Source organism: Oryzias latipes, chromosome 7, assembly GCF_002234675.1.
Source record: "Oryzias latipes chromosome 7, ASM223467v1".
In the NCBI taxonomy this organism is placed as follows: Eukaryota; Metazoa; Chordata; class Actinopteri; order Beloniformes; family Adrianichthyidae; genus Oryzias; species Oryzias latipes.
Genome location: NC_019865.2, coordinates 21,114,547 through 21,225,509, shown reverse-complemented (window position 1 = coordinate 21,225,509; position 110,963 = coordinate 21,114,547). Strand labels below are relative to the sequence as shown.

The 110,963-nt window shown below is 40.0% G+C and overlaps 8 protein-coding genes and 1 long non-coding RNA gene across 15 annotated transcripts; 5 read left to right on the top strand and 4 right to left on the bottom strand.

Annotated features, from left to right (window-relative positions):
* The first annotated feature begins 838 nt into the window (after positions 1–838).
* kdm5c (lysine demethylase 5C) lies at positions 839–23,092 on the top strand. Of its 2 annotated transcripts, XM_011477479.2 has the most exons (29): positions 839–1,212; positions 2,863–3,010; positions 4,212–4,289; positions 4,380–4,502; positions 4,591–4,761; positions 4,937–5,071; positions 8,007–8,063; positions 10,163–10,286; positions 10,508–10,776; positions 10,917–11,075; positions 11,199–11,318; positions 11,410–11,568; positions 12,146–12,327; positions 12,452–12,614; positions 12,693–12,812; positions 13,874–14,068; positions 16,920–17,101; positions 17,182–17,306; positions 17,427–17,574; positions 17,652–17,742; positions 19,186–19,568; positions 19,657–19,795; positions 19,867–20,046; positions 20,128–20,256; positions 20,332–21,078; positions 21,203–21,245; positions 21,333–21,532; positions 21,923–22,114; positions 22,193–23,092. In XM_011477479.2, exons 2-29 carry the CDS (start codon positions 2,867–2,869, stop codon positions 22,199–22,201), a joined length of 4,767 nt encoding a protein of 1,588 aa, XP_011475781.1. In that variant the 5' UTR covers positions 839–1,212; positions 2,863–2,866; the 3' UTR covers positions 22,202–23,092. The 2 variants fall into 2 exon arrangements, with proteins under 2 accessions (XP_011475781.1, XP_011475783.1); XM_011477481.2 differs by lacking the exon at positions 8,007–8,063.
* Positions 23,093–23,154: 62 nt separating this feature from the next.
* Positions 23,155–40,833, bottom strand: pdzd4 (PDZ domain containing 4). 2 transcript variants are annotated; one of them, XM_011477477.3, is made up of 8 exons: positions 38,653–40,831; positions 30,432–30,485; positions 29,634–29,947; positions 29,470–29,557; positions 29,299–29,397; positions 29,159–29,221; positions 28,308–28,409; positions 23,155–26,910 (listed from the first exon to the last, which is right to left on the bottom strand). In XM_011477477.3, the coding sequence occupies exons 1-8, from the start codon at positions 38,710–38,712 to the stop codon at positions 24,928–24,930; spliced, it is 2,763 nt and encodes a 920-aa protein (XP_011475779.1). In that variant the 5' UTR covers positions 38,713–40,831; the 3' UTR covers positions 23,155–24,927. The 2 variants fall into 2 exon arrangements, with proteins under 2 accessions (XP_011475779.1, XP_011475778.1); XM_011477476.3 differs by having other exon boundaries at positions 29,299–29,557; positions 38,653–40,833.
* Positions 40,834–56,264: 15,431 nt separating this feature from the next.
* Positions 56,265–61,183, top strand: LOC101170678. The gene is made up of 4 exons (XM_011477475.3): positions 56,265–56,552; positions 56,645–56,741; positions 58,154–58,268; positions 59,034–61,183. The coding sequence occupies exons 1-4, from the start codon at positions 56,351–56,353 to the stop codon at positions 60,246–60,248; spliced, it is 1,629 nt and encodes a 542-aa protein (XP_011475777.1). The 5' UTR covers positions 56,265–56,350; the 3' UTR covers positions 60,249–61,183.
* Positions 61,184–62,358: 1,175 nt separating this feature from the next.
* Positions 62,359–72,920, top strand: porcn (porcupine O-acyltransferase). Of its 2 annotated transcripts, XM_011477474.3 has the most exons (15): positions 62,359–62,528; positions 64,654–64,821; positions 64,894–65,086; positions 65,165–65,208; positions 65,302–65,483; positions 65,572–65,702; positions 65,779–65,799; positions 66,764–66,778; positions 66,876–67,001; positions 67,087–67,187; positions 67,268–67,344; positions 67,433–67,496; positions 67,706–67,791; positions 70,406–70,516; positions 70,695–72,920. In XM_011477474.3, exons 2-15 carry the CDS (start codon positions 64,686–64,688, stop codon positions 70,794–70,796), a joined length of 1,389 nt encoding a protein of 462 aa, XP_011475776.1. In that variant the 5' UTR covers positions 62,359–62,528; positions 64,654–64,685; the 3' UTR covers positions 70,797–72,920. The 2 variants fall into 2 exon arrangements, with proteins under 2 accessions (XP_011475776.1, XP_004070991.1); XM_004070943.4 differs by lacking the exon at positions 66,764–66,778.
* Positions 72,921–73,644: 724 nt separating this feature from the next.
* Positions 73,645–74,601, bottom strand: LOC101167119. The gene is made up of 4 exons (XR_177410.3): positions 74,472–74,601; positions 74,333–74,364; positions 74,175–74,244; positions 73,645–74,079 (listed from the first exon to the last, which is right to left on the bottom strand). It is a non-coding gene; the product is annotated as an uncharacterized LOC101167119 (long non-coding RNA).
* Positions 74,602–76,237: 1,636 nt separating this feature from the next.
* Positions 76,238–81,724, top strand: wdr13 (WD repeat domain 13). 2 transcript variants are annotated; one of them, XM_023956795.1, is made up of 10 exons: positions 76,238–76,342; positions 76,770–76,857; positions 76,987–77,218; positions 77,535–77,644; positions 77,815–77,945; positions 78,052–78,359; positions 79,737–79,917; positions 80,066–80,207; positions 80,297–80,415; positions 80,868–81,724. In XM_023956795.1, exons 2-10 carry the CDS (start codon positions 76,817–76,819, stop codon positions 81,050–81,052), a joined length of 1,449 nt encoding a protein of 482 aa, XP_023812563.1. In that variant the 5' UTR covers positions 76,238–76,342; positions 76,770–76,816; the 3' UTR covers positions 81,053–81,724. The 2 variants fall into 2 exon arrangements, with proteins under 2 accessions (XP_023812563.1, XP_023812564.1); XM_023956796.1 differs by lacking the exon at positions 76,238–76,342 and adding an exon at positions 76,467–76,656.
* Positions 81,725–83,115: 1,391 nt separating this feature from the next.
* On the bottom strand, positions 83,116–88,746 carry LOC101169943 (probable G-protein coupled receptor 173). The gene is made up of 2 exons (XM_011477472.3): positions 87,665–88,746; positions 83,116–86,779 (listed from the first exon to the last, which is right to left on the bottom strand). The coding sequence occupies exon 2, from the start codon at positions 86,610–86,612 to the stop codon at positions 85,416–85,418; it is 1,197 nt and encodes a 398-aa protein (XP_011475774.1). The 5' UTR covers positions 86,613–86,779; positions 87,665–88,746; the 3' UTR covers positions 83,116–85,415.
* Positions 88,747–92,881: 4,135 nt separating this feature from the next.
* Positions 92,882–102,463, bottom strand: LOC105354431 (protein phosphatase 1 regulatory subunit 3A). Of its 2 annotated transcripts, XM_011477470.3 has the most exons (5): positions 101,129–102,463; positions 99,289–99,329; positions 98,939–99,021; positions 98,657–98,683; positions 96,699–96,810 (listed from the first exon to the last, which is right to left on the bottom strand). In XM_011477470.3, exons 1-4 carry the CDS (start codon positions 101,998–102,000, stop codon positions 98,657–98,659), a joined length of 1,023 nt encoding a protein of 340 aa, XP_011475772.1. In that variant the 5' UTR covers positions 102,001–102,463; the 3' UTR covers positions 96,699–96,810. The 2 variants fall into 2 exon arrangements, with proteins under 2 accessions (XP_020560483.1, XP_011475772.1); XM_020704824.2 differs by lacking the exon at positions 98,657–98,683 and having other exon boundaries at positions 92,882–96,810; positions 101,129–102,452.
* A 1,319-nt stretch (positions 102,464–103,782) lies between these two features.
* Positions 103,783–110,157, top strand: LOC101169699 (testis-specific Y-encoded-like protein 1). Of its 2 annotated transcripts, none has more exons than XM_011477469.3 (8): positions 103,783–105,209; positions 105,295–105,372; positions 105,459–105,570; positions 105,775–105,929; positions 107,153–107,229; positions 107,423–107,637; positions 107,846–107,911; positions 108,789–110,157. In XM_011477469.3, the coding sequence occupies exons 1-8, from the start codon at positions 104,250–104,252 to the stop codon at positions 108,842–108,844; spliced, it is 1,719 nt and encodes a 572-aa protein (XP_011475771.1). In that variant the 5' UTR covers positions 103,783–104,249; the 3' UTR covers positions 108,845–110,157. The 2 variants fall into 2 exon arrangements, with proteins under 2 accessions (XP_011475771.1, XP_004070988.1); XM_004070940.4 differs by having other exon boundaries at positions 103,787–105,209; positions 107,420–107,637.
* Positions 110,158–110,963: the final 806 nt, after the last annotated feature.

Genomic DNA, 110,963 nt, shown 5'->3' with positions numbered 1-110,963 from the left:
ATATCCTTGTATTTTGGACCAAGACTAAACTAAATGTGAACACACTACCATGACAACACTAGGACACATTTTTGAAACAATTTGCATGTGTTCATTTGCAACCAAGGTTAACAAACTATATTATAGCCAACAGCTTTTAATCCAAGGTAGGAAAAATGTACCGGTACATGCTCACGAAAGGATTCTTTTCTAGTGGATCTTATTCCATTAAAGCAAGCAACAACACAAGTACTCATCTATATTAAATCTGTTTTTATTTTGTGATAACAAAATGAAAACATGTTTGCCAACATAACATCATCAAAGATTTTTTTGTTTTTAAATGTGTCTTATGATGAAAGACAACAAATGTGAAATAGTTTTAGATTTATTTCCCCAGAGCAATTTTTTACAACCTGGTATTTTCAAGGCTTTTTGGGGATTAAGCATAGCGGTTGTTTTTAAATAACATTTTTGTTTATATTTAAAATGTATTTCATTTTTTTTCTTTGGTAATAAATACATTTTAGATCACTGAATTATCTCTTTTTTGTCCGTCCTACAATTACCAATTTTAAATTTAAGTAAAACAACAATTAGGAGACAAAAAATAATACAGACTTTTTTGTTTTACTGTACAGACTGTACCATTTTTATTTATTTTTTAATATTATTATTATCATTGTTGTTGTCCAATAACAATAGAAATACAGTAAGAAAAAAGAATAGAAAAAACAAGTTATAATTGAGGTTTGTTAGAAGACCATATTACAGTTAACACTCGATGACCTCCGCGGATGATGTGCCTGTAATAAATGACACCATTTCTTTTTGCGTAATCGGGCACTACTTTCAGTTCGTAAACGCCTGAAGAAATGAGGGTGTACTTCGGTCGTGAGAAAAACTAAGATGGCGTCTCATCATCAAGGAAGATTGGAATGGCCTGAAAGGAGTGATGAAACGATGTTGATCGGAAATCATTAATCAAGACATTATTGAAAAGTGTGAGACCTTCGTTTGACATCAAACAAACGCCAGAAATTAGAAAACCGAACCCGTGTGATTGCTAGAGCGCAGTACATGGAGAGCGGAAGCTGAACAATTTTGCTAGCCGCGGTAGCTAGCCGACTGAGCCCAGCACAGCTGGTTAGCCATCTACTAGACATCACAACAACAGAGGAAGGAGAGCGACTGCAGTCTTTATCAGACCCCGGGACATCCAGGTGTCTTTGGGTTAGTTACTGGAATACATCATGGCAATTTTTTTTTTATTATCGTGAATTAAGTTACAGCGTTTGAGTATAAATACTTGACCCACTTTGTTTGTTAGGTTGTTAGCGTCGGTATTATTAAGTTTAGCGTGTAGGTAAGGTGTTAGAAGTGATAATTCGGATTCCTCGCCCACACAGGCACTGTGTTAGCAGAGTGATGCTAGCTGCGTAAACCCGTGGAAGGCACTGGGACGGTTCTGAGGGAGAAAAAAAAGTGGAGGCCTTTGTCGTTTGTGCTAACATTAGCTGTAAGCCGCATTATTGCTTGTCGTAGCTTTATTATAGACACAGCTAGTCTAGTAATCATTTTTGGCAGCTAATAAATGCACTTAGATGCCTTAGCTTAACCTTTAACTTAATTAGGGGCTTTTTTTCTTTCTTGTGTTTCGGCTGTCGCCAAAGGTAAGGGTAGGCTTTACGTCACTTCTCCCAAGTTTAGCCAACAGTGTCAACCAAAGAGAAAAAAGGCATCTTAAAATGCTCTTTTAAATAAGACTGTCTATGATATTGATGTGTATTTCCAGGTTCTAGGTCCGTTCTTAATAAGGAAGTCTGGATGGCCTTAATACCTCAAGGTTCATTGACTACACGCTATTGTTCGTCCGAAGGCCTGTGAAAATTAGATGGGTTTGTTATGTCATTGATGTTTGAAGATTAAATGGCATTTTAATCACATTTCCCCCCCTACATGATTGTCCAACATAAAAAAAAGATATATATTTTTATGAAACTGCGATACTGGAAGTTGTTTAAGAAAGTTACTTTTGTGTATTTAATGTAATAATTGTGAAATCTAGATTGTTAAATAACGTGACATCGGTCTATTTGTGATTGGATCTGCCTGGGATGGCGAATATTTCAGACAGGATTCCGTGTTGAACCCAGGTTGGCCTTTTGTTTTGGTGTGGTCTTGCAGTCCAAGTGCTCTGTTTAGCTTTACAACTACACTTCTGAAACAAAAGCTAATAGATCCTCATCAGGCTTAAGTTTTTCTTTTTATTTAGGAATCATAAATGTAAAGGGTTTGTGTTAGGAAACATTAGTGTCAGGCCTTTTTAGCTTCACAGGAAACTAGCTTTGCGAGGCCTTGATTTACTAGAGGTTTGTTATGCTGCGTGTCATGTTGGGGGAGGGGTCACTTGAAAACATAAAGCCACCCTTGTGTCTTTTTAAATAATCTTTGAACGATTGTGCGAATATATCAAGTATGCATTTTTGTGGGCAACATGTAGAAATTGTGGTTTAACTTCCTAGGTTTGGAGCAGTACCTATTTAGTTTACCAAATTGCAAATTTAGGCCGTTGATTTGAGAGATTTCATAATCTGAATAATGATGATTGATGGGATCAAGTAAATCTACTTTAATATTTAATGTACTTTGAGAAAATGTGAGCTTAAAGATTTTCTCTGTTCATCATTTTGAAGTGTCCCTATTTATTAGTTTGTTTTGTAACGTTTGCAAAAATCTTGGTAACCAAATAATCGCTCCTTTTTGTCTTGAAACAAACTCAAGCATCTGTTATGTGTTTCAAATAGCAACTGTATCTGTTTGTCAGTCACAAATGCTCCCTTGTATGCACCTTGTATGAATTTTGGTTCTTCCCATTGTCAGGGAAATGGATGCGGAGGAATTTATTCCTCCTCCGGAGTGTCCAGTTTTTGAACCGTCATGGGAGGAGTTTAAGGATCCCTTGGGCTACATCGCCAAGATACGGCCAATTGCGGAGAAGTCTGGAATTTGCAAGATCCGACCTCCACCAGTAAATATCCCTTTGGTTTTTGGTTTTGTTTTTACAATGTTTTGCAGAAATGATTTGGTTCTAAATGTGAAATATCACATTTTTGATTGGTTGACCAAAAATGTGGAATAACATGTAGATAGTTTTTTTAGGACAATTAAATTTTCTTTTATGTTATATTCACATTATTAAATAGTATGAAAAACCTCTGGAAAATAAATACAGCCGTACATGAAGCTTACATTTTCAGTACAGTTCAATGTTGGCAGTCGCGTATGAATTTCATAATTTGTAATTCTTAATAATAAAATAGGAGTTAAATCATACAACATTGAAAAAGTAGTCTAACATCTACAGAATCATTGAAATAAAAAATCTTTATTAGCACCCATTTTAACATGTGACATTAATGCCCACCACAAATAATCTAGTCTGTGATCACATAACTGCTGGGGACTTTTCATGACTCTTATGTCTTTAGTATTGTTTAAAATTCTCTTGAATAACATATAGAGTGTAGTTAATAACACTGCTTTAATACCCAAATTTATCATCTCTATTGGAATTCCATAACCACATTTCCTCCAAATCTACACATAAAAAAGTTTATTTAAAATCTAGATGTGCCTTCTTAATTGGCTTTAAGTAACTTTTTTTTTTTTCCAATTATCAACATGTTTTAACAACTATAGCTATTTAAGTGAGATGTTTGTCATCATTATATCAAAAGGCGCCTTCTGGCTTCCTGTTTAACATATTTCTAAGGAATAATGCCCGACGAGGTGTGCATTATAAATAAAGATTCATGAAAGATGTGGAAGCTTGAACCGTCTGACACAAAGAGGAAGAAAAATAGTTTCATTTTGATTGAAAATACAAATAGAATTATGTGACTGTAAATACTTACTTCCACATTTGTACCTTCTTGTCCTTTATTCTATGCAGTGCTCATCTAGTTCAACCTGATTTCTGAACAGTTATTCATTACACTACTATTGCTGACAAAGGTTTTCTCCAAAAATGTCATTTTTACTGATAGTAAAGAGTTTTTTTTTTCTTTCTATTAATGTGTTGAAAGTGGTCTAAGTAGGGTCAGGCTTTGGTTAATTTTAACATGATGATCTGTCACCACTCTAAAGCCATTGTTGGATGGGATCCACAAGTTGAATTACTTTTGGCTTCACTGCTGTCTTCCATGTTTAATGTCTCTACTGTCTTGCAGGACTGGCAGCCACCATTTTCAGTAGAACTTGATAGCTTTCGCTTTACGCCCCGTGTCCAGAGGCTCAATGAGTTGGAGGTGTGTTCCTCTGTCTTCCCATTCAGTTCATTGTCATTCTGCATTATGGGAGAGCTTATCCTAATGTAGGGTTTCCTCATTTCATGTTAGGCTGAAACCAGAGTGAAGCTCAACTATTTGGACCGAATTGCCAGATTTTGGGAGATTCAAGGATCTTCCTTAAAAATCCCACATATTGAAAGGCGCATTCTTGATCTGTTCAGCCTGTCAAAAGTGGGTATAGTTGACTTTGTTTTTCTTAAATATTAAAATCGTATCTTTCTTTTGGTTTCTAAAGCTGAAACAAATGTTTGTATTGTAGATTGTGACGGATGAGGGGGGTTTCGAGATGGTCTGCAAAGACCGGCGCTGGGCTCGAATTGCCCAAAGGCTTGGTTACCCCCCAGGCAAGAACATCGGCTCCCTGTTGCGCTCGCACTACGAGAGGATTGTCTATCCATATGAAATGTTCCAGTCCGGGTCTTGCCTTCTGGTAATGCACTCGCTATATTGTCTTGTACACGATTGATTAGTTATTATAGAACTTTAGAAAATAAGCCAAAGAAGAAAGTTTTGAACCCCGGGATTGTGTTATTTCTGCACCTTTTCAGTCAAACAAGGGAATGCCTTCATGTAAGGTTACTTATTTATTTATGCATTATTTCTAGCCTTGCAAGCCAAAGCACTATGATGGAGAAGACGTGGATAAGGAGTACAAGCCTCACTCTATCCCGCTGCGACAGTCGGTGCAGCCGTCCAAAATAAGCAGTTATGGACGCAGAGCTAACCGATGCCAGCCTGATGTGAGTCCCAGTGTATCTTTTTATCATTCAATACATTTGCATACCTCTGTGACCAGCAACCACACTCTCTACTGGATTTCCATGAGTAAAATAGACATTTCTGGGCCATGTTTCCAAACACATGTTGTTGGATACAATGAAGGTTTAAAAGCTGTTTATTGGAGGATAATTTTGATTAGCGTAATGCCATTTTGACTAAAAATACTGTGTCTGCATTGGTGTTGTAGTAATGGTTGTAAACTCGGGTTGTTGTGGTCAGCAATGGTTTCCTTCTTGAATCTGTATCACTCATATTAATGCCTGGATTTGTTAAACATTAATTGCTTGTTGCAACATCAAGACAATGTTTTGTTTGTTTATAATGAAGCCATGTTTGTTTGGTTAGTATTGGTGACATTACTGATAAGCTGGAGAAGATGAGAGAAAGCTTATAGGAGGGGTCAAACATGCAGATCAGGTTGTTTCTTTAAAGACTGAATAATTTATGCTTTAGGCTTCCATATTATTTGCTTACAGAGCTTTAGAAAATGTTGTTTGTTTTGACCTTTAGCTCTAATAAGGAATAGTTCTTTGGTATGAATACTTGTTTTTATTAATTTTTTTTAAGGTTGGTTCCCATCATCTAGTATGTGGAAAAAATAACACTGTTAGGTTTTCCATTTTTTTATTTAAACATTTATAATATCATTTGTTTTACATCTGGTTGGCATAGTTTACACAGAAAACTGAAGCCCTGTTATCTTCTGTTATCATTCAATTTGTGGCCTAATAAACTGATCAGACATAAATAATCAACAAAATGATTTCACCACTTGTTTACAAAACCAGTGTTTGACATCAAATTCAGAGTGCGCCACACTTCAGCTGTTTTCTGTCATTTTCATTGCGCCGTTGCACATCATTTGCATATTGGTGTCTGAAACGTGTGACGGTGCATTCAGGAAACATCCCAGCTTGATTATTTTCTGTTTGGTCATCTTGCTTTGCATTATTCTGCTGCTGCTGCGTCTGCGTCTCTGTGCTTCATGGAATATCTGCAATCTGCTTCTTTCTCTCTTTTCCATCAGCAAATGGAAAACTGTTTTAAACAAGCCTTAAATGATAACAGTTTCTGTTAGCAGAATTAAGGCTTGTTCTGTGGGTTTATTTCCTTCAATGAGGTATTTTTCTTTCTGCAATACCACCCGATTTTTACTTATGCTTTGACATGTCATAAAATAATTCTTTAGTAGACAAAATTCATTTACTGTACAAGGATTCCCCCCCCATCAAAATAAAACCCAGCTTGGATTCAAATTAAAAAGTTACGACCCGCTTTCACCATCCATAGTTTACACGTCATATTCTGGAAGAGCAATTGAACACTCGTGTCATCAGCATTTAGATTTAGCTATTTTGTCCCAAATTTGGTCAAATCTTTACAGACCCACTCCAATGAAAACGGAGTTTTAAAAATATTTTTATGGCATTTTTGTCTTATGACGGACATATATTAAGAAAATGACGCTGAAAATAGCTCTGCCGAGTATCTCTGTAGTGAAATCGTTGTCAATCAAAGCTAACAAAAATAAAGCAGTTTGAAAAGACTTTATTTTTTGAAAAGAAACTACAGTGGGTGAGGCTCAAGCTCCCTGCTCCGCCTTCTTCTGATGAATGGGACTAGATTCATGTACATCTACGTATTCCTCGACCGAGCTGGCACATGGGTAGATAGCCCCAATATTGCTCGCCAGTTTGATTGCACCTCCAATGTTAAGTTTGGAGGTGTGAGGGGCTGGGAGCATGTAAACAGAGAGCTCTCAGCAATGGGGAGAGGAAAGGGTTGGTTTCACACCAACAGTCCTGCCTTGAACCTAGAGTTGAATTTCTTATGAAATACTGCAGTTTTTTGTTTTTTTTCAAATGATGTCTAAAAATGCCATAATCATATTAAAAAGACCACTGGGAATGATTTTACAATACATCAAAAGATGAGCGGAGTGGGACTTTAAGAGCAACTTCTGTTTCGAAGCAGACGCGCTTTTTCCTGTAATGCATGACAGCTGAGCTGTTCTTGGCTCAATAACAGGGAGGTAGAATGTCATGATAGTTGCAGCATAGATCTCAATTTAACAGTAACAAAATATTTGTGGCAAATTGTGGGTTTAGTATAGTGTTATTAACTGCATGTAAGTGCGGACACCCGTCCGTCCATGTTTGACAGAAATGTCAGTACTTGACGTTTTCGAGCAGCATTTTCAACCCCTGCATGTAAATATTTACTCCAAACCAAACATTATCGGTTGACACAGAGCCTCAACAACATCCTGGTTTTCAGAGTGAATAGAATCAATACTAAAGGAAGACACGTTACCCCACATCTCATTTGGTTGGTGGACAAAGGACTTTTAATGCTAAAATGTCAGCCTGCGTGTTTAAGAAATGCCCAGGCTGATGTCACTCTACAACAGTTTTGACGGGGGTGTCAGTTTGTCTAGTAACAAAGAGGCTCCTTTCAGGTTTTTTGGTCTACCGTACACTTTAAGATGATTCAGTCACCTCAGTGGAAGGGACTGCATCCAGACAACCTTTTCATCGCCTGCCCACTGGCTGTAGTTGAGATTCATTTGCATTGCTTTGGTTGCCGAGTTTTAGACATTGGAAATTTTTCAAAATGTCAAAACAGGTCATTGGCTTAAAGCAAATTCCTTTTATGGCTCCAAAGACACCTGTTTACATTTTAAATTTGATCTGTGACTATTTTGCCACTAAACACTCCGGCTGTATTAATAAAGTAGCTGTGTCTCAGATATGTTGAAGTTTAAACTAAAGCGTTGAGGACAAATCCACTGCTGGACTCATACTGGCTGATCTTTCAAGTCTCCCCCTTCCTCCCCCTCATCTCTGTTTTCCTCTTGTCTTAGTTTATTGTTGCTGTTATTGTCTCCTTTTGCAGGGTCCAGAGGATCTGGCCCCCCATCCTCTCACCACTGGCTCTCAGCTCATCTCTGCGGTACTGCCTCCTGGGCTTATGAGCTCACTTTCCGCCCCCACTTTCCTCCGTTGTGCTGTTCTTAGACCTCCACACCCTCCTTTAAAGTCATTTGTGTTTGTCCTTTTTCTTTTGATTAACAACCTTTGGCTAACATGCTATCTAGCAGTCTCAGAACTGTGGTGGGCATGTTGCTTTACAGAGCACTGATACATGTGGGGAAGTTCTTAAAACAAAATGGATCATTGCCACGTTTCCTGGTCTGTCTTCTTCTCTTTGTAACAACCCAATCAACAAATAACAAGCAAATTGGCAGACTGGTTTGTCCAGTTTTGTTGTTTGGCCTGTAGCTCATTCTTTGTGATGCTAGTTGCCTTGTTACTCAGGTTTAACGGGCTGACTGTCCATTTCTTCATCTTTTCTGCCTTGGCTTGCTCTGTTTACCTGCAACAGCTAACAGTGTGGATGCATGTGTTCTCTTTTGAGTGCACTTACTGTGAAATACCAAATACTTAGCATAAAGCATTGAATTTTCCAACACTAATGGTCTTGATGTATCTAAAAAGGTTTAGAGCTAAACTGTGACTGAGTTGTTGTCCTTCAAGACTCCTGGTTTGCTTGTTTTGAAGCCAAATTCTTTAGTGATTGCCCCCACCAGCATACCCTCCTTCTCATCTGCTGCTTTGATGTCAGCTGCTTGCAATCACAAAGGCTTTGGTGGCAGAAATGATGTTCTGTGTACACAGAAAATGTTTTGTCTTGCATCTATGAGTGTGTGAAATTGGGCATGCCTCTTCCTTAACCTAAAAAATATTGGAACAATACCAGTCAACCCAAACCAATACCAACAATTGTTACCCTCTGTGCTTTTTAGTTAGTTGAGTGACATTGGGATCCAAAGGGCTTTGACTTCACGTCTTTATACTTTGTGTGCATGAATCCAGGTCAAAGTTATAACTAAATTTTCTAATTGCTAAAAAAAAAACTTTCTGTAGTTTGAGTTGGAAGCTCCAGCTCAGAATTTGGGCTAAACTAAAAATCTTTTTTTATATTTCTGTTGTCTTTGAGTGTATCACTTTTTTATTTTCAAAATTTGCTCATTTAATAACTGGTTACCAGCTAACATGTGATTTCCTTATTGTTTATTACTTTATATTTGGAAAATTTAATCTTACAAGAAAATGGAAAGACTTGATTTGAAGAACTCTTTATTAATCTTTTTTTTACACATAAGGAGAAGGTTCTATGTGTATTTAACAATAAAATAAAGTAATTCAGCAACATTAGAAAAGCTTTGTTCTTTGAAAACCCATATTTTTTACTTCACTTGGAAATAACGTTTTTTTTTTTTTTAATGTTTAATGTTAGACTAATGTATATATTTTTTCTCCACTAATCTTCATTGGACAGAATAGGAAACATCAACAGAAAAACAAATTTTCAGCCAAGAAAAAATTAAATTGAAGAATTGAAACAAAATTGTGTTCAAAAGTATAGCAGTTGAAGATTTTTCAAGGGTCACATTTATTTATTTTTTGCCAGTATTCAGACTTCAGCTTAATGTTTAGTCCTCAAAATGTCTTATTATGATGTTCAGACGTTAGATGTTTTGGAGTTCAAAAAACGTGACACTGAAAAATGCAGATGACTTTAAAATGGATACACTATTTAGCTTTAACATTTGTAAGATTTCCTTAAGTTTAGATTCAATCTATAGCTGTCATTTCACCATTGGCACAGATGGAGCCAGGTGGATTTCTGTGTTGATCATCGTTTTTGTGACAGCCCCCCCTGCAAATCAAAGTTCAAATGTTAAGAATTGATGGTGAAATTCTTAACTAATCATAGAAATTTGAGCCTTTAACTCTCTTTCCTTTAACTTTGCTTGCATTTTCAGAGACTGTTTTCTGGTGGTGGGTTTAACTTTCTTCTGTCACTGTGACGGGATCATTTTCTGCTACTGACAAGCTTAGTCTAATTCCTTCCTTTGGTGGAACTGTTGTGCTCTAATGCTTAAACGGTTTGCTCTTAGCTTGGCTTAAACTGTCGCTTTGCTCTCTGTGCTTTTGAGACTATTTTCAGTCATTAGTTCCTGACTAAAGATTGTCATTCTTCTGTAGCCTGAACCAACCGAGGAGGACATCGAGAAGAACCCAGAGCTGAAGAAGTTACAGATTTACGGCGCAGGGCCAAAGATGATGGGACTTGGACTCGTGGCAAGGGACAAAAGCATCAGAAAGAAAGGCGAGTCGTGGTTTTGAGCTTATGGCAATATATTCTTATTTTAAATACACAACTAGAAAAAGAGGAAGTTCCCCAATGTAGCTTTGCTTAAAACTAAGAAACAAATCAAGGGTGTTTGTTTTCTAATGTTGGCATTTAGAGTGTAACCATCCCTCTAACTTGCTCTGCTGTGCATTGAGGTGTTTACTCCTAGAGCTTAGTGCTTCTCTCTCTCAATGTAGACGAACTTCCTCAAACACTGACCATCAAGGACAACGCCTCCCCTCCAGCAGGAGAAAACCCAGTCAAGTCTGAGCCACTGGAGCCCGAACAGGGGCAAAATAATGGGAGTGCGTACAACCCCCCACCGCCTCCCCCTACTGTCATAGTGAAGAAAGAGGAGCTAAAAGAGGAGGTGGACAAAAAGAGTGAAGGGAAGAGAGAACACATGGAAGGGCCTTGCACCAAAATGACCATGAGGCTTAGACGCAACCCCAACAACCCACAGAGTGTAAGTACAGCATGTAGCATTCTCTAAAACTGAAAAACAAAACAAACAGTCGTTTGTGTTTGGGATTAAAGGACTTTATTTGTTCAGTGATTGTCTGTATTTGTGAAGTGGGCAGAATTCATGGCGTCTATCACTCACAGGTGGATTCCTACGTGTGTCGGATGTGCGGACGGGGAGACGACGACGATAAACTGCTCATGTGTTACGGCTGTGATGACAACTTCCATACTTACTGTCTTCTGCCTCCTCTGGCTGATCCTCCTAAAAGCAACTGGAGATGTCCTAAGTGTGTGGCAGAAGTAAGACAAAACACTTGCAAGTGTTTTTATTTTACTTTAACCTTTATTTTTTTTTATTTAAATCTTCTGCCAACAATGCACACTTTGGTATTTATTTATTCCCTGTCCTGTTTGCGTTTGGAGGAGTGCAAGAAACCGACGGAAGCGTTCGGTTTTGAACAGGCGACAAGGGAGTACACGCTGCAGAGCTTCGGGGAGATGGCGGATTCCTTCAAAGCCGACTACTTCAACATGCCTGTCCATGTGAGTGCTCCAGGAAATGGACTGTTTATGACACGGCACATGTGATAAAACACCGGGAAAATGATCTCCCACTGTCCTGCTGTCTGTGTAGATGGTTCCCCCTGAGCTCGTGGAGAGAGAGTTCTGGAGATTAGTCAGCAGCATCGAGGAAGATGTGACTGTGGAGTACGGAGCAGATATCCACTCCAAAGAGTTTGGCAGCGGCTTCCCCATGAACAATGGGAAGAAGATCCTCACAGAGGAAGAGGAGGTATGTTTATTTATTTAAATTGTTGTAAATAAGGGTCAGATGAAAAAATGCTGTTTAAAAAAGCTTCTTTGTTGTAGTGTAGAAATTACACTGTACATAAATATTTTTTTCTTTGTCTGAGCTGGCATCTGGTTCAAAACTGTACAAAACTGCTCGCCATTTTTGTCGCAGCTGTAAAGTTAGGTTTGGGTGTGAGGGGCTGTAAGCTAGTGGGAGAGTGCATAAGCTGATGGATGACGGGCAGTGGTAGTGGGCTTACTCCATGCCAACTACTGCCGCTCTGCAGAATACATGTGCTAGAAAACGACAGTTTTTAAATTTTTCCTAAAAACGGCATAGTCATAACCAAAAGATGATTGGAGTGGGACTTTAAATGTGGACTGTAAATAAGTGGTGAATTGAAAGCCTTGTTTCTGACATTGGAGTGGCCTGTGGCTTTTTTATTTTACAAATCACTAAAACAGCTGCAGTCATTGGAACTAGTCTAAAAAAAAGTTTTATTAAAAAAATCAACACGGATCTTTAATAAATCAGAATGTGTGTTTTACAGTGGCTCTGTTTTGTGCTGTTGTCTCAGGAATACGCACGCTGCGGTTGGAACCTGAATGTGATGCCTGTGCTTGAGCAGTCCCTACTGTGCCATATCAATGGAGACATCTCTGGGATGAAGGTCCCATGGCTTTATGTGGGCATGGTCTTCTCAGCCTTCTGCTGGCACATAGAGGACCACTGGAGCTACTCCATTAATTACCTGCACTGGTACGCACGTTATTACGTGTACTATGTGGTGAAAATTATGCATTATATTCCAAAAATAAGTAGTTTGAATAGAAACCTTTAACCTCCCCCTTTCATGTCTGGTTCTCGTTTTTATCCTCTCCAGGGGAGAACCCAAGACTTGGTATGGCGTTCCGTCTGTAGCAGCGGAGCGACTCGAGGAAGTTATGAAGAAGCTGACGCCAGAGCTGTTTGAGTTCCAGCCTGACCTCCTGCATCAACTTGTCACCATCATGAATCCTAACATTCTGATGGCTCACGGAGTACCGGTCAGTTTCTAAGCCGCCACGGCATCAAATAAATGAACATGCTCCCTTTAACATTTGTCTTTTTTTTTCTTTTGGCAGGTTGTTCGTACCAACCAGTGTGCCGGAGAGTTCGTGATCACCTTCCCCAGAGCCTACCACAGTGGCTTCAATCAGGGATATAACTTTGCTGAAGCGGTGAACTTCTGCACTGCAGATTGGGTATGTTTGCACGTTTAAGACCTGTTCACACCGGGACGAATTTCGCTTGCGATATTTGCTGAAATTTAACGCCTCGTGACTAAAGAAAGGGCACCAATGTGAGTGTGCACACCGACGCGAAAAAGCGTCATTTTTTTAAAAACGCATTGGGTTCGATTTTTTTTGGTTTGACGCGCTGCATCAAAAACTATACGACCAATGAGAATGGCGCTTTTACACACGTTTCTAGGGCTTCTGAAGTTACAGTAAAACACAACTTGGGGGCGCTCAAACACAAAACTGTCTTGCTGAGCACAAATGCGTAACGGCGAAGATATACGCCAAGTAGCATCTACACTGCCGCGAAGAAATAAGATGAAGATGCAACTCACTGACGGACATTCTGTAATATCCCCGAAAACGCTCATGATACATTTTCAGCTCTTGTACCAGTCGATAAAACTCCCCATGTTCTTCTCTTCTCGTAACTATGGGATGTACCCAAAATCGGCGTCTATTCCGGCGTCTTTCATAATTCTACAGAACAATAATTTCTTCATCTCTGGAACTGGAGCTAGAGCTACTGGTGCTGGAAATATTCATGTTTTCTTTGTTTGATTCTGACAAGCGCGTAAATACTTGCTCTCTTCTTCTGAGTGAAAAGCGACTTTAAGAAGAGTAAAGTTGCGCAGCGCCACCTTGTGTATAGGAGTATTTCTGTTTACATTAAGCGCCATCTAATGTCAGGGAATGAATTTGCATGTTCACTCGGCTCATCGTCAATGGAAATCGCTTGGGTGTGAACACAAAGAAAGTGTTGAAAAACGCTGGCAAATAACATGCGCCGATATTCGTCCCGGAGTGTACGGCCCTTTATATCACTAATGAAGACTTTTAGCCACACCCTTTTCTTCAAAACCCATGCATTACATTTGTACTGTGTACTGTTGCTACTTGTTATCAGCTTAAACAATCCTAATTTTCTAGTTTCTTTTTTATTTTGAAGTGGATAAAATGTATGTTTCTTTCCAAGGATCAAAGCTTTCAAAATTCTCCCACTAAATTCCTTTTTCTTTTCATAGCTCCCTGCTGGCCGTTCCTGTATTGAGCACTACCGCCGTCTCAGGAGGTATTGTGTTTTCTCCCACGAGGAGCTAACCTGCAAAATGGCTGCTAGCCCTGAGAAACTCGACCTGAACCTGGCTGCAGCCACACACCGGGAGATGTTTATTATTGTTCAAGAGGAGAGGAAACTTCGCAAGAATCTGATGGAAAGGGTGAGACAAACATTTTATTCATTTACAAAGTCATTTCCTGTATTTATTTAGGTCAAATTACTTAAAAAATAAAGTTTTTAGGCGTTTCCTTTTTAGCCACATCGGTTCATTGGTGGAGCGAGTAACACCCTTCTCCTCTGCTGGGTGGAACTCCTCTAAAACATATTTTTATAGCTTTTGATTACCCACTTCTGCGGTACAGAAAACACAGCTTCAGGTTGCACTGAGGTCAAGATGGGATGGTTGGGTAATTCTACACTAGCTGGTTCTGACAGCACCTATACTTTACAAATCTAACAGAATTACATATCCTCACAGCCAAAGATGATGACAGGATGTCTTCATTTTGAACCTTTTACTTGTTTTTCTTCTCACACACCTTAAACTGAGGCTCACATTTTTGTTTTTCCGTTATCAGGGCTCGAGGGTCTGACCAATTTGGTCACATGGGCGACTGGATTTTTTAACAGTGTGCTTGAAAAATCCACTGGTTGGAACGGTGTATGTTTAAGGATCATCTACGGTGGCCCTGAAGTTCAAATCGCGACAACAAATGACTCGATGCAAAAACAGCAGAACGATCACAACAATTAGGAAAGCAAAACGAAAATATTATAAAATCAAAATTAAGTTTTAGAAATTAAAACAAAATTCCAGGAACTATAGCTATTTAAAAAAAAAAAACAAGAACAAAAAACAAAATGAAATGTTCCAGGAAACAAAAGTAATTTTCAGAAATAAAATTTTAGAGATGACACAAAGAAAAAACAGGAAAAGTAGGTATTATGGGACATAGCTGATTGGATGATGACGTATGTCCATCATATTAACAGTTATTAGACATGTAGCACCTCAAAACAAAAACATGAATGTTACTGCTGACCCAAAAAAAGCTGCTGCTGTCAAAGAATATTTTAATTCAGGACAAACGTATGAAAAGATTCTGGATCTGCTCTGCACTAATCACGAGACTTTAAGTTTTTTTTAACTGAAATTTCAGCTCAGTGATGCAATTTAAAGTCCAACTCTAGCTATATTTTTATTCATTTTCAAAGCCTTCCCAGTTGTCTTTTAACCATGATTTTTTAGTTTTTAGCCAAATGTTTTTTTAAACTGTCGTTTTCTTGGACATAGTTTCTGTAGAGCGGCAGTTCATTACCTCTGAGTTGTGGGTGGGAATGTTTGGACTGGAGTAACCTTCTACTGACATTTCATGGAATCTCTGGTTACACTCTGTCCCACGGGCTTACAGCCCCTCACAATTACAACCTAACATGACTGGTGCGACAAAAATGGCAAACAAAATCAGAGCTTTTCAGCCGTACAGTTTAGATCCAGATTCCAGCTCAGGCGAGGAAAACAAAGACATTCATGGATCTATTTGTCTGCAGGTGAATGCATCAGAATGGAGCAGAGCAGGGAGACTTTGGTTCACCCGTTTCTCTTGCTGTTTCAGAAATTTTAGTTTTTTTTATTTAAATAAAGAGATACTTAGGAATGCAGTTTAATTCTTAAATTCTTTTATATATCATGAGAAAAATTTAAGAAGAACATGTTAAAAATACCAAAAGCATGAATTTTATTAGAACTTTTTCATGTAGTTAATAGGGGTGTAACGATGCACGTAGTTGAACCGAACCGTTTCGGTACGACAGTTTTGGTTCGGTTCACTTCTGTATCGTTTCGGTACGTTTTTTCTTTATTTTTCCGCATACGCAATTGTCAATGGTAGCAGGGAAAGGAGAGCCGAGCTGCCATTTAACTAGCTGCGTTGGCTGACCTTGCCCCATACTCCACACGCCCTCAAACAGTCTGAGAGAGAGAAGACAGAGAAACAGATTGCTCAGTCTCTGTTCCTGCATGTAAATTATTTTAATATGAACACACATCAACAGTGTAACATGAACGTTACTTCTCTTCACAGCTCTCTGTGATGGTGAAGGATTCAACACACAAGATTTCACACTTCCCATGAGTCTTAGAGGCTATAGGTGGGGCTAACCCCCAGGTCGCCACAGTACTAACTAGGGTGTTAGAAAAAATTGATTCTGCAATATATCGCGATAGTTTATTTGTGGATATTTGTATTGATTCAAAATGCTGACCTCTAGTTGGCAGCAGAGCACAAAGAGCCTCTTTGAGCAGCACCACACAAAACAACAGGAAGACCTCAGCTAGAGGCAGCTCTTTTCGTTGTTATAAGACATGGCCTACTTCGTTTTTACTTGGGAATCAATACCAAACTGAAACTCTGAGCCATGTTGCTGTTAATTACATAAAAACGCGGATTGCGATGCTTTTCAGCGGGCTCAGATAAGACTGAGTGAAGCACTTCAGCTTCACAGCGCTAATGCACTTAGCATCGGCTAAAATGCTATCGGCAAAGCGGGCCAAAGTTCTGCAGAACCTCCCAGTAATAGATTCTAGTTTAGCGACCTGATCGATCAGAGTGATCTGTACAACTCTGAAAAAAGAGCAAGGTCGTGGCGATGACCTTTACCAGTTGACTTCCGTGTGTGTGAGAAGGCGTGGCTGCAGCGGTGCGGTGCAGACTGATATGTAAACCTAGCATCTTTGCCACATTAAAGCGTCTCCTTCACCCCGTCATGCTGCTGCATCATCATCACACTTTATTGTTTCTGCCAAGAATTAGTGTTTTGGTTAACCGTGACACCGCGCCCCCTGCTGGTTCATCACCGCGGTGATAAAAAATCCCACACAGTCGCAGCTCTGTTTATCGATGCTTCTCTCTTGTTTATTGATGTTTAAACCAGTGATTTATTTTACCACATCACTAAAAGTTTTATTTTTTAATTTAGATTCTTTCTTAAAACCTTTATCCGTCTTTCAGGGCATTACAGAGGCAGAGCGGGAGGCTTTTGAGCTGCTGCCTGATGATGAGAGACAGTGTGATAAATGTAAGACCACATGCTTTCTCTCTGCTCTGGCCTGCTCGAACTGCCCCGAGCAGCTCGTGTGTCTCTACCATACTCAGGACTTGTGCAACTGCCCCACTGAAAAACTCTACCTCAGGTATTGGTCTGGATTTTGCTTCTTTCATTTGCATTTCTGCACCAACTTAAACCGTACTCATTTTTTCATTCTGCCCTCAGGTACAGATACACTCTGGATGAGCTGTTGGCCATGTTGCATCGGTTAAAAGTCAGGTCAGAGTCCTTTGATTCCTGGGCCAACAGAGTAAAAGAGGCTCTTGAACAGGAGGATGGAAGCAAGATCGGTCAGAATTCACTATTATTGCTTTCTATAAACGTTACAGATTTCTGTCTTTTGTTGGGGGGAAAAAGGGATTTCACTTGGTAAATTATGCTAATCCAATAAAATGCTTGAATAATTTCAGACATTGAAGACCTGGACAAGCTAATGCTGGAGGCAGCAGAGAAGAAGTTTCCTGACAACGAACTCCTCAGGAAACTAAACACCGTTTTTAAAGACATAGGAAGCTGTCGACAGAAAAGTGCAGAGCTCATCTGCGGTTTAAAAACCAGGTGAGGTCACTTGTTTTTAGTTTTCACACAAACTTCAATGCAAAAACGACATAACCCTGACGTGTTGCTGTCTTCAGTGAAAGGAAGGTGACCTTTGCTGAGTTGAAGTCCTTGGTGGAAACGATGCAGAACCTGCCCTGTGTAATGGACCAGTTTGAAGAAGTGCAGGTAAGAGCCAACCCAAACTCTGCAGAAGGGGGAGTCAGTAAATAAACATTGGGATTGAAGTTTTGTTTTTTCTGTTGGGTACAACAAGGATATAGCTGACACGTGGAAGAAAAATGCAATAATCTTAGAAGCTGCATTCAACCAGACTAGAATCAAATCTGATGGTTTCAGTTTTATTGACCATCAAAGTGATGGAGTGAAAAGAAGAGATGTCTCAATGAGGTTTTTTGGGCCTGATCCGATTCAACACATTAAAACACAACCTAATGCAGAATAAAAAGATCCCGTTTCCCACCGATTTGTTATATTAACCTTCTTTCACCATTTCACACTTAAAAGGAGCACTTCTGTGAAGTAGCTTGAACAAGCAAGTTAAAAAAAAAGTGCAACTTTCAACTAGAAAAAAAAGGTTAACTATTAACTAGTAAAGGTAGGTTATAATTACTTATGTAAGAAAGTTTGGGGACTTTATTTTTAAACTATTGAACATTTTTAATCATATGCGATTCATATCTCCATTAAAGAATTCTATAAAATGTAACATTAGTTTTCTTATAAAGTTGTCGTTGTTGCATAAATATAAGTATTCATGACAAGCTCATCAGTGTAGCCTTTGATTAGTTTTGGTTGTTTTTGAGACATTATTATTATTTTTTTTTAATCACTTCTTCCTGGAGGTTTCACTTTAAAGACGGTCCCTTAGCAGCCGTCTCGCTGCCTTCTGTCTGTCAACAGCATGAGAGCAATCCTCATTGCCTTCTAAGGTCATTGTGTATGTTAAGACAAACCAATGGAGACACTTGCTGTCAATTTTAAACATCTATAAATAATTATTGATCCTAGAAGTATAAATCTGTGAAGATCTCGCTCACTTTACTGAAGTGTTTTTGCGTGCTTCCTGCTCAAACTAGTGCTTCTGCTGCGTTTTACTGCAATAAAATATTGTGATCCTGTCATGATGTGCAGACTTAACAATGAGCTATAAAAACATATCAAGCACAAATTGTAATATTGAGAATAAACTACATTTCCTATCCCTGATCAGGATGCAACATTCAATTTTGATCGCGTCTGAAACTACACAATCGGGCCCGATTTCTGGTCATGTGATGGGATCAGACATCCCTAGTGAAAGGGTTATATTGGTTTTGTCAGAATAGCTTTCATTTTTTAAACATTCCCAAATAAACAAAGATAATCTCCAGTTTAGATGAAAATGTAACCACTGCAGAGGCTTTTAGAAGGGACTTGTTTTTTAAGGTTCAAATTTGATTTCTATGTTATGGTGAGTCATATCGTTCAGGTCTGAGCCGGTGCACAGTTTTAAATCTTTTTTTTTTTTTCCTCATACTTTTTCGGTACAAACGACTCCTACAGAAAGAATTCCTTTTCTCTGAAAGTGCTCCTCATGCTGACGCTTCTCTGTTTTTGTTGATTTTCCAGGCGGTTCTGCAGACGGTGGAGGAGTACCAGAAACGGGCACAAGTGCTGCTTAGTGACAAAGACTGGAGGAAGGATTCCCCTCCACCTGAGCAGTTGCAGACTCTGCTGAACGAAGGAAGCACACTTCCGGTAGTGGTGCCGGAGTGTGATTTGCTTCAGGGCCTGAAGGAGCAAGGCCACTGGCTGGCAGAGGTGAGGCGCACCCTCGGCACAGAAGGAGGGGAGAGGCAGGAAGTGACGCTGGAGGTGCTGAGGAACCTCATGGAGGCGGGCTGCAATGTGCCCCAGAGTGTGTCTGTGGAGACGGCCATGGCGGAGCTTCAGGAGTTGCTCACAATAGCTGAACGGTGGGAGGAGAAAGCGCAAATCTGCCTGGAGCAAAGGTGAAGCAGATGTTAGAAGCTGCTGTTTGCAGTTTCTCAGATTGTTTAGGATTATTAGAAGGAATGAAATTTGTGTTTGCTCATTTAGGCAGAAGCATCCTCTCTCCACTCTGGAGGCAATAGTAAATGAGGCTCAGCTCATTCCCGTCACCCTCCCCAACATTCTGGCTCTGCAGAGCTGCCTGACCCGTGCTCGGGCCTGGGTTACAGACTTGGAGGAGATCCAGGTGAAAATTTTTATTCTTTTGTTACTTCTTTAGATATAACTCGTATTTGAAAAAAGCATGTACTTCTCTAGAACGGGGAGCATTACCCGTGTCTGGATGATCTGGAGGGGCTTGTAGCTATTGGCCGGGACCTACCCGTCTTCATGGAGGAGCTGAGGCAGCTGGAACTGCAGGTGGCCAGCGCCCACTCCTGGAGAGACAAGGCCACCAAAACCTTCCTGAAGAAGAGCAGTCCGCACTCTCTGCTCGAGGTGCTTTGACGGAAACCTCATTTAAACTTCAATGTTTCACGTTAGACTTGATATTGAAAGCTCTTTTGGAAATCCCCGCAGGTGTTATGTCCGTGTGCAAAAAGGAGGGAAAATCAGAATGAAGCAGAGTCGTCGGATGATCTGCTGGAGGACTCCGATACCAACACTCTGGGGCTCTCCGCTCAGGCCCTGAGGGATCCTGCAGCTATTGTGAGAACAATCAAAACTTTTGCTGTTGTCATGGCCGCTTGTGTTCTATGCTACAGCTGTACATCGTTCTTTCAGGTGATTGCTTTCAAAGAAGGGGAGCACCGGGAGAAGGAGGCCCTGCTGAGGTTACAGAAAGCAAACCTGTGCAAATCTGGACTAATCACCTCAAGTTCCTGGGAGAACAAGAGGCGGGGTGGAGCCGATGAGACAGACGCGTCTGTCCTCTCTCAGAACCCCGTCAAACAGAACGGCGACTGTAACCAGGGCTGTCCTACCGCCGTTCCTCAGACTGTGTGTGTGTGCGCCGGCCCGCCTCGTGCTCCTCAGCTCCGCTGCCATCTGTGCAAGGAGTGGTTCCACGGTGGTTGTGTTCCTGTTCCCTCCCCACTGCCCTCAGAACCGACAGCTAACCCCCTGTGCTGGTGGGACTGGGACACGCGCTTCCTGTGTCCTCAGTGCCAGCGGTCGCGGCGGCCGCGCCTAGAGACTATCCTGGCTCTGCTGGTAGCCCTGCAGAGGTTACCCGTGCGCCTGCCCGAGGGAGAAGCCTTGCAGTGTCTCACCGAGAGAGCCATCACATGGCAGGGCCGAGCCAAGGATGCGCTGGAGACGCCAGAGGTGCAGCAGGCTCTGGAGAAGCTGCAAGAACTCAGAGAAACTCTGCAGCACGACGTAAAGAAAGAGGAAGATGCAGAGAAGGAGCCGGAAAGGGATTCAGTCATCGTTTTATCAGACTCTGAAGGAGGAGAGGGAGAGGACGGGGTGATTGATCTCACTAAGGATAACTCTCCTCAAAAGAAAACAGACAGCAATGGTACTCAGGTAAATGACAGTCCTGATGCATTTTTAATTAAAACTCTAACATCCCGGGAAAACCCTGTTGATTCATAATTGATTGAGGAATTTTTTAATAAAAATTCTCAAAGTATTGCTTATGTTTTGCTAGGCTGGGTATGAAAACGGTATCAACAAGATGTCAAATGTTACAGGTAAGAACAGAATTAAACAGAAGCAGTTATTTTCTGGAGGTTTGCAGCTCACAGACCTGAAGTGACCTTTGACTCTCCTCCCCTCAGATGCAGGGTCTCTGTTGCCCCTGCTGCCTTCACTCAAAGGCAAAGTGGTGCAGCTTTCTGCAGCCACCAAGGTCAGGTTGGAGGAGCTGCAGCTGGAAGGAGACCTTCTGGAGGTCTCCTTGGACCAGACAAACACCATCCACAGGGTTCTGCAGGCTGCTTCAGAGCCTCCCACAGACACTCTGCACACGCTCATCCAGGTCAGGAGAACAAAGCACACGCCTGTTTTACTTATTAGGAAGCTCAGTTGATTTTGGTTAAATTAGCACTACCAACTGTTGACATTTACTTTTTACTCTGCACTACACAGCTGCATGTTCAGGATATTCTAAAACACATTTTAAACAAGAAAAGCTGTTGGTTTTTATACATTTTAAAGCACTTTCACCACCAGGGCATTTCCCAGATTTTTCAGGATCTCTTTCTGCAGGATTGCTATTTAAATCCTTAGCAGGGTCTCTGCTTTAAGGTGGACCACATTTTGCTTGGCTGGTCTGGATCACATCGCAGGCATAAATTGTCTAGACTTTGTCCCTGTCTTCACACATTTGTAGCCGCATCTCCCACATCTAAACTCCATTTTCCCTTAGATTGAGGTTGAGGAGCAGAGGCGGACGAGCCACGGACGAGCCAAGGACTCCAAGAGGAAGAGGAAGGGCAACAGAGGTGGCAGTGGTGAAGGATCAGGAGAGCGCTCACTGGATGTCTCCAAGTCAAAGAAGGCCTGTCCTCTCCAGCACCCCTCTGCCTCTGCGCAGATGTGGGTCCAGTGCCATCCAGAGGTGACGCTTTTCTCCGCCGGTCCATGAATCTCCACTCAAATGTTCTGCTGTAGTCATCACTATGTCTGTTTTTGGCAGATTTTATGATGCACTTCAGGCTGGAGCTCCGTCTAGTCAGAAAAACCAGAGGGGGCTGAGTTTCTCTGTGCCAGCGGACGGTGTCAAATAGAAAACGATGCAGGACATCCCCTTCCCTCCATAACTCCCAACATCCTCATGGCCTGACACTAACGACAGTGTCTCACCTGCTACACTCCATTATTAACTCATCAGTATCTCTTATGATTTCTCTTACCGTCTTAGCCAAACCTCTTTCTCCTCCTCCTCTTCCCACGGATCCTTTCAAGAAGACTGTTGGACTGACGAGGATGTGTTTGTTAGTCGTCTCTGGTGGCTCATGCGTATTCCCAGCTGTGTTTAAATGCTAGTTGACCTGAAGCCTGTGTGTGGACCGTTGGCCGCAGCTTCACTTCATCTCAACTCTTATAAGCTATGGGTTTCTTTAGACACGTTTGTGGACTTGAATTGTCACACAGAGCAACCTAAAGGAGGATGAGGACTCTGCCCTGAGACAACATGGTTACACTTTTGTTTTTTTGTATTAAATTGTGTTTAGAGCTGTTTTCGAGAGGACATGCATTTTCAGTAAAAAACCCCTTAAAGTTTGGGAAGTGTTAAAGAAAAACATGTCTCACCGATTTGATGTTTTTGGTGCTACTTTCCCAAAAATCATCTGGATTTCTCGGCCTCATTTCTCTCCTTTTGACTCCTCTCATTCCTCTTTGCATATTAAAGTATCTTCACTGTAACTCACTTTCAATTCTTTTTGTTTACTGGTTTAAAGGATTATATTATTATTATTATTGTTGATACTACAGACACACAGTTGTCGTGAGTTTCTGTATAAACTTTCATTTTTTGATGTTGCCTTTCATTTCTTTTCACTCTTGTTAGGCAAAATAAAAGTTTAGAATTGTTTAGGACACTCGGTGTGGTTATTTCTCCCCGCTGACGAGCTGCCACATGGCAGTGAGTCTGAATTTTCATGATCACAGCGTTTTATTTAGAAAAGCTTTGTAAAAGACAGACACAACATCACAATATTCAACAAGTACACCGTGAATCCTATGCTAGCAGATTGAGCAGAGTCGGACAACGATCACAGCGTGTTTAAAAGCCTTCAGTGGTTAGTGAAATAAAAAAAAACATGCAAGAGAGCCGAGAAAAGAGCAGCTTTCATCCAGAAGTGGTTTTTACGGTTGACCGTAAAGGGAGCACAAAGTAATTGGGGGGGGGGGGGTTTGTCTGAATGGCTTTCACAGAGAAGACTTTGTTGCAGTTTATAATTTTACCAGCATTTTCAGGCAGATATGATCTGTCAAAACCTTTCAACTCTTTGTTGGTTCTTGCTGATTAAGATTAAAAATCCCTGCAACGTGTCTGCGGGATAACCATCGACTGTACAACAGAACTGGACTGAGTGAGTGTGATGTCACCCATAGAAAATGGCTTATAACCAGCTCCAAGCCAATGAAGTCTATTCAGTTGCCCCCCCCCCCCCCTTTTTTTTGGGGGGGGGGGGGGGGGATATGGACACCGCCATGTTGGAGCCAAACGATTTCAGTTTATTGTGTTTGGTCCAGATTGGGCTGAATCATTGTTTCTATGGCAACCACTCTGACCAATCAGGTACAAAGTTGTTGGAACTCCTCCCTGCCCCCCACCACCACTTGAAAGCTGACTAGAGAATCTGATGGATGTTTGATGTGAGGCCACATACTTTTATTGAGGCATCTGATTGGTCAGTTTATAACCTGGATACCTTGCATTACTAAAAAAAATAAAAATAGAATTATCAAGAATATGGAAAGAAAGTATCAGAATGAGAATGGCCATTCTGACAAATAGAATGAGTAATAGCAGTTTGTTTCTCCATAGAGGTCTATGGGATTTTGGAGGGAGGCGTCACTCATTCCAGTTCTCATATACAGTCAATAGATATTACCCTGCTTTCACCCAACAGTAGCTGGGATAGGCCCCAGCAACCCCATGACCCCAAAAGGAATTCTGTGGGTTTAGAAGGCGGGAAAAAGTGTTTTGAAGTGGCTTTTCAGGTTGCTGGTTCTGAACTTTTCCATTAAAGACAGTTCAAACCAGTTACTGCTGAATCGATAGCTCTTCCTTGAGTTTTTTTGGGGGTTAAAGTTAATGTGCTTGTATAAATTATTTCATTTGAAACCCAGTCTGTGCTTTTGCATTTCCTGTCTTAAACCTTGCTTTCTTTTTCATTTGTGCTGTACAGTCCGAAAGAAAGGCACCGCTCACCTCATTATTAAGTCAGACAATGACACAACAAAGGAGCAATTTTACACACACAGTTAAACAAAAGAAAACAAAAAAAGCTCTTATTTTGAAGGTGTGCTTCATCCACAGCCTCTTGTGGAGGCTGAAGGAACAGCTTTATGGCACAGGAGTGACTTTTCCCTTCATGGCATGGTTTCCAGGAAGAATTTCTCTTTTTCTTTTTCATGTAATCAAAGCCCACCGACATGAGGCGCTTTTTATTGTTGAGCTGGAGAACAGCAGGCAGGAGGAATAATTCTATTGCTACACATTTAAAATCCGTCTGTGCTTTTTCTTTGAGTCTGAACTGCTGCAGGTCAGGTCGTTTTTAACTCACTGCAACCTTATTTCTGTTGTCGGCGTCTAAAAGGTTATTTCAGTTTCCACAAACCGGAATCTGTGGATCTTTAAAGGTCAGTTTTTTTTAATTGCTTTTGTTGCATCGTTTACTCGCTAAATAAGTGTTTTTCTCAGACTGTGGTGACAGACAGCAGCGGGTTGTAGACCTTCTTCCCATCAGCAGACCTGCTCCCGTGAGCCAGCAACTCCTGGATGGTGATCCAGTTGTCCAGGATCCTGCGGCTGCGCTTCTTCATGCTCCTGCGGTGGCACAGCTCCAGGATGGTGGTGGGCTCCTGCTGCTGTGCGGCCCCTGCCGGCCCCCCACCGCTGCCGCCCTGCTCCCGCTCCCTGAGGCAGTCCAGGCGGCTCTGCATCATGAACTCCCGCCGCCGCCGCTGCTCCCGGGCCCTCAGCAGCTGCTGCTTGCGCTCCTCCTTGCTCCAGTAGCGGCCCATCTTCATCTCGCTGACGGCGTCGTCGTCAGTGGTCATGCCGCTGCGCTCCTCTCTGATCTTCATGGCCCTCGCCTTCAGCAGGCGGTCTCTCACGGGCCGCTTGGCCACATAGCGCGAGCCGTCGCTCCGGATCTTCACCTTCCATTCCATTCTGGGGGAGGCGGGCAGCAGCGAGGGCGGCAGAGATAAGGAGGCCACGTCTTTACAGGTGCTGCCCAAACTCATGGGGCTGGCGTCGCCTCCCATCTCTGTGGGCCCCTCTCTGAGTCCCACCAGGCAATCAGAGGTGGAAGGGGACCCCAGCTGCATGCAGCTGTGGTAACGCTGGGGGGGCTTCGCTTCCGCCTCCCGCCGGGACAGATACGGGCTGTTTTCTGCACTGCGCCCTCCAGCCATCTCGGGCATCCCACCAGCTGTGGGATTCCGCCTCACCCCTCCGTCTGACCCCCTCCTGGATCCCACATCCCGGGACAGGGACCTCACCTTCGATCCTGGACTGGAAGTCCTGGCTTCCCCTCGTCTGTGGGAGTGTGGGGAATAGGGTGTGCTCAGGTTTGCTGGTATCCCGTCCCCTCTCTTGACTCTGGTGCCCCTCTCCCTCTGTCTGGTTGGGGTTGGAGGCTGCACCCCCGCAGGAAGAGGAGGCTCTCCTCCTTCCAGACTTTGGGTGGAAGGTGACGGGTGCTGTTCGTTGACCAGAGGGGTGCTCCTGCAGCTCTCTCCTCCAGTGTTGTAGGCACTGGTGCTGTCCTTGTCGGAGCGGTCCCTCTCTGGAAGCTCATTGATGTCTGAAAGAGCGTGGTGACACGATTCCGAGGAGCCGTTCATCTCCAGGCGTCCTCCTGCGGCCCCCGGGCCCGCCGCGTTCTTGTCCTCGTGGGGCCACGCCTTCATGCAGCGCTCCCTCAGCTGCTGCATCTTCTGGGCCCTCAGGATGTTGCGACACTTGAATTCCAGGTGGCGCATTTCCTCCTCCAGCAGAGCCATCTCGTGCTGCGTCAGGCTCTCGTTCCTGTTTTCATCCAGCGAGATGCCTCCTTCTTCTGGCGCCTGAACATTACTGTTGTTCTCGTAGAAGCACTTGATTTCCAGGAGCTCTTTGTACCTCTCACACTCTTCCTCCGTCAGCCCAGGCATCATCATCCTCACAGGATCGGCCATGTAGGCCCTCTCCAGGCGCTCCACCTGCTCCACGCCTCCGTTGAAAGAGTCCAGACCCAGAAGAGAGTCTGAGCTGAACTGGAGGTCTTGAGAGAGCAGCAAAGGCGGAGTGCTGCCTCTGCTGGACAGGAACCTGCGCATACTGCCCGGCGTGTTTGTTGCATTAGTGTTGGAGGCGCTGGTGTGATCGTCCCCCAGGAGGTCATGCTCTGAAGACTCCTCGTAGCGCGTGCTCTCATCTGTGCGCCCGACGCCGCTGTCCAGCTCCTGGCTGTTGCTGAGGACTGTCTGGAGCAAATCTGGGGAGTTCCTGTTCACTGGGAGACCATGGCTGCGGAACGCTCCCCCAGCAGCAGCAGCAGCAGCAGCAGCAGTGAGGGCAGGTCCAGCACCCAGGATGGCGGAGCTGCTCCTCATGCTGTGGCTGTTGCTCAGGTGCACCTCAGCTTCCTCTGCATCCAGCTCCAACTCATCTGGATCCAACTGGGTGTCGTTCTAACAGGAACCAGGGACATGAGGAAGAGTTCAAGTCAGTGAAGAGGAGTAAGAAAGGTTTATGAGCACAATATAATGTCATCTGTATAACAGATAGATCAAAAATATTTTTTGAATAGATTCAAAACTATCTGATTCTTACATATTTTTAAAAGTAGGTAAACCAAACCCCAAATGCATAACAAACCAGAGAAAGAAAAACGAAAAACTGTTGCCCAGAAAAACGGGCAACAGTTTTCTGCCTGCAAACACTTGAGCTTTTCTCTTCTCTGCCACTAGGTGGAGACATTGCTCTACAGGATCGCCTCTTTATCACTTTATTGAAATTTGATAACTAGAATAAAAGAGGTTTTTTTTATTTCCACCATTATTTGGTGGAAAAGATTAGAAGCGTACATAGTAAAATTGAAAGGTTATTTATTAATATTCATGAAAAATTGTTTTTGTTTCAGTTTGGTTTTCATCAAAAAAGATAATCAAATATAATGGAAATTGATTTCAGCAGCTCTCCCTCCTCTCCCTCCTTGCATATGCAGCACAGATGGTTTGTTTTCCTGCATGCAGACTGTGAGAAAAGGCGTTTTCTATTTTATTCTTTCTATTTTTTTTAACTGAGCCCCTCAGTCCTCCGTTTCCATCCCCATAAGACAACAGATCAGACTTTAATCTTGGCTGGTGTGTTTTGCCCCTCATGATTCTCCTTCCTCCCCTCTTCCTCCTGCTCTCCCTGGGTGGAATCTTAATGCGAAATAACGCCTTGGTAAAATAAATCTTGTCAGCCTTTTTTTTTTCCTGTTACCTACTTGTGCTCACATTTTCAAACACAAGGGCACATTCAAAAAAAAGAAAAAAAAGAAAGAGGAGAGGCTATTTGTGCATGTTCGTCTTTGACCTAGACTGTTTTTAATGAGTGCCCTTTAAATCTGCCCTGTAGCCCAGAAAGAATACAGATTTCTCTATAAAATGTCTGAGCTGCATAGCGCTCTAACGATGTGCAATGAAAAGCCCATTCAGTGGGTCAAAGGTGGGGGTTTATGGGTATTTTGGATGTGTTGCATAGGTTCTCGTATTTCTTAGCAGTGACCTTGAGGAGAAATAAAAAAAAACATGAACACTGTGGTTACTGTGAGCCTCTTTGTGCCATCTCTTCTATTATGTTTTTTATCCCATCTTGCTTTGATCGGACAGGACGGAGCACATGTCCCCTTTGTCCCGCTCCCTTTCTCTGTGGCCATATTTTTTTTCCCTCCCCACTGAGTAATGCCCGTATCTCACAAGGTAAACTCATTTAGCTTCTTTGCACACACTGAGATAGATGGAGCTGGATGTCTTTTTAGGTCGGTATTTAAACGGAGCCTCCCAGCACACTCCCTGAAGGCCTCGCACAATTTCCTCACCTCGATCTCGGGCCTGGCGAGAAGCAGGGAGACATTAGTGCTGTCCTCCCTGGTGAGAATAGCTACCGCCTCCTCTCTGTTCTGGATGTCCACTCCATTAATCTGAGACAGACGAAAGAGGATGAGCTTCGGAGCTTATGCCAGAGAACACTTATTCCTCTGGACACCTCGGGTTTTTCCTTTCAGCTCAGTACCAATAAATCCCTGTAAATCCATTGTAAACAATGTTTTATCTAATAAATCCTTTTCCTGATTTCCTTGCAGCAACATTGGAAGAATAAAAAGTAGGGGTGTAAGGATTCATTTTAACAACGATTTGATTCATATCATAATTAGTGGTTGCTGATGCGATTCATTGTCGAAAGTGGTTCATTTTGAACGATCCAATTCACTGACCTAAAATCAATCCAGGACATCTTTAGCCCAAAATTCAGACTCAGAGATAAATACCTGGGTACTGAACAGAGCAGGTGAAGTTTTCCAGATCCTTGTATTTCTTGCCAGGTAATCAAGTGTACATTAAATATGTGTGCAAAGTAACAAGTAAACAAGAATTCGTTGCAAATAATTTCACACTTTAGTTTCATAAAGTTAAGCCCACTGTTTTTTTCCCACTTAAAATGAAAAAAAAAATTGTTTTTACATTGTAGTAAATATACCATAATCCAAATGCTATTTTCCAAGATCGATAATAATCAATTTATTTCAGTTTGAAATGATGTTATAATGCTATAGGTTGATTTGATTCATAACTTGCTTCAGACATATCGATCCAATTGGATTGTAGGAAAATAAATCGATGCGTCAATAAGTTGATTAATCGTTACACCCCTAATAAAAAGTCAGGACACCTTCAGAATTCTGTCTCCTTTGCGGATTCGACCGTCCATTGCTGCAATGCTGTTTGGGTTCACCTAGAAAAGGAGAAATCCCATAGAAAATCATTGAGGAGCTGAGAAAAAGGCACTCAGAGGATGACTGACTACTCTACCTCTCCAACATAGATCCCAAGGTCCTCCTCATCATCAGTCCTGTAGCACACTGTCAGGCCGAGTTTGTCCTGCTGCCGAGACTTGTACAGCTCCACCTCCTTGTAGCAGTTGGAGAAATGTTCATGGATGTCAATGACAGACAGCAGAGGGGTATCTTTGGGAGCTCTCACCTCGTACTCCAGCTCATCCTGCCTGTCCACTTCATGCTGAGTCACGTCAAAGTAGTCGGTGGGGTCGTAGTACACGGGCTCGGTAAAGCTGAGGGCAGTCATGGGGGGAGCAGTGAGTGGAGAACACAGCAGAACATCTCTAATTGGAGGAGGCTCACACTCACATCTCATTGAGGAGATACGGCTCCAGTAGGGGAGGCAGCGGAGGGGAAGGAGGAGGGTGGGGCGGGGGTGGAGCTCCACACGGATGCTGGTTGCCCTTGCCCAGAGTTAACATATGCTGGAAGCTGATGTCTGTTTGGGTGCAGCTGTCCACACAGTCAGCCATGCCCATGGTCACCATGCCCATGGTCACTCCAGGACCTCCAGCTGGGCCGGGCCGTCTGCGGGACCCTCGCCTCAGGAGGTTGGACAGAACAGGGTCCCGTATGTCCAGGATGGGATCCCCAGAACGCCGAGGTGGCTCCTTCCCATTAACCTGGAGGTGAAGAAAACATCTTGTTATTTGGAATTAGGAATAAAAAGAAGATAACGAGTTTTTCATAAACACTGCAAATACAGAATCTTCGGAAAGTTTAAAAACCTCATTTTCTGTCTTTTAAGAAAAATAGTCTTATTAAGAAGGTTTTTACATAGCAAAATAATCTTGATTTGAGAAAACACGACCAATTTTTTTTTCCTTCTTTGTAAGACCATTTTTCTTATCCCATTGACAGATCATTTTGCTTTTTAAACGTTAAATATTTTTGAGTTATTTCTAGGGGGGGCTTTGTTTTGCAGTGAATACTGTACATGGCAGCTATTAAGACCTCAAGAAAACAAAGCTACACAAAATAACATTTAAAAAAATATCAGAGAAGTACACAAAATTGTGATGACACACAAATGAGCAGATTAAAGAAATATTTTGATAAAAAGCTTTGATTTGACAGAGACTGAAGCTGAAAGTGTCATGCAGAGACCTTAAATCGACCGTCGGCATCAAGAGAGCACAGCATGTTGCCTATGTGACCCTTCTGTGGAAAAAGAACAACATTTTTTAATTAGAAATATAACGTTAATACAAACATTTCCACAACTTCTAAAACTATATTTAAAGCGTTTTTCTCTCATATGAATCATTTAAAAGTTGTGTAATAATCTGAGCATTAACCCCTTGCATTAACCAAACCACTTCAGCCCCAAAATGAGCTTTAATTAGCATCTACTTGAAAGCAAAAACAAGTGATTTTATTTTCTTCATAACTGGAAATAAATTAAAGTGTCAATGGGTAAACTGCATTGAACTGAAATTTGTTCTAAGAATGACTATTTCTTTTTCTGTGAATGAATCTTTGCTGTTGAATTTTATGCTATTTGTTATTCTTTATTCTTTTTTTTCCCCTTCTTTCAAACCATTTCTGAATATTGGGGCATGTTTGAGGTTGGGTTGCATCACCTGCTCTTCCAGCAGCACAAACACAATCATTTTGAAACTGTAAACAGTTCTCGATTCTCTTTTATGAAACTCAATCATTGTGGGCTTCATTAAATGTGACATTTAAAGTAAAAATCCTAATAATAAAAAAGTCAGGCTTTGCTGCTGTTTCGTGCAGTTTGGCATCAGTCACAGGAAAATAAAAAAGTTAGCATGCTCCAAGAAGACAGAAACACTGGTTTTCCCCCCTTTCTTTTTTATTTTCTTTCATGTTTCAGGTTTTTACGGTGGAACCAAAGGGACACGGTGTGGCTGGATCTCGCCTTGATATGGTTGGAACTCGCATTTGGTGGCGCGTTCAAACCCCTTGAGGACTTTAAAGATCAAGACCTTTGAAAATTGGCTCTCAGATTGAACTTTTATGCTGAAATTTCTCCACAAAAGCGATTTTGCACAGAGCTGTGGACTTGTAACGACGTGGAACCGCTCCACATCTCTCCTCAGCTTGACTCTACATCTTAACCCTGTTGTCACACTGACCCACTTTACGTGTTGTGGGTGTGACACACCTTGATATGTTAAGCGGTAAAGCATGTTAAACTTTAAAAATTGGATTTTTAAATTCCAGCTCCTTTGCTTCTCTGTTTGCCTACAGCCTGACTCCTACTGTTGCATCATTTGTTTAAACTGCCATGTTTCTTCACCTTCAACTTCTGCTGCCTTTGATGTCCCTGAATTTCAGACAAACACGCAGCAACATAATGATGCGCGTGTGGCAGTCTGGGTTTCAAGGCGTTACTGAGCCAGACAGTCTTTGTATAGATTCACTCAGCCGATGACCTTGGCTGTCTAACCACTCTGCATCTTTCCCAAGCAGCTTCTCCCTCTTGCTTCCTCCATGGTGCCGTGTCCCTCTCCAGTAATTGCATGTCAAATCAATGTTCTCTTGTGCAGCCGAGCACAAAAACTTTCCTGCTTCACATCCAGCTCCAGCTCTCACAGCTTCTACTTTTCAATATTTTTTTTTTCTTTTGCATTTGGATCTACCCGACACCACAGCACACTGCATGACTATGCCTCTAGTCTGCTCATTTCTTCAAATCTGATTTTCCCCTTCTCCCTCTGTTTCTATCCCATCACCCTCTCCTGTTTTTTTCTGCTTTCCTCTTGCTGTGCTGCCTCAGCAGTTCTGTCTTCTGTGTCCCCTCCCTGAAGGGAACAGCTCACCCTCCCCTATTTCTATCTTTCAGCCGCTCCGTCGGTTTGTGGGCTCGTCCCTCCTCACATTAATGTTCCTTCATAAATCTTGTCTTCTCCCTTGATGAGATTTTTTTTTCACAACTGTTCGACGAACGCAGAATTAAGACTGATGTTTGCAAGTTCTGCAATGTGCTTGAATTCATTTTAATTTTTTTTTCTTGTGTGTTGTTCACCCTGCAGCTCCTAAGTGAGCTGATGAGTGACAGGTTTGAATACTGATGGAAAGCACCTCTCATTAATTATCAATGAGAGGTGCTGAGATTGCTTTGAAGATGACTTCATGCAGGATAATGGTTGCTCTCACTCCGACAGCTTTTTGGCCTGTACTTGGTGGAGCATCCATTACACTCTTAGCATTTGATGTTTTCCATTATCTCTGGGTTAGTAGGTCAATACATACGTCTGCCATTTATAAGCTGCAGAAGTTGTGTCACTTATGAACTCTCGTCCCCCTCCCTCATTCTCTATCATTACACTACCCAAACGTCTCTGAGATGAAATCAAAATTCAGCAAAGCGCTCCAGAATTGAAAGCGTGGGGTGGTGGTGGTGTCAGCGGCGGCTTTGGAAACAAGAGAGGGGATGATGTGGATGGAGATGAAAGAGATGCAAACAGTTCAGAGTGTGAGGGGAGAAAGCAAAGCAGGAGATGCACCAGACAAGAAGTCAGGAGGAGGAGGAGGAGGAACGGAGCTGAGGAGAGGGCTGTGGACGTCGAAGGATCTGGAAAACTTGCTTTCAAGGAAGTGAATGTAAACACGGCGTGTGTCCTGAATGCATGTAAACAGACACACCAAAGGGACTCCTGGGGAATCATTAAGTGGCTGCTGCATAATTAGTTTTTATTTGAATGTTCTTTAAAGGGCAAATGAATCATGAAAGGAAAAGATGAAAAAGAGACCACAGCAGCAGCAGAGATGTCACACAGGGCAGGTAAAAAACAACGCAATCGCAGCTCCAGCAGCACTTTGTTTCACCTCCTCAGCATCTGAATCTGCACGCCCGACATATTGAATTCCACTTGTTTCACGATCGATTTTCCTCTCTTTCACTTTGAGGCTTCGCCCATCTCCTCGTTAGGAAAATCAATTAATCTGGAGGCAAAGCTGACCCTCTCTTTCAGACACCTCAGATTGTTAGACAGCAGGGATTGTTTTCTTTGTGCTAAAAGGTTTGAAAATATGCGCGAAACAGGTTTCAGTCCAGGGAATATTTATGATCTGTCAAAACAGAAAAGCAAAGCCAGAGACGGGCTGAAAGTTCCTGATCCTGACAGGAGACCAGCAGGAGAAAGATCAAAACCAAGACTTCAAGGTAAATTGTAACAACATCTTTGAGACGTTGTAATTATTGTGTCTTAAATTATCATCGCTCCAGTTTAATCATACAAACCTGTTGGCTCTACCCCCCCCTAAGCAGGCCCTTTGTCCCATAATATGAAGTCAACAAGAGAACAGCAGGAACCCCTTTCATTTGTGCACACACTCACACACAGCCCTCCAGCACCTCAAAATTACAAAAGCTTTCAATCCAAACCGCTTTTAAATGCTTTTATTATATTTAATGTTATGTTTTTGTTGCTTTTGGTTTTTTAATGCTTAAGCACCTTTTTATTTTTAATGATTAAAGACTTGCTCCTGTGAAAATTGTGGTTTATTGTGGTTTTAACGTGTTCATGAGGAACTTCTTTGATGATGGAGGACATGGGTACGAAAAATTTAGCTTTCTGAGTATTTCTTTATTTATCGTTGTAAATCAGTAGCAGATTAAAAAATGCAGTTGGAAAAAGGGCTTATTTGTGACGTCAAAGATACGTTGGGCAGGCCTCAAGCTCCCTGCTCCGCTTCATTCTGATGCCTCCACTTTCAAAGAGATTTATGGTCATTTGGACAGCTCACACTGACACACAGAATTTGTGTTCCAGTACAACCCGACAGTCCTCAGAGGGGAGGCTGGTTAACCGGCATTGAGGCCTGGGGAGGTTAGGACCCCCGAATTCAAAATTTGGCTAGTCTCAAGAAACTAAAAAACTGGAGAGACCAAAAATCGCTAGATACCAGAAAGGTTGAGTGACAAAAAACAAAGTGGCCAGTCTTAAGAAACTACAGAAAGAAAGTTGAGGGACCAAACACGCAAGAAATCAAAAGATTGAGGGCTTTAGGTTAACCATGGTGAATTGAATAAACACGTAAGATAATACAGGCTCTGCAGTGTTGTGTATTCTTTTTTGGTGTATTCTGTTTTGGTGTGAATGAATTGCACGGTTGTGTGTGTGAGTGTGGAAGCCCCATCTTTGTTCTGAAGCAGTAGCCCTGCTGGAAACCTGACGGTGTCAACACAAGGCAGGGGTCTGTTGAAGTAGGAACACGAACCTCTGGGTTAGGATATAGTATTGATAAACACATCAACACTACGGTTGAATAATGTAGGCTACATAAGACGAAAGGAGAATTTGACAGGGAAACTCGTGATGATGGTTGAGGCCCAGATGGGCCATGGAGAAGCGTGCGGGTGCAGTTTTTAGAAGAATGAAAAATGGTGGTCTCAGCTGGTGATGTGGTGGCAAAGTGCAGAACATATGATGAGGTGTACTCTTACTGGTCTTTAGATATTCCCTCTGGACCTCCACAGGGTGCCTGTGGATCAATCCAAGAGTGCAGCTGCGAGGGGCATCTTCAATGCGCAGTACGGGGGGTGAGTAGTAGGATTGCAGAGGTCAAGAAGGGATGAGCAGCAAGTTTCAACCTTTGCACACAGCTGTTGTTTACACTCTGTAGAAGTGAAGGTGTTTTGGTAAAGCCAAAGGCAGCAGCCCTCAGCTCATGAAGGGAGTCTGATCAAATAAAACTCTTCCGGGCACCAGCAGTTGTTTGTCCTGCTGGTTGAGTTCTTGACTGGTCGTGTAGATTTTGATCCAAAAGTGGGCATTTAGACCAGTCTTCCCTCAATTCAGGAAGAAACATGCTCAAAGTTGGCATCCATGTTCCGCACTAGTTCAACTTAAGCAGGTTCCACACCCTGCTTAAGTGGGCAAGACAAGCACATAGCTTTTGATCCGCTTAAAAAAGTTTCTCGCTGTGAGACTCTACTCCCCGAAGGATCTTTCCACAAAGCTCGGACAGGTCGCCTCTCTCCGTCTTCTGCTCCCAGACTGCCCCATAAATCAGATATCCTCAGATTCCAAATTAGGAGGAATCCAATTATCAGACATCTGAACAGATGCATATCTTCAATGTTTTCCACAGACAATTGGGGCAGACAAACCAGCCTACACTCGCCCCACAGATTGTTGGTGTATCCAGCAGCATTGGGCTCCGTCTGGGCAGGAAGGGTCCCCTTTCCTGATCCTTTAGTGTGGAGAAAACTTTGTCGATTGAATTCAGAGACCAGCTGATCAGATCCTCATTCAGAGTGCAAAAAAACAGAATACAAATAGATCCATGTACGTCTTTATTTTCTTCGTCCAAGGTGGCAACAGGATCAAAAACGTGCGACTGGAAGGCTCCAGTGTTGTTCACCATTTTTGCTACACCAGTAATGTTAGGTTGTGGTTGTGAAAAGATGTAAGCTAGCAGCATGAGAGTGCAAACAGATAAATGACGGGATGGAGGATGGACTTACTCCGCGCCCAACACTCAGAGGGGAATTTACAAGAAACTCCTGCAGAAACCATGTTAAAGAAAACAACTTTTTTTCTCCTAAAAACGGCAGGATCATTATTTAAAAGACCACTGGGAATACTTTTAAAACAGATCAAAAGATGATCGGAGTGGGACTTTCTGGCAAGGTGGTCGACTTATGGGTGAAAAATGATGACAGCAATAGCGTTTGTACATCCACCTGTTTTTGTCCTTAACAGAAACTTTGAATACTCATCATAAACCATCTAAAGACCCACTGGTGACTGTGGTTGTTTTTGCACACCCTGCAGTTTGGGGGGAAATGTTCCTTCCCCCCACCCTCACCCACGCCCCAGAGCAGCATTTATCCTGGAAATGCAATATTCCTGAAAATATTCATGGTATGATAAAGGGGTTGAATTAATCGCAACACACATGGAGCAAAATAAGTCAGGTGTTGCTGCAAAAATCATTTCCAGAAGAACCACAGCAGAGAGGAAAATATAAGAGCAGATTTTTCTAGGGGGGGGGGGGGGGGTATGACAGAGTATAATGCAAATCTCTGTTTATAAATTGATCTGTGTGTGACATTCACTCACTTCACCCTCTGTGTTTGTTGTTTGTAGGTCAGCTGTGTGTATTGATCAGGATGATTTTTTTTTTGCCCCATTGAATGTCAGCATGTTTTCTCTGTCACTGTGAAGTACATCACATTAGGTTTGTTTAATGACGCCTGTTGCCATGGAAACAGGCTCCTGCCTTACAGTGACTGAGAAGAGAAAAAGAAGGGAGCGGCCCCAGGGCAGTGGTGGTGGGGGTGGGGGGTGGGGGTACATTTCCACTGTGTGTGTATATGCATGTGTGTGTAAGGAGGCCGTCGGGTAATCTGGAAGAAGTGTGTACATTTAACACGTAGCTCACACAGATTCTCAGTCTTAATTTATGGCTCAATGGCAACATTACCTTTAACTCTGGGCCATAGGAGGAAATATTGATTAAAACCATGCCGTGGGGTGTGTACCAAGCAGTAGTGTGAAACATATGTGTCGCTAAGGCCCGATTTATAATGCATGAGTTCTACTCCTTTGGCAAAAGAGGCAAAAGTATTTAGATATAATTAAAGGGAACGGCGTGATTTTATAGCACATTATGGCCTGGAGCTGTTTTATGCTGCCTTCAGTGTCTGAAAGCAGAGTCTGGCTAATTCCAAGTTGTAATTTCAAATGTTACTTAAAGGAAAACAGCCTCAAATCTCTTCAGGGGAAATAAAGTGAAAAGCATGAAAATGAATTGAAATGGAGGGTAGAAGAGCATTTAATTATGCATACCTGCTGCAGGTGCTTTCAATGCTTCCCTTCGTTCATGCTTTTTTTTGAGCTCAGGTTTTTACAAATAAACTCCACCTCTGTGTGGCTTTTTAAACGTATTTTTGTGTTTATTCTCTGCACTTCCCTTATGGGTCCCTCAGGAGTCATTATGTATTATTGCACGCTTGCGCCAGCGGCTCCTTTCTCGGTTTTGCTCTGCTGTTGGCATTTGCTCCTCGGCTTCCAGGGGCAGGTGCGGTTTCGTATGTACAAGACCAAATGAGATTGTAGTCTCTGTTTACAAATCATGACAGCACAATGCAGCTTCCTAGACCTCCACAAGACATTCTTCCTAATCATTACACAGCTTTCCCGGCTGCCACACCGCTCACAAACACACCTGGTAACTGAGTGCATGGGACTGTCAAAGCAGAATATGACAGACTTGACACATAAACCTTTACAGAGGTCTGACCTCAGCCCTGGTTTCTATTACAGATGACTCCAGGTTTGTGCTCTTTTTACTGTTAGATATGATCACAAACATAAACATTTTACATGCTCACTCTTACTACAAGAAGTGTACTCAAATTTGAGAAAAATCAAACAAAACATTAAAATAGAAATCCTTGATTTCTGGTTCCATTTCCATAATTATGCTCCTTTTCTCCCCGCCATTTCCATATCTCTGATTGGACTTGGGCTCTTTTTGTTCTCCCCCTCTCTTGGCATCTCCTCTGGCACCAGATGCAGCTTGGTTAACTGACCCAGACTTGAACAGGCTGTGCAGACACAGCTGAGGCCCCTGGTGCCACAGATGCTGAAAGTGTTGCATTCGCAAGGCTGCTAAGCATTTTTAATGCTTACGAAGCACAGGGCTCGTTTTGGCTTCTATGTGCATCATCTAGTGCCCGGAAAGTGTCTTCTGTCCAGACCACACCGATATAAAGGCTTGCTAACATGTTGTCTATGGTCCCGGTTGGCAGGTGGTGCTGAGGCAGTAACCGTGGCAACCCTTCTCCACACTTAAACCCAGTTTAACAACCCATCCATCCTTTCTGTCTCTACAGCTCTGCACCACAAGTCCACTTTTGCTCTGATTGAATGTCATCAAAGCTACTGAGAAGCATCATTACAGTAGTTATCATTAAGGAGCCAATTAGTGCACAAAAGATGCATTCTTTGGCTACATGAGTGATATGATGTGGAATTTATATTTGTCTTTTTAATTGGTTAAATTTAATATTTGTCTCTTTGCATATTTTGCTTATGATAGTTGATTAAAATAATGTATAAATTAACTGATTCCATTTTTATTTACCCGATTTTATGTCATTTTTACAATGTCTGTTCACTTGATGTACAAAAACGTTTTTCTCAAACTTATTTAACAAATCAGCTGGTTGTTTTTTAAAGACTTTTTAATTCAAATAAAATTTAGACCAAATCAAAATTAATTTAATAGGAATAAAAGGTAAGTGTTTGTTCTGAGTTTCTGCTATGGCAAGAAATATTGACATTAGTGCCGTGAGAGAAAGGAGGGAGCAGAAAAAAGGAAAGAGAGGAGACAGAGTGCTCACCTGGAACATCACCCTGTATTGTTCCTCGGGTTTCTGAACCACACACATGTTGCACCCCATGGTAACTCCTGACGGGGTGCAGGACTGTGCAGGTCCAACCGCTAATGACCAGTTCTCAAGTAAGGATTCTTTGTCTGTGGCGGCGTGGGAGCCCCACCCTCATTCGCAGGCGTTGTGGTGTTCAAAGCGGGTCCTCTTTGAGGTATCATGCATCACATCCCGGGCAAATATGAGCCGGCTGCATCTCTGTTCCTTTGTCTGGTGTTGTGCTCACAAATGAAATGTTGCTAAACCTGCAATAAACTCACATTTGAAGTGTGATTTCTAAGAAAATCTCAGGAAAGGCCTAAAACAGAATGTCCTGCTACTTTGTGCTTTATTGATACATCAAAGCATCTGCTTCAGACAGCTCCATGCTTATCCGATTGACACGGAGAGGAGTTGCAAAGCTCATAAAGCTGCAGGATGCTTCACATTTAAAGACTGGAAAAGACTCCTGAACTCACATCTGTTTCTTCAGGACTTCCCTTTCTGTCAGCTTCTCTCTCAGCCCTTTTCTGTACGTTTGCCAAAGTGACACTAAGAAATTACTGAAAGCCCCGTCAGCACCCTCTCCTGCCTCATCTGTCATCTACCCCACATTCAATGCGTGTTCCAAGCTGTTTGTGATTGTAGCTGCAGCAAAACTTACTGTGTGCAGAGGACCGGTTCTACAGGGGCATGACACCGCCAGCCAAAACCGCTCAGACCTCTGCAGCTGAGATAACACCGCCAGAGGTGTCTCAGCAGGGGGCAACACAACTACAAGCTTTACATCACAAACACTCTCACTTGCAGCTCTGCAGAACTGCAGTAAGAGTAAAATTTCACAAAATTACAGAAAATTGAAATGCTACACAAAAAAACTGGAAGGAAGTTCATTCAGCAACTTCCTGTTGTCAGATACGATCACATGTTCAGACTATTGATCCGCAGACACAGCAAACTCACCGCTGGACTTCTCTGAGGGGAAACATGGTGGATTATGACCAAACTGATGACCCCAAGCTCTGATAAGACAGCACACTATTCAATTATAAACTTATAGATAAGTTGTGCCACATAGAGGATTCTTGTCCTTAAAAACATTTTCCCTTTCCTCAAAACTTTCAACGCCACGGTGAAGCTCTCCTCACAGCCTGAGTCTATTCATATAGAACCCAGTTTATTCCAAGCTAAATCTGTCACAGTTAACATGAACTGGAGGGAAACTGAGTCACCTGCTCGCCTTCTGTGTCTCATCTTGTCAGTTGAACCTTAATCTTTAATCCTCCAGAGCGCGGTCGGATAGCTTGAGAGTTTTTGGTCCATCGACAAGGTTTTGAAGCTAATCCTCATTCAAGGCTTCACTACACCTGCGTCCTGTCTGGAGGCTGCTAAGCCACCTACACAAACGCGCACACGCATTAAGACTGCATCCACCTAATGTGGAGAATGATAACTTGAGGAGAAAACAAGCTGCCTTGGAGATCATGCAGCCAATCATGCTGCAGTGAGGTGTCAGACCGGTCTCAGCAGGCAGGTGTGCTCCAACTGTCATCCCTTCTCTCCTTCTATGTTCACCCCTATCGCCTGTCAGCTCTACACATGCTTGCTGCAGTGTGAGCATTCGATGGTCCCCCCCATGCCTCAGCTGGTGGGGTATGTAGCTGTCCGGATGCGTTGAAAACACACGCGTAAAAGTTAGTCCATCTTCGGCTGGAGGCAGAAAAATAGAAAAGTGTGAGGAATGAGCATGTCCCGTTTTATTCCTCCCTTTGTCTCTCTTTCATGCTATGAACAAATATCCACAAAAGGGTGTTTCCATGTGAGGGAAGCAATGTAGACCATTGTGAGTATTCCAGGTGGCTGGACTGATGAGCAGCGCTTGTCTCAGGTCAGTGATGAATCCTCACCAGGAGCGGAGGCTGATTGGAGGATACTTCTTGCCTTCTCCCCTTGGGTATGACGGCAAAGTGCTCCCCCCTCTGCAGTGGAGGTGGTGGTGGTGGGGGGGGTGAGTGCACAAAAGGCAGTTGCATTGGAGCTCAGCAAATCTGCCCGCTGCACTACAACTAAATCTCACGCAGAAGGATTTCTCTCTTGCTGTGTTGTCTTTTTCCCTCCACCCTTTTTTTCTTTTCCTCATTCAGGGTTGGGCTACTGCATCCTCTCTAGTCCCCCCATCATTTTTACCCTCCCTCCTCTCTTTTGCCTCTCTCTGCTTGTCTGCAGGCAAGGGAGCAGGCACTAGAGAGGTCTGTGCATGCAGGACAAGGCGACATAACAAGCAGAGCTTCATAAAAGTGAATGAAATATCAAGGCTCTTTTTTCTGAGACAGCCTCATCCATCTTGTGTCATTTAAGTAATTCACTTTGTGCTTGTGATTTTTTATGAGATCCTTTGAGGACAAAAAAAAAGGATGATTGCAAATTTTCATAGCAAGAGGGGAAAAAAAACTGCCCACAGCAGGTAGAGCTCATGACTGGCTGTGCATTTAGATGAGGAGCTGCGCTAAAACAAGTATGATCGGGAAAGGAGCAGCAGGAGAAGAGGAGAAACAAGTGAATAACAGGTGTGACTAGATAGATGGAAAGATGCAGAAGAGAGCCAAGAGAAAAAATGCAAATGACTGTGTGGGAGAGCAGAGGAGGAGTGAGGATGGGGAGAAGAAAAAGACTTTTCTGCAGTAATCAAAATGACCCGCTGAGGTATAGAGGGTGCAAATCTGCCATATGGGGAGTATTCATTTTACATTTCTACCCAGACTGGCAGGTAATTGTTGGTAGAATCTTCTCTGCAGACACACTCAGAACATTAATTTTCCATTTAAACTTCCATTTCACTGGCACTCTCTCTGTGGTGCTGTTGCCAAACAGGGGGTGAAGTCTGAGGAGCATTTCGTCAGCATTCCTCTCCGTGCCGTATCAGTTTTCTGAAATAAAAATCAGTCGAGAATTTTGTGTCTTGGTTACGCATCTCAAGTGTTTGTCTCCCTCACACACACAAATCTTCCCTTGATGGCTTCTGCGAGCCACGGATGAAGCAGGATTTCACGGTGGCTATGTGAGGATCAACAAGGTTGCACGTCTTTCACCACCTCTCCCCATGTCGCCTCTGATACTGAATGCAGCTCACACAAGCAGGCCTCTAGGTTTTCTCAGTCCAACGCCTTTAGAGCACAAAAGGTCAGCCTGTCATCCTATTATAGTTGGGGCAGAGATGAGAAAAAAGCAGGGACTGTGGATATTGGACTCTCCTGTCCAACATTGGGATCTGTTTTTATCTTAAGACTCCCTCCAATCATACTTTGACTGTGCTGTTTTTAGCCAAAGTAAAAAAAAAAAACTAGTTTTCTAGAACGTAGTTTCTGCAGAGCAGCAGTAGTTCATTACCATTTGCCTGTGAGTTGTGGGCAGGACTGTTACCACAGAGAAAGCCTGTCCCCATTCCCCATTTCCCGTCATCTATCTGTTTGACACACTTTTCTGCTAGCTTACAGCCCCTCACAACTTTAACCCAACATTACCAGTGCATAAGATTGGAGCAAAGCAGGGAGCTTGTGGCTTGCTGTAATACGTAACACGTCACACCTACAAGCTTTTTCCAATTTTTCCATTTTCTCCTGATTCACAGCAGTTTAAATAAAGAAATACTCAGAAATGCTATTTTCATCTTAATTTTCTTTATATGTATCCTCTGTCATCAGAAAAATGCCACAAGAACGTGTTAAAAACCAAAAAAAAAACCTTTTCATCAGAGTGGATCTTTAAATGCCAGCGCAAGTCATTATGCATTTGTCTCTTTATGGATCTCCACCTGAGCAAAAAGGAGTGTGACCTGCAGGTCGGTGCTCTTTCATTTCCCGACTGAGCTCCACCTTTTTCCTAACATCGCTGTAGCTCTCCACCTTTCAACCCATCACGAGAAAAGATCACACACACACACACACACAAAATAAGAAAAAAAACTCCTTCTGCATCACTAAAATGCAAAACAGGACTTTTTCCAGCCAAAATGTAAATGAAAAATATTATGCATTCATGAGTAAATGGAAGGTGGCAAAGGGAGCCGTTGAGATTTGGCAGTGAAGTTTTTCAAGGGGCCTAAAATGGAAAAGGAGATTGGGGGTGGCTGGGAATAGTTTAAAGCAGGGAGAATAGAAAAATGTTAAAAACAAAAGGAAAAAAAGTGTTTGTTTCATTCCACCGAGACCTTCTCCGACTGTGGAGGAAAACAGGAGCCCAATGCCAGCAGAGCAACGCAATACTGGCAGAATTTAAACAGCGCGCTCATCATTTATTTACTGCTGTGGGGAGATTGTTAGTACATAATACACTGTGAGCAGAAGCAACTTGGAGTTTGCATGTGAGCTCCTGTGTGCATGCGAGGAGGCACCCTCACTTTATTACAGGCCCTGACTGTCAAAGAAAAGGCTGTGATTGACGGGTCGTTACAGATGACCTTTTGGGGGATCCTCATTCACATTCTGGCGGTGTCACAGTGCTTGAAAGCCATCTCAAAGAGGAAATGATGAAATGATGCCACAGAGCAGAACTGAGACTGTGAAGTAACAGAAAGTGAGAGGTGGAAACTCAGCAAAAAACAACTTAAAGGAATACTGGGAACTGAAGACAATATTTTTTGCTTTGTTTTGTTTTTGCAGTAATGCACTGTTTTTATTTTTATTATGCTGTGACATGAGGTTGTCAAAATTCCTGTTCCAGTAAGGGGGAACATAAATTGAGAAAGAAACGTTTTTCAAGAAAAATAAAAGAATTAGTGAGGGTCTTGATGTTTCAATGAGCTATCAATTATTTAAAATGTCTGCTTTAATGAATGTTTTCTAGCTCCAATTCATTCTATGGCTCCATACATTTTCCAAAAACATTTAAAAATTCCCCAAATTACACAATAAACCTCAATAATCTTGCTACCTATTATAAAAAAAAGGAAGTTTTGTGATTTCCACATAATGTCAGGGAGAAAAGAAAAGCATTTTCAGTTCCTAAAACATGCAAATATTTTGAACAGATAAAGGCAAAGCTTGCAGATTAAGAATGTTTCCGACGAAGAGCTTCCGAAATACACATATTCAAAAATATTATAATAGGATCATTTAATCATCCCACCATTATGGAAGAAATCTTAGTTGGATATTATTAAAAAATGTAAATTCTAGTGTTATGTTACCGGTGATAAACAAAAAAAGCTAATTAAAGAAAAACTTTTTCCACAGTCCAGATCATGGACACATCTGGAACGCAGTACTGCCGTTAACCTGCATTCAATTCCCAACATTTACCAACATCACCTTAGGTTTTCCTGATTAAACATCTTTTATGATTGAACCTTTTTCAATTTTCATTTCCTTTAATTGTTTTGACAGCTTCATTTCAGTTTCTGGACCATTGGGAGCCCCCAGTCCCGGCACACCTCTTGTGTTAGAGTGAGATTTGCTGTGTGTGACAGTGTGTGGTTTTTATGACAAAACGCACATATTTTGTTGGTTGCAGCAAACAGAACATGAGTGCGTTCTTTTCTCCAAGGGACTTGAAGAAGAACACTCCGACAGATGGCGGAGTTTATACCAGGCTTATTTATTGAGGGGCCAAAAGTGTGTCAAGAACAAAAAAAAAAAACAAATCTGTAAATTGTAAACGGAAAAGAGGATCTTTTTTTCAAGTTTTTTTCTATTTCCATTGTGACAGATTCATCATCTTTGTTATGTATTTTTTCCATTGTCTGTGCAAATAAAAGCGTTTTTTCCCCTTTCAAATGTCAGGAGTGGCCCCCGCTGTGGTCATCTGCCTTCTCCTCTTAAGACATTGATGTGCTGTGCTTTCAAAGACGGCCATGCCTCTGTTATGACGAGCGGTTACTCTGGTTACTGCAGACGTGCCTTTTTTTAAGAGGGGGCAAGTTTGAATAATGTTCTCTTTGGTTTGGCTTCAACAAAGCCGTTCCAAGCAGTGCATTGACATTCACTGAATATTCCCCCATCTTCCTGCCACTCTCCAGAAACTGCACTGACAGATGTTTATGATCTATTTCACCTTTCCTCCTTGTAGTGCCTCGTTTGAACATCAGCCGGTCATTTGACCACATCCACGTGGTAACATGCTGCAATGTGATTGGCTCATTAGACATTTGTATTAATTTACAGGTTTAAAAATGGGTATTTGTCAGTAATAAATGTTTTTTAAACAAAAGGTGCTTTCATCCGTAAACCATCATTTTTAAAATATTTTATTTTGAAAGGAACTTGTATCTGCTGTCATACGAAATACAATAGATATATAACACTATTACAAAAAAAATATTGTAAATATTTAAAGCTAAACTTTATAATAAAATGCTTTAATGGCCATAAAAACAAAAACAAATGGAGTTTATTTTTCTAAATGTTGAGGTGGGACTTTGTTGCTTTGGTCAGTGAGAAAGGTATTTCTGATTCAATATGTTAAATCAGTTATAAGTGATCATTTCTAACTCAGTGAACCAGTTGCTGAACAATAATTGGAAGCTTTATTTTACTGAAAGAACTGAAAAAGCAAAAAAAAAAAAAAAACAGAGCAGGGCAGATAATTGGGTCTGTCCATCACAAGGGGCTGACAATCATGTGGGGCATGTAAGTCCTCTTAAACAAATTAATGGCCTTCCTCGGTGATGAGGGACATGGAAGCTTATCCCCTGAAGTCAACCCATCAACACCTCACTGGTCCCAACTCCGAACCCTGTGATCCCAAATCTCACATGGCTCCAGCCAGACAAAAGAAGTGATGGAGGGAATAAAGGAGAGGTTTTGTTAGGAAGCGAAGCAAAGGCTGGATAAACACTCTTTCAGATAAAAAGTACGATTCATTAAAGCGTTGACTGAGAGGGTTTTAGGTTGATATCATCTAATAAAGATAAAAATCCAGAAAAAAAGTGGTCTGTAATGACAAAAATGAAAAATTGTGGAATCTGAATGTTAGAAATGCAGGTTAGAACTCTGCAAACAGAAGCATGAATGAAAGTCTGATGCCAGAAAATCCCTACGAGCTTCCCATAAAAACAAAACGCCTGAAAGAAGGACACACAAAGAAAGTAGTGTAGTGGGCGTTGACTTGAATTCTCCAAAAGGGAAAATTGGTTACCACAGAGCCGTGGAGGAGAAGGAGGACGGCTTACTGGGAGTAGCCTAATTAATTTGACTTCAGAGTCTTCATGTCGAACGCCTGAATGATTCTCTACTCCAGAGCCTGCCTCAGCCTGTAGCATAATATTACCCATTAATTCACATAAAACAACATGGGCAGGAATGCTGTTTCGCATTAGCACAACAGGAGGGATGGCAATGCCACAGCAGCTAAACAAGATGTTGAATTAAAACAGCTTCAACCGGTGATAAATGAATTTTTTCAATCGATCGAGTCATTTCAGACACTGCAGGCTTTGCAGCTGTAGTCTCTCTGACTAGTTTGACTTCTGTTTCCTCATTGTGCTCCTTTTTATCATCCATTAGTTCTTAAAATGAAGAGAAACATCTGATTTACTTGGAGATGTGTTTAATACAAGAGATTTTCACCTCTTTGCCCGCTGGGACACAAGCATGCATTCGGAAAAGAAAACATAAAATCCAATTAATTCCACTTCATCCTTCCATCTCCCCCTTTTCTGAGCCTCCATCCCTGGAGGACCTCACCTAATGTGATCCCCGATGGCCGTCCACCGGCTAAATGCTCGCCACAAACCTCCCTTCAGAATGACTCAGACTGCTCTTACTGACAGCTGAGCTTTTACCATGATGAAAACAATTAAGATCTTTCCTCAGATTGCTCTTGTTAGGTGGCTTTATATTGTTCTTCTGGATGGATTAACAACACAAAAAAAACAGACGGAGATTTGTCACATAAGGCGCCTCTTCTCCTTTCAGGATTAGCATACAATAAACAAAACCGATCTCGCCCAGGTGTTGTGAGACATCTGCAGGCGGTGACTCGTCACCTCCCACACACTTCTACTTGTTTGCCTCAGGCTCAGTCAAATCAATATATCATTAGCCAGGTTCTCCACTCACCCCCTGGTCTCCAACCCACTCTACTCTCTGCTCTCCCCCTCACATTTCACAGTATTTCATGCTGTTTTCACTCATCTTTCTCTCCTTGGGCCCCTTCACTCTCCAGCTCTGCTTCTGGTCTTTTGTGGGGTTTTTTTGTGTGCACCTGCTGAAGGTGAGGGAAATAAGTGTAAAAGAGGGGCTTAAAAGCTGGAGAGGGTCAAGGGTGTCAGGGAAGGAGCTGAGACATCAGATAAAAAGAGAGATTGCACGTGAGGGCAGAGAAACGGAGAGAGGTGAGGAGGAAAAAGAGGCGTGCAGGGAAGAAATGGGGAGCTTTGAGGGGGAGGGGACCCTTGCTGGCTGACTGTGAGGGTAAAATGAATGTGTAATTGCAATGTAGTGGCTCAACCTCTGAACAACTGAGTGATGGCAGGAGCAACAGCTCCAACACTTGAGGGTTGGAGGTGGCTGAGGCATCAGGGAAACGGAGGAGACTGTTTCTGTTTGGCCAGATCCTCTTCAGCTACCTAAACCATTTATCACTCATCAAAGATATAGATAAATAGTCACAAATGCATTTTTATTACATTTGTTTCAAACATGTTGTTGATTAGAATGATTAGAATATAATAATAATGATGATCTCCTGCAGTCCAACCTGAGCATCAGAATGAGGAAGAAAGGTGCTGCTGTCACTGCATGTACTTCAGCTCAGACACATTCTGCTTGGATGAACCGTGTTCTCCACACCCAAACACACTCAGTTGCCAGGGACAAGCAGTACTGCTGTGCTCTTACAGCTCGGGGTAAACTCATAAAACAGGTGAGAAAGGAACAACTCAAAGAAAAGAAAGAGAGACAGAAATATATGAATTCAGTCAAGGGGGACTGGCATGACCAAGGCTGGCGCAGATGGAGAAGTCACCTTGAGGCGGAAGAGGAGAGGAGGAGGGAAAGGACCCGGTGGTAATGCCAGCTCATTTTTTTACAGGTCAGAGACTTTAAGTTGATAGAAGGACAAACCCAGGTGTATTTTAAAGAACAAACTGGTGGTTTTAACCATGAAAACTAATAATTCTGAAATACAATAAAACAAGACTTTACTGAATACATTAAGTTCATTGTTTGCAGAGAATATTGCAGGTTGGATCACAGCTGTTGAACTGTAGGGATGTTTTAATATGCATCCTTTAATTTTTATTGAAATGTTGATTTAAGTGAAAGAACAATAGGTGTGTCTGGGTTTGATCATTAAGCAAAACCATAAACGTGTGCCGTTAAAGGAAACTGGGACTAGGCTTAATGAAAAAGATTGACTACTTTTTTTTAAAGTTGCTTAAATTAAATTATTCCTTTGCAATATTTATTTTTTCACAATTAAAGGTCAGCTCTTCTGTCTAGTTTACCACTAACTTAAATCCATACTTCAGGTCAAGACACGTTTCCCTCACTTTGACCACAGTGACACCTGCTGGTGACATCCTGCTACTGTTTAAAAATAAAACAGAATTTTAAAAACTGGTGTATTCTGTAAAACTTAAATTTAAAAAATCTGTAGAAATCTCATCCAAAAATGACCATTTTATTTAGTAACAATGGCTTTTTAACCAGTCCTGTTTGTGCAACTGAATTCTTTTACTTCACAAAAACAATTAAAAATGAATAAGGCGGAATGGAATCTTTCTTCATTAATATGATAATGAGTAGTTGAGCTTATTTGCATTTCATCTCACAAACAAAATGCTGCTTTCTAAATACTCTCTACAGAGACAAGTTTGAACATCAAAAAATAAATAACTCCACTCACATGACCTCAAATTGTCTTGGCCCACATTACAAGCTTCAGATGTAACAAAACCATAAAGATTTGAAAGTTCCTGATAATTTATTCACGGTTGGTCAACCTTTAGCGTTGGCTGTTGGAAAGCAGTGCCCCATATGTGGCAGCATCTAATCAGATCAAAGAAAAAAAAGACATGTTTTATTCTGTTTGCCTGTTTTTATTTGGTTAAACAAGGCAAACCAGCTTTTCCTGTAAAGCACATTTCATTCAAGGAAATCATTTAAAGATGGATCAATCTTATTGCAACAACAACAAAAAAAAGCGTTTTAAATGCAGCAGATAGGTTGTCATTGATGTAGTATGTCAGTGTGCATTTTTAGACCAAAATGAGGGGATGTTTAAGATCATGAGGAAATCAGTTCTACCTGCGTGCAGCAGTAGCTGTGCTATTATTTAGTGAGTGTGTAATTGGATTTTCTATTTGCAATTTATCTTGAAGTATATTAATTAGTGAGGCCATCACTTGTTTTTTTTAAAAAAGACCTCAGAAATAGAAAAAACAACAATAAAACGCTTGACAGTGATTGAAGTGCAGCTGATTCGAGTTCTTTAACAAAATCTGGGTTCTTCGGCAGAAAAGCAAAACTTTGACATCAGTCAGGTCTCCATAGATATGTTGACAAAAGAGGTAAAAAGAAAGAATGAGGAACGGAAACGCAGGGGCTCTAATCACTAATTAATAATGAATGGAGGATAATAATATGGAGAGCAGCAATGTTAGCTCATTGGAAGAGGTTTCTTTGGCTACACAGCAGCCAGGATGTGTGTGAGTGAAATTTGAATTTTCATTCAAATGTTGGGAAATAAATGAGTGAATCGTGTTCAGATCTTTTCCAGGTTTTCTTTGTGGGTTACTCATGCAACACATCGCATTCTTTTGTGTTAAGTGACAAACAACTTTGTTTGCATCTTCTGGTTTAATGCAGACTCCTTTAATGCAGTCCTCCATTCCTTATTCACCTGATCAAAGAGAAACTTTTTTATGTCATGTTAACATGACAAGACAATAGAAACTTAACAGTAGCCAAAATCAGCCAATCTATGTCGACCTAGTTTAAAACCAAAATAAAAGCGTCACACGTGTTTTCAAATAAAACAGTTGGAGTGTGAATGTTTCTGCGATATCTGCAATGACAGTGCAGAACAAAAGCAGCTGCAGAAGTGAGAGCGGGAAAAGTCATAAATGAAGAGAGTCCCGGGGGATTTTCCACAATCAGAAAGTACCAGCCGAGACATAATGTGCTCCTCGAATGCACCCAAGATAGCCCAGGAAATATTAACATACATATGGAGTCATTACAAGCTACAGCAGAGACAGGTACAGCTCCCCGGGAACAGGGCTCTGTCCTAATTACTGCGTCCTCTGTGTGGTTTGTTAACGGCCCTGCTGTGTGATGAAACTGTCAGGGGTGGCACTGCAGAGAAACTCTTCTGCTGGAGTGCCGTACTTTTAAACTACCATCAGTCATGTAAGGAAGTAAGAAACAGGTGAGTACATTTAATATAAATCAATGAATAATTGAGTTATTTGTTGAACAACAATAAGAATTATGTAAACATTTCAAATTGTGAAGCTACTTTGGGACGCAAAAAAGAATTCAGTTTATTTCCTTCTCTGCCCTACTTTACAGATTTATTCTGTTTAACTTTGAAAGCAGCAACAGAAGAAAGTTACCTCTTAGTACTTTAGTTATTTAAATTGGAACATTAAGATACGTTATGTAAACTTTAAGTAAATGTTGTTTCTTAGGTTTAATGTTGTTGTTTTATTTACAATCCACGCTTTTGGTTCTTTGGCAAACTACTCAACTTAAGATTGTTATTCAGAAATGAATACAGCGTAGTTGAGGTCTGGACCACATCCATCCTCTCAGCTCCCAAATTCCACAGGAAGTCTTCTGGGTTGACTGAAGTTATCTTGGCGAACAGATTTAGGTTGTAGACTGTAAAGATCTACTGGTTGCAGAATGACATCTCAGTGTCTTTCAGAATGGCTACATGAGATCTGCTCGAGACTGTCTGAGCGGGAAGCCTTCAGCCAGAAAATCTTTCAAACGAAAGTTCTGACATCGAAAAAGACTTTTAGGGTGTCGTCCTTTTGGAATCCTCTCTTTGTGACCTCTGTCTGAAAGCTTGGCCTTGTTTTTTAAAGGAAGGCTCTAGATCTAAACCTGTCTTATATTATATTTATTTGGCTTATATTATATTTATTAGTATTTATTATACTTTATCTATTCATACTTTGTGTTCATGTTTGTTGAAGGTTGATGTTTTTTTCCCCATCATTTAAATCTACTTTTAGTGATTGTACATGTCCACAAGCTCTTGTTGTTGTTTTTCATCTTTATTGTCACCTTTTACACATCTTTTTACTTTGTTTTTAAATTCAGTGATGTCCTCAGAGGGATCCTCCACACCAGGGACTAAGCCTGCTCCCAGAACAGGATCTTTGCTGTGGGATATTTTGGGTCTGGCTGCTTGCTTAGATCGGGGAGGTGTGAACAGTTTCCCAAAAACACAAATTCCTCACTTCAGCATCAAGTCAGATTTCTAACAGTATTTCCGTTTTTTTTTTCTATTTCTATTTTATTATGTGAAGTGTGTGAGAGTCAGTGGGGGTTAAGAGGATTGTGTGTGTTTTATCTTTTTTTTCTATTTTAAGTGTGAAGATTTTTTCTTTTCCTTCTTTAAGATTTTTTGAAGAAAAAAAATTCTGTAAAGCCCTTTGCCTTACTAAAATGTTAAAACTGTTTAATAAATAAAGTGTTATTTCATTTCATTCAGTGAGGCGACATTACTGAAGATCAACAAATCCTACTATTTGGATTAGTAGAGCAGCAGCTTGAAGTAGCATAAAAATTTCAGAAGCTCATTTGGAGTCAGTGAGAAATGTTTTTTTTTCCATTAGCAGAGAGGATTTGGCCTTTTTCATGGGAGCTTTGCTGCATGCTCCTTTCAAATATTGCACCATTTAAACAGAAATTTGCAACAATATAATATTTATTGACAAGAAACATTCTTACAACAACAAAGAATAAAACTACTAATGGTGGATGTCTTTTATCTTTGTGCCAATTTCACATTTAGGTGCTGTTTGAGACAGAGTTTTTCAATTTTGTGAAGGACAACAGTTTTTTTTAATGATTCCATCTAGCAAAAAAAAAAAAACTACATTATTTTTAGTATTGCCTCATTTTCCATCTACAAACAAGTAAAACCCCCTTAAGTCCCACTCGAAACACATTTGATCTCCTGTAAAAGTGTTCTCAGTGGTCTTTTAATTATGACTATGCCGTTTTTAGCCTAAATCAAAAAACCAGTGTCGTTTTCTTTAACATAGTTTTTACAGTAGTTCATTAGAAATGCCCCTCTGAGTCGTGGGAGGGACAGTTAGTGTGGAGCAAGCCTGACCACACATCCCATCATCCTTTTACATGTTTTCTCGTTAGCTTACAACCCCTCACAACCCCAACCAAACATTACAGGTGCAACAAACATGCTGAACACATTGAGTATATTCAGATGTAAAGATTTTAGCCAGATGCCAGCATAGGATGAGAAATGCAAAGATGTACATGGTACCAGTCACCTACAAGGCAAACCATCCGAATGAAGCGGAGCAGGGGGCTTGAGATCTGCCAATTGCATTTTCTGGGTTACAAAGAATATCTCTTTTGTTTCTCTTTCAGCTTTTCCCATCAGGGGTCGCCACAGCGAACGAGTCACATGGTAAACCTGGCAATGTTTTACGCCGAATGCCGAAGTGGGTGCCTATCGAAGTGGGTCTTTACTTCGAAGGGTTGCCTGTCAACAGCCAGCAGGGGGCGAAAGTGTACTGTTTGTTTTAATGTTTGGACCATTTTCACACTTGCTCAAAAAATACATTTTTAAAAATTATTGCACTTTTTACTATGTTTCATAAGGAAATTTGTTTGTATTTAAATTCAATAAACTTTATGAAGAGTATATAACTAGGACAATTTTTACTTTTGTTAAAGACAATCAGTTTTATTAAAACCCACAGTGTTTAAAGTTTTTTTCATTTTATCTAATTTTGGGTTTTTTCCTTTTCTTATTTCCTTTTTTGATAATGCAACTAATTTGTTTGTTCTAAATGTTCTAACTGCTTTATATTTAGGTGTAAGTTTTTTTCTTATTAACCCAATGACCCCAAAAGGGATGTAGTGGATTAAGAAACTGAATGGATGTTCCTGAGTTACCATTTCTAGAGTTCATTAAAAACTTTGCCTTGTGTTGTTCATTATTGGAAAGAATTTGTAGGTGATGCATCCTGGAAAAAGGGTCTGGCTTTTAAGAAAGAAAAGGCATTTCTTCTAACATTTAACATAGATTTTACCCTGCAAAAATGTATTTACTGTATTTAAGATTTAAGCCCACATTGACATAATGTGTACCTTTTGAAAACTTTCACCTAAAACAGTTACTCATTTATTTTAGCTTTGCTCCATCTTTTTGGCAAATTTTCTGTGATTTCTTTACTACACTCTCCTTTTCTCTGCTTAGGAAACGTGTATTGTTTGGCTCCTGCGCGTTCTTTAGGTCCACTCATAAGAATCTTTTATGTCTTCCAAAAACTCCTTTTAAAACTAGGGGAGACCTGGCTTTTTAGGCAGTTGCTCCCCACATTTGGAATGACCTCCCTCTGTCTCTGTACCAGATTGACTCAGTTGAGCGTTTTAAAACTCCAGTTAAGACGTTTTCATTAAGGAGAGCTTTCAGCTGAATTTTACTTGTTTTCACTTTTGTTTGACTTATATGCCTAAGAGTGTTATATAGGGTTTTACCTGCTTTATGCCATTCTGATTTGATTTGATTTGATGGATTTGATTTGATTTATTGATTTATTTCAAGCATTGTAGTCAAAGCAATAAAGAATGTACACAGATTTTTCAAACTCAGAAATTATTAAATGCATGGATTAAAAAAACAGAAACTAAAACAAAAAAAGACACTTTAATTACATTTGCTTATCTAATTATCATAAACTAAAGTTTTTTCTCTGATTTTATATTGTTTTAACTTTGTGAAGCACTTTGTGGGATGATCTGAGAAAGGTTCTGTGTAAGTAAAGATTTAATTACTTACTAACTTAATACTTAATATTCAGCATAATCATTTTCAAGCCACTAACCATTAGAGTATATATTAAATGTTAATAAACAAACCTCCTAAAGATAACAGTATTTTTTAATTAAAAATGTCAAATGCACTGTTCCACATTTTTATGCACAACAGTGTTTCAAGACATTTTATAATTTCAAAAGAACAGAAAATGGTCATTTGTTGAATTTGCTGCAGTAGGAGGTCATATTTACTGAAATCAAAAGCTATTTGTGAAAGAAATGGGTTTAATTTTTTTATCATTGTTTAAATGCTGTAGTTTACAGATGACTTTTTTACCTTTTCAGCAACAGTTCTGTGTTTTATTGCCCACTTCTTACCCAAACTAAGATGATGGGGTTTTACAACACACTGTTAGCAGATAAGGAAGGGTGCTGATTGAACTGAAATATGCCCAAAAGGTTCAATATAATACACCCATAATGGACTTTTTAACTTAGTTTCTCTGCTTGTAAATTGTAACCTCCCACTTGTATTCTCAATAAAAGGAGCACGGAGAGCAGCAGTCCTTTGAGAGAAAAAGGGTGATAGCAATCCTCCATCACACTTGTTTCCTCCCTTGTACACAAGAAACGTTGCTTGTTGGTGTGGTCTCTTATTGTGTTTGTCTTTATTGATGCATTTATCTGACACTATTCCAATCAAAAACATCTTAATTGGTCAAATTACATTTTAAAATAAGACTCCTTATTTTGTAGCAGTTTCACAATTCTTGTATCCATCGAACTTGTTAGTTTTTGGGGAGTTTCTGTTTGAATTGTTTTGCAGGATGTCAGAATAGCCTCCCAGATCTGCTGTTGGATGTGAACTGCCTCTCACCCTCATAAATATTTTACTTGAGGATGCTCCAACGGTTCTCAATGGGGTTGAGGTCACTGTATGTAGAGATGTGACGTCACCCATAGAAAACGCCTTGCCTCCAACTCCAGCAAAATGAAGGAAAATCAGTCGCCATTTTTCCTTTGATACAGGCGCCGCCATTTGGAGCCAGTCAACAGTGATTAGTCTGAGGCGGTCTGAGTCATCGTTTCTATTGCAACTACTGTTGCCAAGCATGAGTGAGCTTGTTCAAAGTCCACACGCTTAGACTGAAAGTAGCTAGGGAAAATCTGTCAATCAAAAATTTGTGGTGGGAGCCAATGGGCACCACATGCTTTTACCGAGGCATCTGATTGGTCACTTTATAACTTGAAGATAAAGAGAAAAAATTCCATAAAAGAAAAGTCATGATTAGCAAGAAGATGTTTTAAAGATGTATCAGAGCAAGACTTATACTGACCAATAGAATGACTGAGTAATAGCTGTTTGTTTCTCTATATAAGTCTATGGGTTTTGGCTTCTTGGAGCCAGCAAGTACTTCCTGTTTGGACCATGAGGGAGGAGGGGTCAGTATGTCCAGTTCATATTTACAGTAAATGGTTGAGGTGAGGGGAGGATGGGGGCCAGACCACCAGTTTGTCTATTTTTATGCTCACAGCAGCCAATGATACAGCATGAGATGGCGCATTGTCCTGCATGAAGATGATTTTGTTATGGAAAGCACAGATCTTCTTTTTCTAACATAGAGGGAAGTCATCAGTCAGATCCCCCTATCCCGATCACAATGTTGTTTAGTTTGAAATACAAGCCCATTTCAACCAAAAACACACACAGGCGGAGGCTGGTTCACCCGCCACACCCAAAGAAAAATGAAGCAAGTCCAGTGTAGTGAAAAATACTTTGAGCTGTACATAGGTTGAAACTAAACAGCTACTACACATGAGAAGGTACCAAGAAAGAGAAAACAACACTTCAGGACAGGTACTGCTTTTTTTCTCTTATTTAAAAGACAAAGGACACTCAATGGAAGACCAAACTGTAAAAATCATTGACAGAGAAGACATGTGTCTCCTATTTACCATGCTGCCATTTCAGTAGATCCAAAGAAGATCCAAATTCCCGCACAACCACACCCATTGACCCTGTGATGGGGATAGGGGCTTCCAAAAGGAGAGGCTTTCATTCTAGTTTCTCGTCTTTGTTTCCCAATAATGAGCCATAAGCGTGCAGGAATGGGGGTTGAAATGAAAAATATCTAAGCAAAAACGACACAGCTGTCAAAAATATATGTTCCCAAAATTCCCAAAACTTTCATTAAGCATCATATTTGGCATCATATTCGAAAATAAATTGGAAGAAATCTACGGTAATTCAGCGAAAACTTAAGTGCCTTGCTAAATTTAACATGCAAAAATAAAAATAAATGACGACCTCTTCCTATTTATTTTATTCAAAAATGAATTCAAAGTACACCTGGAAAAACTAAACCTCATTAGGAACCAAAAAGAAAAACAATATAGATTGAAAACTTCCCTTTTTGTTTCTATGGATGTGAGGAACAAATAAACTTATTTTTTCTTCCTCTCCCTCTCAGTTTTACTTTTATTTTGTTTTGTTTTTGTTGTACACTCTTTGTTTGTACACTTGTCTGATTTATGATGTCAAGCTATGTTTTGTCATCCCCCCCAAAAAAGAAGTTCCCAAAACAAACTCAATTGCATGACGTCATCGTCGAGACTGCGCGCGCATGTTTACCACGGAAGTAAACTTTCTTCCATGACTTTTTCTTTTGCTAACCCTAAGAGCGTTTCGTTGTAAAGTAAACAAGAAAATGGCGCTCATTTGCTGCATAAATGGTTGTAAAAATCGGTACTCGCCAGGCAGTCATATCAAGTTTTATAGAATACCATCCGGGTCTCGAGTGTTTCAAGCCGAAAGACGGCAATTGTGGTTAGATGCTATCCAAAAAGCGAACGGCAGCACCAAGAAGCTAAACCAGCAGAGTCGGATTTGTGGCGCTCATTTTATCTCTGGTAGGTTTAACACAACAGGTTTGAATGCAAACGGGATAATTGTTTTGGTAAATGAAATTGAAACTTTAATTTTGTTCGTGCCTGTTTTGCAGGAGAAGCGTCCCCTGACTACGACATGCCTGACTATGTGCCCACTGTGTTTACATGCACAAAGCAGAGGCCGAACTCAAAGAAAAAAAGAGTGGAATGGTAAGACACGTGCCTGCCTCAGCTTAGATCTTGCACATAAGGCTTAAAAAAATAAATACCTGCAAATGTTTTAGGTATGCAGTACTCTCATGATGCTCCTTTGTCCTTTTCGCAACTACTTTAAAGGACTGTCTGAATTGCAAAAAGGTGTGTCTCTCAATTATAAATATATATATTATCCAGATTAAAGGTGAATGGAAAAAAAAAGATTCATCAAATCCAGTTGTTAAGATTTCTTCTCTTTTAAACCATGTCCTTGAGGATTTTTGTTTAAAGCAAAAAACAGTTTATTTTAGTGAGAACTTGCTAATTTATAAAGGATCAGTCTGTTTTGTTTGTTAGTTTAAAGTACTGACAAGGCCTGTACAATAAATCACACATTTATCGTCACCTTAATCTCAGCCTCTGTGATAAACTCATCTCAAAAGATAAAGTGCAATAAAGAGTCACCTTAAATGTTCATGCTAAACCTATTTCATGGCAGCTTGCCGTATCAAAAGGAGACCCTTTATCCCAGATGCCCTCCTCCTAGTTATGTTGACTTTTATTTAAATAAAACTATTGCAGTTCAATGGAAATGATGGAGTGTTTTTTTTTTCATGTATCGCAAGTTTTCCTGTTAATGTGCAGCTCTATTACTGAATATGTAAAAGTGATTTCATAATCAATCAGGAAAAAAATGAAACAAAACAATATTTCTTTTGGGAAAAACCTAGTTTTGAAGGGTTCTTTATTTAATTTTTTGTTGTTTTGGTTTGTATATTTAAGAAGACGTGTCCCAAGCCCGGTTGCTTTGAGAGGGTTGCGTCAGGAAGGGCATCCGGCGTAAAACATTGCCAAGTTTACCGTGCGACTCGTTCGCTGTGGCGACCCTTGATGGGAAAAGCCGAAAGGGAAACAACAACATATTTAAGAAGACATCACATAGAATATTTAATATTTCAAGTTTCTTAACAAAGGCTACCTTTCTATGACGTCAAACTAAATGTTATACAATTGGTAAACTAGTGGAATATTTTGGGCTGTCTAAAAATTTTTTTGATAAATAAAACATTTTACCTCTGAATGTAAGTGGGGAAAAAAAGATTGTATGTAAAGGACTTAAGAATTAACAACTATAATCTTGTTATTTTGTTTTTTAACTACTCTTTAAAATCCATTGATTTGCATTCTTAGATCAACAAGTAGAAATTTCAGAAATATAAATAAGGATGTTTTTTTACTGCTTTGGTAGCTGCATACAAGTGCCTACATGGTTGAGGAAAACACGAAAACATGATTTTGTGTGGATTTTGGACTAGATATTTCTGTCTGTTTTGTTTTTAATGGCCCAGGCTTCAGTCCTTGTGCTTATGAGCCTTTTTTTATGTTACTGTTGTTTATTGTCCTTTGTTTCTTTTTGTTTTTTGAAGGATTTACCGCTCCAGAAAAAAACGCCGCCGTCGGGCCAATGCAGGGACGGAGAGTACAAGTTTTTCTGGACAAAACACCCCTGAAAAGGCGCCACCATCCCCAATAGTGCAAGAGGTAACGCTCACCAATTTCTGTTGTTTTTAGACTTGGGTTATCCACTGTTGAAGTATCACTCCTATCAGCTTTTGATCTAAAGTAATCCAAAGGGTTCCCAGTTGTCTTTTAATTATGTTTTATCGTTTTGAGCCCCCCAAAAAGTGTCTTTTTCTAGAACATGGTTTCTGTACAGCAGCGATGGTTCATTAGAAATTCACCTCTGAGTTGTGGGCGGGACCGTTGGCGCGGAGCAAGCCTGCCTACCCTCCCTTCCCGTCACAAATAACTTAGTGTCATCTGTTTACACTCTCTCCCGCTAGCTTATAGCCCATCACACCCCCTATCTAACCTTACCGGTGTAACAAAATAGGCGAATAATTTTGAAGCTATCCAGTCGTACAGTTTTGATCCGGATACCAGCTCAGACGAGCAAAACAAAGACGTACATGGATCTATTGGTCTGCAAGTGGATGCATCAGAATGGAGTGGAGCAGGAAGACTGGGGCCCACTCAGCACATTTTTTCCGTACTGCATGTTTTTATGTGCTCCTGATTTGAATGATTTGAATAAAGAAATACTCGTACTTTAAGCTTAATTTTCTTAATCTATGTTCTCTGTCATTAGGAAAATGCCTAAGTGCATGTTAAAAACAGCATTTTCATCGGCGTGGGTCTTTAGGACCAGTATTTGTAAAACTTATGCCGGAATTTACTCAATACCTGAACTTTGTGTATCATATCTTATATTTTCCTTAGTGAGTTTTTTACGCTTTTGTCTTCTAGGAGGTGGAATTGCAGACTGAAGAGATTTTGACTGAAACAGTTTGCCTGCAAACAGCATCAAACCTAAACACTGTATCACCATCACCAATGGAATCCGTACCACAGGGAATGAGTCCTGTTGTCATCCTTAAGTCCATTCTGTCACCAGCAGGTGGCTTTTTCTGTGATCTATGCCATCAGACCTTCCACAATGTATCAGAGCTCATAAACCACCACCGGCTGCACCACGTACAGCTGTCTTCTGGCACAGTTGAAGCACCTATGTCAGCTGTAGCCTCAGGAAACTTGGAGGTACTTGTGACAACTGGAGCTATGGAAACCAGTAAGACACCTGCGACAGGTGAAGTCACAGAAAACAGGGAGGCGCCTGCTGTAGAAGCCCCGTCTATTATCACAGATGAGCCGTCCTTTCCATGTAACATGTGCGATCGGTCATTCACTACAAGTCAGAACCTGAAGCGTCACAAACTGCTGCATGTTAAAGATGGCAGAAAGTGCCCCAAGTGCAGTGCTCTTTTCTGCCGACGCCACAACCACATTCCCTTTCAGCCCCGGGTAGTTCCTGTTATGGAGTCTGAGGAGGATTCCCTTTCTGAGGAAGAGGAGGAGGTGGAGGAGCAGAAGGGGAGAGAGGAGGAGAAGGATATGAAGGATGAGGAGGGGGAACAGGAGGAGCAGGAACATTTAGATTGCAGCTCAACTGCAGAAAATATTCAGCCAAATAAGGTGGAGCCAAATAAAGCTGAAGAAAAGATCAGTCAGATCTCATCAGTACTTCAGCCTCAACGCAATGTTCCTGTCATTTGTGTTTTGTCTTTACCCAGAATTGCACAAATTGTCCCAAAGCTCCCCATCTTGCAAATCAAAACACCTGTCCTGACATCAGCAAAAACGCCTGCTCTGCCCCGCCCATCTTCTCCAACAAACTTGAATAAATCCGTGGTGCCAAAAATGAATCCCAGTAGTCTTCCTGATGTACATCCAGAACTGCCCCCATCTCTGGGGCTCTTTTCACCTCACCGCCTCACCTCCTCTCTGCTTGAAGTTAAAAGAAATTATGATTATATTCTGAACAGACCAAAAAAAACACAGGATCCTGTTGTAAAGAAGCCCAGTGAGACTTTCCTCATTTTTCCGGGTCAGCAGAAACCTGTTCAAGAAACCGCTCAAGTCAAAAGAGAAAAAATTGCTTTTGATATCGAGATCATCCTGTAAGATTTGGCATTCCTGTGCTTTTACTGTGGTGTAATAATCAGAATGAGCTGTTTGCTTTAACTGAAACAACTGTTGCGTTATTACTCCTGGTCTCCTGTTTGCTTTCAGGACTGAGGCATTATATTGTACAGTTTCTTCCAGTTTTATGAAATATCCTTTTTATTTTTTATTTCGTGTATCTTATCAATGCACAGTCCTGTGGCTCAGTATTGTGACAAATGTGAAAAAGTGCCCCTTATCTCAGTTCTGCAAATAACTTTATATTTGCACCATTAGTTTGTTGCTGCTTAGTTAATAATGTAAACTAGATAATCTAGACTGCTGACATTTAAAAATCTACCTCAGTTACCGGAACACAAAAGCTCCAACTTTAAGCTACAATACTTGCAGTGTTGCTTTGCCATATTTTCACCAAACCTGCCATGAATATACTAATTTTTATTTTTCTTAAGTGATAAAACATTGTGGCATTTTGAGTGAAGGATTTCAGACTCAAAGAAATGTGTATTCTCCAACAACCATAAATCGTCAGCTTCAGATCAGTTTGGTCTGTGCTGAGGTGAGTGTTTTGTGTAACATTTTCAAATTAAGCTGCAAAAATCAATGCCTGATTTTTTTGTTTGTTTACATTAGAGAATTTCCTTTAAAGTAGGCATTTTAAGTGGTTCAAGGAATGATTTGCTACGTCTGTATTGTGTCGGCTTTTCGTCATGTCCACTCTCTAAACAATATGAATGTTGGATTTGCAGAACAGAACCTGACATAATTCCTGATGAAGATATGGATGATTAGGAGGATTTGCTGTAAAAACATAGGAAGTTTTACTTTTGGACTACAATAGAAGATAAAGTAAAGTGTCTAATGTAATATAAATTTAGAGCAACTGTTTAGATGATGTGTTTTCAAATAAACCATCTTTCTTATACTGCATTTCAGTTTTGTTTTTTTCCTTTTGGCACTTGTAACATCTGGTGATAAATTTGTTTTCCTAAACAGAGGCCTACACATTTCTGGCAGAGCTTGCAGGATTGTTGGTTTGACCTCATAAATCCTGTTCTTGTTCTCCAGAATGTCCTGTATTACATCACAGCTGGTCTCAGATTCAGCTGCTTAAGTTAATTATTGTGCAATGACAGCATCACTAATTTTTACACTCCTTTGTGTTTGGGGATGTGGAAAAAAATCTATTGACAGGATTTACTGCAAAGTTGTGCAAAAACAAACATTTTAGAAATGTAAAGTACAGGTAAAGTTACAAATATGCTGTTAGAGTTTTATAGAAAAGTATGATTGAATTGCCTGGTGCTTTTACAGATATCTTCAATAAACTCAAAGTAGGTTTACATTTAAGAAAAAAACTGTTTGCTAAATTTTGTGTTTCATTTTAAACTTTCAACTACGTTTTTTTTATATAATTTGCAATATTTTTTGCCACCATATGGGGCTAGAAAGCCAACAAGACTAAGGTTGAATTGATGTTAAATTGGGTTGCCTTTTTAGTTTTTAATATCAAGCTAAAAGACACATAGGATTTCCTAACATTGTCCTTTTACCAAAAATTTATTTTTATTAGAACTGAAGGGGGAAAAAAGAAGAAACAAGTTTTTTTTTCCAAGCTGATATTTCTTATAGTTTTTTGTAATGGAGACTGAAATGTTTGGTCTTTTTGTAAAGCAAGTGTTCATTTATTTTACTGTTTATGTTCTAAAATATCTCACTTTAAGGCTGATGACATGAAGAACCTGAGCAGGTGATGTCAGGAGAGAAATGTAGGAAACAAGGCCTTCATCACATTAAAAAAATATGAAATCTCTTCCAGTTTTGAGTAGCTTTGTTTTCCTGGAAAATATAGTTTTTAATTCTGTATCTTATTAAATGTATATATATATGGTGGATACATGCGAAAAAGGGGGTTTCCTCTGACCTCTTGCCGCACAAACATTTTTTTTAATCCAGATGCACGCTGTACACATCCTATTGGTCCAAACTAAGCCAGTAGCCATAGCAAAACAACGGATTGGAGTTGGGGACCTTCTCATAAACTCTATTCTGAGCTCTGATTGGCTGGCATCCATATAACGAATCTTCTGATTGGTCGATGTGTCCTCGCGTGCCATCATTGATGGTCAGCCAGTGGTCCTGATGCGGTATCAATGGAAGTTCTCCAGATATTCCTCTGCACCGACAGTGTTTAAACGGCCAAACGCGGACTCGGGGCGGGGGTGACGTTGAAGGGGATAAGAACCCAAAGGAAAAGGCTTCTGCTAATGCTCTGAACGGGTAAGTTTAACCCCGGAAAAGGTACAGGGGTCGTCTGTGGTGATGGAAGCGGGGGACGCTGGGTAACAGCTGCCGAGCATCTCCAAACCAAGAGGGCTAAAGAGGCAGAGAGCAGCGAACACCGCAGACGCTCCGGCGACATTTAAGAGGTTTTATTTCCGGGGCTCGCGCCTCCCAAAAAACACACAGCAGTGTTAAAGCTGCGGCTGTGAGTCAACTCCTGCTGGACGACTGCAATGCGGAGACAAGCATACATTAGAGTTCAGTTACATGCATAAAGATGCATCTGGACCTCGTTTTAATACTGACCTGCAGGCTTCCTATGCACTCATTTAAATCAGCGGAGATCCAACTGGGGACTAAATAACTAAACATCCTTTTGAATTCAAACATTTAAAGTGAACCCTGATTCTGACATTTCTCCTTACATGAAGGGTTATAAAAAGATTTCTGAAGGTCTTGGGATCAATTTTCACAAACCCTTTCCAAAAATCAGAATATCATCCAAAAGTGTATTGCTTTCCCTAACTCAGTTTCGAAAAAAAACATTCATAGAATATAGTTACTACCCACTCTTTGACTGATTTCAAGTATTTATTTGTTTTTACATAAATTCAAGCTCATGAAACCCATGGATAAAAGTTTTCAGAAAGTTAGAATACTGTGGAGAAATCTGCCAACATTTTGCAGGGCATGAATGGTTTAAACTAAGTTTCACCAACTAATCATCTACTACACTCAAAGCCCATGCACAGGTTCCACAGATGTCATTAAATTTGATCAGATTGGTTCTATTGTCTCAGTTTGGTTCAATATGGTGAAAACTTCAGATGTGATAACTATCCAGGAGCCCCCTGCTTCAGTTCATTTCCTTAAAAAAAACAAGTGTTTGTAAAATGTTGTTTAGTGTTGTTTCAGACTACTGATTCCCTCTGTAGTCTGGGTAAGCCACAAAAGTTCTTAGCTAAGAAGGCTGGCTGTTTACAGACCGCTGTGTCCAAAGCAGATCAGTGGAAAGACAAATGGAAAATCAAAATGCGGCTGGAGAAGATGCACCAGCAAAAGAGACAACTGTGAGCTTCAGCTGATTATCAGAAGGACACGATTCAAGAAGCTGCAGACATCCAGAAAGAATGGAATGGAGGAAGAGCTTCAAAAACCACCACTTTCAGACGCATTCAGGAGATGGACTACAACTGTCGGGTTCCTCGAGTCAAGCCACTTCTGAGCCTGGACCAACAGAGGAAACATCTCAACTGGGCCAAGAAGAGGGAGGACTGAAGTGTTGGCCGGTGGTCCAAGCTCCTGTTTTCTGATGAAAATAAAGTGTGTCTGTCATTTGGGAATGAAGGTCCAAAAAGGTTTGGAGGGAGACTGGTGAGGAGCAGTCCAATCCAAAATCCCTGCAACAGTCTATCAGAATGTTCCAGAGGACTTCATGATTCCTTCTGCTGAGGATCTGGATGGAGATGCAGATTTCATCTTCCAGCAGGACCTGGCCTCTTCCCAGACTACTGGAGGATTTAAGATGGACATGTCATGTAGAAAATACTGTATTTTGACAGATTTGATGTGATCATAATCTGTCTTCATCTTTTTGCAAAAACTTGGAAATAAATGGTGATTTCTTCACATTATTGGGATTTTTTGAAATCTTGTTTTTTATAAGATGAAACTCCAATTTATGTCAAATTGAAAAAATACTTGAAATCAATTAAACAGTGGGCCCTGAATCTAGTTTAATATATCGAATGGAATTCTGGAAATAAATATTCCATGAAATTCTAATTTGGAAAGGGGCTGTAATTTCCCAAAATGATTAATGCATGCAAATATAAACATTTAAAATTCTTTTTCCTCTAAATGAATATTTTAGTTGCTCTTTTTCACACGCTGTTTCTTCCTAACTCCTTTTTAATTGCTATGGTGTGAAGTGTGATTCACTTGTGGTTGAAGTTACTGGATTTGTTTGCAGACTTGCTGTCACTCTGCATGCTGGGACAGTGAGTGTAGCTACAGATCCGTGGGCTTACAGCATCTGTTTGTTTACCGCGGCAACAAAATTCACTCAGCTTTATTGATCTATGCAAATAACACAAGCTCTGTCTCTACTGCTGTAAAAAAGAGCGGGATCTTGCTTCCTCCAACTCTCCAAAGATGGGAGTGTTCAGCCGGCAGAAGTTTTTCCAGGAGCTCACTCATGGCTGCCTGCTGCCAACAGCTCAGCAGGGCCTGGAGCAAGTGTGGCAGCTGCTGGTTATCTGCCTGCTTTGTCGGCTGCTCTGGATGTTTGGTAGGAGTGCAGTTACTGTCGTCAGGTCTGTGCTGTTTGGACAGAAACCAAGCACGGCTTTCTCCCCATCAGGTCTTCCCGCTTTTGTGAAGCATCTGGGCACGGTGGCTGGAGGTTTCTACACCCTTTACCTCTTCTTTGAGCTCCACATGATCTGGGTGGTGCTGCTCAGCCTTCTGTGCTACCTCTTTCTCTTTCTGTGCCGCCATTCCACCATTCGAGGCACCTTCCTCTCCATCACTGTGCTCATCTACCTTCTGCTGGGGTAAGACACTCCTCTTTTGGGTATCAGGTCATATTTTTATGTTCAGCCAAATGCAATCACTCTTGTTCAATTGTTTAGAGAACTGCACATGATGGATACTACCAACTGGCACAAGATGAGAGGTAAAAAAAAAATCCTTTCTAAAATAATGTTCTGCCTGAGCATTCTTATATATACGTGGAGTGTTTTTTAAAATTTTATTTGTTGTCCCCCAGGATCCCAGATGGTGGTGGCCATGAAGGCCATCTCTCTGGCGTTTGACTTGGACCGGGGTGTGGTGACCAGTGTCCCCTCACCCCTCGAGTTCATGGGCTACATTTATTTTGTGGGCACTGTCATCTTCGGCCCGTGGATCAGCTTCAGCAGCTACAAAGAAGCTCTAGAAGGACGTAAGCTGGTAAATGTATTTCAGTATCTCATAGGAACGCAGACATAGACTCTATATGTAGACGTAAGGTGTTTGTTTTGTGTTTTTTCTCCTGCAGAGCTTTCAATGGCTTTTAAAAGTGTCACTCAGTTGGATCAAGAGCCAAATCTGCTTGGTTATTTCCAACTGTGTGGCTCCCTACCTGTTTCCTTATTTCATACCTGTCTATGGAGACAAGCTGTTAAGAAGGTGGGAAAACTAGTCAAAGTCTGTGTTAAATCTATGGATTGTCTCTATAAAAAATTTTTTATGGGTGTTTTCACAGCAAGAAGAGGAGGAAGGTCAGGTCAGTGACATCACTTTTTTGTTATAGACATTATAGACATCTGCATGCTTCTATGGTGGCCCTGAAGTCCAAATCACATGAACAAATCACTAAAGGCAAAAACATATGAAAGATCACAATGATAATTAATATAGCAAAACCAAAAATAATAAAACATTATGTTTTAGTACAAAAACTTTTTTTGGAAAACAGAAGTAATTTCCAGAACTTAAAATTGATGTGGCTGTGGTCAGAAGCGTAAAGAAATATTTTCTGTCAGAAGATATAGCCATACCAAGTAACTTCTGGTTGAAAAGGTGAACAAACATCATCATCCAATCAGGGATGTTCCACAATACCTAGCTTTTCTAGTTTCTGATGTTGATTAATTTTTTGACATTTTCTTTTGATTTCTGGAAATTACTTTTGTTTTCCTGAATGTAGCCACGAGGGGGCCCAAGACGGGGTCTCATTGTGCTGGTCCCCGGCCCAGATAAATACAGAGGGTTGAGGCCGGAAGGGAATCCAACGTAAAAGTTTTGCCAAACCAAATATGCGAATCAGACCTGTGGTATCCATACTGGATCGGTTGAGGACCGAGTTAACAACGACCACCGGTTTAGCTTCTAGAATTTTGTTTTGAATCCTTAAATTTAATGTTTTTATTATTTGCTTTCCTTTTTTTTTATTGCCATTGTGATCTTTAATACGTTTTTGCATTGAGTGATATGTTGATGGCATTTGGGTTTCACTCCCATTGACCATATGTGCAAAAGCTTCACCTGCATGTGTGTGCTCATGTCACCCCCTCAGCCCCTCCCTGTGCAGCTACATGTGTACCAGGACATCATTCTCACCCTATCATTTAAACATTTCCTCACCTTGAGAAATTTGGTGAGACATAAACCACAAGGCCAAAAAAGAAAACATTTGCTCCAACGTAAAGTATCAGTAACAGCTATTTTTCTATTTTGTTGCATCACAGAGGGATGCTGGCTAAGTAAGTCCTTTCCTCCTGTGAAAAAATGACTTCGTTTTCAGTTAAATGACTTTTTAATGCAGCCCTGCTTCCTTCTTTCCTGGTGTCCTCCTATTAGGTGGATGCTGGCATATGAGAACACAATGTCTTTCCACTTCAGCAATTATTTTGTTGGCTACTTGAGTGAGACAACGACGACGCTTGCAGGAGCGGGCTTCTCTGAGGAGAAAGAAAACCTCAAATGGTCAGAGGTGCACATGTACTCTGAGCTGACTCAAACAAATGTATTTATTCATATTTTCCACATCCAAATGTATTTTATTTTGTAGGGACATGAGTGTCACCAAGCCGCTCAGCATAGAGTTTCCCCGCTCCATGGTGGAGGTGGTGACGTCATGGAATCTGCCCATGTCTCGCTTTCTGCACACTTGTAAGTTCTGTAGTTTATTCCTTCATTTGTTTGAAAAATGAATTAATCCCTAAAACACACCAATAACTGTCGTGTTACAGATGTTTTTAAGAGCGCGCTCAGATTTGGGACCTTCTCCGCTGTCATGTTGACATATGCAGCCTGTGCCCTTCTGCATGTGAGCCATATTCTAAACTCCTGCACAATTCATCCATGTTGTTTAATCACACGGTGTCTGTTGTGATTTTAACTGTTATGAATTTCAGGGTTTAAGTTTTCCTCTCGGGGCAGTGCTGATATCTCTGGGGTTCATTACATACATTGAACACGGTAGGAGATATTCTAATATATTTTTAAAATATTTCATAACAGAACCTTCCATTTGCAGAAAGTGCTCAGCTCTGCAGTAAGAATGAACTGATCCCTTTTCTTCACAGGGCATTCTGTTCGCTGCAGTCTATAATTTGGCTTTTAGGCTCAGAAAGGAGCTCTTCCACTTAGCTTCATTCTCATGCTTTGGTCATTTTTTTATGTTTCAGCATTGCGGAAGAGGCTTGCAGTCATCTTTAATGCATGTGTGCTGTCAAAGAAATGTTATCCAAGCTGCAAACACAAGAACAAAAAGGTAACTTATTCCAAGCAATACAAAGGAGACGTTCACACAAATTATTTTAAACATGAGAGCTTTTTAGCAAATGTAAAAGCAACTTTAAAGACCCACTCCAATGAAAATCATGTTTCTGGACTTTTTGACATGTTCTTGTGGCATTTTTCTAATTATCTGGACACATATTAAGAAACAAACTTTAAATCGCATTTCTGAGTATTTCTTTATTCAAATTGCTGTAAATCAGGAGCAGATGAAAAAAGAAGTTGGAAAAAGCTTGCAGCAGTAATGTAGAAGCTACAATCGACTGGTCACAAACTCCCTGCTCTGCACCATTCTGATGAGAAGACAAATCAGACAAATAGATCCGCATACCTTTTTTTTTTCTTTTTTTCATGCGAGCTAGAATCTGGCTCAAAACTGTATGGCTCCAATAGTGTTCGCCACTTTTGTTGCACCGGTAATGTTAGGTTGGGGTTGTGAGGGGCTGTTAGTTAGCGGGAGAGAGTGTGAACAAAGGCATGATGGGAAGTCATGGCAAGCTTACTCTGCATCAACTTACTCCTGCTCACAACTCTGACGTGAATTTATAATGAACCAGTGCCGCCCTGGAAAATGACCACCGTGAATGCTTTAAAAAAAAGATCAAATGATGATTGGAGAAAACAAATTCTAGTTACTTTAATTAAACAGCATTACATTTTACTTTTTAAATCTAATTTTATTTGCTGAGCTTGTATGTTGTTCAATTTGTTGGTTGTTGTGAGAACCTGTGGACTTCTAGATTGAAGCAGTTGTAACAACGGTAGAAGCAACTTCAATACAAACGTGAATATAAACCAACATGAATACAGACTGATGACCTTTATATCTTTTTTAAGTCCCTGAAATAATCATATGAGCTGTTTATGTTTTCTATTAACCAAACATGTGAGCTCCAAAGATCAATCATCTCACCGAACGTCATACTTCTATTTTTACATACAATATGTATGTATAAACAATACATATATAAAACATTCCATTCATAAAATTCATTTAGTTAACATCATATTTCTATTCTATTTAATTTAAAGTATCCTGTTTTTATTTTATTTTCAGAATTTCTTTTCATTTTTGTACGCTGTTTATTTTAGATTTACTGTCATGTTTAATTCTGTGTTGTCGTATTAAAAAAACACAATCTAAGTCTTGTTTTCAGTCCAATGAATAAAAAATTTCTCATTTATTCCACCATGGGAATGTGGCACAAATGTTAGAATCACTGGTTTGTTTGTTAAATGAGCGTTCTAAACCTTTTTTGGGCATATTCTTGACTTTTTAAACCAAATATACAAATTTGTAAAGAAATATTTCAATCTAAACGTTCAGACATTTTAATATACATGGGAAAAGATTAAAATACTTATTACTATTTTATATTCATGTTTTTAAAAGTTAATTAGATTTGACCTCTCTCAGTAAAACATTTTTTGTTTACAAATTTACGTAATTGGCAGAAAATATATCCGACTCTCAAAATGTTTCTCCCAGAAAATTACCGGTAGTAGGAAAATAAAAGTATGTCTAAATTGCCTTTAAGTTTAAAATGATGTGCACTTAGCTGAGCAATGCTCCTGTGTGCAAAACTGCATCAAAGAGTAGTCACAGTCATTTTTGGAAATCAGAGTTAGTGGTGCACTTGACCTCACCATGGCAACCTAAGCTACTTCTTGGGACTCACAGGATGGACATTTGGCAATCGACAGCCTCTCTGTTTTGTTAACACACACAAAGACGGCCAGAGACACAGAAAATGCAGCAACTAAATTCATTTTAGGAGAAATATTTTACTGTTAGATCCACATTATACAGGATGAATATCGCTGCAAGCTTTTCTTTTTATTTATTTTTTTCTTTGCTTTTTTTTTTTGCTCAGATTTATTTCTTGCAACAGTTTTTATTTGTTTCAATGTTTTTTGACATTTCCTTCCAGAGCACAAATACAATATTTTAATTCTTTATTCACTTTTTCCCATGACTGACCATAATATAAGCAGTTCAATGTAGAACACATGTGGGCCTTCAATCCTATGTCAGTCAATGAGCTTCAGCTGAAATGCAGAAGCTGCAGGCATTTCCCACATGCAGAGCAGATTGTGGCTGGATTTTAAAGAATCAAAGGCTGGATTAATCATGACCTTAAATTTCAAAATGCAATATAAGAAATCATAGAATCCATAGATCTATACATCTCTTTTGTTTGTAGCAACAAACATTTTTCTGTTTCATTTTTGATTAAAACAGTTTTTTATTCATCACTTTTCATAAGCAAATGTGGTTTGGAGATAGAAGATTTGGAAAAGAAACGCTTTAATTGAAATGAATAAAGTTGTGAATTGAATTGAATCAGATTGAGTCGGGAAATGGGCAATTCCATCAACAATCCTTCCAGGCTCAGAGTCCAAAGAACAGAGAAGCTTAAGTGGAAGCAGTGATCCATTTTATGAAAAAACAAACATCGTTTTGGTTTTAATTTTCTTTTCTATTAAAAGGGTTTGATTATACATTTGTGTTTTTTCAAATAATTTCTGTTCATTCATCCTGCTGTAGACCGTTATTTCTTATGTTGTGTTTTTATGTTTATTTGTAGGAGCTATGGGTGTATATGATTAACATAGCATTCAGTGCTTTAGCCATGCTTCACTTGACCTACCTGGGCTCCGTGTTTAACTCCAGTGTGGATTACATGGAAGAAGATGAGGTGAGATTATATTGTTGGGCTGATTTCTTTACAAACCCAGCATGAAACAAAAATCCTCCTACCATTAGGTTTTGCTGCTGCATTTTTGGGTAATTTCTTCATGATTTCCATCTGTTTTAAATCTCAAAACCTGCTGAGAATAAGTCTTATTTTCATAAAAACTTGCTGTTCCCTGTAGGACGAGATCACCCATCACACCGTTCAGAAGTGGTCCGAGCTGAGCTGGACGAGCCACTGGGTCACTTTTGGATGCTGGATATTTTACCGCCTCCTTCTCTGAAAGTAAGCGATGAAACTGGAGTGAAGGAAGCAGTAATCAAGAGAGGAGAAGTAGGTTTTCCACTTCTGCACTGTGACTTTATCCTCCATCAGACCCAAGAGTACACATGCAGCCTGTCAACAAACCAACATGTAGTGTTTAAGTTGGGTTACACATTGACTGGGTCATTTCCTCTTCAAGCCTGGTGGGGGACTGGTTCTGATATACATGAGAAGACAGCATGTGGTGCCATCTTTTCTGTCTCTGCACCATCCCCTCTGAATCTGAGCCACAGTTATCAAGCTCTCCTGTTGTGGGTACTGATATCTCACCGTGAGGCACAATCAATAGCTGTCAGCACAGTGGAGATCAGCGGCTCCTTTCTTTACAGACAAGCTGGAGAGACTGTTTGGCTGAAGTCCTCCAGAGGTTATGTTCCCTCATCCCAGCAGGTTTAGAGTTTAGGACAAACTTAGTTACACTTTTTAAACTGCTTACACCCGAACCAAATACCAGAAAAAGTATGCTTCTTCTGACTCTTCAACCATTGTTCATTATCTGTTTGGACTTACATAAAAGAAACACCTTACAGTTTTACTGTGGGTCAATGTTTGTTTAAAAAAATTAAACAAAATGCAAAAGTCAGAGGTGGTAAATAAAAAAAAATATTAAAGGAAAGCAGCTTCTGGAAGCACAGTTAGGAACGATTTCAGGAAGTCTCTTTCCTTTAGGTAAATTATTAGTTAATAATAATTCCTTTAGAAAATATTTTTTTAAGTTGTGTTTCTAAAAAGTAATTCATCAAAATTGAATTGAACTTAGAAGAGCAATAGCCATTCATCAAATCCACAAATGTATTTACTTTAAAGCAATTCTTGATTTTGTCTGGCAAAAAAATGCTTTTCTGTTCTTTTTTATTGAAAGATTTCATAATTGTTTTAATGAAAGCTACATTTTATTTTTTTTCAGTTTAAATAACTGTTCATGTGAAACCAGTTTTAGAATAAACGTTTGAAAAAATGAACTGTTATTTTAGTTGTAAATCAAATCAAATTGGGAAATTGTGAAATGAAATGAAATTAATTGAATAGCTTGCCAGTGATTACCAGTCTAATATTTTAATTAGATTATTCTTTACAAAATGTAATATAAATTTGCAGACATTTGTTTGCATGTTGCCCTCCGAATCGCCAGCCACACTGTTTCATTACAACACTTATCTTTTTCAGCTTTTCTTTTGTTGATGATGAGCCAAATTTTACCTTTCAGACATAAAGTTTCTCATCTAATTCCTAAACTTGTTGTATAGAGACATTTATGGTAAAGTGTAAGTTCTGTTAATGCAACAAGCCCAAATCATCATACTCCCACCACTGTTTAGAGGGAAGGGCCTTTTTCCTGCCAACCCTTGCAAAGCTTAAAACCTATTCTTGAGTTTAAATACATCTTAAATTATCTTAGAACTAAGCAATAAAGTAATTTCAACTTGAAACATGTATGTATTTATGATCCCAACAGAACCCTGTAGAATCAAAGTTTTTTTTGTTTTTAGTTTTTCGTTTTTTTGCTCACCAGTGGAACGACATAGTTTGATTGAGAAGTTAACCAGCTGGTTCCTAAAGCATTTACAGTCTTACTTTGGATGGTGCATTCTAAATTAATTCAAAATTATTTTCCCAACTTAAAATAGAAGTCAGTTTCTTTAGATTCAAACTTTGTTGGTATGTTTTTGGTTTCTGCACCCACCTGAATCCTTTAAAATAGTAAAAAACCAGGTTTTGATGGTTCAAACACCTTCTAACATTAGGTTATACCTGGATGTTACATTATTCTCTTTTCACAGCTTTCTATCCAATTTTAAACCAACCGGAAGATTAACCTGTTTTCCCCTCTCCTGCTTTTGATATAATTTCAGTCAAAGTTCAACCGAACAAAGGGATCCGATTGCTTTGTCTCTTTCTATTCATATGGTACACTTATTAATTAATTATCTAAAAATATTTGTAAAAATAACAGAAAACATTTCAAACATTCATAGACGAATGAGCTTAAAACATAAGAAGGCATCAAGATGCATTACATTTCTTCTTTTTTTTTTTTTTTACAAAAACATGTTGTTGATTATCAATCTTTTGGGGGGGGGGGGGGGGGATTTGCTAACCATAAGAGATATGTGAGGATTTTTTTCTTTTAAGATAACATTTTTTAGGAGAGCAGATCTAGAAAAAGTCTTCCTTTGAAATAAAAAGAGCACAAATAGGTTACAAAGCAGCAATTCCACTCTCCCTTGTATTTTACTTTTGAATTTAATAATAAAAAAACGATAGAATTAGAAATGTTGATGGGTATGTGTTTTGATTGTGTTTTTTGTTTTTGTTTTGTGGGATTTTCATCATGTTGTATGCCTTCATTTAGAAAGAATATACCTTTTTAAAAAAATTTCAGTGACAAATGAAATCAGGGTATTAGACAGTACTGTGTAATGAAAAATTGTTAAAAATCCCTCTAATTTTGTATGGAGATTAAAGTAACATTTCACAGTCTGTACAAATTTTATAATTTGAATGTTTGATTGGAAGAATCTGTATTAGTGTCACCAATGTTGCTTATCAAAGATGGCTTTTAGCCTTAATGTTTTCAAAGGTTTGCATTCCCCTTTCTTGGAATAAGTGTTGTAAATCTTGCTCTAAGATTGTACCACTTGCTTTGGTTCAGTGTTTTGTCCCTGTACATGTGAAGACACTGGTTCCCCTGTGATCCTTTTTATACAATTTTATATGAAACTTGAGTTCTGTCGTTTTTATTTTTTGTTTTTAATTAAACTTATAGAGGTGTTTGGCTGTAAGGTAAACATAGAATAAACACAGAATGCTGTGATAAATAGCTTTTTATTTGAATAATCATGTACAAAAGTTGTTTTTGCTGTTTGACAGCGATGATAACAAGGGTGGGAGGGGTTGCCTCACTTAGAGCTGAGGTCTCCTCTAACCTGGAGTCTGGTTTTAAGCATCCCGTCTGACAGAGAAGACAAGGGAGGGCCTGGCAGAGAGATGGAGAGTAACAGGAGGGGGACAACAGAAGATGATGGATGGAGATCAGATTTACTGTCCGCCTCTGTGGAAGAACTTTATTGCTGGGCCACACATCAGTTTAGTCTGTAGCTTCATGGCCAGTGACGGGTAAGGAGTGGTCAGCCCTGTTTTCCCAGAGAACCGTCTCGTTTATGACGACAAGATCCCAGCAGTGTCTCCAAAGCCATCTTCACGAATGCTCTGAAATTACTGCTTCTCTCCCTTCGGCTGTCCTGCACAGAGATTTAATTAACCCCAACAGTTTTATTCAAAAAATCCATTTTTTTAGGCACACGTTTGATTTGCTGAATTCAATTGGGACCTTTACCTCCTTGCTTCGTGTTATCGTCTCCTTTCTGATCACCTTTCTTCGGCTGTTCTTTAGGACTCTGAGGTTGCTGTCAAGGTAAGGGGAAATCGAGTCAGGAAAAAACAGCTGGACAAATAACTTTCTTATTAGTTTAGGAGCAGAAATAACTTTTCTACCTTGGTGCTTGACTTCTTGTCCGATTTGTTACCTTTTGTGGAATGATTAAACATTTTAAATTACATTTGTAAGCATGTCAATTTTCCAATAAAATTTTAGATTAATCGCAAATATACGAATTTAAGAAGGGATCTTTACCTTTGCCTTTTGTTCCTGGCATTTTGTCTGTGCTGTAGAGTTGATGCTCTTATTTTATTTAATATTTCTTGGAGAATGCAGTGTTTAATGTGCTGCTCAACTCGGTCATTTATGCTCCCGGCTTGTGAATGGTTCTGGCACTGGGGCCCCTTCGAGAAAGAGCTCTGTGAACAAGCAAAGAGCCCTGTCAGCTGAGCAGCATTGCCCTCAGTCCTGCAGGTCTATGCTGAGCCAGGCGAAATCTCCGAGCTGACCTTGTAATACTGCCATCGTGATCCCACTGGAACTGTGGGTGTTAACCAATTGAGCATGACAGGAGAACATTGTCGTTACTGTAGAAACAAGGTAGCTCTGTGTTTAACCTTTTTCTTTCATTTAAACCTGGCCATGGATCATAACTTTTTTTTTCATATTGATCAGGCTAAAATTGAAGATTTCTGTCCTCAAATACCCAAACCAGAATTTAAGACACATTTGTCTATTTTTAAACTGTTTTCTTGTACTTTCTTTTAACATATTTTTTTAAAATGCCATTCATATAACTTCTTTGTTATCTTTATCAGAAAACTTCATCTGTATAAATTATAAACTGTTTTCTTTCAAGTTTGCTGAAATTGTGATCTAAATTATCATTCTAAGCTTACTTTGACACCAATAAATCTACTTCTATTAGATCAAAATACATCCTCTAAATTACATAGCCTTTTAATGGAATATTTCATGTTAAAGATAGTTTGGCTTTTTCTTATATTATCACATCTATATTTTTAAATTCTCCTTACAAAGGTACTTTCCATTTTTGTTAAGTGTGTCATCCTTTGTCCTATAATATCTTTCAACACCATTAAACCTTATTTCATCCCACGAGTGTTTTTTAAGGTTCATAGTGGGTTTTCCTGCATAAAAGCATCTTCTCAACTCATAACAGTTTTATCTTACTTTTCTGATTTTTTTTATTTACAGTACTTTGTTCTTCTTTTTATGGGTATGTTGCTTAGTGTTTGTGACCTTTCTGTCTCCTTTTTACAATAATGTCCTTGGTTTGAACAATAAATAAGGTGGATAAGGAGAAACTCTTCGTCTTGACCTCATTCTTACACCTTGTTCTATTTGCAGACTAATTTATAACCTATGTCTGCAAAGTTTTAGCTTCCGAAGACCGAGCTTTTGACCCAGTTTGAGACTCTGCTCTGCTGTTTTTTTATTGCTATTTATCTTTAATTTATCCTGTTTTTTGTTTTTGTTTATTTAAGAAAAACTCATTGTTTGATCTGAATTTCAAGAAATACTTCATGTTCAGTTGATTAACAAAATTATTTTGTGATTAAAAAATTAAAACCCAAGCCAAAAAAGGTTTTTTTTTCTAGATACAATAGTGGAAAGCAATATATTTCGTAACAGGACATTGAAAAGATTAGGATCAAATACAGTATTGGAGATTTAGAAGTGTTTCTTTCTATTATTTACTTTAGAGAAGGTTATTTGCATATATAGAAAAACAGCATTTAAAGTGTAAAAATCTACTGCAGCATGTTAAAATTCTAAATAATTACTGGTATTTAAGTAGCAATTTCTACAATCAATGAGTAATAGCGTTTATGGTACACATGATTTCGTAATAAACTGGAAAACCCTTTTTTTTATTATTTTATTCAAAACATTCAACCAACAAACAGTAAAGGACAAAGAGAACATTGTGGAAAAGACATCAAATCCTGACGTGGTTAAATCTCGCGTTGACACAACGGACGGTGGAATTCGAACAAAAGCTGTGAGTCGTGACCAGGGCTCACGTGACCAAGCATCAACGTTTTCATTGGTCACTCAAGTCACATGACAGGAAAATCAGCGATGGAGAAAAGCTAAGGAAGGTAAGGTTTTTTTGAACGTTTTCTTTGCCGTTTCGTCGGTTTGTCACTCCATTTTGTGCATAGTAAACATAGCATAAATGTAGTAAATAATAGACAGGGGAATTTTCAAACACAAAAAAATATAAATGTGGCATTTTTAATGAGAGAATCGCTAAAGAGGATGCTAGCTTCAATGGCTAGCAAATGCTAGCTTGGATCAGACCTTATTTATGTGTTTTTTAAAAGTCAAATGCACACCGCGACAGTGTTCTTTCTGTGGTGTTATTACTTTTACATTATTATTGGTTTTACACGTAGGTGGTGCAAGATGGGAGGTATTTACATATCCATATCCATATGTGATCCCAGCTCATTTGTAAATGTGTATAATCTGTTGTTAAGATTTATTTATTCACACTAATTTGAACACTTGTTTAATTTTTGGCAGGATTCTAGCCTGACAGTGGCTTCCTCCCTTCTCATATTGCGTGTGGAATGGCAGCAGTTTGGCAGCAGGTTTTGGCCGTGGACGCAAGGTGATACTCAGTGCTGCATCAACAGCAAAAACTGAGATGGAAAAATAAAAACCTTATGGAGAGTTTTCTGTTCAAGTTACTGTTTATTTAAACAAGCTGCTGTTCTGTGTCACTGCTTTCTTCCTCCAGGTACAATGCTTACCGCACGCCCACCTTCCCACAGTTCCGAACTCAGTACATCCGCCGACGCAGCCAGCTGCTCAGAGAGAACGCCAAGTGTGGCTTTGAGCCAGGGCTGCGCAGGCATTACCTGAAGCTGCGCAGTCAGCTGTTGGCCCTGCGCTATGGGCCCCTGTCTGAGCAGAGCAGCTTCAGGGCCAGCAGTGTGCGCAGCTCCCGCACCACACTGGACCGCATGGAGGTCAGACTCAAAGAAACTGAAGGGACAGGAAAAGCAGAAGAGAAGTGATAGGCTCAGGTGTCTGTACTAATCTGGTGGAGGGAATTAAAAAAAAAAAAAACAATATTTGGAAGCTGGAAAGAGCGTTTAGGCTACAACAAATGTGATCCAAGCAAATCCTTTGCTGTTTTTCATTTTAGGCTGAGCAGCTTGGTTGAAATGGCTGGTGCTGCTTCCAAACATTTCAAAAATGCACGAAAAGCTGTTGCATAATTTGTCAGGAATGTGTTTCAGTCGTGGTTTTTCTCTTGTCTTGTTTGCCTCTCCTCTCTGGTAGGATTTTGAGGAGGACCCCCGTGCCCAAGGGGCTCGAGGCCATCGCCGCTCTGTTAGCAGAGGTTCATACCAGCTACAGGCCCAGATGAACAGAGCCGTCTACGATGAGAGGTTCTTCAAAGATGTTTTAAAAGCAGAAGACCAGTCTTTTTTTCTAAACTAACCTTTCTCTGATTTTTTTCTAAATGTAGTCTTGTGTTGGTTTTGCTTAAGATTTTTCTTATAATTAGTTGAAAGTTGTGTCAGAGCAATGTAAGATATGTTTACCTTTCTGTCTTCAGGCCTCCGGGCAGCTTGGTGCCCACGTCAGTGGCAGAGGCCAGTCGTGCTATGGCAGGAGACACTACGCTGAGTGAAAATTATGCTTTTGCTGGCATGCACCACATATTTGACCAACATGTTGACTCTGCTGGTATTTCACTTTCCTTAAATATACATTTGGGAATTGCTTGTATCAGTTTTAGGATGTTTAATTTGTTAATGCCTTTTTTTTTTGTTGCTCCCCCTTATCCTTCAAGTCCCACGTCTGCAGTTTGCCAATGATGACAAGCATCTCCTGGCCTGCTGCTCGTTGGATGCCACGCTGTCTATTATGATGCTGTCTCCTCCTCCCGCTAGCGTGAAGGTGATCCTGAAAGGCCACGGCGGTCCCGTTACCGACTTCGCCTGGTCTCTGAGCAACGACATCATCGTGTCGACGTCGTTAGACGGGACCCTGCGTATTTGGAACACAGAGGACGGTCGGTGCATTCGAGAGGTCAGAGACCCAGAGTCCAGTGAGCTGCTCTGCTGCACCTTCCAACCAATGAACAACAACCTAACAGTGGTGAGTCCCTTTCAGACACGATTTTTAACCACCTTAAGCAAAGGTTTTAAAGTTACCTATAGGAACCTCTATTACAAATATTAATGAGTGGAAAAAAATGTAATGATTTTATTACATTACAATATTTTACAGACCATTAGTTCCAAAACCATTTCTAAGTGTCACAACTTAAAAACTGGGTGACAGTAGTTTTGTCCTGGGAGCTAAGGCCACTGTGTAATAGGTGTGGCTTGATGGATTTTTATTTTTATTACTTAACTACGTGCAGTTTTGTGATCAGTTGCACATGTATTCTTTTGCATGCATTCAGATTCAGATGACCAAACTTTTAAGCATTTGAGGCCTTTCTGATTGTTTTTCATGACATTTAGTGGTTTTCTGTATATTAACTTACTGGCTATATTTCTTCTTTTTATTTTTGTCAGTAACTATTTTAGTTTATTAACTACTGTGTTAATGTGGATTATTTCGAATTTTATGCACAGTTGCTGTGACAAACATGTGACCATTCCTGTTTTTTCACCATTGTTGTTTTGAATGTTTCCAGCCTCTTTTTCTCTCTCTCTTTCATGACCCTCTGTTGAAAGAAATTGCTGTAAAACACAGATTGTTTTCCTTTTTTTTTTCATTTTTGACAAAAACAATCCCTTTTGTATGTGAGAAATTCCCAAAATGGTGACACCAAAACCAGTATGGGTTTTATCTGGGACTATACCTGCAGCAAAAATTAACATAGGAGTGAAGCTTGGAGAAAGTTCTTTAATTTACATTTTAGCAAAGATAATGCTATAAAAATGTCCACTTTGCTAAAAATATGTATTTATTCACTAATTATTTCATGAACAAAGAAGAAACGCTCGAGTCCTGGAGATTATAGCTTACTTGTTCGTAAAGTTTTTGAAAACACTGCGCTTTGAGGAAATATTCTATGAAAAGGTAAACGTTTGCAAATTGCTTTTAGGTGTTACTAATTTGTGCCAGAAGATTGGTATCAAGTTGTTATGAGAAGCCTGTGAGACTGATTATTTCTGAAAAAGAGCAATTACTGAGTATGTGTGAGGAATCTTCCTGCAGTTTTATAGCAACACTTAAACTGTTTTAGACTTTATCTTGCTCTGCAGGTTTTGGTCTTTCTTAACCAAAATAAATGGATTGCTTTGTGCTGCACAGATGGAAGTGAAGTTTGTTGACTAAAAGGTGCAGATAGAAAAATTTTTTTTCGTCTTGCTGATAAATCCTTTATTCAATCATCATAGGCAGAAATGTGCACATTGGTTTCCCCATTAATGTTTTTCTGTAGACAGAAGAAAGACATCAGTCACTTTCTCTGAGTTTCTGCAGGAAAATAATAAAGATGCTCGCCGTTTCCCATTTCAGGTTGGAAATGGCAAGAACCACCTGCAGGTGGTTAACATCTCCACTGGGAAGAAGGTGAAGGGCGGCTCCAGCAAGCTGACGGGGCGCGTGCTGTCGTTGTCCTTTGATGCTCCTGGGAGGATCCTTTGGGCTGGTGACGACAAGGGGAGCATCTTCTCCTTCCTCTTTGACATGGCGACAGGTATAGCTGCAATAAAAAGCAAAGTCTTTTTTTTTTTTTTAATAATTTATTTTGATGATGAATTATCATTGAGGAAGCTGTTGATGCATCTTTTTGGCACTCTTGTTGTCACCCCCCTCCCCCCTTGCTCCCCACCCCCACCCCACAGGAAAGCTAACCAAAGCCAAGCGTCTGGTGGTGACTGAAGGCACCTCCATCTGCAGCATATCTGCTCGCTCCTGGATAAGCCGAGAGGCCAGAGACCCCTCCCTGCTGGTCAATGCGGGTTTAAATAAGCTTCTGCTGTACAGGTCAGGTTTGGAGCATCAAAAGCAAGTGGCTTTCTGTGTATTGGTCTGGACACTTATTTTTGAACCTTTGTGCCGTTTTTGCTGGGCAGAGTTGTCGACAATGAAGGCACACTGCAGCTGAAGAGGAGCTTCCCCATCCAGCACGGATCTCAACCCGTTCGTAGCATCTTCTGCCCTCTCATGTCTTTCAGACAAGGAGCCTGTGTAGGTAAGAAGTCCTGACAGCGCTGCACTCACTGCATGCTGTCTCCCAGAAATGGCTTACCCTCAAATTAGCAATCTATAATAAAAATGTGCATTAAAGGGGTATATATAATCAGGTGTAAGCCTTAACATGGCCTTTCCTCTGTTACTTATACCATTATTTCCTGTCAGTTGTCCTCAAAGTTTGTCTCTTATTACCAAGGAGGGTAACTCAGTCTTAATGAAAATGACAGCAGAGTCTGAAATGCACACAAAATATCGCATATTTTCTTTGTTTCGTCCCACTGACCATCATTTCATATTCCCTTAAGACTATTTCAAAATTACTACAAAAAAATTAAAAATAATTTTAAAAATAATTTATTTATTTAGCTAAATTTCTATCATTTCTTAGTTGTTTTTCTTCTATTTTCTGATAATTGTCTATATTTGTCTTGGTTTCTCCCTCCGCCTAAGTAACCGGCAGCGAGGACGGCTGCGTATACTTCTTTGACGTGGAGCGCAACACCAAGGCCATAGTTAACAAGTTGCAAGGTCACGGGGGTCCCGTTTTGGACGTGAGCTTCAACTGTGACGAGAGCTTGCTGGCATCGTCGGATTCCACGGGCATGGTCATCATCTGGAGGCGGGAGCAGAAGTGACCAAACCGCCGGCCGATAGCTTTTCCTCCGCCGCACAGCCGCTGCTCTTCCACCGTCCGATACCTGTCCGCAGATGTACACTGGAATGTAACAGGCTACATCAGATGTTTCATGTTATGACACTCAAGTGCAATCAAATAGAACGCCGGCTGGTGTAGGTGATGGAGATGTTTTATTAATTTATGTGCGTGCGTGAGTCTGTGTGTGTGAGTATGTGCGGGCCAGTCCCCCCACAACTACAGCCGAAACATTCATGGCTTTTCCGTATGAAAAGAGCACTACTTCCATGCATGTGTCATCGCTTACCTACAGCCTGCGTAGGTCTGACTGAATTCATGTGCAGAGGATGCTATAGAATCTAACAGGGAAAAAAAAAAGCTACTCTTTTGTCCCACACTGACATTCCCTCTGGCTTAGATGTAGTTCACTATTTATGTCACTTGTTATTTAAGCCGTGTAATGAATTGTAGTAAAGCTGCCTTGTAGACTTTCTGTTGCCCGTTTCCCTCCAAGACCTGTGCATGTAACAGAAATTGCAGTCTTGTATTTGGCATTTCAGATTTGCAGGAAAGTGTAGTAATGTGTTTGTACTTATGTTTTTGTGTACTCTGTTATTGATGGCTACCGGTTCGCAATCATTATTTAACACACAATAAAACTATATTAAGTTTCGGGGGAGAGTTTGTGTCCTTTTAAAACATAAATTTGATGTTTTTGCAAACTAGTTTCTAAAGACCTAAAAGTAGTAGAATGAATAAGACAAAAAAATAGAAATTTAGATGACTGAAGTATTAGTACTTTATTAGGAATAATATTCATCCTGTTAATCAGAATTCCTCTTAGTGCTGTAGTTGTACTTGTAGCACATTTGTAAAGTTTTATTTAACACCATCCCTCCGCTGTATCTCTAATGGGAGTAACGGTCTGCCAGAGTCTAACCTGGCTACTGTCGGGTAAAGCCGCGATGCATCCTGGACAGGACGCCAGCCTGTCACAGGGCTATTGAACACCAATTTTGACCATTTCTACAATGATTAGATAACCCAGAGTTGGCATCACTGAGATCCTGTTTGTTGCTAATAGATTCATTGTACTTTAAACTCTCCCTCCCCGAAAGGCATTATCCTATAAACAAATGACTATTTTAGTATATTTTAAAGCTCCATAACTTTATTTACGCCCAAAACTTTGTTCAAAATATGTTTTCTGATTCTACACACAAAACTCCACTCAAATGTAAGGACAATTCTTATTAGCAATGTTCTGTGATTATATGAAATCCTTAGTTTTCACATGAAATTATCTTATGTGAACATAGAATATGAAAACATTAGTTTTTATATTCTATTTTCACATAGGATAATTTTCTGATCCAATAAATAGGCATGTCGATTTGTAAATATTCTTAATAAATTTATGTCAAAGGATTGTAGAGCAGCTGAGTTTATAACTATAAGCAAGATGACGTGTTTGGTTCAACATTTATTAACAGCATTTAACTAGAATGAGTTCCCTCTCCAAGCTTGTGAATGCTTGTTGTGTAGAAGCCAGTAAATGGCTGCTATGCAGAAAAGAAGAAAAAAAATCCCCACTATGAAATAGTTGCTAATTAAAGACCGGAAGCTAATGGATCGGGTCAGCATAAAAGATTTCCAGTGCATTCACTCCAATAAAGAACAGTGGGCCTCGTCACAAAGTCTTTTCTGTTTGGTTTTTTTCTTTTCTTTAGGAAGAAACCTAAAAATAAGCTTTTTGACTCTGCATCAGCATCACATCTGAGGAAAAAGAGAACAACCTGTCAAGCATGCATTATTCAAAGAATGTTTGCACAGGTGATGCTGCTTGTAAAGTAGTTTTTCTTCTGCAGACACAATTCTGTTAGTCTCATAAAAAAATGTTATTTAATTTAACATACCATAAATAAACTCATTTTTGTTTTGTCAAAAAAAAGTAAAATCCTAGAAAATGTGATGTTTTCGTTAATAGATTTTCACCCTTTCTGCAGAAGACTTGACCCTAATCCTTGAATCATCTTTACAAATGAGATTGCCTTTTTTTTTTCCTTTGGGGTAGTGTTCTTGATAAATGAGTAGCTATTCATTATTTATCCAGATGTAAAGAACCATCTGCCGCTCTGTTTTTTTTTTGTTTGTTCATTTATGGTGTTAATTAGTTGGTCTTTTTGGGGATTTGGGTACAAAAAAAACACATTTAGAGCATTACAACAGGAAATTGGTCAAAAAGCTCATGTGAAAAGGCCTCTTCTTTGTATTTTTTTTCCATTTACAGTCAAAACGTCAGGTTTAATTCTGCTTTAAAGCACCAATCTATAATGCATTTCTGGATTAAAGTTGAGGTGCACATTACTGTTGTTTAAAACATTTTACCCACTGATAATGATTCTTACTTTAAGATTAGATTATTTTTTATAAAATCGTCATTTTTGTGACACATTTGCAAACATAATCTTGGGAAGGAAAAAACAAATACATTAAAAGTCATCCAACTTATAGGTATTTTTCTTTCCACCTTTGTTTTTTGTCCAGAGATGTCAGAGTTAAGAATTCATCAAAAGTAGAGTCTTTATTGATGAGAGGATAAAAGAACCTCCTCAGTTAAACTGTACAGTTACAGAATATCATCTCGCCAAGGAATGCTAGATGTAAAAATTATGGGCCACTTCTTGCTTTTCTCAATTCTTCGTCCACGCTGACATTTGTACAAGCTGCGAAAACCAGTCCTGAATCTATGAACTGCAGTGGAATGCATGCTAGTACAGTATGCTGTGCAAGTGTCCACATTAAGAAAATTGACTGCACATATATAGCTATGCCAAAAAATATCCTGGCGGTCAAACATTTGCATTACATGAATTGTAATTTGGGGGGAAAAAAAGAAACATCAGCCCATTTTCACACACTGGCCTGCAGTAGTTCGGATTTGAAAGGAATCCTGTGATCCAGACACTTAAATTGTGACATTTATACTGAGGGGGAAATGTGAGAGGGCCGGCTAACGCTCCTGTTTCCTTCAAATTTGGGGCCATTTCCCTATTTAGTCATATACCTCAACAGTATAGTACTTTAAAACATTCCCAGGGCCATCATTTGTAAATACACATACATTTTGCTCATGATTTTTTTCTCTTCAAATGATACATACATCATTGTTCAAGTCATTAAATTCCATTTTTCTGTTGGCGATATACAAGTGTTACAATCTGTCAGTCTCCGTCTCATTATCCTTGTGTTTCACATTTACTTGCACATAGAATTTTCAAAGTAGGAAAAAAAAACACTTCACATATCCAATTTGGAGAAATTATCATTTTCCAAATCATAGTTGCTGATTTATGTAGGATTTTTAGACAACAAAAAGTAGGCTACTTTCATTGGGACACAGTGTGACTGGAGCCAAGGTTATCATCATATCTGTCAGTCTTTTTCTGCCTCCCCCTCTGTTCTCTCTACACCTTTTCCCCTCACACATACACAGAATTGTCATATAAAAACACACAATTAGGAATGTGCATTCCTGTACAGTCTATACAATATGAAATCAAGCCATATCTCAAAATAGTGTCATCTGCTTAACATGTTTCATTTACAAATAAAGCAAAACAGGCATTTTTTTTTTCATGATACAAAGAAACCTGACACGCCCTAAATCAAGTCCTATAAAAGGGAACAGAAAAAAAAACAAGCATGTAAGGATTTTTTTGGGTGTACAACAGCTATTTAAATGTATCCAAATGTATTGGGTCTGTTTAATATTCATCAGTCTTCCTTGAATTACATGAAAAGGCGTCCAAGGTGGTCTGATCCCTCTTTTCCATTTGAGTTCTTTGATGTGTTTCGGAGCAATCGGTGCTCAGATCAGATCAACACCCCCTACAGTCACAGTCCACGGCACATTTCCTCAAGGGTTTAGGTGGTTGCGGCGCCCGCGCGTGCGGCAAAAACTAGTTCTCGGGTGAAAAGCTCTTGGGCGTGTCCGTCATAAATAAGGCAACGTTATTTTAGAATGGCATGTGTCACACTTTGTCAGAGATGTGTCACACTTTGTCAGAGTGGTGATTGTTGAATTGTTCCAAACGAGTAATGATACAGTACAACATCAGAAATATATACGCTCAAAGAGTTACAAAGGTTCTTCTTTTTATTGCCCTTTCCAAACCTGTGCAGCTCACATTTATTCAAATATCTCTCTCCAAGGCGTGGCACTGGGCCGGCATTGAAGGAAAACTGGACTTTGTTGTGCAAAACAACAAAACAGACATTAAACCAACAGCTTTACAATATAACGGCTCTCTAAATGTATCTTAAAACTCAAGAGCTTTCCCCTTTGTTCACCTCACTCATTCTCACATAATGCAGTAGGCCTCATCCTGGGGTAGGTGTTGTTTAGTCCTCCAGTACGTAGGCAAGTGAGCTCTCAGCACTTTCCTCAGGTCCTCGTTGAGCAGGAGGCAAAAGATGGGGTTGACTCCAGCCTGGGCAAAGCTCATCCACACTGTGATGGAAAGGTACCTGTGGGGGATGGTGCATGACCTGACAAAGACCCTCCAGAAGCACGCCACAATGTAAGGCGCCCAGAGGACTAGGAAAAGCAAGGTGATGGTGTAGAACATCCTGCCCAGCCTCCTCTCTGACCTCACTTCCTCCATCCCAAGCAGCCGCCGGTGCTGATTGTGTAAATTTTGCCGGATGCCCAGCAGAGTGGGTGGCATGGGGCCACGACCGAACCCTGCAATCCAATTGGCCGCAGCTTGCCCCGTGGCCCCAGGACCGTGGAAGGTCCAGTTTTGGCTAATAGCTGGCACTAGCTGGACAGGCTTCATCTTGCGATGTCTGTATTCAAACAACAGCAGCTTGGCGTAGAAGCCATGGGTGGCCAGAACCACAACCGCAAGCATGAGCATGAAACCCAGGGTGTCGTTGGTCTTCAGGTAGCGATGTTCGAAAATGCACTGGTCTTCATCCCGGATGAACTTGTATGTCCCCACGTCAAAGACGGGTGGGAAGGCCATGGCCACCGCCAAGGTCCACACCATGCAAATGATGGCGGCGCAGGTCCAGATGGTCATGCGTTTGGCGTAGAAACGGTGATGGGCGATGGCAAGGTAGCGGGTGACAGCCACACAGAACAGCATAAAGGCCGCATGAAAACAAAAAAGCACAGCCATGAACGCCACAACCTTACAACTCAGCGCACTGTAAGTCCAGGCAGAGCTGTTGTGGACAGAGACCAACACAAAGGGGAAGCAGGCAGCAGACCGAACTGCATCGGCCAGGCACAGGTCCAGGAGAAAGAAATATGGAGCCTTGTGGAGTGTCCTGTCTCGCAGCACCAGCATGGAGATTAAGAGGTTCCCTACAAGGCTGATGCAGATGATCAGCCCCAAGAAGATCAGTTTGAAGTAGGCCGACAAATCTGTGGAGGAGATTCCTCCACTGCTGCTGCTATCACTGCTGCTGCTGCTTCTGGCTAGTCCACTCTGGGAAGCCAGTACCGCCAGCAAACTGCCAGGGCCATCAATGGCAAAGCTCTGGTTAGTCATTCTATTACCTTCAAGCAAGAGCCTGCCTGATCTGGGCCCTTTATAAACAGTAATGATCCTCCTACAGCCGTTGTCTCCAACAGCTCTCTTGTCTTCACAAGGAGAGGCCTTAAGGATCTTTTCTACACGACAGATTCATCTTTCCTCTTTGTCTGAAGCCTCGTCACCTGGGAAAAGAGACACGTTTTAGAGAGGGAGAAGCCACCTGCTCGATAGAGCTTACTAAAAAGCAGATCTCAAATATAAAAAAAAATAAAAAATCATGGGGACACAGACGGATTGTGTTGTGCAGTGATGTGGAAACCTTGGCCTTCCTGTTTCCGTAGCGCTGGGACCAGACCAGTAGCTCTACAGCATGCCAGCTCCTTGGCTCTCTCAGTAATTACCTTGCCCGTTGCTAAGATACTACAGCTCACATACTTTGTGCAAGTGTGGGTGTTTGAGTGAATGCATGGGGGCGTACAGGGGGGATGGAGCAGACACAGCATAACCAACGCCGGGCATGTCCAACAGAGATGTTGCAAATGAGCAAAGAACATCTGATGCGTTCTGTCGGCCGCAGGTGCGTGACGACCAGTTCGAGAGCATGAGAGTGGGATCTGAACCATTCAAAGCACAGAATAAATATGGCAACATAACAGCAGAGCGGGCAGCCATTTGGCTTTTTTTTTCTTGTGCTGTTTAAGGCACAAGATTATTTTAGACATCAGTGTTCAGGATGGGATTTCTTTCAAAAGAATTGACAAAAGTAAGACAAATGGATGTCAATTTGAGGATAAAATCCATCAGACACCTAAAAAATATCAATTTGAATGTGCGTGAGATGGCAACAAGAGGCGGTGATGCTGGTTTGGGTGGGCCTCTTTTATGTAGGCCATGATCACAATATGATTGTAACTGTAATCTCTTTTTTCTGTACAGAGCAGCCCTCTGCCACCTTGACGAAAATTATAATGAAATAGGCCAGAGGTGGAATAAACAGACAAACAGGTGTCAAAATCCCCTCTGCTGTGTTTTTGTGTGTATCCGAGGCACAAAATGGAAAACCTTACCTTTCATTTCCTCATTTTTGATGTTGTCTCCCGTTAAAAACAAACAAAGACAGAGGGTGAGAGCCCAGTCCCTTGGTCGCACTGTTCATCAAATCGACGGGAAAACACATAATAAAGATTCATGCTCCTGGAGGTGCTCTCAGGCGGAAACAACACCTGTTATGGATAAATCCACCGCAAAAGTAACCGAATGGAGGAACATGAGACGGCGGAGGCTGTCAAATAATCAACAGCTGATCAAACCATCCGTGATCATCTGATGCTGATGAGAGATATGTCTTACCAAAAACCATAAAAACACACACACACACTCACATCCACCGCCACCCTTTCACAGCCTCACAGAGGGATGTGTCCATTTGAATACCATCCGAGAAAAACAGCTTTTGTGTCGAAGATGAGGCTCCAGAGGGCGAGAAAAATCAAAATACACCTTTTTTTCCCCCTCTTTTTTTTGTTTGTTCCTCAGATCATAAATCCAAAATGATGTCAGATTTTCAATGCTTACAATAACCCACCCACAATCGTTGAAGAGGAAAAAAAGATCGCGCATCCCCTAAATGGATCGTCTTGGCGTGTATATTGGCCAGTGGCAGCAGGACAATTAGTCCACACAGACGACAACCTCGATACCACTCTATTTCTATTCCCCATCTTTCCTTCGGTTGAGAAAAAAAACAACAAAAACGTGGGGGGTGAAATCGCAGGGCCTGTACCCCGAACTGTCAATCTGCAGCCTTTGTTTTTGCTGTCCTGCGAAGGTGGACTACATCCTAACGGTCCTCAGTGAAAAGCCCTCCATGACAGACCGGGGAGGGGGGGAAAAAACCTCCATGAAAATAAATTCCGGTGATAAAAAATGAGGATCTCCCGCCCTCCTCCTCCTCCTCCTCCCCGCTGAAAGCAATTGAAGCCACGCTTAAAGGAAGAAAACGAAAGAAAAGAAAAGAAAACAAAAACAAAACAGCACGGCGGGATCAGGCGAATTATTCCTGAATAATCCCAATTATGGCTGCTTGTGAGGAGGCAGCTCGCACATTCGCGGAAAGCGTCGGTTTTGTTCGGAGGCAGGGAGACAGGGGGAGGCGGGGGGGAGGGGGGAGGAGAGGGGAGGTGGGCCTGTTGTGCAGTGCTGTGGGCCACGACTGGAAAAGTGATGCTGTGTGCAGCCGTCATTCCGCACGGAGCCTGTTGTCTCCTGCACGGCAGCCAGCTCCAGCTGTCAGACCCCTGTCCGCGACAGGCGGGATGACGGGGCTGACGGGACCCCAAAGAAAAGGCAAGAGCCCAACAGGGCCGCAGCAAGGGATTCTGGGTTCTGTGACACAAGGATGCTCCTCCATTAAAAAAAGAAAGAAAAGATGGAAATAAAAGGAAATATCAAAGCAAAAGAAGTGTTAAACTGCAGGCGATGTAACTGAAGACATAACGGGAGCTACAGTTTTTTTCCAAAAGTAAATTAAAACTGTAAAATTTTTAAAATAATATTTCACAATATTGCCAATAATAATACACAACAAAACCCTTCAAAAACTCCTTTAAAGACCCATTTCAACTACCCTATATTTTTTTATCTATTGTAAAATTGTTCCCAGTTAAATTTTTCAAGACATATTTTCTGCAGAGCGGCAGGATTTCATGAGAAATTTTTCCTCTGTGTTGTGGGTGGAACAGCTGGCAAAGAGAAAGCCCATACTCATTTCCCATCATCCCTTTGTTTATACTCTCTCCCGCTAGTGTACAGTCCCTCACATCCCCAAACTATCATTAGCGGTGTAACAAAAATGGCGACTTTTGTTGGAGCTATCAGAGTTAGTCAGCTGAGGATGACAATACGGACTAGGAAAACAAAGACGTACATGAGTCTATTTCGCAACAGTGGGTGCATCAGTGGCCTGCCGATTTTAGTTTGTAACACTTTAAGCTTTTTCCAACTGTATTTTTTCATCTGCTCCTGATTTTCAGCGGTTTGAACTGAACTACACGTTCCTCACATTTTTTTTACCCCATTGGCAGATTTTTTTTAAAGAGTTTTTGTTTTATTACTAGGGGGCTTGTTTTTGCAGTGAATACATAGGGAATCAGCAAGAAAACATGTTTTCTGCAGTAAATGGAGTTGAACTATTAGTAATATAATAATGCCAATAACAATAATAGTACTACAGAGGTAACTCGGAATGTCAGAGCATCCATTGTTTGTTCACCTCACTTGCATGACAAAACATACAGGGCATTCAGGAGTTCACACTATTTTTTCACTTGATAAAAAACACAAACGCTTATTGATTAACTACATTGAATGGATTTTACATGGCCTGCAGTGTTGACACACAATATATCAAGTGATAAGATTATTTCCATTGCTCTGTGCAGATAGTACCAATATTATTTATGAAATCAGCAGGAATGTTTCATACTAAAGGTTTATGACTTTGTGCTCCCTGTGACGTTGTTTAATACGAAAGCAAACAAAACTATTCAGTTTATTCAATCAATTGGGTTTGTTATTTAGTTTTCAAATACTCCATTTGGACATAGGTTTGTTATTTAATCCTGATCATTGTTGAGGTTCACAACTTGTTTTAAACCAGGCTTTAGTTGTTGCATAGATGACCTCAAATCTGACTCAAGGCTAAAAACAGCAGCTGACTGACTCAATGATTAAAAGATCCCTAAATTCTATGAAAACAAATCAATGCTTTTGTTGTCATATGCACAGTGAAGAAGAAATTTTCTCCACTGTCTGCAAAGAATGATTAACCAGTACAGCAAAGATAGAAAACAAATATATTTAAAACATGCTAAATGTACGGTGGCCCAGAAGGGTCACAACACAACACATTAACTTTATACACAACACACTAACTTTACACACAACACATTAACTTTACACACAACACATTAACTCACAACACAACACAATAGCTCACAACACAACACATTAACTCACAACACAACACAATAACTCACAACACAACACAATAGCTCACAACACAACACATTAACTCACAACACAACACAATAACTCACAACACAACACATTAACTCACAACACAACACATTAACTCACAACACAACACAATAACTCACAACACAACACATTAACTCACAACACAACACATTAACTCATGGCCCAGAAGGGTCACAACACAACACATTAACTTACCTCACAACACATTAACTCACAACGGAAGTAAAGCAGCAATTGAAGTGCTTTTATTCTGAAATTTCTACTGGGCTGAGCAGCTAACTACCTAACAGAAAGTAATGTCACAGTGAGCTGTGGAGGGAGCTGCACGCGCGCTCCTCTCCTCTCCTTTTTTCCGCTCCGTCCTCTCACACAGGCACGTGCAGTCCCCAACACACACGCACACACAGGACAGAGCGGAAAAAAGGAGAGGAGAGGAGGGTGCGTGCAGCGACAGAGGGGGGTGTCAGAGCGGAGGGAGGAGTGTGCGTTCATATTGTGTGTGTTTAGAGGAAGGAGAACCGTAGTAAAGACAAAGTTTCTGGCAACACTGCTGCTAACTTCTCTTGTAGCAATAACATGCTCCCTCCACAGCTCACTTGCTCAATTGCTGCTTTACTTCCGTTGTGAGTTAATGTGTTGTTAGGTAAGTTAATGTGTTGTGTTTTGACCCTTCTGGGCCATGAGTTAATGTGTTGTGTTGTGAGTTAATGTGGTGTGGTGTGAGTTATTGTGTTGTGTTGTGAGTTAATGTGTTGTGTTGTGAGTTAATGTGTTGTGTTGTGAGTTAATGTGTTGTGTTGTGAGTTAATGTGTTGTGTTGTGAGCTATTGTGTTGTGTTGTGAGTTAATGTGTTGTGTGTTAAGTTAATGTGTTGTGTGTAAAGTTAATGTGTTGTGTGTAAAGTTAGTGTGTTGTGTGTAAAGTTAGTGTGTTGTGTGTAAAGTTAGTGTGTTGTGTATAAAGTTAATGTGTTGTGTGTAAAGTTAATGTGTTGTGTGTAAAGTTAGTGTGTTGTGTATAAAGTTAATGTGTTGTGTTGTGACCCTTCTGGGCCACCGTATAAATGCATACAATTGAACAAAACAAGATAAAAACAAGTGCAAATAGAAAAATAAAAAGCAAATTTAACAAAAATTTCCAAATGTGTGTATAAGCTGTATGTAACAAGTAAACTTCTCTATTGTGCCCTGATTTGCATGATTGTAAAAAAGAGCAGTATTTAATTTACCGTAAAACTACTTATGCAAACTTGTCTGGTTTTCTTCGCTTTTCACACTACATCTTTATCAGGAAAATAATCTGAGATAAATTCAATGATATTAGCATTGAGCTACTTGCAAATTTTTCAGAAACAGTTTTTGAAGCCCTTTAATTTCTATTTAAAAAATCACTCAACCTTTTTTCATAAAAGTTGTGCTTTACATTAACCAAAATAGATATTATTTTATAATTAGGACAAAGGTTCATCCATGCATTTTGGGTTGCCTACCCACGTGTTTCATGGAGTCTATCTGAGCTACCTTCTAAGCTCCAAACACAGACAAGAGTGTGCAAAGCTCAAACACAAAACGCTTTAACCTTGGAAATACAAGCTCATCTGTGAGTGAGGCTAAATCTGTTGTACCTCAGTGCATTTCCCAGAACAAAGATATTACTTTTTTAAAATAACTGACTAAGCACACTTAGAAAAAAATATATTTTTTCAGTTTTACCAAAAGATAAAGGAAAACCAAAGGGAAACAGACCACAGGACAGGTCATTTGCTTTATACAGGAAAGAATACCATTTAGAGGGGGAACTAAATCCGTAGCACACTGATCAAAGCAAATTTATGCTTCTGCAATTAACTGGCTGTGTATGCTGTTGCAGACCACAGATGTGATTGATTTGCTTTGTTGTATTTCCTCCTTCCCTGTCTTAGTTACCGTGTTCAAAGTGTCTATTCTAATTTAACAACTTAAATAAATTGAAGCTCACGGCAAACTTACACAAAATAAGTCATGGCCTCAAAAAAGGACTTGGCAGTAGGATTTTATGTTTGATAAATAGATCAATGTTGACAGCGTCATTGTTCCTCTTTGCAGAGCAATCAGGAAAGGTGGCATATAGTGGTTTAAGCACATAAAGGGCAGTGGTGGAGCTAGAACATTTCATATGGGAAGGCAGGAGGGGGGCAGAAGACTTTGGGCAAAAGGGTGGCAAATGAGAACATGAAAGGCCGTTACAAATGAAAGGATCAAAAGAATGTATTTAAACCGTTTTATTATTGTTAATAATGTTAAAACAGCAGTTCCTTTGGCTGAGATGCTATTTCAGATGCGTTAAGAAGCTTGAACTGATGAATTCTTAATCTTTGTCAGAAATGACACAAATATTGACTAAAAAAACAGCTTTTTGCTGGAGGGGTTAGCTGGCCCCCTGTAGCTCCACTCCTGATGGACTAACTAACTTATCCCTCTATAAAGAATATTGTTTAATCTTCTATGCCTTTCTTTTTATTTTATTTTATTTTCACCAACAGTAAGTCTAAGTCCATCATGGATGATTCATAGACAAGTGGATCTTTAATGACCACAAAATATGACTGAAGTCAAGATGACCTGGACATCCAAAGCCCATCTTGGAAGGTTAAACTAGATCAAAGCAACGGCATACATTTCTTTTAAATGTGAAAATAGGTTAAAATATTTTTAATAAAGAATTTGTATTACAACTCCCACAGAGTTTTTAGTTCCCCGTATGCTGCCGTTGCCAGACAACTATGATGAGCTTGCACTGCCTTACACCATGACTTCAATGCAATGTATGACCCTTGGCTTCCTTCTTCAGCTCATGTTGCACTCTGTCTTTCCATTTCAATCAAATCTGTTTACACTCCAGTCACAGAGAAGCTAAAGGCTCTAATCCTATTTTAAAAGCATTTAGGTGAACGCCAAATATTTTTGCTGCACGTGAGTCATGACTGTGCATGAAACAGAAACTCTATTTAGAATCTTGTAGATTCAAATTTGTAAAGACACATTTTCCACAGAGGATGACTGTTTTTAATGTTTAAACACAGCAGAAAACTTCCAACATTAAAAACATTTCACACTTAATCTGAAGTGTTATTTTGAGATGTGCAACAACATTTACTGGCCTGAAACACATGAAAACACTAATCATAAATATCAACAGGCTATAAAGCACTGAGATTTGATTCATTTATACAATTTAACTTGCAGTCTTTTCAAAGCTTGCTACATTGCTTGCTATATTTTTTTTTCCAAACAGTTTATTTGAATAAAGTCAGACATAATATTGTGCTTGCTGCTCTTCGGTGAAGTTCACATCAATGTGCTTCATCTATAGACAATTTAAACCAAAGCTAGATGTAACCACTGGGATGCTGCATGTAAAGACTATTTGAAGAATACCATTTGGCAGATTTTTGTTGATGCTAAAGGTCAAAGGTAATGTCAAAGGCTTAAAGTTAATGCTAACAAAAGTAATTCAAAACTAATTTTCAGTAAAACAGATTTGACATCTAATTTACACTTAAGAGGGACAATAATTTAAGTCATGAATTTCTAACTCCAGGTTCTTCATGTTGTTTAAAGCAAACTATTGAATTTTAGCCCTGGGAGCCGGTTTAGCTCGTGCTGGTTTGCGGCACCTTCCGTCCGTGAAACCAGGGTTCAACTCTGGGCTGCTCCCTGTTCCCTTCTCTACCTCTGCCGGTTCCAAGCCCGGTTTGAGAAGGTTGCGTCAGGAAGGGCATCCGGCGTAAAACATTGCCAAGTTTACCATGCGACTTGTTCGCTGTGGCGACCCCTGATGGGAGAAGCCGAAAGAGAGGAAGATTGAATTTTAGCCCTGAATAGACACCCGTTTGAATAAAGAAATCATAAAAAAAACATTTGAGTTCATCAGGCAAGCTGCTAGCTAGTCAGAAAAAGAAAACATCTGTGCATTTTTTTTCTACATTAATCAATAAATGAGTCAATTGTCAAGTGTATTTCTATGTTTTTTGCTGTAATACAATTATACATCATGTTTTTATATTTTATTTGGAGGTGTATTTTTTCTTATTTAATATCCTTATCATTTTTGAAAATATATGAAATAGTATTTTATGACAGCTGCTTGGACTTTTGCATATGGCCACATCATTTTTTATTAGCAAGTAGTAATAAACATAGTTCCCTGATAGACATCTCACCTAAATGAGAATTTGCAGTATAGTATTTGTCTTTGACTTATGTCTTTATAGATGAAAGTCATAAAACAAACCCTAGACTTTTTCTATAAATTAGAATTCATCAGCAAACTTAAGGGGAAGAGGAGTCTGCTAAATTCTCTGTGTGTGGGTAGATTTTAATATAAAAATGGAATGAAAAATTATTTCGCTCATCAAAACCTCAATTAGCTTCAGAAAACAAGAACTTTTAAAATACATTGAGTATTGTTTGATAACTTCTTTTTTCCTTATGGAATTGAAACCCTGTTTCATTTCATGCAGTGCTTTGTTGAGCCTGCTGTGAATTTTGACATTTAGGATTACATGAATAACAGGAAGAGTAGTGCTTCCATACTTCATTATTAAAATTTGTAAACTTTAGATGAGGTAATTTATTAACAAACGCTTAGAAAAACCTGCGTATTTAAGCTAAAAACAAAAGTTAAATATTTGGTTTTCTAGGAAAATACATCTTTATACAATTAAACCAGAAGTTCTAACAGCCACAATGTTGAATTTGGATTTGCCTTTACATATTGCTAAAATGTTTTTGGCCCTTTCCACTTTTTGAAAATTTAAATGACTAATGACTAAATCCAAGACTAGATTAGTAGATCATACAAATACTTATCTGATTTAAAAAGTATTGCTGCTGTTCAGTTTTTTTTGTTGTTTTGTTTTTAATTGGGCTTTAGTTTCCCAGCCAGATCCAATTACATCTAACACTAATAACCTCTACTCTAAGGTACTTCCTCAACCAAGTCGCTACATCCAGCTTTTTCCAGTCAGTTTCAATTGACGGCAGTCACTAAAGTGCATTGTAGTACCGACACAGGATTTTGGTGAATAAACAGAGCTAACTAAATTACAGAGCTATTGCATCATTTGAAAAATATTTCACGCATTTTTTAAATAATTTCTTTTCTTGCATTACATATTGCATGTATAAGCTACACCAGTGAAGAAACATGAGTTTCTGTTTCTACTTGGCTTATTCTGGGATCATAGAAGGCACTGTATCCTAAAGGAATTATGAGAATAGACCTTTGGGAAAAAAAAGAAAAAGGTCACAGGTGGTGCAAAATCAGAAACAGTCCAATGAAGAAGAGGGCAGTGGGTGTCTGCATCATGACTGAGAAGGAGATAACTCCACTAAGAAAAAAAATGCATGGCATCAGATTCATTGCACTCTCACATTGAAGCCCAGACACTTCTGCCAGGATGTTTGGGTTATCTTTAAGTGTTGTTTTAGGGTAAATAACTGGAACACCTTCCTCCTCTTCCCAGGTTGACAAAGGCAGAGCAGCTTTGTTCGAACTCACCTCAGTAAGGCCTCTGTTTACTGAAGGGTTTTCTGTAAACTTAACGAGTGCTGGAGCTTCTTCCTCTGCTCCCACAGACACCCGACTATCTGCCATCGAGGACAAACACGCAGCCCCGCTGCCTACATGCTCTGCAGAGTCATCTGCATGCCTTTTAGCAAGATCACTGAAACTCAACGTGACCTCTTGCTCAGAGACTCGAGTCACACTGTGAGTCGAGGCACACTCAGCAGGCAGTTCAGTTTCCTCCTCTTCTATTGATGACAACAAATTCCTTTCTGTGGCTGGAGGATGTGTGCAGGGGGCAGATACCCCCCCATTTTCAGCCTGGAAGTGTTCTGATATTTGCCTGGAGTCTCGAAGTGTGGAGGATGAGGTGGGCAGCAGTGCAGAGGGATGACTGGGTGCGGACTGCTCTGATATTTGCTCCCCCAAATCCCAGTGGAGTCTGGGTAAAGGCTGTGACTTTTTTGGCTGGACAGATTTGGTGGCGCGGTGCGCAGAGACTGAATTTGATTGAGGAGTGGTTTCAGAAGACATGCAAGAAAACGGTTCCGCTGGCGACGCAATCACAGTGGATGAGTGGTCACCAACAGATGAAGAGTCGTGGTTGGAAGAAATGAGGGATGCAGCCTGTAAAACAGTGAGGAAACTGTGACACACTAACAATACTTATGAAAGTCAATCAAATTGAGCATTTTGTAAAGAAAATCATTTTTTTTAAACATACTAATGCTTTTCTGAAATAGACATCATGCTTGCATTTCACTAGAAAACAAACACAAACATAACATGAGACTTATGAAAGAAGACTTCGAAATCTCTTTCAAAAACACTGCTTAGTTTTTTGAATTCTGAATGCGTATAAAGTTAAAGGAGAGGTTTGGTGGTTACTATGCAACCTGTTCAGTGACTCTGAGGTTGTCCGGCGCTGGACTTTTAGTTGTTCCTAAGGTGACGACCAAAACCTATGATGAGGCTTCGTTCTGCCATTACGGTCCCCGCCTGTAGAACAGCCTGCCGGAGAGGCTCAGGGCCGCAAAGACCATAAAGGTTTTTAAGAAGAGTCTCAAGACCCACCTTTTTAATTTCGCTTTTAGTTGATCTTATCTGCTTATTTATTCTGTTAGTTTTAATACAGATTATTTTATGTATTTAGTTTTATTTTATGCATTTTATCCTTATCTTATGTCTTTAATTTTAGCATCTTATCATGATTTTAGCCCCAGTGCTTCTTGTGGGGATCTTTTCTGCCAGGGCTTGCCGGCTCGGCCGGTGCCCTTGGCGGGGGCATTGCAGCTTCACGGCTGTGAGGGGGACCCCATTGTTGTCCTGGTCTGGGTGGGCACTGAAGCGATGTTCCTACAGCCGAGCTGGCTTCTGGTATGAAGAGATTCCCAAATTATGTTTCCTCACAGCAGAGCCAAGCCTTACATTTCTTTTAGCAGTTACTTGTGTTATCAGAGGGGAGTGAAGGGTTGGGTTTTTAGTGTGAAATTGTGTGGTTTTTTGTTTTTGTTTTAAAAGTTAAAGCCCTTCGAGTTCCGCAATTTATAAGATGTGCTTTTTTATAAATAAAGTTTGATTTGATTAGATGCAATCCACCTTGTGTCCCATGGTAGCTGGGAAAGACTGCAATCCAAAAACATTTGTGGAGCATTTGTCTACATCAAGTAGACTGTTGAAAGAAACTAGATTTTTTTAAATGATAAAACTTACTACAGTTTACTAAGCAATTATATTTTATCACGTTTTTTTTTTTTTAACTTGAGGTAATACTTGAGTGCAAAATGCACTGAAGACATAATCTTGATAAAGTTATTTGTTAACTGGTTTCAAAACACCTGAAGGTTTAATGGAAACTTACAGACAGTTTCTGCCTTAACTTCCTTAAATATAAGTGCTTTCCTAAAAATGAAAAAGCATGCAGACAAAGACTGTTGTATTAGCTACATGCGTAAAATACAACCATGCTTTCAGGAAAAGGATTTCAATCAGACTCAACATGATTTAGAAACCTGTGACAAGATGGCCGCATACATTTTAGATACTTTTCCTGTATTCTGTGACACAACTTTTTTTTTCTTTAATTTATGGAGTAAATAAAATAGACAAGACAAAAACATGGAAAACGAATTTGATCAAAGGTGATTTGTCAATTTTCAGAAGTTTCTGTCAAATTCTGACTGCAGCTACATGCTCCTAATGACTCAGAATATGACAGGTTTGGGTTTTTCTGCCATACTGAACACTAAAGGTACATTTTTTAATCTAATAATTCTATTATTTTTAGAATTTTGGCTGTTTTCTAGAGTTGTTTGTTTGAAAAATGACTCTTTTTTTTTAATTTCCAAAACAAAATGATGGGGATTCAAAATGGACACAGAAAATGTAAAGTTGTGAAAACTTGACCAACATGCTGGATGCTGTGGAAACAAATGTAACGTGCACTCCACAGGCTTCAGTGGTGACACATTACCTATGTTGTTGCTGAAGCTTCAATGAGCTGTGAACAATAAACAAGCAAGCTGAATACAAATGTTGGTTATGCTTTATTAGATATTTGATGTCTATAAATGGAGAGGCCTGTTCAACTGTTAAATATGAACACGTTAATAACAGCATGCGGGACAGGATCCTTTAAGCCTGAACCAACAGTCATCTATTATTGTAACCTTCTTGACCCTCTTTTTCTGTAACTCACTAAAAAGTTATAATTGTAGCAATAGCTGGTTGGGAAAACACTGCAATGGACTCTTACCTCTACATCAATGTCTGGCTGTATGATGACTGGACATACAGCTATAGGCCTGGCGATCTCTGTCCTGAAGATTCTTGCTTCCTCTTGAAATAAAAAAAAGGTGAAAACAGTAAAAAGCAAAAGTAAAAGTACAAGCATTTATTTATTGAGAATAAGGGTAATTTCCCACTTGGATAAATATTGCAAGATTAAAATCTGCTTTGACAATTTTGGATATCACAAAATTAAAGAAGGTTTATGTCCAGAATATCTACTGACCTCCAAAAGATTTCCATAATTTGTGAATGCACAAGTCATACTGCAATCATATGGGAAGCAGAATGAAAAAGATTCCCAGCTAAAGTGTTTACCTTCTTCTCTGTCCTGCTCTTCATCAGACTGTGGTTCATCACTGAAACAATAACAGAGATTTTTAGTTTGTAATGAAAATATAAAAACCTACAATACCACAAAATGATGTGCATCTTTTTTACATTTCTATCCACACAGTTTGCTTAAGGAAAATAAAACAGAAAAAGGGGCAAAAATAGCTTATGAAACAGAATTTGTTTGGGTTTGAATCTTAAGATTCCTCAGTTAAAGATCAGCACCATCTCTGTGCAGCATTTCTGTATTTGAAGAAATAATCTGGACCTTTTTTTAGAGGAAGTGTGCTATTATATGGTAAAAATGTGTGGAAACAGTGTTTACTATCACTAACTCCTCACCTACTTCTTAAATAAAACAGTAAGTGTTGATAACATAATTGTGCTATTTCGCTGTAGTAAGTATTTGACTTATATATTTTTTTGCTGAATTAATTTGCAGAAACAGTCTAATTAAAGAAGCAGATGTTTAAACACAAATACAACAAAATAAGGTGAATATCAGGAGACAAAAATGCTCCTGATTTTAGAGCGAATGCCTGTTTGGAGAGAAAGGGGATGCAGGATTCCAGAGAAGGTGACTAAGAGGTCAAGAAGTGGGACAATCATGTGGTCAAAAGGTACAAAGACTATTTGTGACCTATCAGCTTATTGAGTTGTTTGTCGTATCATAGAAAAATACTTAAATGTTAACCGGTTTCTTATTGACTTTTGTGGACTTTGCAATCCATTATAATCACCTAGTGAGCTAGCTGGCCATTCCAGTTAAAATTTAAAGATTCTCTATTGAAGAACGCCATCTTTAACACTTAAAAAAATGCTATCATAAGAGGATAGACTCCTGGCTTCAGATAGAAGCAGACATGAATACTTTTGAGTATAAAGTTACATCTGTGAGCTTCTATTGACTCAATATTTTTCAACCCAGAAATGTTTGTCATTAACTTCCTCATATGTTTTAGAGATTATCAATTATTATTTGACTTTAAAGCCAGAAAGGTGCCATTACAAACTTCTAATGTTCAATAATCCCCCCATATTAGCTGAATTTATCATCTAACCTCCAAATAACAGCACAGCAGACCTGAATAACAGCTGCATCACTTTATATTCACCAGTTGGCCCCTTTATAGGTTCTGCATAAGCTTAGGGATCCTTGTTACCGCTTATGTCTCTGCAGCTGAGCTTTGCAACATGAATCACATACTTTCATGCTGATGTTTAAATGAAAAGGGGGATTACTTGGCCTCGGCAGACAGGACGAAAAGTCCATCAGTCTCCTAATCACTCACAAGACAGAAGCCCAATCTCCTCCTCTGAAATTGTTTGGCTGCCCTGATGGCTCTGATCGAAAAGGTCAGAAGCAAATTTAAGAGCAGGGAAAGGCCAGGGCTGAAAACGACACCTGCCCTTTGCCTATTTTGATCGTCTCACACACCACTGGATGATTGGCATTCTAAGCAAGGGTGTATGCTTTCTAAAGACCTGTGTCTGCAAAAACCAGACTATGACAAACAAAACCAGTCTTAGAAAGGCTTCGTGAGCTTGACTGGATGACATGCCTGCAGCAGATTTGACTGCATGACTATTCTGCTCAAAGCTTGTTTTAAAGGGGCTCAATCGTGTGTGATTAATGCTGAATTAAGCAAAAAATACTTGTTTTACCCACAAAATCTTGGAGTAGTTGAATATATATATATGCTTGTTTTACACCTAATTATGATGCCTTATATGTGCCATCTTGACCCTCGATATTCAAGACAACAACCAGGACCTCAAATAAAATATGTGGATCTTTGTCCCTTTGTTTCCGGCATGCTGCTACCTGTAGGCTTTGGGAGGTTTCAGGATACTTCGTATCTGCTGCTCTTCAGTGTTTGCTGCAGCTGGTTCATCCTGATGATAGGACAAGAGCAGCGTTACCCCATAATTCAGGGAAGAGTTATTAGCCCAGAAATCCCCCTCTGCCGTTTCGTAGCGCACGACAAACTCAATGCGAGAACCATGGTTGGTGAAAGGTGGCGCAAAACACAACTTGAAGGAGAACTGGTCGGTGTCTTCATTGTGGGATCCCTGCACATACTCTGCTGGGTGGTCAAAGTAAGTGGCCCAATCGTCCATGGTTGATCTAATGTACACTGCTTTGTGGAAGGAGACGTTAAGGACGCGAATAACACCGCGAAAGGCGAGGGGGTCATCTTCTGAAGGGGCTATATGCTCAACTTCCACTTTGTTTTTGCGCACAACGTGGAGAAGGGCTCCGTGCGAGGGGGTCTGAAACTCCGGGTGCAGGCTGTAGGTGGGCTCCCGGTGTGGCTTCCGGTACTTTGCTTGCTCATGCTCCCACTTTGCACTGTCCGATTCGTCGTCGGAATCAAAGGCAACAAATTCCCGCACGTCCACCAGATCCCCACCTGTTGTGTCCGCAAACGACACCCTCTTTCCCGCAGCCAGCGCAAAGTGGATCCGCATGTACTCGGCGGTCTCCTCGTAGATGGACGCCCCACGCTTTCGGGGCACAGGGGAACACCTGGGGATGAGCCGGAAGTCCTCCTCGTCATCGTCTTCAACGTCTTCCTCCTCGTTATTGCCGTCCCCTGCGTCCGTGGGTGACCGAGCCTCTGCCCCCGCGGCTGACTTGCCTGCTTTAATCGCCGTAAAAAGGCCATCTTGGCTCGGTAGGCTCAAGAAAGACATGTTTTGCAGACATGGACAAGCGCAGCGCGTCTCCAAAAACACTATATCAAATATTCGTGGTGCGCGCAGCGGTGGTCAGCGACACGTCGATGATCCAGCGTCCGTCTCTCCTGCGTAAAAACGCACGGCGCCTGAGTCAGCGTGCGGCGTTGAATGTCACAAATGGAAAAGCCGACTCCGCTGTCAGCCCTGGTAACTCTGCATCCCCCTGGTTTTCATGACTTCTCGCGAAAGCAGCAGCAGCGTCTAAAATTAGCTCCGACCAGTAGGGTTTGTGTGACCCAAATCTGTTTATAAATTGGTATAATCCAGCCCCCAGTTTCACGTACACCCTCTACTGGCGATAATTGGAAACGCGCCTGGTTTATCATTTATCTTTGGGGGGGTAATTTCAAACTAATAGTTCCTATTTCTGTCTATGAAGACTCTCATTCATCCAGGTTGGTTCCATTGTAGGTTCCATTGGTTCCAGATGACATCCCCTAAACCTACTACAATAGTTCCTATTATTCTTTTTTTATATTTTAGGATACTTCATTACCTTATCGGTAAATTCTATTCTATTTTTGATATTTTTCTGCTACGTTTATTACTTGATGTGGTTGAATAAGTTTGGAAAGATAACAATGACTGTTGCTGCTGATGATCTGTTTGATCACTTGATGTTGTGTTTTTCACTTTAATAATATGTTCAAAAATGTCACTTTAACATTCCCAATGTTAAAGTGCCTAGGATAGCATTAGGGTTATGAAGAAAAAATTATACATATGCACATACAATGCCCTCCATCTCCCCGAATCCAAAATAATGAAGCGTAACCAGACAAAATAATTAAACTAAAAATTGAAATATTTGAATTTAACTAATTGCAGATTTATCAAACTGCTGCCATATTCTAAGATAATATGCCTTTCTTATATATATATATATATATATATATATATATATATATATATATATATATATATATATATATAGATTTATATATATATCTTATATATATATATATATATATATATATATATATATATATATATATATATATATATATATATATATATATATATATATATATATATATATATATATATATATATATATATATATATATATAAGAAAGGCATATTATCTTAGAATATGGCAGCAGTTTGATAAATCTGCAATTAGTTAAATTCAAATATTTCAATTTTTAGTTTAATTATTTTGTCTGGTTACGCTTCATTATTTTGGATTCGGGGAGATGGAGGGCATTGTATGTGCATATGTATAATTTTTTCTTCATAACCCTAATGCTATCCTAGGCACTTTAACATTGGGAATGGGGTCATCTAGACCCCACTAGACAGTGCGCTGAACCTTTTTTCTTCAATCATTTGTGATCTTCACTGGTGTCCATGGATTACATGGAATCTTCTCCACCTTTACCCACCTTTGTCATGGTAGGGAGAACACGTTCATGTAAGGATCGGGTCATCTGGACCCCATAGGAGGGTTATATATGGGTTATATATGTTTTCTGTAAATCACTCTGGATTTGTTTGAAAATGAATTTATAAATAAAGTTTGTTTGATTTGAATAACTACGGTTTTCTTGGCCTTGCCCTTTTTTTTGCCAATAATCCCGAAATTGTCAAACTCTTAATCTACATTTTGTTATCTATGTTTGTTAGGGTACGACACGTTTTTGATCCCATATTTTTCGTAAACAACGAAACCGTTGGCAGTTTGTGTTTTTATAGAATAACACGCAAACACACCCTTGTCGCTTATTGGTCGAGGCGTTTTGGCGCGGCAGGCCATAGCCAATCGGAGAATTGTTTTTTTGATCACGTCGATGCAAAGATAGCCAGCTAGCGGATAATACAAACACAAAGTATTTTAACGCGCTAAAGTGGTCGGTAATGACTTAAATGTATGTTTAGTTTCGCTTTTCTGGAAAGAAGAAAAATATTTCGGATTTATTTCGTGAATAAGTGGTGCAGTCTTCAGAGCTAGGACTCCAAAACACGGTAACGCAAGCTAACGGAGTTAGCCTCCGATTGCTAATCTTTAACATATTTCGCGCAGCCTTGGACAATACGAGAGCTGCTTCCTGTTTGAGGTTTATCTGGGATCTATGTTGTATTGCGACTCAATAATAAAATTTAGAACGGATAGTAAACCAGCTAGGTGGTTTAATCGATTGCACTTACTTATCTAGTTTAGAGCTGCTGGGCTACCTTAGCCCGTTAGCTCTTTTGTAGCTAGCATGAGTGAATTGTCGGACTGCGAACAGTCCGCTGAGTCTGGATCGAGGAAACGAAGTTCATCACCCGACCAGGACGAAAACGACAAGGTCCCCCTAAAGTTCACCAAAGTGACTGAGCTGCCAAACGAAAATGCAGCTGCTTCTTCGGAAAATTGCAACAATTGCGAATCTGATATTAAAGAAACAGCTAAGGAAGAGCCAAAAGATGATGGGAAACAAGCACATGCTTTGCAGACAAATCGTGGTTCAGAACACACGGATGGGGAGCGCTCACAGCCAGTCAACAGCTCCAGTGCTGAAAGCCAAGACAGTAGTACTACAGACAAACTGCAGTCCTCAGAAGTTAAGGGTTCTGCTGATTTAAAAGACCGTGTAACCGAAAAAACGACAGAGACAGAGCAGCATAAATCAAACCCTGTGGATCAGTCTGACTCAGCAGCCATAGCAGCTGCTGAAGCTCTTGCCAGTCTCACAGGGAGAGATGGAGAGGACAGTCAAGAGACGCCGTGCTCATCTGAAAAGGCAAAACAGGGAAAGCATGGGAGCAAGTACAAACAAGGTGGAGGCCATCAGTCTTCAAAAGCGGGCTTGAAGACACAGGCGGCGGCAGCAGACAGCTCCACATCTGTACGGGGTGCTGAAAGGAAAGATGACGCTCCTAAGGCGGAGGATGGGGAGGAATCTGTTTCTGGATCTTCTTCCACACCAAGCTCGTCTTTCCCGTCAGAGAATGAAGACAATGAAGACGGGGAGTGTGCCATCGTGTCAGTAAAAATGGCCCCCGAGATCAGGCAGTCGGTCGCTCTGCTCGCACAAGTACAGATGAGACTAGATGCTCTTGAGAAGAAAAGTGGCCGTCTTCACCAGAGGCTGGAGCAGAAGATAAGCCGTCTGAGGCGCCCACAGCTGGATCAGAGAAGCTCCATCACCAAGTCCATTCCAGGCTTTTGGGTGACAGCTGTATCCTTATAACGAAAGTGACCACGGAGTAACCCAAAGTGGCTGTTTATGCCTTTTGTTTGACATCTTAACATCAATGTTCCAGCTCTTGAACCATCCTCATCTTTCAGCCCACATTGATGAGACGGATGAAGATGCACTTAGCTACATGACAGATCTTGAGGTAGGCCGAATTTCAAAATCTGGGTGTTGGAAATGTAAAAAAACGCAAAAACTAAGTAGAGACATTTTTTTTGGTGTTCTCTCCAGATTGAATCTTTTAAGAACAACAAAATGGGTTACAGGATTCGATTCCACTTCAGACGAAACCCTTATTTTCAGAACAACATAATCATGAAGGAGCTGCACATCGGAATGGGAGGTAAACAAACCTGAATGTAATTCTTTAAACATGTGACATCTAATCTAGTGTATTTTAAGCATCTTATTTAGACTCTTTTTTTAGTAAGTTATCAACATTTTTTAAAGTTCAGATTTTCTAAAGACATAGTGTTGTGGTGAATATAAATGTACAAAAAAACAAACCATCTTGATCAGACACTGAACACCTTGTTTATGCCTTAAGGACCCCCCATGTCTTTTTCCAATCCTATCTTGTGGCACCGTGGACATAACTTGACCGCTCACAGTGAACCCAGGAAGTCATCTCGTGGCGTTTACGAGACCTTCTTCAGCTGGTTCAGCGACCACAGTAACCCAGGAGTAGATGATGTTGCACAGGTACTGATGATCGCATGCGGTTCACTTTTTTTTTTGTATTTAGGCACTCAGAGTCCAGCTGTATTGGGTTTGAAGTTCTGTCCTGCTGTATTAAATTTAGCGCAAAATAAAACTGAATTTGTGGAATCCATCTGCCATAGCAGCATCCAGGTTAATGTGAATGGGACTGCTCTGATAAACTCAAATATTTGATTATGATTTGGTTGTGTTGCTACTAGGGATTCTGGGTTTAAAGCCAATCTGGATGTGAATTGAATTGTGGAGAAAGGGAATCATTACATCTCTACTGCAAACCAGTTTATGTTGAAAGTGTCACATGTGTTGTGCTGAATTTAAGAAGCATTTATTATTTATTGTTTTATTACATTAAACTAAGCTTAGTATAAACCAGCTGAACATTTTTTTGTCATTATTAATTGCTTAATAGCAAATTTAAAAAAAAGATTTGTCTGAGTTTTTGTTGTTTTGTACACAAATCATTAATGAAAGCAAAACAAAAGGTGACCCAAAAATTGAGATTTAAATTGGAATTGTATGGAAAGTAAATTGTTGCATCCCTAGATTTTCCCTGTGAAGATGCTTCCATTAACAAAAAGCTATGATGTTTCTAGATGTGTAATGTAAACAGGATAGATGATTCTGGATCAACAGAACTGCAGAAGATGACGTGTGGTGATGTTTTCAGAAAACCAAGGATTTGTTTCCAGTATGATTTTATTGTTAAGGCCAGGGTCTGCCACTGTTCCTGCTTTCCTGCTGGATCTTTTCAAAACAAGAATAAAAAAAATCTGAATTTACAGAAATTGCATATTGGAAAAAAAAACCCTAACAGGGGGATTTTTCATGTTCATATTATTCTAAATTAACGTTTATAAAAAAAGAGATCTTATTTTTGTTACACTGCATTGTTAAAATCTATGAACGTTAGTTGAAGTCTATAAGGATATTATTGCTGATTTTATAGTTATGATGATTATTATTATGAAACTTTGGTAATTTTCTTAAACGAATCAACAAAAACTAGATGTTTGCTTTTTGACCCAAGGAATGAAGTTTCATACAATGAATAGTTTTTGAAAATGGGCCACACCAAAAATGTGTCCATGAGTAGAAAGTATTTTGTGTTTTATTACGCTGTGTGCCCACAGAAATGTACAACGTAGTAAAAGGAAACTGTATTAGCTGGAGCTCTGTTAATGACTCCTGTTGTTTTTGTTGTATAGATCCTCAAGGACGACCTCTACAGAGACCCGCTGAGATACTACCTCACTCCTCTCTGGGAGCCCAGAGAAAACGGCAGGTAAAAAAAACAAAGACGGAGGGCAAACCAATTATTAAGCTGTAAATCCTCTCAGCTGAAGTTCCTTTAATTATACACCATGTTTTTCCCAGTTTCCCGATGTGTTATTTCCTGCTGGGTGGAGCAGGTGGGGTGCATCCCGACATCATGATGTCTGCTGTCGTTCACCTGAACTTTGCTTTCCTCGCAGCAGTGCTGCTGACGCCAGAGCAGCGGGCAACGGCAACGGAGATGACTGCGTGGTGATCTCTGACTCGGACGATGAGCCCACCGAGGAGGCTGAAGGAAGCAAACGCCAACGCAGGGAGGAGGAGGAGGGTGATGAAGGAGAGGAGGAGGAGGAGGAGGAGGAGGAGGAAGAAGAAGAAGAGGAGGAGGAGGAAGATGGTGACAAGGGACAAAGTGCAAGTCAGTGTTAACAGTTAATGCATAACCTCAAACTCAAAACAGATTTTTATATCAGTAAAAACATTAAATAGTTGATGATTTCAAGACCAATGCTGTTTGGGGAAAAAAATCTTTAAGTTTTCTCATGTTGTGATTAAAAACTCATCAATCGTGACTCCACTGGATTAAAACCTGAATGTTGTATAATATGGAACTATTTTCTCTTTAGATGAGAGTCCAGACGAGGAAGAGGAGGGAGAGGAACAGGATGGTGGGGAAGAAATTGTGATTGATGGTAAGACCTCTTTGTGACACTTGCGCTTCAGAACATTTAAAGTCCCACTCCGATCATCTTTTGATCTATTTTAAAAATCTGTCTTTTTTCTGAAATCTAGATCACATTTGAATTTTTCCCACATAAAGTCTAGAGTGCAGATAAAGTTTAAAGCAGCTGCAGATATTTTACAGGGGAAGAAAAATAAACTTGGAAGCTAAATTCAGATGCCCACTTCAGCCTTAAAGAGAGAACAGTCCATGAAAATATTGCCTGATGGGTCTAGGCCCGAAAAAGATTGGGGACCAATGATCTACTATCAGAATGTAGCAGAGCAGGGAGCTTTTCTACATCACAACTACCATCTTTTTTTTTTGTCGGCTCCTGATTCACCATAAGTTGGAAAAGGATCGGAATGCTTTATTTCAAGCAATCAAAGCGAGAGTAATGCACTGTCAATACAATCAATCAACAAAGTTTTACTTCCATACAAACAGAGGATAGTTAGTCATCAAATCATAGATTGCTTGAAAGAGAGAGGAAGGAAGTGAACCTGTATAATCCTAACTCTGTTCTACCTTAACCAACGCAGATTCAGGTCATTAAGAATCCTTCAGATGAGAAAAAGGAGGTTCCTAATAATTATGTAAATACACATTAAACTCTTTCATCACAGCATATGCAGATCAAAATTAGAAAAATCTTGAATTAGACGTAACACTTTACTCAGAATTCTTCATAGCATTTACAGTTCAAGTATTTGACTGAAGAAATATTCAGAAATGTCGTTTTAAGCGTAATTTTCTTGATAAATGTCCTCCGTCGTGTAAACATGATTTTTGCCAAGTTAAAAAAATCCTTTTTCCATCTTACGGTTGGATCATTTTTACTCCTGCAGGTTCTGATGACAGTGATCCAGAGGAGGAGGAGGATGAAGAAGAGGAAGAAGCCTGAGGAATGAAGGATAACGAGTTGCACAGGAATCTACCCCCGCACCCCCACACGCCCAGAACGGCTCTCCTCCCTCACCAGGGAATGAGGCTCAGTGGATTCAGCTCCTGGATTTCACTTAGAATTTGCAGAGGCTGCTTGTAAAAACATGTATTTAAATGCCCCCAAAACAGCCCCCCCCCCCTTCAGTCTTCAGTGGTTTTAGCATTGTGGGGCAAAATGGCACCAATGGTGCGATCTGTTGAAGAGCCACCATAGGGACTTCCTGATGTTTGTAGTTCTTATGCACAAAAATATTTTTTTTCTCACCGAAGACGCACAGACTCTTTTTCAAATCAGGGTCAACTTTAATGACGAAGCCACGGCGGCGAGATCTTTCCTGTCAGAACTCTCTTTTCTGCTGTACCGTCATTCACTTTTTGTGTGCAGTGGAGGGACTTCAGTCGCCTTTTCTTGATGGCAGTTCATTTCGAAATCCCAAGTAAACCAACTCGGGTTAAATTATCAGCCCAAAAGTTTTTATCTTGTCAACTACGCCGGATGTGTTGAATTTGTTAGCATACATTTCAGAAAACACCAAGTTCTGAGCCAAAACATGTTCTCAGGGATGATCATGGTGGTTGGTATTTGTGTTGGAAAACCTTACTTCTCTTCAGACATTTGCACCTCCTTGTAGTTGGTTGTGTGTCAATAAGTGTGTACTCTACTGTAGTAAATATGTATGATGATTATCTCTTCCTGTTCTTCATATTTCCATCCCTTTATTCTCAGCCTACACTCTGTAATCCATTAACATGTAGTTTGAATATCATTTCCAGGAAATCCTGCATTTATGGAACCTGCTCTTACAGCAGACTCAAAAATATTTTTCAACTTTATTTGTATATTTAAACCCATGCAACACGTTTTAGGCCTTTTTTTCTTTCTAAAAAACTGGTATTTATTAGGTTTTTCTACACAATACGGCATGCCTGTTAGCACGAAATTACAGCAGCATAATGACAGATAGAGATGTGTAGAGGGAGCGTGCTGTACAGTCAGTCACAGAAGACCCTGGAAAAAGCTTAGTGTCTGGATTTACTTACTTTTCCTATGGAGCTGTGGATCTGTAAATAAATATGAATTGATTTGTTTGCAAAAAAGATTGGAGTTTTTTCACTGACTTGATCAGAAAAATTCTATTTTGTGTGATGTGTTTTCTAGAATGCCATAGTTAACTGATAACTACATGTTTATTATTTCCATTTATTTTTGTTTGTTGGAAAGTCCATATTTTGACTCCTACCTAATTAAAAAAAATGGTTGTTAGACCTTAACTTTTGTCTTTTGTGTGTGTACTTAATACAATGGAGATTTGGGACCCCATACAAAAGAAAAAAATAGTGAAAAATAAAAGAGAGAGTTAAAATTTTACAAAAAAAATAATTATAGGAAAACCAGTCAAAAATTCACTAAAATAGTTACACCTATAAAAATCACTATTTTTTGCAAGATTAATGTAAAAGTATGAGAAAAATAGCATTTTATAAAAAAAATGCAATTGTGAAAATAGTTTTTAATTTACTTGAATAAAAGCTTATAACTATGAGGGGAAAAAGTCTATTTTACAACAATAAATTTCCAATTATGAGAAAAAATTCAGTTATAAAGAGAAAATTTCAATTTACAAGAGGAAAGTCTTAAAACCCTTATAAGGAGTAACACTTTTACAAGAAAGAAGTTGTAAAATTATGAGAAAAAAGTCGGACACATATAAACAATCAATTTAGACAATAAAATCATAGTCATGCTTTTTTTAACTATTGTATTTAGCTTTAAAATGTCTCAGCAAAGACAACCAATTATTTCATTTATGTGCCAGACAAATTAAAAGCTGAAACTGTTATCTTTTTTTTGTAATTGCACAACTTTATTTTTGTGAAATTACACCTTTTAAAAAAAGCATGGCTTTATCCTTGCTATATTACGAGTTTTCAAATCATAAAATTATGGGAAAGGATTGTACGAGAACAAAGTCTCAATTTATGGGAAAGAAGTCTAAATCTTACGAGAAAAAGTTGTGCATTAATCAGCACAAACTAAATATTTTGAAAAAAAAAAGTAGAGTTTTTTCCCCTCATGA

Excerpts from the sequence above, each read along its gene's own strand:
- kdm5c (XM_011477479.2), top strand. The coding sequence starts at position 2,867 with ATGGATGCGGAGGAATTTATTCCTCCTCCGGAGTGTCCAGTTTTTGAA. Across the intron at positions 12,328-12,451 it reads TCCATTAATTACCTGCACTG|GGGAGAACCCAAGACTTGGT; the intron begins GTACGCACGTTA and ends TATCCTCTCCAG. Across the intron at positions 17,307-17,426 it reads GGAGGATGGAAGCAAGATCG|ACATTGAAGACCTGGACAAG; the intron begins GTCAGAATTCAC and ends GAATAATTTCAG.
- pdzd4 (XM_011477476.3), bottom strand. The coding sequence starts at position 38,712 with ATGGGGTGCAACATGTGTGTGGTTCAGAAACCCGAGGAACAATACAGG. Across the intron at positions 29,948-30,431 it reads ATGCCGACGGTCGATTTAAG|GTTAATGGGAAGGAGCCACC; the intron begins GTCTCTGCATGA and ends CTTCACCTCCAG. Across the intron at positions 29,558-29,633 it reads CCGTATCTCCTCAATGAGAT|CTTTACCGAGCCCGTGTACT; the intron begins GTGAGTGTGAGC and ends GACTGCCCTCAG.
- LOC101169699 (XM_004070940.4), top strand. The coding sequence starts at position 104,250 with ATGAGTGAATTGTCGGACTGCGAACAGTCCGCTGAGTCTGGATCGAGG. Across the intron at positions 105,210-105,294 it reads CAGGCTTTTGGGTGACAGCT|CTCTTGAACCATCCTCATCT; the intron begins GTATCCTTATAA and ends TCAATGTTCCAG. Across the intron at positions 105,571-105,774 it reads GCTGCACATCGGAATGGGAG|GACCCCCCATGTCTTTTTCC; the intron begins GTAAACAAACCT and ends TTATGCCTTAAG.
- LOC105354431 (XM_020704824.2), bottom strand. The coding sequence starts at position 102,000 with ATGTCTTTCTTGAGCCTACCGAGCCAAGATGGCCTTTTTACGGCGATT. Across the intron at positions 99,330-101,128 it reads AAACCTCCCAAAGCCTACAG|TGATGAACCACAGTCTGATG; the intron begins GTAGCAGCATGC and ends TTATTGTTTCAG. Across the intron at positions 96,811-98,938 it reads AGCCAGACATTGATGTAGAG|GCTGCATCCCTCATTTCTTC; the intron begins GTAAGAGTCCAT and ends ACTGTTTTACAG.
- porcn (XM_011477474.3), top strand. The coding sequence starts at position 64,686 with ATGGGAGTGTTCAGCCGGCAGAAGTTTTTCCAGGAGCTCACTCATGGC. Across the intron at positions 65,484-65,571 it reads CTCTAGAAGGACGTAAGCTG|AGCTTTCAATGGCTTTTAAA; the intron begins GTAAATGTATTT and ends TTTCTCCTGCAG. Across the intron at positions 67,002-67,086 it reads GAGAAAGAAAACCTCAAATG|GGACATGAGTGTCACCAAGC; the intron begins GTCAGAGGTGCA and ends TTTATTTTGTAG.
- LOC101169943 (XM_011477472.3), bottom strand. The coding sequence starts at position 86,612 with ATGACTAACCAGAGCTTTGCCATTGATGGCCCTGGCAGTTTGCTGGCG.
- LOC101170678 (XM_011477475.3), top strand. The coding sequence starts at position 56,351 with ATGGCGCTCATTTGCTGCATAAATGGTTGTAAAAATCGGTACTCGCCA. Across the intron at positions 56,553-56,644 it reads TGGCGCTCATTTTATCTCTG|GAGAAGCGTCCCCTGACTAC; the intron begins GTAGGTTTAACA and ends CCTGTTTTGCAG. Across the intron at positions 56,742-58,153 it reads AAGAAAAAAAGAGTGGAATG|GATTTACCGCTCCAGAAAAA; the intron begins GTAAGACACGTG and ends TGTTTTTTGAAG.
- wdr13 (XM_023956795.1), top strand. The coding sequence starts at position 76,817 with ATGGCAGCAGTTTGGCAGCAGGTTTTGGCCGTGGACGCAAG. Across the intron at positions 79,918-80,065 it reads CCTCTTTGACATGGCGACAG|GAAAGCTAACCAAAGCCAAG; the intron begins GTATAGCTGCAA and ends CCCACCCCACAG. Across the intron at positions 80,416-80,867 it reads CAGACAAGGAGCCTGTGTAG|TAACCGGCAGCGAGGACGGC; the intron begins GTAAGAAGTCCT and ends CCTCCGCCTAAG.